Source organism: Stenella coeruleoalba, assembly GCF_951394435.1.
Source record: "Stenella coeruleoalba genome assembly, chromosome: 20".
In the NCBI taxonomy this organism is placed as follows: domain Eukaryota; kingdom Metazoa; phylum Chordata; class Mammalia; order Artiodactyla; family Delphinidae; genus Stenella; species Stenella coeruleoalba.
Window position 1 is genome coordinate 49,901,003 of NC_137166.1, and position 137,532 is coordinate 50,038,534.

Genomic DNA, 137,532 nt, shown 5'->3' on the forward strand with positions numbered 1-137,532 from the left:
CTATCGAGATTCTTGCCTGGCTGTAGCATAGGACAACCTGAGACCTGGAAGTTCAGGTGGTCCCCTGTAAGTTCACTAAGCTCATTTCCCAACCATGGAAAGAAGGTGCTTTGAGATTAGGATCACCAGAGTTAGCAATTAGAAGTACAGGACTCCAGTTGAACTTGAAATTCCAGATCAACAACAAAAAATATATTTTAGTATAAGTATGCTCCATGCAACTTTTGCTCAAAAATATTACATTGAGGGCTTCCCTGGTGGCGCAGTGGTTGAGAGTCCGCCTGCCGATGCAGGGGACACGGGTTCGTGCCCCGGTCCGGGAAGATCCCACGTGCCGTGGAGTGGCTGGGCCCGTGAGCCATGGCCACTGAGCCTGCGCGTCCGGAGCCTGTGCTCCACAACGGGAGAGGCCACAACACTGAGAGGCCCGCATACCACAAAACAAAACAAAACAAAACTCTAGAACAGGCAAAACTAATCTCTAATGACAGAAACCAGAACAATGGTTGCTTGAGGGGGACAGGAATTGACGGGAAAGAGCCACAAGGGAACTCACTTCTGGGATGATAGAAATGTTCTACAGCTTGTCTTGGGTGGTGGTTACATGGCGTACACAATTATCAAAACTCATTGAACTGAACACTTTAAGATCTGTGGCATTTTATTGAATGTAAATTATGCCACGCCTGGAAAAAAATAAGAGTCATACAATTGACTCTGAACCACTCAGAGGTATGGAAGCAGGACATGCTGATTGGTTTACGCCTGAACCACATGACCCCTCACTAATGTAGGCATAAGAGCTTCCACCAAAGCAAGGGCAGTAACCAAAAAGGGGATGTGTTTGGCTGTTATAACAAAGTGATCCAAAATAACAGTGGCTTAAGCAATACAGAAATTTATTTCACTCTCGAATAAAAGTTTGGCACTGGGGATGGAAGGGTGGGCTCTGCTCCAGGCAATCATCAAGGTGCCAGGTGAGTATGGTCACCATTGGTCTCTCATCTAATGCCTACAAGGGCTGCTCTACTAGCAGGCAAGAGGAGAAGAAGGAGGGCATGTCCTCCCCTTTAACGGTATACCCAGAAGTTTCATATATCACTATCCTTTCTGGCAAGAATTCAATCAAATGACCACTCATAAGGGCAAGGAAGGTTGGGAAATGTAGTTTTCATTCAGGATCGCAATGTGCCCAGCTAAACTTCTATTATGCTGGAAGACAGGGAAAATGGATAATAGAAGACAAATATGATCTCTCTCACTGGTAGTGTAATGGTGTTTAAGAGTGTGGGGTTTTCAGGCAAACTGCTGGGGATCAAATCCTGACTCTACCTCCTACTGTGTGACCATGGGCAAGCTACTTCACTTCTCTGTTTTTGGTCAAGCTTTCATACCTCTCTGGTCTCATCTAATTCCAGTGGCAATAAAGCAGTTTCATCAGGTGGAAAATGGAAGTAACAAACCCATAGGGATATTGTAAGAACTAAATAAACTAATGGATGCAAAGCAAATGGAATGGTGCATGGAACAGAGTAAGTGCTCAAACATGTTAATAGTAGTATATGTATTATTTCGTAGGCCTAAGTAAATCAGAAGTTGAGGTCTGCCTGGCAGAAATCAAGACTCAGAGACAGGGAGGAGAGAGAAGGGGGGAGAGAGCATGAGCCTGACTTCATTTTGCTTATTTGTTCAGCAAATGTTGACTGGGTCCTTGGCCTTCTCTGTTTCAGGGCCAATGCTGATGACCAAGACAGAGTTTAGCCCAGCTCACATCCATCAGAAGATCAGAAGATCTTTGGGTGCAAGTGACAGAAATTCAACTCAAACCAGTTTGGGATAAATGGGAAATTTTAATAGCTCATATATGCAAAATCCTGGCATGATGGCTGCACAGCTGGCCTCAAGAGTACTGGAACCAGGGAAGTGAATGGCAACAGGACTCTCTCACTCCATCTCTTCTTTGCCTCTCCTTGGTATCACTTTTATTCTCCCCTCCAGGGTGGGAAAATGGCCACAGACAGTGCCAGACCTATTTCTTCACAGCCTCACCACGCAAAAAGAAAAGGCTTCCTGTCCCCAAACTCTAGATCCAAAAACCTAGGGAAGGACTCTCATTAGCCTACATCCTGTTCCAGGTGTGACATAATGATTGGCGAGTGAGTCATTCCTCAGCCAATCACCGAGAGGGGTACGGGACATGTAATCGAATGGCAGCTCCCATTCTAAACAAGAGAAGGGGAGCGTTTCTGGGCTCCAGTAAACAGTCTCAGCTAACCTTGGCACTCTTTTTCCTCCTATGGCTGGAACCTTAGAACAAGGAGTGCAAGAGTCAAGTGGTCTACAAGACAACAGGACAATGGTTGGGAAGTTTGGTCTCCCCAGCCCAGCCAATCACGGGTCCCTACATTACACCAGGCACCCAATTCAGTCTTTTTTAATGAATGACTGAATTAACGCCCTGTTCCCAGAGGCTGTCCTGCGACGGCCCCACTTTCACAGACCCTGAGCCAATCAGGAGTGAAGCGGGGATAGGGGTTCCGGACACCTGTGGAGGGTGTCACAGGGTGCACACACCTGTCCCAACGGACAGCACCTTTAGGGTAAGAGAGGAACCTTGAAGACCCCGCCACATCGTAGGGCGCACTTGGGGGCGGGGCTTCCAGGCCAGCATATTGGATTGCACCATCTTCCATCTGTTAGAGGGGAGAGCCGAGAAAGTGCTTCTGCATCTTCCGCCACCCCTTTACCACTCCCTGACCAAGAAGATGATGTATTTGCTTCTCTAACAGTCACACAATTTTCCCCTTCGCCTCATTACGCCTCACAGCTCCACGCAGACACACATTTAGGGCTGCCCACCACCACCACGCAGTGGCTCGCCCCAGTTTGACGCATTGCAGGGAAGGCCGGACCAATCGGCACCGCGCTCTCATTTCCGCCGTCGCCCAGGCCCAATAGCGGCGCGGCTCACACAGGAACGCGTCACGCGCCGCCGAGCAGTGCCCCTCCGCCGAGGAGAAAAGTAGAGTGGGCACAGGGGGCGGGGCGCGCGGCGACGGAAAGTAGTCCCCCGGCGGGTGCGCGCGCGCGCGGCCGGCCACAAACCCAGCCCCGAGCGGGGTGGGAGCGAGAGATCCGCGGGCCCGGCAGTGCGGAGAGAGGCGCGGAGGGATCCGTGGGAGCCGCAGTGCGGCGGCGCGCGGACCGGGCGGGGCGGGGCGCGCGCGGCGGCCGTTGAGGGACCGTTGGGGCGGGCGGCGGCGGCGGCGGCGGCGGCGGCGCGCGCTGCGGGCAGTGAGTGTGGAGGCGCGGACGCGCGGCGGAGCTCAAGCTGCTGCAGCTGCTGCCGCCGCCGGAGGAACCTTGATCCCCGTGCTCCGGACACCCCGGGCTTCGCCATGGTGAGTGAGGCTGAAGGGCCGCCGAGGCTGGGAGCTCTGAGGTGGGCGCGGCGGGGCAGGACCCCCGAGAGCGCGAGTGGACCCAGAATGGGGGGTGTTTGGGCCCCGGAGAGCGCCTCTGGACCCCTCTGTGCCCCACTATCGAGGGCATTCGAACCCAGAGCGGGACGTTTGGATCCGAAAAGGGGGTTGGGGCTTCCAAAAGCGACTTTTAGCACCAGATGGGTTCTCTGGTCCCCAGAAGGGGCACCTGAGCCCTCCAAGGGGGTATTTGAACCCAGGATGGAGCATCTGGACCTTCAGAGGGTAAGGGCTCTTGGACCCAGGATGGGGCGTTTGGTCGCTAAGGTGAGGTGTTTGGATTCCCGGGGGGCGAGGTAAGAAACATTGGCTAGGGAAGGGGGTGATTTGTGCCCTGATAAAGGCTTTGGGTCCTGAGAGGATGCAGGGAAGGGGGCTCGGAGGGAAGCCGGGCTGCTGGGGAGCTCCCCGAGAGGGGGCCGTGGGTAGCTGGGCCTGGATGGGGGGAGTGCTCCTGGAGCGGCGGGGGGGGGGGCCCTTCTACAGATCAGACCCTTGAGGGGAGAGAAGGAGGTTCTCCAAAGACCGACAGTGCAGAGGAAGGAGGAGGAGGGTGAGATGCAAGCTTGGGGAAGAAGAGCCTGGGGTGGGTGGCAGCCGAGGTTAGGAGATGCTCTGGAAACCTGCAGGGACTGAAGAGGATTGGGGTCGGGGAAGTGGTCAAAAGGGGATGGCGAGCTTGCCAGTGCTGGGGGGGCAGGGGGCCTCGTGGTTGATGTGGGGGGCAGCCAGAGAAGGTTCTGCGGTTACTGGTGGGTTAAGGCTATTGAACTAGGAAGGGAGGTTGGGTTTGGAAGTGCGGAGTGTTGCGTTTGGGTCCATGAGGAGGTGGCTTTCCGAGGTGAGGGGTGGGAGAGGACTTTGGCTTGGGTGGTGTGGGAGGTGGGGTGGAAGGAGATCTGGGGACGTGTTGGAGAAAATGAATGGCGGTGAGGTGGGCCTCGGGTTGGAGGTGGATGTGGGTAGCTCCCTGGAAGTTTCCAGGGCAAGCTGGGACAAAGACTGTTCAGTCTGGATGGGGGGTGGGCTGCAGAGGCCGGAGGGAGTGGCTCTCGGGTCCCCTTCCCAGAAAGAATGAAGCTGGGCAGAAGGCAGGGCAGTGGGAGCAGGTGGGCGGAGTTGTTCGGGCCCCAGTGGCGCACTGACGCTGTAGGAAATGGGGGTGGGAGATGAAAGTTTGGGCTGCATCAAACGAGCCAGCTTTTTCAGCCTTGAACCTCACCCGCTCACTGTCCCTTTCAGACCAAGAGAGCTGTTCTTTCCAAACAGGAATGCTGGTTTTCTCATGGTCTCCAGCTCCACGCACCGCTCTGCATCTCCTCACTTGTGCCAAATGACAGTGCAGTGCAGTGTGGCGTCGGTGACAATCGGACGCCTGTTCCTGTGGCCTCGGGGTGGGGACTGCAGAGCTTGACTAGAGGAGACCTCCAGAAGGACCCCTTCATCAGCCCGAGGGCCGCTTGTTCTGTTCCGGGCCCTCACTGAGTGCTTCTGTTAATTCACACAGCTGGGGCTTTGAGAGAAAACCAGCAGACTAGTTCTTTCCCGGTCCCTGCTACCCACAACACCCCTAGCCCCCCAGGCTTAGCCTCGGGACCGGGCGCAGCCATCATCCCTGGCAAGGCTGGGGAGAACAGGCCGCCGCTGCTGTGTATCAGATCTCATACTTGCTGACACAGGCTTCATGGCTCCTCTCACCTCTCCCCCATTTTCCCCCAGCAGAACCTTGCTAAACGGGCGCCGAATCACTGGCAGGTGCTAGGAGGCCCCCCGCCTCCCAAATAGGACCCGAGCTTTGGCCCTACTAGTTTCCCTTTCCATTTGTAATCGGCAAGGTATGGATGGGTGGGACAAGTCACTGCTAACTGGCCTTGGACTTTGGCCTGAGCTCTGTGGCTCCTCCTTGGCCCGGGTGAGGGGCCCTGGCCTTGGTTTCTGATCTCATCTAACACTGCTCTCTGGCACTGGCTGGGGGCTGGGGCAAGGCAGAGAAATAATACCCTCTTCCCTCCCCCACCCCAGGATTATTTTTTTTTCCTTGTCCAGCTCCTTGCTGGAGCCTAAGATGAGGGGCATGGAAGCAGGAGACCAACTGGGTTATTTTGGAGACAGTTGTTGGTGAAAGCTGAAAATCTTCAGCTCTGGAAAGGGAAGAAGCCCTGAGAAGGGCTCCCCAGCGGTGATCAGTTTCCTGGGCAGCAGCCATGCTTTGAGATCTCTAGCTCGGAGCTGGGACCTTTCCTTCTCCAAGCAGGGCAGAGGGTCTCCTAACAGGGAGGGAGAGAGTGTGCGATGGGCCCTACAGTCAGAGCCACGCCTATTTGCAGTGACCCTGTAGGAGTGTGGCCGAGCCTCTCTGCGCCTTGCAGCTTGGCGGTGGGGAGCGGCAGACACCGGCCTTCAGAGCCACTCTGGGCCATTCTGCAGCCTGTGCCAACCGCCTTGCCCGCAGCCCCTGCCACTGCTGCCCGAAGGTGGTGTGGTAGGGGCGCGGAGGTCCCCGACTGGACTAGCTTTTTCCATCCAGGCCAGGGGAAGAGGATGAAAGCAGAGGGGATGGCGGCCCTGCTCCCCAGACTGCTGCTCTCCCGTCTGCCTCCTCCCCTCCCCTCCCCTGGCATCACCTGGCCTTGGTAACCAGAAGCCCATCCTCTGTTCTCACTTTCCCCCAGCAGCTTCCTCGGGTGTCAGGACCTAGGGGATCGGCTCCGGCTTCTTTACCCGTAGAAGCCAGGGGAAGCGGAGGAGCAAGGGGCTGTGGGCCTAGGGCTGCCAGGCTGGCGTTCAGGAGCCCAGCAGCCCTGGGTCTTTTTTGAAAGCGATGCAGAAGTGGCTCCATTTGGCCTCCTAACCTTCCCTTTAGACTTTGGACTTTTCCAGAATGTGCATGTGTGGTGTTTTTCCTTCTCTACCTTCCTGCTTCCCCCTCCCTTAGCCATCTCCCCTCTGTCATCATCACTTTGATTTCCCCTCCCATTCTGACTATTTGGGGCTTGGCCTAAGTTTCTCTTCCCTTAGATTTAAAAAAAAAGAAAGAAAGAAAGAAAAAGGACATTTGAGACCTGTTCTAACATGATCGGTCTTCATATTTGGGACAGGGTTGGGGGGTTGTTGCTAGCTCTGGAAACTTTATAGAGAATAATGCAAATACACACAATGGCATGCATCAGTTTGGGGGGCTCTCAGAGTCAACGCTAGAAGCCCCTTTCCCCTAATTGTGAAAGGAAATAAAGGAAGGGGTTGGTGGTCTGGGGAGAGCGGTGCCTTTTTGGCAGCATTCACAAAAACCAAGGAAAATTCCTTTTTTGATGCTAAATGTTGGGATTTTGTTCCCCTCATGGCTGCTCCCCCGGAGGATCCCTATGCCTGGCTAGTTCCCAGCACACCAGTGTGGGACAAGCTAGCCTTTGCGTCTCCTCTGCCCCGCCCCCAAGCCCCGCATGCAGTAAGGGCTGCCTGCCACCGTCCTAACGACCAAACGGAGCGGCCAGGGCCAGAGAGGGTTCAGAACTGCAGTGCAGCGGGGGAAGCTGACTTTAGTCCTCCAGCCTCTGCCACCACTGCCTGCTGCAGTCCCCTCCCTGACACCCACCCTTCCTGCCCAAGAGAAACAGCGGAATGGTGCCCCGTGCACAAGAGAGTGGGGGGCTGCCCCCTGCCTGAGCAGGATTCTGTTAGGCACTCGGAGCGCCTCAGAGCCACCAGTTAGGAGAATTGTTGCCAGCTGGGTCCACTGTGCTCGGACCTAGTGCCTCCAAATCTGTGACATAGAAACTAGCGAAGAGCCCCCAGACGCCTTCCCTCTGCCCTACCCAAGGACTGGCCTGTTTTGGTCTGGAGCCTTCTAGAGCTGCTTGATCAGGCCTCTAGGGCAACTGCTCCCTTCACTCAGCCTCTGGGGCTCCCGTGCTGTGCTGGTGCAGCTGGGTCGGGTCTGGGGCAGCACTTCCTCCCGCCCACCGTGGCTCCAGAGCACTGGGCTGGATTGGAGACCTCGCAGTCTGGGCGGTGTAATCAGGCCCTGCGTCAGGCTGCTCTGGGTTTCCAGCCCACCTTAGTCCCCAGCTTCCTGGACCACCAGACTTTATCCCAGACCCTGGCTCTGGCATGACCTCCCTTGCCCAGGTACGTGGGTGCCGTGTGGAACCAGCCTCACCAGAGGGGGCCGGGCTGAGCAAGGAAGATGTACCAGCCTGTGACTAACTTTCTCCTTCCTGCTTTTCCAGGCTGACCAGCTGACTGAGGAGCAGATCGCAGGTGAGCTTGCCTCCCTCCCTCCCTCCCTCCCGCTGCCGCGGGAAGGCCTCTGCATCCCCAGCCAAATCTTGCTCCGGCCAGAGGAGCGTGTGACAGATAAACCTATTGTGTGTAAGAGCACGCCACTGCCCCAGTAACACCGAACCTCACAGTCCTGAGCCCGAAACCCACCGGACGGCAGGGCTGGCTCCTCTCCTGGCCGTGGCTCCTCGGGGTCTTTTAATCAGTGGCTGCAGGGTGAGCCCGACCCCTGCCGGTTAGGCTCAGAAGGTGAGCTCCCTGCCTCACTGTGGGGCTGCAGAGCTCCTGGCCCACTTGAGGAGCCTCCCAGGAGATGGCTCGGCACTCCCACCTCCGCAGTCGCCTTTGCGCGCGCTCGCACTTGCTTCCTCCTGGGCCAGAAGTGCCTTCCCCCGGCGGTTTGCACTGACGGGCAGCTCCTTCTCATCCTTCGGGTCTCGGCTCCAATGTTGCCTTGGAAGGGACTTCCCTGACTCCCCTCTCAAATGGACAGCTTTCCTTTACTCTCCTTCAGGTCACTCTGTTTCCTTCACAGCCTTTCTCTCTATCTGAAATTATTTTATGATGTCTTTACCTGCTGTATCTCCTGTCACTAGATGAGTTCCTTATTTGGGGACTTTGTGTCAGTCCCTGCTGTATCTTTGGTGCCTAAAACATAGTAGGTGCTCTGTAAATTTTTTTGGCTCAATAACTAAAATGAATGAACAGCGGAATGATCACATATTTCCCAGTAAGCTAAAAGAAATCCTTGAATCCTGTCTAATTCATTTTTGTAGCCCCACTGTCCCCTAAAGCCCAGGAAGTCACAGCTGCAGGAAGTACTGTGTGTTGAGCAGGTTTCCCTGCCCCCCGCCCCAAGACGATGCGCTGCCTGAGGACAGAGGCCAGTTCTCAGTTACGCTCCACAGCCATGGGCTGGAGCAAAGTAGCCCCTGGGCCCCAGCAGCTACCCAACCCCAGCTTTGCTGTCACGTTCAACACGCTCCACGTAACTGGTACTGAAGGTCCAGCTTCTGAAGTGGGAGGAGACAGGGATGGACTTGGCCTTCTCTCCTTTCCTCCCCTCCCCGCACCCCTCCTCCTCCCCCCACACTTTCTGCTTCTAAACTATGGCCCCCGGTGGCTATGGCGACCCACCGAGGAAAGCCAGAGAACCCCCTTGTTGTTTAGTGATCATGAGCGCAGGGTGCCCACATGACCCCCTCCCCCAAAGAACAACAAGGCCTCAGCACAGGGCGGTGGCAGCATCCCCAGGGAGACACTTAATGCTTCTCCAGGGCCCAGGGGCTCGGGGGCAAAGCTTCCCGGCTGTACGTGTGGCTCCTGCCACGCTCAAGCCCCGCTCTGCCCTCGGGTAACACAAACACACGCTCCACGTCACGCCCCCGTCCCCACCACCACCACCCCCCACCGTCCCCATTAGCAAACTGTCCACCACCTCACCCCAGCCCACGCCCTGTGGGAATAGGCTGCCAGGCATCTGTTCTCTGAGGGTTTGGGGGTGGGGAGAACCAGGTGCCGAAATGGGCCCAGTGGGAGGGCAGGAGCCACGCGCTTCTCTCCCGCTCCTGACGCGTCCCCAGCTGTGGCCTTCCCACTCAGTGCCACTAGCGCCCCATCCTCCCGGCCTGGCAGCCATCCCCTCTCCTTCCGTCCCCCCACCCACCCCACGCATCGTCCGTCAGCCGTGCTCTGCTGCCGGCCACCCCCAGGCTCCACCATACACAGCGCTCGGCTCCTCTGGAAACCAGGGAGCTGGGCTGGCGGTACCAGTCAGGAGGGATGCCGTGCCGCCCAGAGGCGTCCTGCACCTCTCCTTCCCTTCCTTTCCCAGCCAGTTGACCTTGGCTGGCATACTTCAGATAGAGACTTCCCACGGCTCTCATCCCCTCCATGACGTTGGTCCGTTTCATCATTTGAGGGAGAGGCTGAAGCCAGGGACCAAGAAGAAATGTAGGAAGGTCTAAGGCCACTGTCACCCATTTTCCCCTCTGTCCCCACTGGGCTGGGGTGACAGACGGGCAGCTTTGCCTGGCACAGGCCAGGCGCTCAGTAAGTGCCGACTGAAAGAAGGAGGGGTCCGGCCCTGAGTACAGAGGCGAGAGGCTTGGGCTGGAGTTGAAGTCTTGTTCTGGTTTCTCTAGGTGGGCCTGACTCTTTCGGCCTGTCTCCCAAGGTCAGGACTTCCCTGTGTCCTCAGCCTCTGACTCACTGTCTTTCTTCTCCCAGAATTCAAGGAGGCCTTCTCCCTCTTTGACAAGGATGGAGATGGTACCATCACCACCAAGGAGTTGGGGACAGTGATGAGATCCCTGGGACAGAACCCCACTGAAGCCGAGCTGCAGGACATGATCAATGAGGTGGACGCAGATGGTGAGCCCCATGGAGCGGGTGGGCAGCCCCACTCCCGGTCACCCGCACGACCACGGGGAACCTTCCTCCGCTGATGGATGAGCCGGTGTCTATCCTCTGCCAGGGCTCCGGGCTCGTCTCCCAGGGCCCAGGCCCAGAGCATCCCTGCTCCCTTCCCCACCTTGCAGGGAACGGGACCATTGACTTCCCGGAGTTCCTGACCATGATGGCCAGAAAGATGAAGGATACAGACAGCGAGGAGGAGATCCGAGAGGCCTTCCGTGTCTTTGACAAGGTGAGCAGGTCTTTCCCAGAGTGGCTCTGGGACTCCGGCAGAGAGCAGAACAGGTGGCGTCCCAGGATGCCCTGTGTAACGGGAGTCAGAACTTCCAGGAGGCCCAGGCCCCAGTGCCATCCCCGCTGCCGACTTGCTCTGCCACCTCAGGAAGCCCCCCTGCCCCTGCTGAGTGTGGGTGACTTGACAGTTCCTGCACTGTGGCCCCCAGGGAAGAGCCGGGCGAATGCCTCGAGCTCAAAGCTTTTGTCTGTCCCGACACCCAGGATGGCAATGGCTACATCAGCGCCGCAGAGCTGCGCCACGTCATGACGAACCTGGGTGAGAAGCTGACCGATGAGGAAGTGGATGAGATGATCAGAGAGGCTGACATCGACGGAGACGGCCAGGTCAATTACGAAGGTGAGCCGACCCGGCCCCTGTCTCTGGGCCAGCAGGAGCTTCTGGAACAAGCCCCCAGGTCGGGGCGGGGGGCGGGGTGCGGCTTGGGGCTGAGCCCTGCTCGCTGGCTGACCTCCTCCCTGTCTGCTTCCCTCCACAGAGTTTGTACAGATGATGACTGCAAAGTGAAGGCCCCCGGGCAGCTGGTGATGCCCGTTCTCTTGATCTCTCTTCCCGCGCGCGCATCTTCAACACTCCCCTGCGTATCCCGGTTCTAGCAAACACCAGTTGATTGACTGAGAATCTGATAAAGCAACAAAAGATTTGTCCCAAGCTGCATGATTGCTCTTTCTCTTCCTCCCGAGTCTCCTTCCATGCCCCTGCCACCTCTTCCTTTTGCCCTTCCCCCTTCCATTCATATCTTCCAAGGCCTGATGCATTCATAAGATGAGCCCCCTAGTCCCCTTGTCGGGGGGGCCCTGCCCTCCTTCTCCAGCCCGGGTGGCTCTCGTCCGTCTTGGTTTGTTTCTTTTCATATGTCCTCTTATATTTTGGGTGCCGGGTGGCTGCCAGCCCTGTCCCGGGACCTGCTGGGGAGGGGCTGAGGCCCTCCAAGGGCCGGGCAGGAGAGCATGCCTTTCGCTGTTGCATGCGACCAGCCCTGTGATTCCCTGTGCCGATCCCAGCAGCCTGTTGGGGCAGGGGTGCCGAGAGAGGCATTGCAGAAGGACTGAGGATGGGGCGGGGGGGCGGGGGGGTTCCAGAGTTGTGGTGTTGACTGGATGTGGCCCAGGAGGGGGTCAAGGGGCGAGGGAGGCTTGGAAGCCGGCATTCTTTCCCACTTGAGGAGGCCGGCTCAGAGAAGGGGCCGGAGAGAGTGGACGAGGCTCAGATGCCATTGGCTGCTCTTCTGAACCCATCTGATCGGCTTCCTGAGGTGGGGCTGAGCGGGGCTGCTCCCCGGACCCTCCTGCACGTTGTCCAGCCCGTGCTCCTGACGCGATCTCAAGCTGTCCTGTAAATACCTGGTGCTAACATCCCATGCCGCCCCCCGCATCGAGGTCCCCTCGTCGGGATGGACGTGGGGGTGGCCGCTTCGTAATATGCTGGTTATCCTTTCTTTTTCTTCATGCCCCTTAAAGCTTTAATTTTGTCCAACACCGTGCTGGGCTAGCTGAGGGGTGGAGAGAGGGAAGATGTGCCCCACCACACTCTGAAGAGAACATGCCTGCAATAAAACAGTCCCGTCGGCCAGCTGCCCTGGAGGACCAGTGGCCGCGGGCAGCTCTGCTTCCTCCGCCAGCCCCTCCCGCTCCCCTGTGGTGACTTGGCTGGCTCCCCGACCCTTGTGCTGTCTCTGTGCCCGCCTCTGCCCTCGCCCACCTGCCTGCCCTCACGCTCCCCGGCCGAGAGCATGAGCCGTGACCTTGCTTCTGATTTTCGCCTCTGGGACAATTCAGTCAATGTGGGCAGTTTGGTCATCCGGATTTTTTTTTTGTTTTTTTCCCTGTTCATTTCATCTGCCCTCCACTCCCTCCCCAGCCCCAGGTTGATCAAATGGCTTTTCCTGGGACCTGCCCAGCTTTGAGAATCTCTTCTCATCCCCACCCTCGGGCACCCAACCTCCGGGGGACGGAAGGGGAGGGATGGGGCATAGTGGGAGACCTAGCCGAGAGCTGAGGGTTAGGGCAGGTAAGCGTTAGGCTGTGGATGTTTTCGGAGTGTTTTGGTTTGTTTTTTTTAAACCGGGCAATATTGTGTTCAGTTCAAGCTGTGAAGAAAAATATATATCAATGTTTTCCAATAAAATACAGTGACTACCTGACTCTGCTCTTCTACTCTTGTCTTGGTTAATGGGCCTGCTGCCTGCAAGGGCCTGGAGCCCTTCCCCGGAAGAGCCTGTCCTCCATGCTCGCTCAGGAGACTTGGCCTCAGCACTGCACAGCCACAGTTCAGAGCCCAACCAGACTGCCGGGTGGTTGAGGGCAGGATTCCATCCTGGCAGCGCAGCCCGTCAGCTCTGAGTGCTCGCCATTGGACATCTTGGGACCTGCATGCGTGTGCGAGAGAGACTGAGCCCGCCTTAGTGGGGACCTGTATCAGTCACACGAATGACTGCAAGATGAGGCCTGAGAAGGCCTGAGGCAGGTCCATTGCGTCACAAGAACTTCCCAGTTTGGGGGTTGAGGGCGGCGGGCAGCATCAAGCTGAAAGGTGAGTGGTCACCGGGGTGTGTGGGGGTGGGGGAAGGAAAGGCATCATCCCAGAGAACAAGAAGGCAGGGTCAGGCCCTGGGGGCCTAGGCCGGGGGGGGGGGGGGGCGGGGGCGGCGGTCTCGACAGGGTGCTCCGGCCAAGAGGTGACCAGTGTCAAGCGGGAACCCTGAGTGCCAAGTTCGAACACGCGGTGGGGAGAAAAGAGGCGTGATCCTGAGCTCACAGCTTCAGTCAGCTCCTGGAGAGGGCACACGACTAAGATTTGAAAGAAAAAGCCCCAAACAACTGCAAACCATAGAAAGCTCCTCAGCTTCCCTGAGGTAAGTGGGGATGAAAAAGAAAGGAGGGGAGGCCCCGCCCCCAACTACCAAACACTGGTCGATAGACTCATCTAACATCTGAGCTGCTCTCACTCAACCAGGGGCTGGGCAGGAGGCGAGCAGAGACAGCTCAGTGGAGTAAAAAGACTTTTGCTCACCTTTACCCGGCCTTGGGAGGACGGAGAAGCCTGGCAGGGTTCAAACTCAGGGTCCTTCCTGTGGCGGAAAGGAGACACATTTTTCCAAAGCCCCAGTTTCTCTGCCCCCTTTTTCTGCCCTCTGGTTGTGGCTCGAAATTGGTGCAGTAAAGATGGTAGAGTGTTGTGGGTAAGAGCTCGGGGTCCGGGGCACTTAACTGCGTGCATGGCCTTGGGTAGACAGCTCTCTGCCCCTGTTTGGAAAGTGGGGCTGTGATAACACTGACCTCGGGACTTCCCTGGCGGTCCAGTGGTTCAGACTCCATGCTTCCACTGCAGGGGGCGTGGGTTCGATCCCTGGTCAGGGAACTAAGTCCCGCATACCACGTGATATGGCCAAGAAAACCCACTGACCAGGGCCAGCCGAGGATTGGTGAGCCCGCAGGAGCCAGGCCTGGGGTGCAGTGAGCGTCCAGGGGGCATGAGCTGCTCTGCATTGGGTGCTTTCTACTCCACGGGCTGTCTTCTAAGCTCTGCCTCCGTGATCTCATTGAATCCTTCAAGCAGCCATCTGGGCTGGGTGCTGTTAGTACCCATTTGGCAGACTAGGAAACTGAGGCCCAGAGAAGTGCAGGAACTAGTCCAGGGTGATTAAGCAGAAAGTGAGAGCTGGAATCTGAACCAGATGTGACCTGAGCAGTCAGTCCATGCTCTCAGCTGCCTGGCTTTAGAGTAAATGGTCTTTTTTTTTTTTTTAAGATGATTTCAGGTAGGCCAGAGACAGCCAGTGGGAAGGCTAGGCTGAGGCTGGGGTCACAACGGTGGAGTCTGTGATGGGAGCTGCCTTCTTAGCAGCCAGGATACCTGTGGAAAATTCTGGTCTTATAGCTGTGAAGAAGATAGGTTTTGGTGACTCACAGAATTGGGCTCCAACCCAGCGTGACCACTGCAGTGTCTGTATACTCACTAAACCTCAGGTCCCACCTCTGTCACTTCCTACCTGATAACCTTGGAGCAGTGACTTCACTTCTCTGAGCCTCAGTTTACCAGTCTGCAAAATGGAGAATAGTAATTGTCTCTCAAAGGAGGATCAGAAAATATTGTGCCGCTTTTTAGACATCGTCTCATTTACTTCTCACCCAGGCCAGGTTGAGTCTTAATAAAATTTAGTATGCATTTATGACATGCATCCTCCCCAGTGGGCATATGAGCACAAGATAAGTTATCATCAAGAGCTGACAGGAGGGGGCTTCCCTGGCGGTCCAGTGGTTAAGACTCTGCACCTCCACTGCAGGGGCGTGGGTTCAATCCCTGGTTGGGAAGTTCTGCGCTGTGTAGTGTAGCCAAAAAAAAAAAAAATAGAACTGAAAGGAATGGAGGCGGGGGTCAGGGGGGCAGCTAAAACCTCTAGCACCACACTTCTTGGAAGTGGGTGAGCTGGGACTTGAACCCCAGATTATTCGCATCCCAAATGCCCACGATTTTAACCACCGCATTGCTTTGCCTGCACTTCTCTACTGCCCCGTCGTTTATTTTCCCCCTTGGGCCCTGTGTTTTGACTTTTACTCCCATATGGCCTGCGTTATTAAAAAGTCATGACTTCCCTTTCCCATTCTTTATTAATCACAGACACAGAGATGGCGCTCTGCGCTTCTAATGACATGGGCAGGCAGGGAGGGGCAAGCTGATGCTTGCTGTGGGTCATTTCCAACTCAGGCTTACAGATCCCGTGGGCCAGCTCAAAACCTGTCCTGAGAAAGTGACTACCCAGGGGGACACATCGGGAGGTGCCCAACTGGGGCCCACTGGAGGGAAATCCAGGTTCCCCTCACCTCCCAGAGGGGAGCTCCAATGCAGTGGCTCTGGAACCACCTCTCAGTGTCATTCCCAGTGTGACCAGCAGGTGGGGCAGTGACCACAGAAGGCCCAAGAGCAGCTACTCCCGGGGACTGGCCAGGGTGTATACGTGTGTGCGTGCTTAAGTTCCATCTGTGCCCGAAAGTCAGAAATTAATCAAGAAATGAAGTTAAAAGTGCATAAAGTCTCCTTGAGGGAGACAGACCTGTTCCCAGCGTGTCACTTCTTGACCCCAACGCCAGACCAGAGCGGGCGCCTCCCTTTCACTGTGTGCTCGGTACATTCCACAGCTTGTAAATTTATATTTTTGTGGCTTATTGTAATACATATTTCTGTGATTATTAAATTCTCACCACCACTGAATTGTGAGCGAGGCAGGGCCAAGGCGGTGTCAGTCACTGCTATTTCCCCAGCAGGCACAGAGCAGGCTCAAGGGAATGTGTGTTGAATGAATGAATGAAACGAAGGAAAGGAGGCATCAGAGGCCAGAGTCAGAACTGTGAGCACAACAGAAACACTCTTCTTTACTTGGTTCACTTTCTTCCAATCCTGAGGTCCTGGCTCAGCCATCTCCTCCTCCAAGAAACCCTCCCTGATGTCCCCCAAGACTCCACCCTTCACAACGTCCAGCCCTGCCCCCTCTGAACTGTGAGCTCCAGGAGCGCAGGGCCAAGGCTGTCTGTCCCTGCCATGTCCCCAGCGTCATAGGGACAAAACCTGACATACAGTAAGCCCTCACTCAGAGCCTGCTGAATGAGTGAACGGACGTCTGTGCAACAGGCTGCAGTGAGAGCGCCTGAGAGGAGTGATTAAGTCTTCAAGGAGGAGGAATAGCCTAAAGCAGGAACTTGAAGGGCAAGGGAGCTTTTGACGGATGGAGAAGGGGAAACACGTCTCATGGGAAGGGTGAGCTCAGCGAGCTAAGAGGTGGAGGCCCCAAAGGTCATGGGCTCTTTGGGGAAACCTCGGTCGTCTGCTGTGGCCAAGCAGAGAGTGTGGGAGCCCTTGGAGCTCGGCAGGCAGGGGAGGAACCATTCAGACAGGACCTCCAGACAGGACCATGGCAGCCAGCGGAGAGGCTACCCGGGCAGTCAGGGGTCAGGAACCAGCCAAGAGAGGAGCTTCCAAATCATCCTGGAGGGGCCGAGGGAGCTGTTGGAAAACCCGCACCCTGGCAGACAGTGTAGACATCCAGGCCAGAGCTGGTGGGGGTCTAAGATAAACAGTGGGATGCAGAGAAGGGGGAAGATTCCTGAGATGTTAGGCCTGGTGGGTAAAAGCCCGCAGAAAACCAGCTTCAACACTTAATCCTCTCCTCCCCTTAATCCACATCCGAAAAATAGGACTGATAATGGCACCCACCTTGGGCGAGGATGCCGTGGGTTCCAAAGCCCAGCCCTGCGCTGCCATTCAGCCAATGCTGAGGCCAGAACTGACCCACCTTCCAGGGGCGGCACAGAGAGAGGAGGGAAGCGTGCCCCCCACCCCCGGGGTCTTGCCTGGACAGGCAGCCCTGCCCCACCTCGACTCCTGCCTGAAACACAGCCCCTCCATCCCATCCCTTCTGCACGCTCCTCCAGGGGCACCTTTGGGCTGGTTCCCACTGAGGCTGGGCCAGGATTGGTAACAAAGGCCGGACCCCACCTGTTGTTTCTTGAACTGTTTTTTGGTTTGTTTTGGTACAAGTCAAATTTTTACTATTAAATTCAAGCAATAGGACTTCCCTGGTGGCGCAGTGGTTAAGAATCCGCCTGCCAATGCGGGGGACACTGGTTCAATCCCTAGTCTGGGAAGATCCCACATGCTGCAGAGCAACTAAGCCTGTGAGCCACAACTACTGAAGCCCGCGTGCCTAGAGCCCGTGCTCCGCAACAAGAGAAGCCACCGCAACGAGAAGCCCGCGCACCGCAACGGAGAGTAGCCCCCGCTCGCCGCAACTAGAGAAAGCCCACGTGCAGCAACGAAGACCCAACGCAGCCAAAAATAAATAAAATAAAATAAAATAAAATATTCTAAAAATAAATGAAAAATAAATTCAAGCGATACAATATTTCTCTGGCAAGACTGCTATAAAAGTTTCTAAACTTCCTCAATTTTTTTTTTCAGTATTACATTTTTTTTTATTGTGGTAAAATACCCATAACACAAAATGTACCATTTTAACCATCTTAAAAAGTACAATTCGGTGACATTTAGTACATTCATGACGTTGTGCAACCACCGCCACTATCTAGTTCCAGGACATTTTCATCACCCCAAAAGGAAACCCCATGCCCATTAAGCAGTCGTTTGACCTATTTTTAACTCTCGCAGACACCTCTTCAAATGAAACATAATGTCTGGTGGGAAGAAGTCAAACCAATGGAGAAAAGCGTTGTTTTCAAACAGCATTTGCCCAGATGCCAAAGACCACTACAGTAGCCACAACAATAACAACGGCAGTGACAGTAACCCGTATTGTGGGCTTTACTCCAGGCCCTGTGCTAAACTGCTTTTCGGGGGAATCATTTAATCCTCAGCACGGCCTTGTAAGGTAAGTATTAGATTATGATCACCATTCTACGCAAAAGGAAACCAAAGCAAACTCATCAGCCCAACAGTGATCTGAGCTAAGAAGCTAAAAAGATAGACCAGGGACTTCCCTGGTGGTCCAGTGGTTAGGACTCTGGGCTCCCACTGCAGGGGCCATGGGTTCCATGGCCGCCGCTATTGTCTTTATAGGAAGCTCATGCCTCATCTACTCCTCCAGCCCTCCCCAGGGGCAGATTTACTGTTTTAACCCTGAAGCCAAGTGAGAAAGGGGAACCCAGGGCTGGGGGTGAGTCTGGGGGACTTTCCCATTCACCTCCTCCCACCAGCAGAAGCACCACTTCCTTTCATGTTCACTCCTGGAAAACCCTTGAATTCTGTACCTGAGGGCAGGGGATGGCAACGAGAAGGGGGGAGGGGTGGATGGCTGGACATCACCCCAGCAATCAGAAGGGGAATTGAAGGCTGGAAATCACCCCAGAGGAATCCAGGGTGGGGCCGAGACTGCTCTGTGTCCCCAGCACTTGGTAGAGTCAGCGACCACTATGTTGAATGAATGAATGAATGAATGAATGACATTTGGGTGACAGTTCCCAGGACACAGGCGGTGAAGTGAGGCTCTGAGAGGGGGCATAGGGACAGGCACAGGACTTAGGTCTGAGTTCTTGGGCCGTCCCTGGGTTCTGTACCTCCCACCACTTCATTCCCCAGCTTCTCCCCCAGCCCAGGGCCCCACCATCCACATCTTGCAACTCACCAAGCCATGCAGTTTCCAGGCACCTGTCCAGTGGTGTCACCCACAATGCAACAGTCTCCCCTTCTTCACCTCCCCTGCGGGGACCAGGCCTCCCAAGTCTGATGGGGAATCAGAAGTAAAGGGAAGCAGGGAGCTTGTCGGAGAATCCTGGGCTCCCATGAGGCAGAGAGAGGGTGGCTCTTGGAGTGGACTGGGAGAGGGCAGGGCTGTCCGCTGGGGGTTTGGGGCGGGCATCCAGGGCACCCTGCATGAATGAGGATCAGAGCCAGAACCCTAACCAGAGCAGACCTGAGTGCACAGAAGCTGTTGGGAACTTTTCTGCCTTCTAAATATTTAGACAGCGAGATGGATAGGCAAAGCGAGGGCCAGACCAGGCCACCCAGGTCACCGGATATTTTGAGAGAACTGTTCTTTTTATGCTCCAGGATAATTGTTTCCTCTCCCTCTCTCCCTCCTCCCACAGCCCATCGTGGCCACCCCGAAGGAGGAGAAATAGCAGCTGATCACCCCGCTGAATCCAGGGGGTCAACATTCTGGCCGGCTGGGCTCCAGGATCCAGCTCTGGGCTTGTCCACCCGCAGCCACCGGTCAAGTCCCTGAATTTCTGGCTGCTGCTCTCGGAAGACAGGGCAGGAGATCACGGGGCAGATGTCAGCAGAGGGAGCAGGCTGTCTCGGACCCCACTTTGGACGGTGTTCCCACGGTGCTGCTGGATGGCTGTAGGACAGGCAAGGGTGCCCCCTGCCCCTCGCCCCAGGCTGACGAATGCACCCAGCTCCCATCCTTCCCCCCGAGAGCAGTGGGGGCCCTTGAGCCCTTCCTCCCCGAGGCCGGCTGGGAGAGGGACGTCTGCAAGTCGCCCGGGCCAGGCCTCAGGCACAAGCAACAGAACCAGAGCTTGAGCCGCTGGAAGACGGCCTTGCGGAAAAGGATGAAGACCCAGGGATCCAGGATGGGGTTGAAGGCATTGAAACGGAAAGCGAGGAGGTCCCCCATCTCACTGCTGTCCGGGGCGATGGCCTGGGTGAAGCCGTGGATCTGAGGGCAGAGTGAGGGTGTCAAGCAGCACCCACGAGTCCTCTGCCCCCACCCACACCCCACCCTCGATCCCCTCCCCCACTTGCTCACTGGCAGAAACGAAGGAGGGGTGGCCTGTCCGAAGGGGAAGGAAATAAGATAAGATGAAAACTAACAAACAAGTGCATCTGGGGAGCAGAGGGAGAGAAAGCCCCAGGAGACAGCCAGCAAAGCCCTAGAGGGAGAGAGATGGGGCGGTAGGGCTGGGTCCCAGGGCTGTGTCTGTGTGTGTCCAGTTTCTGAGTCCTCTGTAACCCCCCAAAGGTTTGACGACCCTCAGATCTAGCCCAGCCTTTGCGTTTTACAGAAAGAGGGACCGAGGCCCAGAGTATAGACAGGATGACTGGGTGCCACAGGGCCAGGGTTGGCCCCGCTGCAATTTCGGAGGGGCAGGGCAGGAGTTCCTGCAGGAAAGGGGCGAGGCCAGGAGATGCCAAGGGCAGACCCATGGGTGGGGCTGGGGAAGTGGGGAGCACGGTGGCAGGGAGATCAGACTCTGGCATCAGAGGAGCCCAGGGTGCAGACCTGCCTCTGTGTGATCATGGGCAAAAGACATCATCACCTGTCCTCTGTAAAAATGGTGACAGGGCAGAGACTTCGTCACATTTCTTGCTAAATGCTTGTGGAACAAATGCATAAGATCATTTTGGAGATTATCGGAGAAAGCATTTCTAAACCACTGAGCACAGGGTGGACAGAGAGCAATGAATGGCGGATCTTATTATCATTGTAGGGGTAGGAGAAGGTTGGTGGGGGGTGGAATTGGTAGGGTTGGGGGGCTAGAGATGTGGAAGGGGGAGACAAGGGTCAGAAGGGGTCAAATGGGGCAGAAGCAAATGGGGAGACTTCTCCAGCAAGCCTGGACAAAGCCTCTCATCTCTTCGGGTCTCAGTTTCCCCATGTGTGAAATGGGTACAAACGATGGAGGACGGCGCTGGGCTCTGCCTTCCTCCCCACCGCCCACCCCGATCTGCCGAGGGGACTCACCGTGAGAGGCAGGGAGCACACGGCCATGATGCCCGTCATGAGGGCCAGCAGAATCAGGTGGTCAACCTCGTCTTCGCCCGCCCGGGGGCTGGGGACCAGCGAGCCGTGGTGGCGCCTCTGCTGGCGGTACATGCGGCAGAGGCTGAGGGTGACCGAGCCGTTGCAGAGGAAGATGGTGGCCACCAGCAGGGCCACGAGGCTGGCGTAGGCCAGCGAGAATGCGCAGCCGCCCAGCTCGGCCGAGCGCATACGGATGAAGCACCAGCTGCCCGGGCAGTACTGCTGGTGTTGGCCCAGGCCCAGCAGGGGCAGCGAGCAGAAGACGGCGCAGAAGCCGTAGATGGCGGGCAGCGCCAGGCGGGCGCGGCGCGGCCCGTCCAGCCGGGCGTAGAGGTAGGGGTGGCTGAGCGCCAGGCAGCGCTCCACGGCCATGGCGAAGAGGATGAGCGTGGAGGCCAGGCCGAAGAAGGTCATGGCGAAGGCGAAGGCATCGCACAGCGCCGGGCGGCCCCGGGCCAGGCCCAGCAGCGAGCTGTTGCGGGCGTAGGCCGCGAACACCACTGGACTCAGGAAGCACGTGCCCAGCAGGTCGGTGACCGCCAGCCCGGTGACCAGCACCGCGAAGGCCGAGGGGCGTGACCGTCGCCGCGCCCCCAAGATGCCCAGCGCCAGCCCGTTGCCCACCACGCCCGCCACGAACATCAGGGCGCTGGTGGCCGGGCCCACCGAGTCCCGCACGTACGTGAGGTTCTGGCACGAATCCGCCATCCCCGGCCTCCGGCGGCCGCCCGGGCCGGAGGGGTCCCTGGGGTGGGAGGTGGCGACGGAGGGGAGCCGCGCCGGGTCCGGCCCTGCGACGCCCACCACCGCGCTCCCCTCCCCGTGGTCCTCGCTGCAGTTGGAGGTCGGGGGGGGGGGGAGGGAGGGTCCCAGTCAACCCACCGCAATTCTTGTGCGACTGTTTCTCTCCCCTCCGTCTTCCCCAGGCTCTGGTACTCTCTCTCTCTCTTTCCCCTATTTCTTTCCTTCCCTACATCTGTCTCTCTGTCTAGTCTTTTCCTCTTCAAGCCCCTAGTTCTTTCCTTCTCTGTCTCTGTCTCTTGTTGTGTCTCTGTCTCTGTCTCCTCCCTGGTCCACCCCCTCTGCCTCCCTCCCTCCCTCCCTCTCTCCTGACAGCCGTCTATTCCCTTCTCCGCGTTTCTGCTTTCCCAGCCCCTCCTCACTGCCTGCGGTCTCTCTCAGCTCCTCCTCTGTCCCCTCGCTCCTTCTCCGGGGTCGTGCTCGCTGGGTCCCTCTCCGAGTGTCAGCTTCCCCCTCCTCCCCTCCCTCCTCCCTCCCTTTCTACTCATCTTGCCTGCTCACCCCGGCTTTTTCATTTCCTCTCTCTGCCCCACGTTCCCCCGCCTCTGCTTTCCCCAGAGGGCCCTGGCCTCCATCCGCCTTCCCTGGCACGCTCCCTCCATGCCCTCTCCCCAAGACATCCATCTCCCGCCTCCCCCTCCCCCTCCCTGTGTCCCCTCACGGTCCCCATCACCGAGCCACCTGCCACCTCGCACACTCAGGACTCTGCCAGCGTTCTTCCCTTCCCAGCGCCGGTCGGGTGGGGATCACCCGAGTCATCATCACCCTGGAGTTGGGAGCTTGCCAGCAGGGACCCGGGCGGGACCTGAGGGGCACAGCCGACCAGTCTGCAAGGCTGTCTGGGGTGGCTTCTGGCATCTATTCTGGGCTCAGGCCCCACGGGGTTAGAACATTGCCCAAGGATTGAGAAATGACCAGGAAATTCCTGCCTGATGTAGTGTTTTCCAGGCACAACTGAGCTTGCTTTTCCCTGGACACAGTTCACTCCTTCCATGAGCCCTGGGGGGGTGGGGGGCGGGGGGGAGAGGAGAGACTTGGCATCTGCTGGTACGGGACCGGCCCCCACCCCATCCCGCCAGGATTTCCACTGCTCAGCATCAAACGGGAGCACCCTCCTGCCCTCTTGCCTCTCACGCTAGCACTCCCAGGCCTCAGGCCAAGCTCTGGTGACCTTGACTTCAAAGAATAATATTTTAGCCACAGACAGCCGTCCAGGGCTCCAGCACTGCTGTTCCTTAATTCCTCCCACTCCTCTACAAACACACCACCAGTGCAGAGCCGCCACCCTCCAGCCAGTGTGAGCAGCCTGTGTGTCCCAGACGCCAGCACAGCGGTCCCCAGTCCCTGTTGCCACTGAGCCTGTGGCTTTCCATGCAGCCTCCCAACCCATAAGGGCCAGATGGGACCTCAGAGACCTTCTCAGACACCTCTTATTTTTCAGGGAGTCAGTCTAAGTGCAGAGATGACAAATTCAAGCTCTCACTCCATTTGACTGGAGTTTCTGCCCCAGTTCGACCACCCCCTTGCTATGGGATAGTCCCAGGCCAGGATGAGAAGCCAGTGGACCTCAGTTTCTTAATCTGTACAATGGGCTTCGTGGGCCTGGTGGCCAACCATGGCCAGTGGCCCATCCCAGACCCCGCTTTGTAACAAGGAGAGAGCCTGTGTACGTACTGTATCCCAGCCAAGGCCAGGAAGGATGGTCCTGACCCCAAGGACTGGACGTTGGGCAGCTACAGACTTCCCCTCTCCGTCGCCATGCCACCCCTGCTTCCGTGACCACAATCCCCTCCCCCCTCCCCCTCCTCCATCTCCCTATCACCCATGCCCAGCTGGTACCCCCAGCTTCCGCCAGGATGGATGCCCCAGCTCCAGCCACACCAGGGGCTCCGAGAAGGACCCTTCAGCCCCACTCTGAGGGTGCCTGTGTGTGTGTGTCTCAGGCATCCTGGCCACGTGGTACCGCCCTCACTCTCTGCGATCCCAGGCGGAGCAGAGGGAACTCAGGAAGTTCTATCATATTAATGATGATGCCTGGCAGGCTCGCGTCCTGTCTCTGCATCAGGGATGTTGCAGGAGTGCCAGGGGAGGTGGGGGTGGAGCTCTGGTTCCTGGAACTTCCCTCCTACTGGCTTCCTGCCCCCACCAGGCACTGCTGAACGTTCAGGAAGTCCACGCTGCTCCCATGCCCATCGGGGCCTCAGACAGGCGCCTCCCCCAGGCCTCAGTTTCCCCACTTTGCCGCTGGGGGCCGGGAGCCCTGGCGACCCTGGCATCAGTTCTGTGCTCCAGAGCAGGCAGGAGAGGTGGCAACTGTAACTCGCTCCTAAGGAGAGGACTAAGGGTCCCTGGGGTCCATGCCAGTGTTGGACACGCTCACGCCACGACAAGGGCACAAAGCGTTCCCCTTCCACCCGGGTGCCCTGGGGTGAGAGGTCACCCCAGCTGGGCTGGGCTGGGGGTGGGGTGACTTCTGGGGCGGGAAGAGCTGTGGGAAGGACCTGCTCTGGATGGGTGAGTCAGCACCCTCCCCCTGCCACAAGTCAGGCCTCCCCAGAGGGACCCTGGGGCAGCGCCACAGAAGAGAGAGGACAGCCCAGAGACAACTGGAAATGGACACACAGCACTGGGAGCGGGGGAAGAACGGGTACCTGGGAGGGGGTGTGCTAGGGACTGTGGGTGTGTGAACTTCATGTGTGGGTTTGTGTGACCTAAGCGAGCATCGTATCAGCATAGTGAGTGGTGTGTGTGTGTGTGTGTGTGTGTGTGTGTGTGTGTCAGTGGAGGGCATTCTTTCCTCTAAGGTCTCTTTGTGCACTGTGTCTACTGGTGCGTCCACGCGTGTCTGTTTATTGGGGCCCACCTGTTTCTTTATGGCTGGGTTGGCCCACGTGGGTCTCTAAGCCTCGATGTTCGTCATCACATGGCTGCCATGCCCTTGGGATGTTGTTGGAAGGTTAGAGACGGAGTTCACCCTGCCTGCCTCTAGGAAGTCCTCAAACAGCTACCGTTGGTGTTGTTATTCAGCGAACCCTAACCCACTCACCGTGGGTCAAGGGCTGGGGGCGCAGAGGGCCTCAGAGGGCACCATCTGATGGGGGCGCGGTCCCAAGTGGCGTGCGACAAGTGATGGGAGAGGAAGGTCATAGCTGGAGCCTGGGCAGGCCCTCAGCTGAGTCATTCCATCTGGGTGGGTGTGCTCAAGGGGGCAGGCACCAACAAGGCCAGGAAATGGGACCGGGATGGGCTCTTCCACACCTGCCGGCCAGCGCCTCCTGCTGCCTGCCCAGGCCTGCCTGACCTAAGATGCCAGCCCACCCTGCGCCCGACCCTCTCCTGGCTCCCTGGTTTCCGTCCTTCTGGTCCTGCCCTGGGAGGAAGCTGGCCTCACCGCGTACCCCACACACACGCCACCAGCTGCTCATGCCTGCCAGGCCCGCCTGTCGCCTGTGCCCGCTCACTGCTGTGAGAAGCTGCTGTGTGTCCATCCTGACCCATCCTTCCTTAGCAGGTCCCAGCCGCCCCAGCTAGAGGCCAATTTTCTCTGCCCACCGCCCTTTTCTCCACCACCAGTGGGTCCTTGCCTACCTACTGGCCGCTGTTTCCCTCTCCGGCTCCTGGTGTCCCTGCTCTGTCGCTCCTTTCCCACCTTTGCCTGGGCCGTGCGCCTCACCTGAGGTCCCCTCACTTCTGTCCTTCAAGGCCCCCTTTGAACCCCTCCAGCACCTCCTGAAGTCATCCATCGACTTCTCCCACTCCATCCTCAAACCCCGACTGACCAGGTGACATCACTTCTCCATGCCGCTCTTCCATGTCTGTAAAATGGGGGTAAACAGAGTCTTTTGGGGGCTACCGTGAGAATTACGGGAGATGGGGCTTGTGAAACCGGACTCCCAGTAAGTGATGGCCATGATTCTGGATCCTTCTGGCTCCGGGTTGTCCCACCCCTTACCCCCGGCCCCTCAGTGCCAAGCACATGGGTGGGGTGTGGAAGGAGGACAGCTGGGTGGGGCAGCCCCCAGCCCTAGGGTTTGGGGTGAAATGGGAGAGAACTGCTGGGCGCAAGCACTACCCCAGGCCTTCACCTCTCTGCCTCTTGGCCTGGCTCTGCCTCCAGCCTGGGCCTGACCCCAGAGCTGACTTCAGAGCTGGGGGTGGCAGGAAAGAGCAGCGGGTAACCAGAAGCGGGTGCTACGGAGTCCTACCCGCTAATGACGTTATCTGGTTTGCAGGCTGGTCACCCAGGACCTGCTCTGGCTTCTCCCTTCTGGCTTCTCCTCCCTCCCAGCCTCAGTCTGGGTGCAGGCTCACCCAGCCCCCCTCCTTCTCCAGGCAGACATTTCCTCCCACTCCCTGCCCCCCACCAGGTCAGCCAGCCCCACTTGCTTCTCCCCAGCTTCCATTCCCCCAGACCAGTTCCAAGGTCCCAGGGCTCAAAGGATCTAAATCCCAACAGTCCAGGCTCAAGAAATCCTTACACTCCTGAAGTGCCGAGCTCTGGAATCCTAGCCCGACAAGGGCGCTGGACCCCAGCATCCTGGCCCCGCACTGGTCAAAGACTCCAGAATTCCAGCCCTCCAAGTTCCTGGGATTCTAGACTCCTTTGCATTTCGGGTTCTAAGATGCAAGGATGCTGGGTCTGTGAAATTCCAGAATCCTTCTGGCAACTTCCCTCCCAGCATCCCTCCTCCCCCCACTCCCCACCCTGAGCTCATCCTTGGCTCTCTCTGTCCCCCATCTCCCCCGGGGCTCCCACAGACATGATGCAACCAGACCGGAGCCGGCTGAGAGGTAGGAGACAGGAGGGAGATATAATTACAGCTTCTCTTGCCTCAATTCAACAGGAAGCTCAGAGTTGGGACCCAGGGGACCCTAATCCAATGTGAATAATGGAGCACTTGCCAGACACAGGCACAGTCCCTCTCTGGGCAGCGGAGGCCCAGTGAGCCACCTTCATCCAGATCCAGGGTGCAGTCTCAAGATGAGAGAGTGAGGAGAGGGGAGAGGTTGCAAACTCAGTGGCCCTTGGACCAACCAGGTAAAATAATTAACCAAACCCACAGGTCACCCAGTCTGCATTTCTTTTTTTCTTTTTTTAAAATTTATTTATTTATTGTTGGCTGCGTTGTGTCTTCGTTGCTGCACTTGGGCTTTCTCTAGTTGCGGCGAGCGGGGGCTACTCTTCGTTGCGGTGCACGGGCTTCTCATTGCGGTGGCTTCTCTTGTTGCGGAGCACAGGCTCTAGGCGCGGGGGCTTCAGTGGCACGCGGGCTCAGTAGTTGTGTCTCGCGGGCTCTAGTAAGCACAGGCTCAGTAGTTGTGGTGCACGGGCTTAGTTGCTGCTCCGCGGCACGTGGGATCTTCCTGGACCAGGGCTGGAATGCATGTCCCCTGCATTGGCAGGTGGATTCTTAACCACTGTACCACCAGGGAAGTCCAGTCTGCATTTCTTTATTTTCAACAGAGACATGGGTTCAAGATATTTTACGTTTCTCTTCATTCCTCTGTAAGAAGCCCTTGGCACAGGCTCTGTGATAGATAGTAACTGACTCTCAGCCTCCTTAACTGGGAGACAATGGGGTATGGTGGGGACTTTGGCAAACTAGAAGGCCCAGGGCCCATCTCATAGCCTCTGGTCACCCTGCAGGGTTGTGCAGGTCTGAGGTCACCAGCCCTTCCAAATGGAAGAAGCCAGAAATACGGACTTTTATGTGAAGTACTCCTATCTAACTGCAGGCTATATAGGTCCTGCAGACCACCAATGTGTGAAGTGGTAAACACAGGACAGGAACCAGGGCTGTCACAGTCACCTGTGTCCAGAACAAAGGAAATCGGGAGGAATGCATACATTAATTTGTCTCCCGTAGCCACACATCTCTCTTCTCTGGGTCCCCAAGTTTTTGTGTTTGTTTTTTCGGGGGTTGTTTTGGCCACACCCCGTGGCATGCGGGATCTTAGTTCCCCCCGACGAGGGATCGAACCCGTGACCCGTGCAGTGGAAGCACAGAGTCCTAACCACAGGACCGCTAGGGAAGTTCCCTGGGTCCCCAAGTTTTATTATCACCATGTCCCAGCTCAGATGTTCCCTCCTCCAGGAAGCCCTCCCTGACCTTCAAGCTGAGTCAGGCATTCCCTCTGAATTCCCCCATCCCAGCCTTGCCCACTCTGAATCATCACTATCTGGGGACAGGTCTGTCTCTCCCACTGGATTCTGAGCCCCAGAAGCCCAGGGCCAGGACTGTCTCAGTCATGACCGTGTCCCCAGTTTCAACCAGCACAGGGCCAGGAGTGTTTGGAATAATGAATAAATGAACAGAGAAAAGTTCAGTGCTTAAGGAGAGGGGGGCCTGTGTCAGGGACTAACCAGATGTGGAAAAAGGGGGTGGAATCATTCAGGGGATGAGAAAGGTGGACACTGGGGATTCTAAGAACCTCCAACTCAGGAGGGAGGAGAGAAGAGAGGCCAGCTGAGAGGTTCAGGTAGCGCTGGAGTCCATTCTTCACCCCATTATCTCCTAGCCACCTTTGGCTCAGTTTCCTCATCTGTAAAATGGGTGTCATACAAGTAGCCAGCTGCTTTCTGAGGCTGCTGGGTCGATTAAATAAATTCAGAATCGCGGAACACTCTGTGGAGGCCAGAGCCAGGAGCGCTCATTTCCTCCCCTAACCCCTCCGCATCCACAAACCCCGCATAACCTCACGCCCCGCCAGACACTCCACACACACTCAGAAGGGGTGAGACGGGACACCGGCTCCCCTACGGTGGCCCCAAGCTCTGCGCGTGCCTCAGTTTCCCCGAAAGCACAGGCACCACCACAGTCACCACGTTTATTGGATTCATACTTTGACAGGGGAGGGTAAGCTGTCGGGAGGGCTCAGAGCAGGACGCAGAAGAGGCGCTTGTCGCGGAAGGGGTTCTCTGCGGCGGGTACCGGCGTCACCAACGGGTCGTCTTTGGCATGAGTCTCGCAGAAGGCCAGGAGTTCGGCCGCCGCCTGTGACACCTGCGGGCACCCGGGTGGAGATGTTCACGCCCCGCCCCGCCCTTTGCCTGGGCCCCTCCTCGGGTCAGGCCCGCCCCTTATCAGACCCCGCCCCCTTGTCCGGACCGCTCCCATTACCCGGGCCCGCCCTTGGGCCCCGCCTTAGCTCTGGCCACGTCCCTTATTGGGCTCCGCCCCCTTGCCTAGGCCCCCTCCCCGGGTTCTGTCCGGTTCCGAAGGGGATCTCTACACGGCTCCCGGCCCCACTCCCAACACTGACCGGTCCAAACCCCAGCCCCGGAGCCCCCGCCTTCCTCCCCACCCCGACCCAGCACCTTCATACGGTCGATGTTCACCTCCAGCTTCAGCTGTTCCACCGTCTTCCGGGCCTCCGCTATCTTGGCCATGTTGTTGGACATGGCTGCGGCGGGGACAGGGTTAAAAGCCGGCGGGAGTCGGGGCGGAGGGGCAGGCAAGGGCAAAGCTGGGTCCCCAGATAGGGATGGCGGTGGTGATGGGACCCAGTAACAGGGGCGTGCGTGGAAGGGCGCACGAAAGGGGTGCCCAGAGGAAGGTGGAGGAAGGGACAGGAAAACAGAAGAAAAGGGGAGAGATGAAGATCTGCGCAGATGGGGTACCAAGAAGCCGGCCGAAAGAGGGACAGATGAACAGAGAGGAGAGGGGCAAGTGGAGGGATGGAGGGGTGCACGGATGGGGTACCTAGAGTCAGGTGGAGGGAGGAACAGAGAGAGGAGAAGGAAGCCGGGAGGGAAACACAGGTGGGAGGCTGAGAGGCAGGTGGAGGGAGGGACAGAAGGACAGGGCCACAGGTGTTGGATCAAGATCCAGGGATCCAGGTGTCTTCACCTCCCGGGGATACAGCATGAGCCAGGAGGGGTCCCTCCCCAGGCCAATTAGCGGTGGCTCCAGGGAGAAGGGGGAATTAAGATCACGGTGGGAGGGGCCCAGAGGGGGCCTCATTAGGGCCTTCGCAGCAGCTGCCCCCTCCGCCCCCCTGGGGGAGCCCCCCTCACCCCAGCTCTGGCCACCTCAAAGGCTTCTCTTGCTCATTAGCAGCCGGAGAGAGGGCTGGAGAGGGGGGGCAACCCAGCCATGACTGCGAGAGGGGCAGAAAGGATGGAAAGAGGGAAAAACAGAGGGGCAGAGGAAGAGACAAAATGACAGAGGCAGAGTCTGAGGCACAGGGGGGAATAAAGAGACTGAGGAGGGATAGAAAGATGGAGAGATGGGGAGGGACGGAGTGATGGAGGGAGCAGCGAAAGAGGGAGACAAATAGAGGGGTAAAGAAAGGGACAGAGTGATACAGGGGGAGGGAAGCACAGAGGGGACGAGGGGACCGAGGGAGGATAGAGAAGGGGAGATGGAAGGGTTGGGGAGGGATGGAGTGATGGAGTGGGAGAGGAGAGAGAGGGACAAATGGAGCGGTAGAGGGAGGGACAGCGAGGAGAGGGAGAGAGAGGCACAGAGGAGATAAAGGGACAGAGGAGAGAAGGGGCAGGGGGACAGAGAGAAGGAAGTGGAAGGGCAGGAGGAGAGATGGAGTGACGAAAGGGGACAGAGAGGGGCACATGGAGGGACAGAGGGAGAGACGGGCTGCTGGAGATGCAGAAGTGTAAAGTCATTCATTCACTCACGCATCCATTCATTCCCAAGCAGAGGAACTAGCTGGCGGGGCCGAGACCGGAGCCTCCTACCTGTTGCTGCTCAGGGCCGGGATGGCGGGCGGGTGGCAGAGGCTGGGAAGCAGCGTCTGGGTCCCCCCTCAGCCCCGCCCCGCCCCCTCTCCTGGGGCACAGTCTCTGAGGACCCGCCTCCTCCTGCCACTGCCACCACCATCCCCTTCGCCCTCGCTGCCTCGCCTCCGTCTCTCTGGGTCCTCTTGTTATGTCTGTCCGTCCCCCTCTTTGTCTTTGTGTTTCTGTGCCTCTCTCTCTCCCTCTATCTCTCTTGCAGCCTCCCCTCTCAATCTCTGTCTCTCACTCTCTCTCTCTCTCTGTCTCTCACTCTCTCTCTCTCTCACACACACACACACACACACGCTCACACACACACACACACACACTCACAGGTAAAGACAGTCTCTCAAGATGTGCCCCATGCTCTGCTGCATTTATTCCACAGTCACACAAATCTCTCCTGTGGGTCCCACACAGCCTCTCACTCCATTACATATGCTCTGCCACCCTGTCACATCCCCCACCTCAGTGCCACCCCATCCCAGATGACCCCTCCCAGCAAGCAGACTCACACTCACTGTCCCTGGCAGAGAAATGAACAATATCACGTTGTGTCACACGGTGCTGCACACGGTCTCCTGAACCAGCTGTGCTCAACACACAACCTCCCAGAGCGCCACAGTCACACAGCCTCTCAAAATGTCACACGGTCCCTCACAGGCTCTCCGAGTCTGGCCCATCCTCACTGGTGACATCTTACACAACTCGAGAGTGTCAAGCATACACACACAGCTCCGCACAGGATCGCACACAATCTCTCAAGATGTCATGCCGAGCCTTACACAGTATGTCACACACAGCTGTCGCCCTCACACCGCAATCTCCTGGTGTCACACACGTACACTTACACACACGAGGTTTCTCTCGTACACCCATCTGAGTGCCCAGGACGGTTGAACACTCTCTAATGCACTGTCATGACACTGGGCCAGTCTCAGTGTCCCACATGATCCGTGTTACACACAGTCCCACCCAGCTTCTCCTACGTCATCAGCGTGGCTGAAACATCCTGTCTCACACTCACATGGTCACTCTCACACCCAGCTCCCCCGCCCCCGGGGCCTCTCACACTGCTTCTCACATCATTACCTGGTGGATCACACTTATTCATTCTCGCCCTCTCTCACACACCATCTGCCCGTGTGACACACACAACTCCCCTGTCCTCACCATGTTGCACAGTGTCACACACGATCTCTTGCTCACGTATGGTTTCTCGATGCCACAAACATCCCCCAAATAGTGTCTCAGGGACACCCAACCTCACGGTGTCACACGCAGTCACCTATAGGTCATCTCGGTCACCTCACATACACTGTCACACACAACGTCTCGGTGTAACACGATTTCACACAGTCACACTCTGTTTCTGGTTGTCACAGAAAATCTCACAAGGTCACACAGCCACACACAACCTCTGGCGTCACGCGCGATCTCAAGTAGTACACACTCACACAGTGAGTCTCTTGGCGTCACACACTACCTCCCGGTGTCACCCACGGGCGGCCACAGTGTTCTGCACCAGGCACACCCATGCGGGCGCGCGCACTCTGCCTGCTGTCCTCTCCTTACAGCCCCCTGCGGGCCACACGGGGGCGCCCGCGGCCCGCCGAGCTGCCCACCCTGCCGGCGCCAAAGCCGTAGGCGGCTGTGGAAACCCTGAGGGCAAGGCGCCCCCGCTGTCCGGCTAGGCATGCAGACGTGGGAAAGAGACACAGAAAGGTGGAGGGAGCTAGAGGGAGATCATTGAAGATGGACTGGGACACAGAAATTCAGAGAGGGAGAGAGAGACGCAGGGAGAGACAGAGGCAGAGAGAGATAGGGACACAGAGACGGAAATTTGGAGAGATAGAGACCTAGGGACTAAGACAGAGACAGGCAGAGGGTTGCAGAGAGAGACAGACATAGAGACGTACAGGGTACAGGAGACACACACAGAAAAGTACAGAGACAGAAATAGTGACCGAGAAACACAGACACCCAGAGACACAAAACAGAGCGGGGTAGAGAGACAGAAAACTCAGACCGCGCCCTCCGCAGGGGACCTGAAGGCGGAGGCGCGTCCGAGGGACCTGACCTCGGGGCCTGACCTCCGGGCAGCCAAGGGGGCGTGGTGGTTCGGGGCGGGGTTTATAAGGGGAGTGTTCGGAGGGCGGGTCGGTAGGGGCGTGGCCTGGGTGCGGCGTGTCGCCCAAGTGGGCTGCGGGAGGGGCTGAGGCAGAGACCGGGGAAGAGGTGGAGGTGGGGGAGAGCCTCGTCTCTACTGCACTCACCCCATCCCAATTCGGTTTTTACCGCTTGAACAGGGAAACGAGACCTGCCGGGAGCGGATACGGGCCGGGGTCCCTGGTAGCGATTTGATAGGGGGGTATCGGACTCTAGCTCCCCTCCCTCCTACCCCGCGGGAGCAACGGGGCCAGATGGGGGAGGGAACCAGGCTCACATCTGGAAAGCATCAGGCGCGCCGGACGTGCCAGGGCCCCGGGCCCAGCTGCGGAAGAGCGGAGGGGAGTTAGGGCGCCCCCGTCCCCCTCCCTTAGCGGGGTCGGCCGGCGCCGGGGAGGGGCCTGGGCGTACGCCGAACCTCGGCGCCTTCCGCAGCTGGTTTCCATCAGCAGTTCTGGCCCGGGCAGCCCCCGAGGAGGAAACGCAGCTTAGAGCGGGGAAAGACAGGGTGACAACCCAGTCTCCCCTCCCTCCCTCCGACAGCAGCCAGAGGCTGGGGGCGGGGGAGACGGACAGGGGGACACTAACTGAACGGAGCGTAACCTCCATTTCTCTTCCCAGTTGCGGACCTTTCCACCCTACGCATAACCTTAGTTTCCAGATGTGCAATCCTGCCCTGTGTTGCCCAGGAATTTCCCAGCCTCATGACAATGGTATTACTGGCCCCATTTTCTGGAGGGAGAAACTGAGACCCTGGATTCGGATTCAGTTCTGACTTTAATTATTCAAGAAACATGCAGTGGGACTTCCCTGGCCGTCCAGTGGTTAAGACCCAGCGCTTCCAGCGCAGGGGGCACGAGTTCGATCCCTGGTCGGGGAACTAGGATCCCCCACGCTGCCTGGCACTGCCAAAACAATATATTAAAAAAGAAGAAAAGAAAAGAAAGAAACGTGCAGTGAATGTCAACACTAATTCTAGTGTCAAATACCCAATCCCTATTGAACACTGTCACCCAGATGTCTAGAGTATCTCAAATTCAGTGGTCCAAAACTGAGCTCCTAATTCCACCCGCCAAACTCCTGCCACAGTCTTACCCATCTCAGTTGATAGTAAATCTTTGGGGTCAATCTGGACTCCCCTCCTCTTCTCACACCCCACAACTGATCTAGCAACAGATCCAATTAACTCCATCTTCAAAGTCTGTCCACAATCCAGTCACTTCTCACCTCCTCTGCTGCCCCCACTCTGGTCCAGGCATCATGCCCTCCAGCTTGGACTATTATAGTCGCTGCTCACTGGGTTTCCAGCTTCTAACTCTGTTTCCCTCAGCCTGTTCCTCACAGAGCAGGCAGAGGGACTCTAACAAAGTCCTCAGGTAATAATAGCAAGGGTTAGTGAGAATGGCGAAACTGGAACCCTCATACGTTGCTGGTGGGAATGTAAGATGAAGCTGCTATTTTAGAAAACAGTCTGGCAGTTCCTCAAAAGATTACAGAGTTACCAGATGACCCAGCAATTCCATTCTTAGGTATCTACCTAAGAGAAATGAAAGCATATGTTCACACACAAACTTGTACATGAATGTTCATAGCAGCATTATTCACAATAGCCCCAAAGTGGAAACAACCCAAATATGCATCAACTGATGAATGGATAAACTAAATGTGGTACATCCAAACAGTGGACTATCATTTGACAATAAAAAGAAATGAAGTACTGACACATGCTACAACATGCATGAACTTTGAAAACATTATGCTAAGTGAAAGACGCAGTTACAAAAGACTGCATATTGCAGGATTCCATTTCTATGTCCAGAACAGGCAACTCTACAGAGACAAAAGTAGATTAGTGGTTGCCAGGGGCTGGGGAGACTGGAGGTTGAAAAGTAAGGGAGACAGAGTTTCTACTTGGGATGATGGAAATTTTCTGAAATTTACTGTGGTGATAGTATAGTCACAGCACAACTCTGTGACTAGAATAAAAGCCATTGATAAGACATTGATAAAAGACATTGAAGAAGACATAAATAAATGGAAAGACATCCCGTGTTCATGGATTGGAAGAATTAATATTGTTAAAATGTCCATACTACCCAAAGCAATCTACAGATTCGATGCAATCTCCATCAAATTTCCAATGGCATTTTTCACAGAAATAGAACAAACAATTCTAAAATGTGTATGAAATCACAAAAGACGCTGAATAGCCAAAGCAATCTTGAGAAAGAAATACAAAGCTGGAGGCATCATGTACCCTAGTTTCAAACTATATTACAAAGGTATAGTAATTAAAACAATATGGACCCAGCAAGCCCACTACTGGGCATATACCCAGAGAAAACCATAATTCAAAAAGACTCATGCGCCCCAATGTTCATTGCAGCACTATTTACAATAGCCAGGACACGGAAACAACCTAAGTGTTCATCAACAGAGGCATGGATAAAGAAGACATGGTACATATATACAATGGAATATTACTCAGCCATAAAAAGGAACGAAATTGGGTCATTTGTAGAGACATGGATGGACCTAGAGACTGTCATATAGAGTGAAGTAAGTCAGAAAGAGAAAAACAAATACCGTATATTAACGCATATATGTGGAATCTGTAAAAATATTGGTATAGACGATCTTATTTACAAAGCAGAAACAGAGACACAGATGTAGAGAACAAATGTATGGATGCCAAGGGGGAAAAGGGGGGATGGGATGAATTGGGAGATTGGAATTGACATATATACACTATGGATACCATGTATAAAATAGATAATTAATGAGAACCTACTGTATAGCACAGGGAACTCTACTCGATACTCTGTGGTGACCTAAATGGGAAGGAAATCCAAAAAAGAGGGGATATATGTATATGTATAGCTGATTCACTTTGTTGTACAGTAGAAACTAACACAACATTGTAAAGCAACTATACGCCAATAAAATTTTTTTTTAAAAACCCCAATATGGTACTGGTATAAAAACAGAAACATAGATCAATAGACCAGAATAGAGAGCCCAGAAATAAACCCATGCATACATGGGCAATTAATTTACAACAAAGGAGCCAAGAATATACAATAGAGAAAAGATAGTCTCTTCAGTAAATGGTGTTCTGAAAACTGAACAGCGACATGCAGAAGAATCACAAAAAGTAACTCAAATGGATTAAATACTTGAAACTAAGACCTGAAACCACAAAAGTCCTAGAAGAAAACATAGGCGGTAAGCTCCTTGACATCAGTCTTGGAGATGATTTTTTTGGATTTGACACGAAAAGCAAAGGCAACAAAAGCAAAAATAAACAAGTGGGACTACATCAAATTAAAAGCTTCTGCACAGCAAAGGAAGTCATCAACAAAATGAAAGGGCAACCTACAGAAAGGGAGAAAATATTTGCAAACCATGCACAGGATAACGGATTAATATCCAAAATATATAAAGAACTCATACAACTCCATAGCAAAAAAAAAAAAAAAAAAAAAAATCTGATTTAAAAATGGGCAGAGGATCTGAATAGACATTTTTCCAAAGAAGACATACAGGTGGCCAACAGGTCCATGAAAAGGTGCTCAACATCTCTAATCACCAGGGAAATGCAAATCAAAGCCACAATGAGATATCACCTCACCCCTATCAGAATGCCATCATCAAAAAGACAAGCCATAACCAATGTTTTCGAGGATGCGGAGAAAAAGGAACCCTCGTGCATTATTGTTAGGAATGTAAATTGGTGCAGCCACTGTGGAAATCAGTATGGAGTTTCCTCAAAAAATTAAAAATAGAACTACTGTATGATCCAGCAATTCCACTCTTGAGTATTTATCTGAAGAAAATGAAAACACTAATTTGAAAGGATATATGCACCCCTGTGTTCATTGCAGCGTTTCTTACAATAGCCAAGATTATAGAAGCGACCTAAGCGTTCATCGATAGGTGCCTGAATAGAGAAAATTTGAATATAATGCAATATTATTCAGCCATAAAAAAGAAGGAAATCATGCCACTTGCGACAACATGGATGGACAAGTGACATAAGTCAGAGAAAGACAAATATCACATGGTCTCCTTATATATGGAATCTAAAAAAAACAGGCACAACATTGTAAATCAACTCTACTTCAATAAAAACTAAAATTAAAAATAATTAAATAAAAGACAGTCCTTCAGCAAAATAAATAAATAAACAAAAACAAAACCAAGTTCATAGGTACAGAGAACAGACTGAGAGTTGTCAGAGGGGTGGGGGGGATGGGCAAAATGGGCGAAGGGGATCAAAAGCAAATTTCCAGTTATAAAATAAATGTCATGGGATGTAATGTACAACATGGTGACTATAGTTGATAATCCTGTACTGAACATTTGAAAGTTGCTAAGAGTCAATCTTAAAGGCTCTCATCACAAGGAAAGGAAAATAAAGAAACAAAAGCCATTGAGCTCTATATTTTATATGGGTGAATTTTATGGTAGTGAATTATGTTTCCATAGAACTGTCAACCCCTCTTCCCCTCCAAACACCTAAGTCCCTCTTCTGCTCCGAGTTCTCTCATGGCTCCCATCTCCGGAGGAGTAAAAACCAAGTTCCTCACCATGGCCCACGAGGCCCCACGGGATGCAGTGGTCCCAATCATTCTTTGCCCTCGCCTCCCCCTCTTCTCCCCCTCACTCACCGCTCCAGACACGCTGGATTCCTGGTTATTTTGCCAACATACTAGGCACTGTTTTGGCTTCAGCAGTGGCTGACCCCTCTGCCTGGGAGGCTCTTCCCCAAGAGATCCACAAGCCTAACCCCCCCACTTCCTTCAGGTCTCTGTTCAAATGCCACCCTCTCAATTAGACACCTCTGATCACTCCACTTAAAATTACAAACTCCTCTCTTCCCCCATCCCTCCCAATTCCATCATATCTCTGCTCAGTTTCCCCCCACAGTCCTTAACACCTTTAAAAATTATAGAAGTTATATATTTATTATGTCAACATCCCCTCCTGCCCCCCCCAGCCCCTATCCCTGTGAGCAGTTCCTTGTGTATCCGTCTAGAGATGATCCATATAGAAATAGGCTTATAGGGCAATGGCTAACAGCATGGACTCTTAGGCAGTCTGAACTTAAATTCTGGCTTTGCTACTTATTGGTTTCAGGTAAGTTACTCAAGAGATCTGTGCCTCGGTTTCTCCATCTGTAAAACGGGCATAATAATCATATCTACCTCCATGAAATTGTGAGGATTAAATGAGTCAGAGAATGGAGTCTGGCATATAAAATAAGTGCTCATTGAGTGTCAGCTGTTACTTTTTATGATTAAGCACTAAAATTTTAAAAAGGAAGAAAGGTCAGCCATCTGTACTTCAACCATGTTGACCACTGTGTGGCCTGTGTATCCTTAGACAAGTCCCTTCCCCTTTTGGCTTTAGTTGCCCCTTTTATGAAACAGAGATGGGGCAAATACTCCCAAGGGCTTGAGAAGCAATGACTTTTCCCGCAAACTTTAAAAAATAGCTTTGGGAGTTCCTTGGCAGTCCAGTGGTTAGGACACAGCACTTTCACTGCAGTGGCCCCGGTTCAATCCCTGGTTGGGGAACTAAGATTCTGCAAACCGCGACTAAGAGGCCGTATGCTGCAACTAAGAAGCCCCCATGTCGCAGCTAAGAAGCCTGCATGCCTCAACTAAGAAGCCCGCGGGCCACAACTAAGTCAACATTCTACAACTGAGACACAGCACAGCCCAAATAAATGAATAAATAAATATAAAAAAAAGAAAGTAGGGAGACATGCTAATTAAAACAGAACACCATTCCGCTCCCCCCCCCAGATTGGCAAAATGAAAATGATTAATAGCATCTCTTGTTTGGTGAAGGAGTGGGAAAATGGGCATCTCAGGGGTTGCTGTTGGAAATGTCAACTGAGGGCAGTCTCAGTGGAAGGAAGTGTGACCAAGTCAATTAAAAATTTTTAAATGATGGTACTGTAATGACCAAGCCAGTCTATTTCTAGGAGTGGATCCTACAGAAATATATATATGTAAAAAAGAGGCATGTACAAGGACATAACTGCAGTAAGGTCCAAAATAGCAAAGGAACTGAGGAGCTGACAACAGGGTTAGATTATGGGTACCCCCAACCCCATGGAATCGTATGCAGCTACTACAGTGATAGGAAAATACGTCATCTAAATTTAGATGAAATGAACAAACCCCTAGAATACAACTTAGTAAAACTGACATAAGAAGAAATAGAAAAGCATAAACAAATAAAATAAAATAGAAAAGCTAAATAGTACTAAACCCTCAGAGATTCAATTAATTAAAATCCTTCCCATATAGAAATCTCCAGGCACAGATAACAAAAAAAATTGATAAACAATGCATACATATGGCTCAATTTATGTAAGTATATAGTTTTACCTATATAGAGTATAACTATATGTATATGCATATATATAGTTACATATATTTATATAGCTACAAGATTCATATATGTATGCAAACACATAAAGGAAAACATACAAGGATGCACATCAAACTGATTATGATGACTTCTGAGAGAAGGCGTTTGGGGCTGTCCCTTTACCTACATTATTTCCATTTAAAAAATTTTTGTTTTTTATTTCTTTATTATTTCCATTTTTATGAAACCATATTTATGACCAAACAAAACTCAACCAAAGGTCAGAGTCATTGAAGTAAAATATTCAATGGTAAGAAAATGCTATTGAGACCTACCCTGGGATCTGCCATCTGGTTCTGGACACTACATACCCAGAGCAAACCGTAGTTGCTCAATAAATATTAGTCCAAAGGAAAAGCCCATTTAGCCACAGAAGGAGAGTCCACCACCACGTATGTAACACTGTGCATTTATTTACAAAGAGGTTAGAGAAACACACAGATTCTGGCCCCCCTGTGCACTGGGGAGTCACCATCGTCATAATAAATACAGTAAGTTTAAAAAAAGAAACAAAATACTGGATCGGAACAACGGAGGGTCATCCTGGACTCCCCCCACTCCCTCTCACAGAGGGTGCCACGAGATAGAAGCCATCTTCCTTCCCCTCTTCTACCCTCCAATCCTCCATATCTGTCCGGGGAGGGAGGTGAAAGAGTCTTTCTTTCTAGGTGTTACCAACTCCTACTTGACCCTCAAAACCCCAAAGTCAGTGCTCCTTCCCTTCCCAGGGCACTCTGCAGGCACCGTCTGGGTCAGACACAGAGTCTCTGACCAGGGTGCTAAGGGGGTATCCTAAGGGTCCAGGGACATGGAGGGGGGCACTTTGTGAATGAGGGGGGCCATATCTGGGCATGGAAAGGAGGAATAAGAAGGCTCAGTGAGAGAAATGAAGGGGAACAAACGGACTAAGTGTCTAAACTAAAATGGGGAAATTCAAACTGAATTACCCCTGCTGCATACCATAGTACACCCATAGTACAGATGAAGAAAGTGAGGCCCACAGAAAGGGAACTTTCTTGCCCAAGGGCTGCAGAGCCAGCAGCTGAACTGGGTCAAACAGGGCTCCTCCCCCATTCCTCCCTGTGGTGGAGGGGGAGCCTTTTCAACCAAGACTGCAGTGGATGGGGCAGTGAGGAAGGGTCTTTGGAAGCAGAGAAAATGGTGGTCTTTGGAAGGGAGGTGTAGAAGGGTCAGTGATTGGGGGTGTGATGGTGCAGAGGCCATGAAGGGGGAGCCCAAGCAAACCTCTAAACTCACACTGTAGTCATGACCTTGAGAGAACCCGAACGGAAACGCAATATCTTCTTCTTGAGCGCGTGGGAAGCCTTGATCTTCACAAAGACTTTGGCGGGGCCCGCGGGCGCCCCTACACCTGCACCAGCCCCTGGCCCGGAGGCCGCGGTGGCTGCCACCAACTGCTGCGGCCACACGAGGCCACCGCTGCCATCGGAGTCGCTGGATGCGGAGCTGAAGGCAGGCGACTCTCCCTCGCTGGCGCTAGATTCACTCTCCCCGTAGCCGACGCCGACGCCGCCTGTCGGGCCCCGGCGTCCGAGGGGCCCCAGGCGCCCGGCCGAGCACTCCGAGTCGCTGCCCGCGCAGCCATAGAGCAAACGGCGCTGAGGAGCTGACGGGGATGGGCCAGGACCCGGGCCTCGGGCGGCGGGACCGCGGGGCCGGCCTCGGCGCCCATCGGCAGCGTCGATCTCGGCCGTGGAGCGCCAGCGGCGGCAGGACCCCGCGGCCTGAGCCGCCAGAGTGGGCGCTGGACCACGGCGGGGCCGTGGCGGCCGAGGCTCTTCTCTTTCGGCTGTAGGGTACTTGGGGGGGCCCGGAGGAACCGCGGCGGCGCGGCCCAAAAGGCTGGTCTCGGACTGGGAGCGAGCGGCCTTGCGAGCCCTAGGCGAGCCCCGGCGGCCCGAAGCCTCGGTCATGCGTCCGCGGCGGCCCGCGGCCCGGGGACGCTCCCGGGGTGGGGACTGCTCCACGCTGCGGCCGCGGGTTAGTGGGGGCGCTTTGCGGCGCGCCGCGCGGCCGGGGAGGCCGCGGGTGGCGGCCTGCGCGCCTGGGATGTACTGTGCCTTCACCAGGCGGCCCTCGGCCGGGCTGTCGGGGGGCTCGGGGGCAGCGGGCGGTGCGGCGGGCTCGGGGGCCGCCTCCGACTCCCATGGCGAAGCCCAGCCGCGGCCCAAGGGGGCCGGGCTGGCGGGACGGCCCACCGCGCGCTCCACCGGGGGCTCCGGCGCGGACCGCGCGCCTCCGGGGGGCGGGGACGCGTCGGGCGGCCGCTGGCGCACGCTGTTCTGGCGCCGCGGGCCCCCGTCCGCGCCCCCGGGACTGGTCCGGGGCTGGCCCGCCCCCCGGCGGCGGCGCCTGCGCAAGAGCGCCGAGATGTAGCCGTCCAGGGGCCGCCCGGAGCCCGCGGCGTCTGGCGAGTCCGGGGGAGGACGGCTGCACGGCCGCGGGCTGCGCAGCGCCACGGCGTGCAGGGGGCTGGGCGTCAGGAAGGGCCCCGCGCGGGCTCGTCGCTCCGCGGAGGAGCAGGCCTCCGGGACCGCAGCCGTCGGGTAGGGCGCCGAGAAGGACCGGGGCACGGCTGCCCGGGCGCCCACCGCCTCGTGTGCACTGGGACTGGCGTCTCCTAGGGGAGGGAGGCAAAAAGGGAAGAGAGGCTCTCAAAGCCCTTTCCCAATGAGCCTAGGAGGGGCAAATTGCCCACCGCCTCTCCTACTCTCCCACTCCCATTAAAAACAAAACACACACACACACACACACACACAACCTGCTCTCACCCCTTCTCGCACACTAGGTTGATAACAAAATCTTCACAGTGGCCTATAAGACCTTGAATGGTCTGTCCTGCATCCGTGTCTCTGACCTCCAACTCCTCTACATTTATAGGTTTTCAGCTACACTGGCCTGGATGAAGGGGCCAGTCACGCTCCAGCCTCAGGGCCTTTGTACTTGCTGTTCCTGCTGCCTGAACTACTCCTCCCTCAGGGTATCTGCTTGGCCCACTCCCTCACTTACTTTAGGGCCCCACTCAAATGCCACAGTCTCAGTGACCTCCTCTCCGGCCATATTTTCTAAAATTGGAGTTCCCTCCCCAACTCCAAGCGACACGCTGTCGTCCCCTTCCCTAATTTTCTTTTCATGGTACATGTCAATATCTAATATCCCAGATATTTTACTTATTTAGCTTGTATATTACCTATTTCTCCCACTAGAATGTCAGCTTCATGAAGACAGTGATTTTACTGCTGTATCCCTCACCCCTAGGATATGTGCTAGGAATGCACATAGTAGGGACTCAGAAACTTACTTGAATAAATGAACAGCAATTTTTGTTTACCTAATGGCTACCATGTGCCAAGTTCAATGTCTTAGGGCAGAGGCTCACTGAATAGTCAAAACTTCCCTATGAAGTAGGTGCTGTCATTAATCCCATTTTAACAGATGGAGAAACAGAGGGCCAGAAAGAAGCAACATGCTCAAAATCACACAAAAAGGGACTGTCACGGCCAGAATTCGAATCCAGGTTGGTCTGACTCAGACGCTTGTGTTTAAAAGCATCCTCTTATTGTCCATTCCCTGGCTCTCGGGGGCCCAACCCCACCCACCTTACCTAGGGACTTGGGCCTCTCGCTGGCATAGATGCCCCGGGGTTCAGAGGGACCCAGGCGTCCATAGGAGCCAGATCCAGAGAAGCCACTGTCCCCACAAAAGGTCGAGGGTGGTGAGTCCGGACCTCCTGTGGAGCTGGGGTCCTCATAGAAGCCTGGATTCCAAAAAGAAGGGGAGAGACAATCAGGGGGGCCTGAAAGGGGAAACCAGGGGTGGGGAGGAAAGGAGGAGATCAAGAGGCATAGAGTGGGGAGCCTGAGAAACAGGAGACAGTGGGGTGGGGTGTCCCAGGCAGACCCCACTACCTCTAGCCATGCTTACCCGAGCTGCGCCCACTCTCCTGTTCCAGGCCCCCAGACTCCAGGCTCAGGTCTCCCAGCTGCTGGCCCAGGTCCCAGATGAGCCCGGGCAAGGCTTCCTGAGGAGGTGGGAAAAGCAAGATGGTCAGAAGTACCCCCGAGCCCTCTGCCAACTGGTCCCCTATTCTAGGAGCTCATGGGCAGGGTTTCACTTTGACAGGGAGGCTGTGATTTCAAAAAGGTAAAAGAGTACCCAAGTTCCAGGATCCCCCTCAAGATCTCTGTCCCTTCATCCCATTAGAAAGTCCTCTGGCTGTCTAACTCTAGTCCCTCATGCTGCAGTCACCTCGTTCCCTCTTAAGTGTGAGTGATAAGTCTTCAGAAGTCCCCATCCCTTGTCCCCTCCCTATCAGCTCTTCCCTCTATCTGGTGCTCATGGCCCCTTAACTTTATTAGAATGTCCCTCTTTGAGTGTAACTTCAGGTCTTCTTGCTGTAAGGGCAGTTCGCCGCTAAAAGTTGGTGTTGAGGACCTAGCAGATCTCTTAGCCATCCATTCGTCTGCCTTCTCCCAGACTTTGACTCTCCTTTCTCAGATGCTCCTATCTTCCCCCACTGCTTCTTATAACCAATGGAAGGTCCTTCTGCAAGTCTTCCTTAAGTCCTTCCTGCTGCAGATTTTTTTAAAAATAAATTTATTTATTTTTGGCTGAGTTGGGTCTTTGTTGCTGTGCGCGGGCTTTCTCTAGTTGTGGCGAGTGGGGTCTTCTCATTGCAGAGCATGGGGTCTAGGCGCACGGGCTTCAGCAGTTGTGGCACGTAAGCTCTAGAGCATAGGCTCAGTAGTTGTGGCTCAAGGGCTTAGTTGCTCCGCAGCTTGTGGGATCTTCCTGGACCAGGGCTCAAACACCGTGTCCCCTGCATTGGCAGGCGGATTCTTAACCACTGCACCACCAGGGAAGTCCCCTGCTGCAGACTGAGTCTTTCCCTCATTTGGATGACACAGGCTGACCATGACTCATAAATCTTTGCTTCTCCTCTCAGAAAGAATCCCCCCCATGCCTACTGGAAAGTCCTTCTGTGAATCTAGCCTTAGTGGTATTGTACTACAGCGGTGAACCCCAGCGGGTTCCTTTGTCCCCAGCAGGGACCACATCCTCCTCCTGCCCTTGCTCCATTCCCACCCAGAAGCCCCCATTGTCTGCTGCAGCTCCACATCCCCATGGGAAATTTCGATGGAGTCTACCCTGGATCCTTGCTGCAGGAAAAGACCATTTCCTATCAGATGTGGATAAATGAAGGTGAAAACCCTTTAAAAGGGGAGTGACTATGACGCGGTGGGGGTAGGGGCTGAAGCAACACAGATGGGGTCTCCAAGACACTAGGACTTAACCCTATTTTGGAAAACAGGGCCAGAGCCAGGAAGAGTCTCACGCGGATCTGGGTGAGGCCAGAGGTGGTGGCAGCCTCAGGCAGACGGTTGACCCTCAGACAAAAGCGGCTTGTCTGGACGGCAGGCGGCAGGAGGGAGGGAAGGAGGGAGGAGGGGCTGAGAGGGCAGACGCCCAGCCTTGCCTATTTAGGGCAGAAAGACTGGCCGGCTCCCCCGCAGACAACGCCCCCCCCCCCACCCCCGCCCCGCAGCTTCCTACTCCTTCGGCTGCTCTCCTGGGCCCCAGTCCCCACCCCTCCCCCCTAGAACAGAAGCCCCCGTCTGGGCTTGTTTATGGGAGGAAAGTCAACAAATCGTTCCACTTTGGGCTCCTGCCCTGCGTGTAAAGAGATGCTCGGGGTGGTGTCATCTTTGAGCAGAAGCCAGGAATGCAGCCGAATTGTGCAGCCTCAGGGGTGGCTAAAAAACATCAAGGACCTCCCCTATACCCCATAACCTGTCCCCCACTAATCATGCCCTTGCTCACGCTGCTGGGGCCACACTGGCCTCCTCGCTGTTCCCTGAACATATCACACATGCTCCTACCTCGGTGGGATGTGTTTCCCCAGCATACCCTCCTGGCTCTCTCCCTTGCTTCATTGAGATTGTTACATGCTCCCTTCTCTGACCACTCTTTCCAAAATAGCTCCTGATCATTCTGCACCTGGGTTGCCCTGCCTTTTTTCCACCATAGCAGTAATGACCTCCTGACTTAAAGTGACATATCAGGCTATTTGTTTATTGTCCTTCTCCCTAGATTGTCAGCCCCAGCCCCAGGAGGGCAGAGATTTTTGTCTGTTTTGTATACTGCTGTGCCTTCCCCCACCTCCACACGCACCCCCCCAACCCGCCCCAGTGTCTAGAACAGCTCTTGGCACAAAGTAGGTGCTCAGGAAATATTTGGGGAAGGAATGAATGAATACCACAGAATACTATACAGCTGTTAAAATGGAATGAGGCAATTTCTATATAGAACCATCTCCAAGACCTATCATGGAGTGGAAAAAGAAAAATGCAGAATGTATAGTATAAGGGTGAGTCAGAACTACCGGGGGGTCGTGTTAAAACCTAAATTACTGGGTCTGACCTACAGAGCTTCTGATTCCAGGCAGAAGCCTGAGAATTTGCATTTTGAACAAGTTCCCCAGTGACGCTGCTAGTGGTCCAGCGGGTCACACTTTGAGAACCACTGTCCATAGTGTCTGACACCTCACCCAAGAAACTGGAATTTGAAAAAAAGCAAAGCGAACTCTACGTATCGTGGTGTGTAAGCTGTTTCTGCGCATAGATGCAGAACTCACACCAGGGTGACACTGGTGGTGATCACAGGGGAGAGGGTGCATTTACGGGGTCAAGGGAGGGATGAGGGGACTGGATGGTAGGATGAAGTGTTTATGGAGGCATGGCTGGGAGCCAGATTGCCAGGGTTCAAATTCAGCTCTGCCACTTCCCAGCTGTGTGACCTTAAGCAGGTTACTTCACCTCTCTGGGCCTTAGTTTCCTCATCTGTAACATGGGCATCATTCGACTCCCTCTCCTATGAGGTTGTTGTGAGGATTAAATGAGTTTAAACAGCAGTTCCTTTTAGGCACTTAATAAATGCTGGATTTTATTATTACATGAAAGCTATGAATTTCTAACAAGGAAAATATAAAATCACGTTTTACTTGTGTAGTTAGAAATAAGAGAAAAAATATATATATTTTTTCCGGTAAGTTCTGCAGGTCTAATTTCAGTTCTTCCACTGCAGGGAAGAGTAGGAGTTTGGAAGATAAACAGCAGAGGCCTCCTCTTCCCCTGTGCCTGGACCCCCCAGCACCCCCGTAGTCTACACACCCCACCCCATTTGTAAGTCTGACCTCATTTCTTCCAGCTGCAAAGGGACAAATCTTTAAAAGACCAGAAGGTCCTTGGCCTGAATCTGGCTCCCTGCCTACCCACAATGCCCCTCACCCTTTTTTTGCAAGCCCTTCAGCAAGTGGGCCTGAGGCTCTCCAGCTCAGGCAGGTTTAACATGAATGTGGTTCGGACCCCTGGAGACCCCTTTGCCCAAACTTTCCCAGACCTTGGCTGCCCCCACTCACATGCCCCCAATCTGTGTCCAATTCCCTTTATCTCTGTTAGGAAGTCCTTCTGCAAGTCTAACTTTAATCCTTCTTGCTGGAAGGGGACCATTTTCCTTGGTGGGAGAGAACAGAACTCCTGCCCCCATTCAGGATTCTTGCCTCTTTTCTCTGAGATACCCCTAATCTTTCCCTTCATCCCCATCATTCCTATTAGAAACGAACCAACTCTGGCTTCCATCTTTCTTGCTTCAAAGGGAGTGTATTCCTGGGAGGGGGGTGGAGGAGTGGGAGGGGTAAGCTTCATAAAACAGAGACTCAGGGACCAGAAGAGGCTCCCACCCCCTCTTTGGAAGGACCCAGGAACCCCCAACACCAGAGGAGTTTATATTTAGCGCTTCTCTGCTCCTCCCTCAGTGGCGCTGTCTCCTTCCCGTTGCCTGCCACCGCCTCCTCCCTGACGCTGGGACGGAGCTTTGCCTGGAGATTGTGGGGGGAAGAGGCCCCTCCACTACCACTTCGTGGGAGAGATACTGAGGGCTGGGGGTAGACAGAGGGGCAGAGAAGGGGGAGACTGAGGCAGAGAGAGGCAGAGGATGAGGGACAGGGAGGCAGGACACAGCTGGCCCATCCGCATGCCTTCTCCCTTTCCTTGGAGGGGTGGGAGGTGCCTTCCCAAGCCCAGCCAGCTCAGGGTGGGGTGAGCTGCTGAAGGCCCCTACAACGCGTCTCTAACTTTGGGAGGGGGTGAGGCCTCCCACAGCTGTTTCTGTTTCCAGAGAAGAATGTGCAGGGTCCCTCTCCCCACCGGGGGTGGGGGGGGCTGGGGGGGGAGGGACTGGGCTTGCAGCCCCAGAGTCTGGCTTCAGTATTCCTCCCCATTCTCCATCTGGGGAGGGGGCAGTCGAGGTCAGTAGCAGGGAGAGCCCCCTCCCCCCACTACCTCGGCTCAGGTTTCCCCAAACGGGAAGCTCTGACCACACACAGGCTTGGGGATGGGATCAGCAAGTGAAGCCCGGGTCTGGGGCCTGGCGGGCTGGGGGGAGGGGAAGAGAGAGAGGGACAAGGATGTGGGGCAGGAAGAGAGAGAGGTGCAGAAATGCGAGAAGGGAAGGCCAGGGAGACAGAGATAGAGAGACAGAGGATTGAGAAAGACGGAGAAAGAGACACAAAGTCACAGAGATGGGGCAGTTGGGAAAAGAGTGCAAGAAACACAGGAAGAGGTCAGGAGAATTAAGAAATGGCATAGAGACGGAAAGAGGGGTGATGCTCCTTAAGTAATTCTGGAGAACTCTGGCTCATCTTCCACTATCAGAGCACCCAGGGAATCTAGAAGTCAGACACCCATGCTGCCTCAATCTACCGCCTCTTGGCTTAACCAGGGCTGTGGCCAGGTAGGAAAGGAGGGAAAGTGTCACAGAGGGTCAAGATCACCGTGGGATCCTAAGGGACTGTGAACTTCCTCTCAGCAGCAATCCCTCCCTCAGGAGGCCCGAGGATCCCCTCCCCCCCTCCCCGCCCCCTCCGGAGATCTCCAAGCACACCAGGACTTAGGGAAGTCGGGGCCCGGTATGGAGGCCGGGAGAGAGGCATGTTTGGATCCTGCCGTGTGACCTTGGGTGAGTCGTTTGCCTTCTCTGAGACTCAGGGTTTTTTTCTCTGTGAAGTGGGAACTATCACCCCCTGCCCCCCAAGCTGCAAGAAGACAACGCTCGCCAAATACTCAGCCTGGGCTTGACACATACTTGGTGCCCAGATGGATTTTCTTTGGGGAAGGGGTGTAGGGAATGGGCCTGAGGGTCCGGCGGAGGCAATGCAGCCCCCTTCCCCAGTTTGGGGGCGGGGAGGCCTGATCCCGCCCGCCGCCCCGACCCCCCAGCCCCACCCCCCTCTCCTTTCCCCCTCCTCCCTCCCCCACCCGGACGGGTGTCTGAGCATCCAGCCGAGACAGGCGGACAGACAGACACAGACGGGGGCAGAGGGACGGACGGACAGGCGGCCCCTCACCAGCTGCTCTTCCAGGGCCGCTGCGGCCCGGCGCGCCGCCGCCGCATCTTCGTCCTCGTCGGCGTCCTCCTCGTCCTCGGCCTCGGCGCCCCCCATTCCGGGCTGGGCCAGCCGCAGCGCCTGCTGCACGCGGTACTCCTGCCTCTCCCGGAGCCAGTGTAACTCGCAGAGCCCGGCCAGGCTGCCCTCCAGCCAGCCCCGCAGCCGACCCCTCTCGGGGCTCACCGGGAAGGAGAAGGCCCGGATCATGGCTGCGGCCCCCCGCCCCAGCCCGGCCGGGCCCCGCGGCCACCCCTCTCCCGGTCCCACCTCCCCGCCCCAAGAGCCCGCCTGCCCGCCCGCCCGCTGGCCCGGCTGTCACCGTCTCATCTGCATAGGCGCCCGCCCATTGGGCCGCCCACCCGCGCCTTATCTGCATGGCCACGCCCCCGGCGACAGAGCAACCATCGCTTATTGGCTGGTACCCTTCCTTACGAAGATGCTCTGCTGTGCACCCGCGCCCCCCAACGCGACGCATGCTCGCAGCTGCCTACTCGCTCTGCTTACTGGCCTCTTCGCCACGCCCCCCTTCTCACCTCCCTTTGGGCCGTGGCCATGCCCCCACGCGTCACAATGAAACAAGTCTGCCCCTTGCCCCGATGTCATTGGTCCTTGTCTCCCCTGCAGCTGGTTCCGCCCCCTTGCAGGAGAGGTCTGGCTACCATTGGACTGTCCCGCGAGAGGGGCAGGGGTGATCTATAAATAGAGAATCTGTCCCCGTGACATTTTGGCAGCTGCTTCTCTCCCCCCACCCCTCGTAACCTTCAGCTTCTGAGGCTAAGCGGGGGGTCGGAAAGGGTTTGAGAGTCGAGTGCTGATTTTGCCTGCTCTTCCAGGAAGCCTTCCCAGACATTCAGCTGTAAAAGTAGAGGGCCAAACCACTAAAAATTGGTAATCCTCCCATAAAATTGTGCTTCTGAGCGAGACCGGCTTCACGAGCATACGACCGGCTTAGAAGGGCCCCGAGCTTGGTTTAATATTCTGCTGTTACTGTCTTGAAATTCTTATTTTTTTGAAAACGGGCCTCGCATTTTCATTTTGCACTGAGCCTTTCAAATTCGGTAGCCAGTCTTACGTCTAAGAGTTTAAGATCGGTCATGTCCCAAATTCTGGAATTATAAGACCCTGGCTGTAAGATTCTATGATTCCACCCTAACAGAATCTAAGCGTCTTTTGTCTCCCAGATGCTGTGAGGCTTTGCGCTCACCATTCTACGATTCCAGGGGCCTTTGTTCTACGTTCTAAGAGGCTTTGTTCTCAGCCTTCTAAGATGCTCTGTTCTCAACGTTCTGTGGTTCATAAGTCTGAGCCTGACGTTCGTTTCCAAGGTTCCCTCCTCCCTCCCCTGGCTCCGCGAGCGGGGCTGGCGCCCCCTCAGGCGGCCAGCCAGTGTCACTACACCGAGTGTGCGTCCCTACAACCTTCAAGATTTAGCTTCAAAATTCATACCCATTTCTCAGACAGACCTTCACTCCCTAAAAGCCAGGGCCCAGAAGATCATGTAAGACTCTCCCTCTTTTATGATCCCAGGTTACCTTCCGGTCCTGAACTGGAGAGACAATGTTGGTGACTGAGAGCAAAGACTCCAGAACCAGACTGCCTAGGGTGAGCCCTAGCTCTGCCACTTTCTAGCTGTGTGACCTTGGGAAACATGCTTAACCTCTCTGTGCCTCAATTTCCTTAGCTGTATAATCGGAGTTGTAACACTGTCTACCTCATAGAGTTGTTATGAGGATTAAGGGAGATGTTTGTCAAGTGCTTGGAGTAGTGCCTTCCATGTATAAAGAGCCACAGAAGGGCCTGATAAATAAGTTAAAAATAATCTAGTGAGTCCCAAGGAGAAAAAATGAGTCTGGGTTTTAGTAGAGATAAACTTTATTTAATCCCCCTCTTGTTTTATTATTATTATTATTTACTTACTTATTTTGGCTGCGCTGGGTCTTAGTTGCCGCACGCGGGATCTTAGTCGTGGCATGCATGCGGGATCTAGTTCCTTGGCCAGGGATCGAACCCGGGCCCCCTGCATCGGGAGCATGGAGTCTTACCCACTGGACCACCAGGGAAGTCCCCCCTGCCTCTTGTTTAAGACAGATGTAGACTGTCCTTACATTACCTAAATTTACCAACAATGGGGAGATGATCAGGCTGATGAAAGGGGAGATGGAAAACTCTCTCTCAAACAAGATTTTCTTAGTAGTAAGGATCTGGGGTGATGTCAGGATTGGTCTTCATCTCTGCTGTTTGTGCAAGACCAGTTGAACCATTTGCTGTGTAAAATGTTGGATCTGGAGCTGACTTAGGGGTTCTGGCCATTTGAAGATGGGTATTCCTAGGAAGACAAATAAAAAGAGAATTATTCATGGTTGAATAAGGGAGTAAAACCAAGATTTGGGACCAGAGGGCAGCCATTTAAGAGGGTTCCAAGAAGGAGGGGAAGAGAGATCCTTGGTTGGTGGAGTCAGAACAGCGGTAGCAATTTTGTGGATTTCCTGGTTGGCCTTTTCATGTTGATGACGATGATGTCTGCAGAGTTCCTGGGGATGAACCTGGAACTTCCTGGTTCCAGGAAGTTCCTGGGGTTACTTCCAACCGCAGCACACAAGTCCCTGCCCTGGAAACCCCTGAAGAGTTGTCCAAACATGGTCAGAGGCCAGATGAAATCCTTGGAGTTTACTCCCAAGCATTTGGTTTCTTATCCCAAGGTTTCTTTGGGTCCTGATGAAAAAGGAGATTACAGACATCCTGGATCTGCATGATTTCAGCCTCCACAGGATTTGGCGGATCTCTCACGTTTGTGAGGAGTTGGGTGTTTGACAGGAGAAAGAATGAATTCTGAGGTATTGACAGAATGAAGGGAAATTGAAACGCTGATAAGGGCTGCGAAGTCGCCACGAGTAAATTATGAATCACTGGGGGGCAATCCAAGACTCGTGGAAATAATTGCCTTATTTATTTGAGTGGTCAGAAAACAAATGTCGATTAAAGGTGGAAAACCAAGGAGAAGGTGCAGGGACAGGACTGGGACCATGAGATGAGTCACAAGAGGCGCGATGCCACTGACACCAAGAGACATTGTCAGTGACATCAGTTGACTCGGGATTAGTAATATTGTGATAGCTGGAAAACCCAGGTGAGTTCAATGAGGAGGTGGTTCCTGCCATTATGGTTTTATGGCATAATTTAAAGTTCAGTGATTACAGAAACTGAGTCCCGTGAAGGGGCCATTAGGGAAGTTGTATTGAATAAAAAGGAGGACATGAATCCTGATTCATAGATGGTGCAGGCAGGGAGAACTTCCTGTAACAATCGAGCACTGAGTTGGGAGGGGTCTTGGAAGGGAGTATGTGGGACAATGCTCAATCCATCTGCAACGATCCTATTTTCCAAATCAGGTCACATTCTCAGATACTGGGGGATAAGGCTTTCACATATATTTGGGGGGACACAATTCAACCCGTAACAGACCCAGAAACCACTGGAGTTGCATTTTCAGTCTTGGGTGAAGATGAAATTAATGATGGGATAAATGCGTTCTGTGGATAAGGTCTTACCTTCAGGTGCAAGGACATGTACTAAATAGTATACTTGTGGCTTACATAGTTGTAATTTGTCCCCAGATATCTTGCGTCCCTATGGGCAAGGGCACGGGGTAGATATTGAGTGGCAGTGAGTGAGCTGTTGAAATGAACAGAACAGACGAGAAGATGATCCACGTTTTGGATTAGAGAGGAACTGCAAGGGAAAACCAAATCCTTCAAATTTATACTCAGCGTCTGAGAAAAGTAAGTAGGAACTTCAGTGAGTCCTTGAGACCTACCTGTCCGTGTATATTGTTGATGTTCCCAGGTGAAAACAAAGAGAGACTGTGAATTGGGGGGTGTTGGAAGGAATAGAGGCTGGCCAGGAAGGTGTATGGATCGGGAGCTCTCGGGAACCAAGCTTTGACTATTTTATTTATAGCCTAGAGGTCTTGGACTAGCCAGTATCCCAGTGGAAACATTGGGGTTCTTCTTGGTTCCCTGACCAGGGATTGAAACCAGGCCCTCGGCAGTAAAAACGCAGAGTCCTAACCACTGGACCGCGAGGGAATTTCCAACATTGGGGTTCTTGACAGTCAAGATGGGAGTGTTGCAGGGGCTGGAGGTGGGTATGAGGAGGCCTTGAATGATGGATTGAGTGTGTCAGAGCATGTGAAGGTGGTTTCAGGAGGGACATGAAAAAGATCTATTTCCACTTTAACAGGCTCAGCCTCTGAGATGCATCCTATGTTTGCTGAGTTGGAGGCCCAAAGAGAATCACGGGTTGGGGTCAGCATATCTTGACTCTGTGGGCCTCAGGGAGAGGTTGATGGGTTTTTTTCTGGGGGGTGAGGGAGATTAGTGATCTAAGATGGACAGTGGCAGTCAGGGACTGGGAAAAATAGGCTCTCTTGTGAACATGAAATGTTAATGTTCCCAAATGATAAAATATCCCTTCCTGAAAGACTTATTGGAATAATCTGAGTAAGAAACTGTGCTGGGTAGTAAGGGGCCTAACAAGACGGACGGAGAGTGGCTTAGACACGGTGTGGCAAATTGTGGCATCTCATGGCAATCATTGCTGGGCAGGGGGCTTCTCTGGTGGGGCAGGGGGCTTCTCTGGTGGCGCAGTGGTTAAGCATCTGCCTGCCAATGCAGGGAACACGGGTTCGAGCCCTGGTCTGGGAAGATCCCACATGCCGCGAAGCAGTTAAGCCCATGCGCCACAACTACTGAAGCCCACGCACCTAGAGCCCGTGCTCCGCGACAAGAGAAGCCACTGCAGTGAGAAGCCCACGCACTGCAACGGAGAGTAGCCCGCAAGAAGCAAGCCACTAAGAAGCAAAGAAGACCCAACGCAGCCATGAATAAATAAATCAAATAAATCAATTTAAAAATCATTGCTGGGCACCAAGGGAGGGTAAGGGGTGGGGGGGACTATGAGATACTTAAGGGGGTGGGGTGGCCCCTGTATCCACAAAGCCGGGGCTAGCGCGTCCATTAATGAGAATGGTCATTGCCCTCTGTGGGTTGAAGGGTGTTTATGGACACAGAGGAAAAAATCTGCTGGGAGTCCCTGAGGAGACTGAATCCAATTCCGTTTTGTATTTTAAAGCTGGACAGTCTCAAATCCAACGTCCCTTTTCTTTAGAGTACCTATAGCTGTCTCTGTCAAGATTTGCTTTAGTGTTTTGTGATGGCCTTGATAGGATGGACCTTTTTTTTCTTTTCCTCTCCCGTTGTTTAAGTAGCAGGGTCTTAAACTGGATTGTGTGACTTTTTTTTTTCCCTGCATTCTCATGTTGGGCTCTCTTGGAGTTCTGGAATCAAGGCATTTCTCCAGCTAACATGGTGTTTTTCATCATGTCTCTAATTTTTGGTCTCAGAATGTTGACAAAACCCGTGGCCACGATAGAAGCGGTGTGACTGTCAAGGACCAGGCCTTTCCATACATTTCCTGGACTGGCTGTATCATGGCAGATGGATTTGGGTCTCTGTTGTCTCCACTCCTGGATTTTAGACCAGTCAGTTTGAGGAGAAGCATTCAGGATGGAGTCTAAGAGACATTTATTCCCCCATAGTACTGGCTTGGATTCTGGCTCGGAGGTGTTCTGGCTCGTTTGGAGATCCTCATTGACTGAAGTTCATTTAGCTTTTTCAAACTAAAGAGGTGCAACTCCGGAACCGACCAGCAGATGGACTAATGGATATAAATTGGAAAGACTTGGAGCGTAAGCTCTGGGTACTAGCCTAAATTGGCTGCTAAATACCACCCTGTTTTTATGGGGCTCGGGAAAAGCTCTAACTATGGCGTGTAACTCCAAGCGTGACCAAGGTGTAAAGAGAACTTGTCTAAGCGCATGCTCTGATTGCTTGCCTTCAGCTGTAGGGCCAACAATCTGAGTGAACAACGGGGAGCTAGGGAGCTGAAGGGCAGGGGTCAAAGGAAGAGAGAGAGGTTCACTCTGTCTACAACCTCAGGGCCAAGGTGAACCTTAAGAAGTCAGCTCAGGGACTTCGCTGGTGGCCCAGTGGTTAAGACTCCACGCTCCCAATGCAGGGGGCACAGGTTCGATCCTTGGTCAGGGAACTAGATCCCGCATGCCGCAACTGAAGATCCGCATACCGCAATGAAGATCGCGCATAACGCAACTAACACCTGGTGCAGCCAAATATTAAAAAAAAAAAAAGTCAGCTCAGAAGAGCTGCCCCCAGACCCCCAGGCTCCCTCTAGGCTGCCCCGCCCTCTTGGGCTCTCCCATTCCAGCCCTCCCCACTCTGGGTCATCACTCACAGGGAATGGGTCTGTCTCCCCCACGGGATGGTGAACCCCCCTGAAGGCAGGACCTGGGCTCAGTTACCACCGTGTCCCCAGCATCATCCAGCATGGTGTGAGAAATGGAGGAACCGACGAGTGGGCACATTCAGTGTGTAGACAAGTCATCGCATCAATTTAAGAGAAAACACCAGCTGTTGTGCATCAGCTTTCTACCGTGGGCCAGACTTGTGCTAACTGCATTGTTATTAATAGTTGTGATTAGTAGCAATAAGACCAAATAAAAAATTAAACCGTTAAGCCATGAGATTACTTGCTTTTCTATAAATCCTTCCCCCCTCCGATCACATTCCTTCCATCTCTCCTCCATTACTCTTCCCTCTCCTATGCTCCTCCACACTGTTCCCCTCTAGTCCTCCCTCCTGGCAGTGCTCCCTCTGTATATATATATATATTTTTTTAATTAATTAATTTATTTTTGCCTGCGTTGGGTCTTTGTTGCTGTGTGCGGGCTTTCTCTAGTTGCGGCGAGCCGGGACTACTCTTCGTTGAGGCACGCGGGCTTCTCATTGCTGTGGCTTCTCTTGTTGCAGATCATGGGCTCTAGGTGCGCGGGCTTCAGTAGTTGTAGCACGTGGGCTCAGTAGTTGTGGCTCGCGCGGGCTCTAGAGCGCAGGCTCAGTAGTTGTGGTGCACGGGCTTAGTTGCTCCGCAGCCTGTGGGATCTTCCCGGACCAGGGCTGGAACCCCTGACCCCTGCATTGGCAGGCGGAGTCTCAACCACTGCGCCACCAGGGAAGCCCCCTCTGTATATTTTTTACCCCAGTTAGTTCTCCTTCCAAAACTCCTCTCCCTTCAGTGCTCCTCCCCATCCCTCCTCCATCCCATCTTCTTTCCAGGTGAACTCCATCTGGGTGAACAACAAACTAATGATAGGAGAGTGCGGTGTGGCCAAAAGATCAAGGCCATTGGGCCAGGGATGAGTCCGTTTTAATTGCTGGGGAATTAGCTTTGTAAATAACCCCGGCCCCTGCCCCCAGCCCCGCCTTGCCCCTCCCCCGGGGTGTGTCCAGTTTGGGCAGGAAGCTGCTTCCCCTAGAACAGTTCATCGCTGGGAGGGCGTGGAGGGCCCCTCTCCGAAGACAGGAGGAGCGCATCACGAGGCAGCCAGGGCGTGAGCACGAGGCCTCAGAGGACACTGATGCGCTCGGCCAGCCCCTGCATCTCGTGGTCCCGGGGTGGGAGGCTCCCGCCGAGCTCTCCGTCGGCTGGCAGCCCCGACCCGGGCAGCGGGTGCTCTGCCACGAACTGCTCCCAGCGCGCATCATCACTCTCGTGCGTAATGTACCGTTCGCCCATCTTCCCCTCCAGCTCTCGGAGGTCCAGCCACGTCTGGTACTCCTGGGCGGAGGAGAACAGGGGTTAGTTTGGGCGCTGCACCAAGGGCAGGCAATAGCGGCCAGAGCTTCGCCCCCATATGATCTGCCCTGCCAGTGAGAAGCCGGGTACGAGGGAAGGTGAAGGCACACCCTTCACAACCTGCCCAGCCAATTAGCTCCACCCCCTTCTACAGCCCAGCCAATGGGAGGCTCAGCCACGTTCCACGTCCATGAAAAATGTACCTACCTCCTTCACTACCTTAGCAGCCAGTAAGAGATATGGCTCCACCCCTTCCTCTAACCCAGCCAATGGGCCAGCCCCTCCCACTTCGCTCTCAGCCCCGCCCCTGCATCACCTGTAACCAGGGGTGGCTGAGAGACTTGTCCACGCTGTAGCGCTTGCGCATCTTCACCTGCAGTAGGTTGTTGATGAGGTCGATGGCTGCACCGGAAGGAGAGAGACGGCTCAAGCCCTGCGGGGTGTGGGGCCGTCCCTCCTCCAACAGGAATCCCAGCCTACTAGCCTGCCATCCAGGCCTTCCTTCTTCACTGACATGAAAGCGTCACCTGCACTAATCACTCATCCACCCATTTCCTCGTTAAATTACACATTTACCCCCACCCCTCACGAGGCACACACTAGATCCTCCATCTCTTCTCCAAGTCTCTACCTCAGTTTCCCCATTCCTATATCACCTTCATAAGTTTTGTCATACACAAGTACATACAGGATCTTGGCTTGCAGGATCTCAGTTCCCCGACCAGGGATTGAGCCTGGGCCACAGCAGTGAAAGCGCGGAGTCCTAACCTCTAGACCAGCAGGGAGCTCCCAAATGATTGTCTTAACTAACCTCCCTCCCACACTTCCTGTCCTCCTGAGCTTCTGGCTTCAGGACCTGCCCCTTGTTCTAACTTATCTAAGGCTTCTTGATGCACCCCAGTATCTTAGCCCTGCCCTTAGCTCACCCTCATACTTGGCTTTGCCCCAGAGCCACGGCCTCAGGACTTAATTTTCCCAGGCCCATCTTGAAGTCGGCAAGGCGCATCACACTACCAGGTCACAACGCCACAGCCCCTATATGCAGAGATCCCAAGATCTGCCTCCATCCTGGCCCCCAACCCCTGCCACCATATGCTTCTCTGACCTCCACCTGCTCCCAGGTTCCAGGTGTGACTTTGGTCTCAGGGCCGGTCAGTCCTTCTCCTGGACAGCTTCAGAAATCCTCCATGGCCCTGCCCCTCCTCTAGCCATGCCCCTAAACCAGCTCCCTCCATCACTGGATCCAACACCATGGCCCCAGGCCCATCTCCATCCCAGTCACAGACCCAATAGCCGGCAAATTAGCCAAGCCCGTGTTTCTTAACCTTGCCCCATGGTCCCACCGCTTCTGCAGGACTAACCCTTTTGGGGTCATAACCCCAAAGACTCCAGGCCCCAGCCAGTGCCTTGGGAGGATCTGTTCCCTCTCTTGGCCACCCCAGCCCATTGGCTTTCTCAGGTCTAGTCCCTCTCCTGGTCCCACCCTAGACAAGCCAAGTCTTAGCCCCCAAGGCAGCAAGGGTCTGTCTTAGCGCTGCTAGGACACTTCCTTTCCAGATCACATGACCTAGTCTAGGCCTGAGTCTAGGGACCCTGGTTCCATACACCCTCTTGAGTCCCTAGCCCAACGTCCCAGGTCCTGGTGCCTCCCTGTTTAAAAGACGGCCCTCCCCATGCCCTTGCCCCATCACTAGGCTCCACCCTCATGACACCAGGCTGTTTTTTAGGGCCCAACCCTCCTGCGGCCCCGCCCATTCTTCCCACCATGCCCCCACCAGGGGGCCTCGGCCCTCGCCTCGGCCCAGGGGTCAGGTGAGTCCCACACCTCCCGCGGAGATGCAGCTCCAAGGGCAGGCTGGGTACATGAAGGCAGCGTTCTGAATCTGGTCTTTGATGTCCTCGTCCTCGTTGAAGGGAAACGTGCCACTGAGGCTGACGTACATGATCACGCCCACTGACCACATGTCCAGCGAGCGGTTGTAGCCCTGGTTGAGCAGCACCTCGGGCGCCAGGTAGGCCGGCGTGCCCACCACCGAGCGCCGGAACGACTTCTCGCCGATGATACGCGCGAAGCCGAAGTCACACAGCTTCACCTGCGGAGGCGAAGGGTAGAGGGTCTGAGGGTGTGTGGAGGTCGTGCTTCCCGCCCCTCCGCAAGTGTACCCCACCGCGGTATTCCAGACAAACTCGAACGCTGGTTCGAATCCAGCTTCCTCTGTTCACTAGCTGGGTGACCCTGGGCAAGTGACTTCCTCTCTCTGTGCCTCAGTTTCCTCATCTGTACGAGGAGGAGGAGGACGAGGGGGAGCGTACCAACGCCTGTATCAGATGGCGGCCGTGAGGATTCCCTGAGTTGATCCATCTAAAACTCACAGGACAATAAATGCCCGGCGTGCAGTGAGGGGTCCATAAGGGCTCCCTGCCACTTGGCCTCTGTCACATCGAGCAGGTCTCAACCTCCTCGTGCCTCTGCTTCCTCTTTTGCACAGTGGAGATGCTAACAGTTCCTACTTAAAGGGTAGCGTGTATGAACTGAAATATATGGAAGATGTTAGGAGCAGCGGCAGGCATAGAGCGAGCCTCGGTGACCTCAGCGGAGGGGCCTAACTTCTCCCAGCACGGGTTTTGTCTTCTGGGTTGAGAATGTTAACAGCAGCTGCCGCTCAGGCTTCCCTGGGGATTAAATGGGACCGAACATGTAAATCGCTGACGATGGTATCCAGACGGTAACAGGTGAGAACTTACCTTGCCCTTGTTGGGGGCAGTCTAGGGTCATGGACAGGCTTTAGAGCCAGCAATATCTGGGTTCAAGGTCCTGTCTGCTGCTTACCAGTCCACGGGCAGCTGCTACCTCTATTCACATACTGTCCCTCCCCTACACAAAACCCTTCTCTGGCTGACTATTGCCCTGAGCCTCTGTTGCCTTCAAAAACAGCCACACCCCAACCCCTGACCCAAATCTCAGTGTGACAACCAAACCACCCTTTCCTAAGATCCTTTGCCCTTCTGACAGGCCTTATAATCTTTTCCTTTTCTAAGATCCACGCTTTTCTACCTATCTTACAATGGAATATTATATGGCCATAAAAAGAAGTGAAGTGCTGACACATGCTACAACCTAAATGAACCCTGAAAACATTAACTAAGTGAAAGAAGCCAGTCACAAAGACCACATATTATATTATTGTATATTCCATATATTTAATTCCATTTATATGCAATGCTCAGAACAGACAAATCCATGGAAAGCAGATCGGTGGTTGTGGGTTGGGGGGATGATGGGACTGGAGGATGTTGGCTAAGAGGTATGAGGTTTCTTTTGTGGTGGTGAAAATATTCCAAAATTGATCGTGGTGATGGTTGCACAACTCTGAATACATTAAAAGCCACTGAATTGTATACTTTAAATCGGTGAATTGTATAGTATATGCATTATATCTCAATAAAGCTGTTAAAAAAACAAAAGTACAGATCTTTCCACCACAGGGCCTTTGCACAGGCTGTTCCGGCTGCCTAGAACACTTGTCCCCCCAGAAAACTACTCCTTCTTCAGATAGGTTTTCTCTGACTCTCCACTGGGCTATACAGTTACGTGAGCTCATAGAACTGTGTCACGGAACTCATCACAGATATAATTACATTTCTGGGACAAATTGATCAACATTTGCTCTTCCCTCTATGATCTTTGCTGTCCAATATGGTGGCCACTGGCCACATGTGGCTGCTGAGCACATGAATGTGGCAAGTGCAACTGAGGAACTACTTTCTATTTAATTTTAATTAATTTATATTTAAAAAGGGATCCTAGGGACTTCCCTGGCAGTCCAGTGGTTAAGAATCCGCACTTCCACTGCAGGGGGCATGGGTCTGATCCCTGGCTGGGGAACTAGGATCCCACGTGCCGTGCGGTACGGTCAAAAATAAAAAATAAAATAAAAATAAAAAGGGATTCTAGATTTTGTTATTGGAAAACTTTTAAATACGCTTGGAACAACTTGGGTGTGTCAATCTACTTTCCCAACGGTTAATTTTATGAAATCTAAGTACAAAACCGAGTATTTCTGATAGAAATTTAATATCTGAATTGAGATGTGCTGTAAGTGTAAAATACACACCGGATTTGGAACACAGTATGAAAAGAAAGAATATTTCATTAATAATGTTTATGCTGGGACCTCCCTGGTGGTCCAGTGGCTAAGACTCCATGCACCCAGTGCAGGGGGCATAGGTTCGATCCCTGGTCAGGGAACTAGATCCCACATGCTGCAGCTGAGAGTTCACATGCCGCAACTAAAGATACTGCATGTTGCAACTAAGATCCGGCGCAGCCAAACAAACCAATAAATAAATATACTTTTTTTAATTAAAAAAAACTCAATAATGTTTATGCTGATTGCATGTTGAAATTGTCATATTTAGATATACTAAATAATTATTAAAGTTAATTTCACCAGTTTCTTTTCACTGTTTAAAATGTGCCTACTAGAAAATGTAAAATTACACATATGGTTCACATTATATTTCTAGTAGATATTACTGCTCGAAGTTAGAGTTTCTCATTCACTGCACTATTGACATTAGGGAAAGATAATCCTTTGTTATGGGGCTGTCCTGTGCACTGTAGGGTGTTTAGATGCCCGTAGCAACTGCCCCCCCCCAAACAGTTGTGACAACCAAAAATGTCTCCAACATTGTCAAATGTCCCCCGGGGGGCAAAATCACCCCCCCACCCCCGCTGTAAACCAGTGGGCATAGAGATGGGGATGTCTCTACTTACCACAGTTCCTAATGCCCCAGCATGGAGCCTGGCACAAAGCAGGCACACAGTAATTTTTAGTTGGTGACCAAAATGAACTTTTAAAATGAAACGAAATAATCACAAAACATACATAATAAAGCAAAAACTTCACAGGGATGTGGAAGGGCTAAATGAGAACCTGTAACTAAAGGCCCGTGAACACAGTAGGCACACAATCAACTGTAGCTGTTATAATCATCACTCTTGCTTAATCTGGTTCTGCCCCAAGGGGGTTCTCATCGACTAGTCAGAGGCTCATCAAAACTGTTTTCCTAAGAGACCCACAGAAGAAATTACCAGTGGCCCCCCTCTGATATCTGTTCTCTGCTTCTCCCCTTCCTAAAAATCCTGAATTTTTAATGAGCCACATGGTCACCCAGACTGAAAACTACATTTCCCAGTTCCCTTTGCAGCCAGCCATGACCACGTGATAAAGTTCCAGTCAATGGGATGTGAGAAGTGCCCCGTGCAACTTCAAAGTATTGCCTTAGGGAAGGTAAGGCATGTATCCATTTCTTCTACCCCGTTTCTTTCCTCCCTTCCTCCCACCCCCATTATCTTTTCACAATTGGGGGCGCGGCAGCAGCACATCATGGACCATGAAGACCAGGCAACACCATAGAGAGGCCAGCACAAGACAGCAGGAGCTGTGGTCCCAACACCATGGAGCTGCTTTTTCACCCTCAAAATGCTTATGCTCGGGCTTCCCTGGTGGCGCAGTGGTTGAGAGTCCGCCTGCCGATGCAGGGGACACGGGTTCGTGCCCCGGTCCGGGAAGATCCCGCATGCTGCAGAGCGGCTGGGCCCGTGAGCCATGGCCGCTGAGCCTGCGCGTCCGGAGCCTGTGCTCCACAACGGGAGAGGCCACAACAGTGAGAGGCCCGCGTACCGCAAAAAAAAAAAAAAAAAAAAAAAAAAATGCTTATGCTGGACCCTACACGAGTGAGAGACAAGCCTCTATCTCATTTAGGCCATTATCTTGGGTCTCTGTGTCTGATTAATTATCTTGATTAATACAATCCCCACCCACCACCAGTACTGGATGGACTTCCCCAAATCAGGAGGAGACATGTCTGACCTGAGGAAATGGGTCGGCTGACGCCAGCAACACATTTTCCGGTTTCAAGTCACAGTGGACGATATTCTTGAAGTGAAGGTGTCTCAAAGCCACCAGGATCTGAGGGGAGGCAATGGAGCCAGTAAGAAAGTTAGAAAGGTCCCTGCCCCAAGATTCTTCCCTCAGCAGCCAGCCCTCCACACCCCATCCATGCCCCACTCTGTACCCCTAAAGATGCCCCCCAGCACTAGGGGAGGCACTGGAGCACCAACGAAGAATTTCAAAACCCCAGAACCATTTCCATCAGAGATAGGAGTTGGACATACAATTCTAGGAAGGCTGAACTGGAGCAGAGATTTGGGAAGCTCCTGAGACACCTTGGCATGTGGATCATGATGAAAAAGTGCTATGAGTAAAGCAGTGGCTTTCAAGGAGGTACTATTGTGTGATTCCATTTTTTAAAAAATATTTTTCAGCCATTAAAAAAATGGAAACAATACCAACATGACATGTCATAAATTAAACGTAACACCTTTAAGAGGTGGGGGGATTGTAGAGCCAGCCTACTAAGGTAGCAAACCTGGCTCCACACTTACTAGCCTGTTGCCTAGGGCAAGTCTCTTAACCTCTCCGGGTCTCAGTTTTCTCACCTGTAAAATGGGGGTAATAGCAGTACCCATCCTCATGGGTTGCTGTGAGCTTTAAGTGAGTTGACGCATATAGAGTGCTTAGGGCAGTGTCTGGCACAGAGCAAGCACTCCATGTGAGCTATTATTATTGTTGCTGTTTTTAGTTATTATTCTTGTGGTGGTCTGTTAGCAGGCATATTCTTGTGAGTGTTTCAAATAAAACTTTTCCTGCTGTATCTATTAATTTAAGAGTATTCTATGATGGCAAGGTGAGCTGACTTAAAAAAAAACAAAAACAAAAAACTGTTACCATCTGTTACCACTAATCTACGGGAGCCATGATTTTCCTTGATTCTAGGTAACCCAAACAAAATACACAGGAAGTACAGAGTGATATAAGCATGAAGTTGTAATCTATATCTTAGAACTGAAGTATTTGTACTTTCTCATGGTTTTTGCTGGATGATTTTCGAGTACGGAAATGCTATTTGAAAGCTACTGCTGAGGTCCAAGCTCCTCATTCTACAGACAGGGAGACTGAGATCCAAAGACGTATATGGACATCCTCTTCTACAGATCTTCAGTTTTTTTATTTTTCCAACCCCTAGTAAATGTGGTGAACAGAAAGGGCAGATTGGAAGCTAGACAGACCCAGGTTCAAACCTTGGCCAGACAGCTACCTAGCGATGTGACCTTGTAGCTGTGTGACCCTGGGCAAGACCTAGGAACCTCCCTCCACCTCAGTTTCCTCATCTGTAAGATGTGGATTATAGTAATACCTACCTCAAAGGTGGTTGTGAAGCCTATAAGTTCATGAGGTATAGGGCTTAGCACAGGACTTGGGGTGGGGCAGGCAAGAGGCAAAAAGCAGAAATCTGCAAAGGGAAAGAGAAAGAGAGAGAAGAGCACAGGCAAAAAGAGAGGAAGAGATGAAAGACCAGAAAGAGAAACTGCCTCAGTTGCTGAAGGCAGGCAGTTTCCTCTCCCCACCTGAAGTCTGGATGAGCCTGCCTCAGTGGGTTTCTAACCCCACCCTGCAAGTCAGCCTGACAAAGGCACACAGCTTGGGAGAGCAAGGGTGCTGGGCCTGGAGAAAGGAAGCCAGCACAGGGGACTTTGCAACCAACAGAGAACATGTCCCAGAATCAGGTGTGGAACCAGCCAGGTGGGAAGATCTTTCTAGGAAGGCTGTGAAACCCAGAAAATGAAAGTAAACCATGAACAAAATAAAGAGGAAAAGAAATACTGGGATTAGAGATGGGTACAACACAAGCAGCAAAGATCCAGGGTCCTTCATATACAAAGAGCTCTTACAATTCAATAAGAATAATCCAATTGAAAAATGGGCAAAGAGTGCATAAAGCACAGGCCAATAAACATGTGAAAATATGCTCAACTTCACCCATAATTTTTAAACCAGCAAATGAAGCCACATGTAGTATTATTTTTCCACCTTTAAAACTGGTGATTGGGCTTCCCTGGTGGCACAGTGGTTATGAGTCTGCCTGCCAATGCAGGGGACATGGGTTCGAGCCCTGATCCAGGAAGATCCCACATGCCGCAGAGCAACTAAGCCAGTGCACCACAACTACTGGGCCTGCACTCTAGAGCCCACGAGCCACAACTACTGAGCTCACGTGCCACAACAACTGACGCCTGCATACCTAGAGCCCGTGCTCAGCAACAAGAGAAGCTACTGCAATGATAAGCCCACGTACCACCAGGAAGAGTAGCCCCCACTCGCCACAACTAGAGAAAGCCCACCCGCGGCAATGAAGACCCAATGCAGCCAAAAATAAATAAGTAACATTAAAAAAAAAAAAGACTGGTGATTATATTGGGAATTCCCTGGCTGTCCAGTGGTTAGGACTAGGTGTTTTTACTGCTGTGGCCTGGGTTCAATTCCTGGTTGGGGAACTAAGATCCTGCAAGCCATGCAGCATGGCAAACAAACAAACAAAAAGCCTGGTGATTATATTATCCAGAGTTAGTCAGGAGTGAGAAAATAGACACCCTCAAACTTTGTTGGTGAGAACAAAGATTGAAGGAGGTTTTAGAGGACTTCCCTGGTGGCATAGTTGTTAAGAATCTGCCTGCCAATGCCGGGGACGTGGGTTCGATCCCTGGTGCAGGAAGATCCTACATGCCACGGTGCAACTAAGCCCATTCGCCACAACTACTGAAGCCCATTCGCCACAACTACTGAAGCCCGTGCGCCTAGAGCCAGAGCTCCGCAGCAAGAGAAGCCACTGCAATGAGAAGCCTGCGGGCAGCAATGAAGACCCAACGCAGCCAAAAATAAATAAATTTATTTAAAAAAAAAAGAAAGAGGTTTTAGAGAATAACCGGGCAACATCTTTTTTAAAAATTTAAAGCACATTTCCCTGGGTTCAGGAGTCTACTCTTCGAAATGTATTCTATTGAAATTCTGCCACCAGAACCTGTCGACGTTTGTAGACAAATGTTCACAGGATGTTGTTTGCAGTAGCGGAATAGTGAAACCAACTACATGCTCAGCAACTGGGGAATTTGGTGATACCCGTCATGGGGCCCAATTAAGAAAAAGAGACAGTCCTGCTAACTACACACTGAACTAGAACAGTCTTCCAGAAGCACTGTTAAAGTGGAAGTAAGAAGCAGAACAACATAGCGTTATATACGTGAAATCAATTAAAATGCATGCACTTGTGCACGTGCACGCACACACAAATAGCACAAATTAGTTTGACTTTACTCAGTAAAAGCACAGCTCCCAGGTTTAAATCCCACCAGCTGTGTGACCCTGGGCAAGTTACTTATAAGGTCCCTGAGCCTCAGTAAAATGGGAGTAATAATAACCACTACCACATAGGTTGCTATGAAGATTAAATGAACTAAAACAGTGCCTGGCATAGAGTAAGTGCTCAATAAAGTTTAGTGACCACATTATTTATCATCCTCATTATCAGCATCCCCCGTCCCAGCCCGCCCACTCTGGGGGATCACTGTCCAGGGCTGGGGCTATTTTGGTCACCGCTGTGTCCTCACCCTGCCCAGTATGGCCAGGCACAGTGGTTCAGGCAGTGTTTGTTGAACCATTTAATAAATGAATGAATGAATGATCTCCTCAGAGAAAGGCCTCTCTCCCCTTCCTTGTTTCTTCATGAATAAAGTCAGGCCCAGTGAACCTGACTCATTATATAAAGTAATAAAAAATATAAAATGATAATCATTTATTATTTTTCTATAATAAGTTATTATTACTACTCTATTATTTTCTACTTATTATCCTATTATGTTTCTATTGTTATTACTCTATTATTATTCTATTAACTGTTCTATTATAATCTATTATAATTTAAAAAGTATCACTCTATTACTTTTTCTATGATTGTTATTATTACTCTATTATTACGTTTTCTATTACTCGCTATTATGACTCCCACCCAAGGTCTGCCTGCCCTTCGGGGGCAGACGGCACATGCGCGTCTTGCAGGGCAGGTGGGGAGCCTGGGCGGGGAGGCTGGCGTTGGGTGGGGCAGTGGGCGGGGCAGGCGCACCTGGGTGATGAGGAACTTGGTGAGGCGCTCAGGCAGCCGGCCCTTCTCGCTGGAGAGGATCATCTCCAGCATGTCCCCGTGCAGCTTCTCCATCACCACAAATACCTTCTCCGGGGTCTCGAACATACACTCCAGGTTGACAATCCCCGGGTGCCGCAGACTCTGGGGTGGGTGGGGTGGGAGGGGGGGCGGGGGTCAGAACCCAGGTCACCCACAAACTTGAGAACCTAGAGGGCAAGCCATAGGAGCAGGCAGACGACAAACAAGACAGATATCCCCGGAGGGTCGGCTGTTCCTTCCCTGGGGGTGCCATTGGGGGAGGGGAAAGGGCTTCCACAGCCCCAGACAGAACCACCCCTCCAGCGCCACCAAGTGTTCGGAAGGATCTTTACATCATGAAATTCTGGTGAAGGTCCAGGGTTGTGGGAACAAGAGAAGGGGAGCGTGGAGAAATGGGAAGGAGCTTTGTACATCTGTATCTTTTAAATCCCTGCCCTCCTTCCCTTCCCCAGCCCTTGCCTAGCTGAACCCCATCTCTCCCACCCAGGTCCCCACCCAGCCTCCTCCCTGGGGTACAGGTTCCAGCCCCACACCTTTTCCCCCTACCCGCCAATAGCAGCCTGAGGGATCTTTCGAAAGTTCACATCTGACCCTGTCCCTTCCTTGCTCAAAATCCTTCCATGGCTCCCCAGCACCCTCAGGAGAAAGCCCATAGGGTGTGACCCCCAGCCTCCCCCCTAGCCTCACCACCCACCACCTTTCTTCACATAAACCATCTAGTAACCTTGAACTCCTTCTAGTTCCTAGAAGACTTCGTGTTCCCTCTCACCTCTGGACCTTTGCACGGGTTGGTCCCTCTGCTCAGACTACCTTCTCTACCCCTTCAGTCTCAACATGCATGGTGCCTCCGCTAGGAAGCCTTCCCTGACTATCCCCAGACTGGAGGAAGTGGCAAGGGGGCAAAGGAGGAAGTGGGAAGGGAAGGCCCTTCCTGGGTGGGGAGGGGGGCAGAGTTGGACCACAGATCTCAGGGGTCACCTGCAGAATGGCTACTTCGTTCCGGAGTTGGCTCTCCTGCTTGGTGGGGAAACGCAGTTTGTCGATGACCTTTACTGCCACGTCCCGGCCTGTCTTCCGGTGCTTTCCTGGGCAGGGGGTAGGGGAGATGGGGGATGAGGGGAGCAGGACCTTCCAGTCCTGGCAAGAGGAAGGCCCCACCAGAGGGACACAGCCGGAATTGGGCAGAGGTGGATGAAAGGCCATCATGGGGGCTCTGAGGGGTCCCCAGGAGAGATGCGAGGGGTGGGGGGCCCTGGGAATAAAGGTGGAAAGTAAAGACAGAGCTCCGAGGAGGGGAATCTATAACATGGGAAACTAGATATATAACCAATCAGAATCTAGCATCTAGCTCTGTGGCCAATCAGCATAGAATTTACCTTCCCTATTAATAACGGGAGAAAAGTCATTGGCCTTTCCCAGTGAGAAAAGGCGAGCCTGCAACCATCTGCCCCCAGGATCTAGCTTTCTAATCAGCTAGAAAAAGTGGTGAGCATGCAGGCAATCACAGGGAAGGTCTGGGCTCAAGACCCCTTTCTGGGTCAGCTCTTGAAGCATCCTTACCGCCATAGACCACTCCAAACTGGCCCGAGCCCAGCACCTCATCCGGGAAGATCTGGTAGACAGTGGCAATGTCCTGCAGGGTGGGGACAGGGAGGGTCAGGGGTGCAAATGGAGATGGGGAGGTCAAGGAGACTAGGAGGGTGGGAGAGCTTGGAGGCTGTTTGGGAGCGGGAGGGGGAACACATCCTCGGGGCTGTGGGATGCGGGCAGGGTCTCACCACATTCTCTTGGATCTGGCTGTTAGACACAGAGATGCTCAGAGAAGCTTGTCCTGGGGAGAGGGGGAGGCGGAGGTGAGGGGACTCCAGGCTCAAGGTCACGTTCACCCATAACTCCACCCTCTGGAGCCAGTAGTCAGGCTACTGACTGACTTGTCCACTAAGAACCTCAGTTTCCTCCTCTGGAAGAATGGAAACCATAAAAAGACCTCTCTCCTAGGGCCAGTGAGAGGAGGAAATGAGACAGGAGCTCAAAAAGTGAGGCCATGAATGAGTTCACAGAGCATTTCACTCTGTGATCTCAGCACCAAGTGATGATCCCATTTTACAGAGGAGGAAACTGAGGCTCAGCGGGAAACTCCAAACTGACTCCAGCCTCTTCCCCTGCATTTGCCCCACTACTAATCCAACCAAGGTCAGACATTTCCAAAGTCTTGATCCTTCTGCCATTTGAACATCTGTCCCCTCCCTGAGGAACATCCGGCCCTCGCCCCTCAGCCTCCTCCCTGGTCTCCCTGCCCCGTTCCGCCCTCTCCTATTCACCCTCCATAAGGAAGCCAGAGGGATCTTGCTGAAGCACAAACCTGACTCCATCCTTCCCCTGCTCAAAACCGTGCCATGGCCGCCCAGTGCCCTGAGGAGGAAGGCCGAGGCCCTTAAACAAGCAGAGTTTGTGTGTATTCCCGACATGCTGGCCTCCTTGCTGGGCCTCCGATACAGCAAGTTCTCTCCTACCTCTGGGCTTTTGCATTTGCAGTTTCCTCTGCCAGGAATGCTCTTTCCCTCATTGTGGACTTAGTTAAATCCTCCTCATCTCTCAGTCTCAGCTCAAATGTTACTCCTGGGGCCATGTCAGATTCCTTTAGCACATGTTCTACGTCCCACTTGTCTTTCATCCAGGATGACCTGATGAATGTCTGTTACTCACCCTCGACTATGAGCTCCATAAGGCGGGAACCTGGGACCCCCTGATCATCCTTTGCCTCTGCGTGAAAGGATTTCCCACTTCCTTTCCCTTCATTTCACCCCTCTTCAACTTCCAGGTCTTAGCTCAGATGTTGCCTCCTTCAGGAAGCCCTCCGGGACACCCAGGCTGGGTTAGTCACCCCCTCTGAGCTCCCACAGCCCTCTGGCTCCCCTATCCCAGCCCTGCCCACTCTGAGTCATCACTGTCTGGGAACAGGTCTGTCTTCCCTACTGGACCAGGAAGGCAGGTCCTGAGCTGTCTTGGTCATAGCGGTGGCCCCAGCATTACCCAGCACAGGTCAGGCACAAAGGAGCACGAATCAAAAAGTCTGAACTCACAGTTTGGCGGAGTTGGCACCCCTGGTAAAAGACTCAGAAAGGGAAAGTAACATGCCCAAGACTGTACGTTAGGTCTAGGGCTTAATGATTTAGACCCAGGCCTGCTGAGTCCAGAAGCCACATTCTCCACTCTGACATTCCCTGGCTCTTCCCTTCTCCAGGATCCCACCCAAGCCCTCCAAGACCCATCCTCCCAGGGACCCAGGGTGGGGGACTTACTGTGGGGCGCATGGCCTGGGGCACTGGGTGCATCCTGGAGGATGACAGGCATCAGGGCCTGGCGGATGGCTGTTTCCCAGCCCCGGGCAGTCTCGGCCCCCTGCCCGCTGGGCCCCCCTGGGGCCCCGCCAGGGGTTTCGCCCACAAAGTAGGTGGTGTTGGCAGTGACAATCTCGAAGCAGTGTGGGTTGGTGCCTGGTGGCACAAGGCTGAAGTTCTGGGCAGGCTCCACGGCGAGGATTTCAGACAGTGGAATTTCCTGGCAGGACACAGAGCCAGCACCCGTGAGGGCTCCAGGCTGACCCTGGGGCTCTCCACTTACTCAGATGAGCACACAGAACCCAGTGTCATTGCAGAAGGGGCTGGTTTGCATGGAGGGGTCAGGAAAGGCCTCCTGGTGGAAGTTACATTGAAGCAGAGATCGGAAAGGTAAGAAGAGGCCAGCTGGTGGAGGAGTGGGTGGAGCATGTGCAAAGGCCCTGAGGTAGAAAAGGCTTGTGTTCAAGGAACATGTCGTATCCCCATTACATGGATAGTGCCTGGCACACAGTAGGCATGCCATGTTTGATGAACTAATAAAGGATAAAAATAAAATAAATTAATTAATGAAATCAGGCTAGGCCCAGGCCTCATGGGCCTCATGGGCCACAGGGAGGAGCCTGAGCTTTGTCTCCAGGGCCTTGGGGAGCCACAGAAGGGTTTAGTGCAAGGTGGGGAGTAGTTCTCTCTGGCTGTGTGTGGAGGGTGGATGGGAGAGGATGGGACTGACATAGGAGACCAGGAAGGAGGCAGAGGGGACCCTGGGAGGAGAGAGGGTGCGGTGTCTATGGGGAGGAAAAAGAGTGTGCTTGGAAAAGTGTTGAAAGACAAAGGAAGGGAGGAAGAAAAGAAGGAAAGAGTGAGAAAGAGAGACAGACTTATGTAGCCAGTAAAACCAGGAGACAGAGACGTTGTGGTGGGGATGGTATTTTAGATAAAGTGGCTTGAGGAAGACGGGAAGGATAAGAAGGAAGCAGCCATGGGAAGGGTAAGGAAGATGCTCCAGTGCAGGTAAACAGCGAGGTGTCTGGGTTTGATTCCAAGGGCAGTGGGAGCCATTGGAAGCTTGTGATGGTTTTAATGGACTCCTCTGGCTGCTGCGTGGGAAAAGACTGAGGACAAGGGCAGAAGAAGGACCGTGGAGGAGACTGGCGGGAATGCAGCGCTGGCATGGGAGGCGGTGATGAATGAATACAAAGAAAGAATTCAATAAATTAATTATAAAGTTATAATGATAACACACTTATAGTCACTGGGAGTTTAACGGAGCTTAACATACGCCTGGCCCTAAACTAATTGCTCCACGTAGATTATCTCTTTGAATTCTGGCATCAGCCCTGAGGCGAGGACTATTCTTTGAGGTCTTTTACAGGTGAGACACGTGGGGCGCAGAGAGGTGAGGTAACTTGCTTGGATCCCCCAGCTGGAAAGTGATGGAGCTGAGATCAAACACGGGGGAAGGGCATCCAGGTGGGCGACACTTGCTGATGGGATGGAAACGGGCAAGCAGGGGTGGGCAGAGAGTGTGATTCGCAGGTGTTTGCCTGAAGCAACTGGGAGAGGAGGGGAGAAGATAGTGGACAAAGAGGAGAGGTCTGGGGGATCTGGGAGCCAGAAGGCCCACCTTGTAGTATCTGTTGGTTGTGTTGTTCTGGAAGAGCGTGATGCACTTGCAATCCAGGCGCCAATAGTGCCGCTTCCTCTGTTGGGAGAGGTGCTTGAGAGACTGAGGTTGTCTGCCCCACATGCTGCTAGGGCTCTGACTCTAATCCCAGCCAAACCCCGCCCCGCCCCTGACCTTGCCTTAGTCCCGCCCCTCCCCTTAATCCTGTCCCTCCCCCTTCATCCCTATAGCCACCCCTCTAATTCTACCTCAGCCTTCAGCATGACCCCGCCCACTCCAAACCCCAACCGGCTCCGCCCCCTCAAACCCCGCTCTCCCCAACTCTAGCCCCACCCACCTGACCGCGCCCCACCCACTCACCAGCGTGTCCTTGTTGCTGTAATGAACCACCCAACCCTCACGTAGCGTCGTGCTGGATTTCCGTGTTGTGTGTCGCACTGACTGCACCACCCTCATTAGGGGGATGTACCCCAGGGAGCTGAGGGTTGGGGAGAGGAAGGGGTGAGAGGTTACAAGCAGAAAATAGCAGTAGTGCCTGGGGCCGCAGCGGGTGGTGCTAGAGGCCTGTTCGGGGGCCGGGGGTGGGGGGGTGGGGGGTGCATCTCTGGGCAGCCAGGGGTTTTTTTGGCCACACTTTTTTCCTTTGTGGTTTCCAGATTTCCCATAATGAGGAAGGGGACTCTTGAGAGGCCCACGTTAAGAGGCTGCGTTCCAAAGCCAGGCTGCCTGGCAAATTACCTAACCACTTCGTGCCTCAGTTTCTCCACCCAAAGGGGTTGCTGTGAGAAGTGAAGCCTTTCTTAGGAGTTTAGCTTAGTACTTGGCACACAGTGGGCCTCCAATAAGTGCTAATTAGTACTGAGCCCATTGATTGTGGAGCCAGCTGTGTGACGTTGGGCAAGGGACTCAACCTCTCTGTGCCTCATTTCTCTCATCTGTGCACGTGCTATTATGACAGTGAGGAAATGAAGGCTGAGAGAAATTAAGTGACTTGCCCAACTTCAGAACCAACATCCTCTTGATCCCTGCGCTAGACCTGGACTTGAGAGGCCTTGGCCACTTCTCTTTGCCTCTCTGAGACTCGGTTTCCTCATCTGTGAAACAGGCTGCCTCTCCCAACAGCCCTCCCCTCCCAAGTCCTTCAAGGTCCAACTCTGATAGCCTATGATTCTGTTACTAAACACTCCCAGGAAAGACCTGGGAGAAAGGGATTCTGAGGTTCCAGGTGGCTAGGGCCGGGTGGCACGAGTAAGAAACTCTCAGTGATCACTGTGACCTGAATACCCGTCCCCCCTCTGGCCTCACTTCCCCTCCCCTTCCCATCACTCTCCCTGCTTCAGCCATCCCAGGTTCCTTGATACTCCTGCAACATTGTTGATTCTACCTCAGGGCCTTTGTACTTGCTATTCCCTCTGCTTGGTAGCCTCTTCCCCCAGATATCTTCCACACCACTCCTTCCCTCCCCTCCCTCAGATCTCTTTAAAGCTACAACATTTCCTCACAGAGGGCTCCTTTAACGACCCTAAGCAAGATAGCATGTCCCCATTTTCTATCCCCTCTCATTTCCTTTTTAATTTTATTTTTGATAGCAGTTACCAGTATCTTATAATAACCTATAACGGAAAAGAATCTGAAAAAGAATACATATATTATTCTCTCTCTCTCTCTCTCTCTCTCTCTCTCTCTCTCTATATATATATATATACTGAATCACTTTGCTGTACACTTGAAACTAACACAACACTGTAAATCAACCATACTTCAATTAAAATTTTTTTTTCTAAAACATATGAAAAAAAGTGAAAAGGTTCAAAGGATGAGATTAAAAATAGAGAAATGGAAATGCAAATATTTTCTTCTCATACCTCCAAATGGATCATCTCTCACCCTTCCCACTTTAGAGATTCAAGATTCAAATACTAGGGAGAACTCCTTTTCCATTTTCTGAGCACTTATAACCTGGCAAGCACTTTCCCTGCATGACCAAATAGAATTTGCACAATCTGTAAGGCACGTCCCCAGTCCCCAGGAGGAAACTGAGGCAGGCAGAGAAAGGACCAGCAGTTTAAGTGATGGAGCTGGGATCCATCTCTCAGCCTCCAGTGCCCTGTGCTTTTAGCCCTGCTGCTTTCCTGCCACCTCGATAAACAGTCATCCATGGAGGAAGCCAGGCCTTGTCCTAGGCACTTGGGAGGCGGATAAATATCCTTGCCCTCGAGCACTTGAACTCACATTCTAGTGAAGCTGAAGATTAATTCCATTTCTAATTTAAAATGTGTAATTAAGTAAAAGTTATTATTTTTCAGAGCTTCCATGCCAGAAGAAAGCCACTGCCTGTCAGTTCGTTGGGGATATTTTCCTTTCCCCATTTTACAGATGGGAAGACTGAGGCACCAAAAGGAGAAGGGACTTGTTTAAGGCCATACAAATCAATCCAAGGCCAAAATGGTTGAAAGAAAATGGATATTTTCCCTTCCTTTTTAAGATTTAGGGCTCTGGGATAAGAGTTAAACTAACACTTACTGTATACCAGGTACTGTTTTACATACTTGATTCACATTAATTCATTTCATTCTCGCAACAACCCTACACGGTAGGTACTACTTTATCCCCATTTTACTGATGAGAAAACTGAGGCCCAGAGAGGTTAATCTCTTGCCTAAGGCCATACAGCAGTCTGGTTCCAGAGTCCATATTCTCACTCACTCTTTGTACTGTCACTTTGCCATACGGACTGTTTCTGGAAGGACCCACCAGAACCTAATCCCAGTGGCATCCTCTGGGCAGAGGGGCTGGGCAGCTGAGAGGCAGGGAAGTGGGAGGGGTTGACTATATATGTTTTGAGTGACTGTATTACCAGTTCCAATAAAAGAAAAACAATTTAAGTTAAAATAGGCTTCCATTAAAACTTGTTAAAACTGTAAATCAGGAAAAAAGGTTAGGTTAAAAAAATAAAGTTCGGATGCTTGAAAAAGTTCGCCTCAGGAACCTGAGAAATTTGTAAGAATGGGGTGATGTCAACCCATTGTAGGGACGGAGAACGGCCTTTGCTGGAGAGGGCCCTGGGTACCTCTGGGCCTTGCCTCCCTCGCCTTCCTCCTCCTCGCTGGCATGGAGAGCATTTTCTGAGTGGGAGCCCGGGACGAAACCCGAGTCATCTGACTCATCCATGAGGGAGCTCTTGTCAGCCTCGCTGAAATCGGTGGCCTCCTCCATCGGCACATCTGGGAGGACAGGGGCGTCAGAGGGGCCTCCACACAGTCCTGCTGCCCTTTCCCACTCAGCCCCCAGCCTCTTACCTCCGTTGATGAGTGCCTCCCCCAAACAGTCATTAGGGACTCGGGTGGCGCAGCGTTTGTGACAGTTGAACTTGCAATCTGGTAGGAGGACAGGGAACATGGAGTCGGGTGGGAGGGGGAAGAGAGGTCACCTCTAAGGGTTGACCCTTGACCCCTAGCCCCCAGTTTCAAAAGAGTTTGCTATTGCTTTTTGGGGCAGGAAAGCTAAATGACCCTTCCCTGGGCATCCCTCCTTTAAGCCACAGTCCCCAGTTATAGAGAGGCTTGATTAAATAGAGGAGGGCCAGATGAAGTGTCCGTGGCTTGATAGCCCTAGCACTCTAAGGGTCTAAAGTTCTAACAGTGTAGATATCCGTCACCCTAGATTTCTACAATTATAGAGTGTAATCGCATGTAACATTCTATGATTCTAGACTTCAGGCTTTTGAGGGCGGGGTTTCTCAACCTTTGGCACTATGAACATTTTGGGCTGGAAAAGTCCTTGTTGTGGCGCGTTGTTCTGAACATCATAGAATTTTTAGCAGCATCCCTGATGTCTACCCATCTGATGCCAGTAGCACCAGCCCCACATGACAAACAAAAATGTTTCCAGACATTGCCAAACATCCCCCCTTGGGCAAAACTGTCCTTGGTTGAGAACCATTGTTTGGTTGAGAAGTTTGAAGACTCCGAGGTTCTGGGCTGCTACACATCAAAGATCCTGGAATTCTATGAAAACTTATTTTGCTAAGGTCCTTATGATTCTAGATTTCTAAGACTGCAGAGTCTGATGTCCAAGTTTCTAGAATTCTACACATCTATGCTTCTACAGTTTTACAGTTCTAGGCTGCTAAGATTCTTTGATGTCTGAGGTTTTAAGGTTTTATGTATCTAAACTCTAGAATTCGGTGACCTACAGTTCTATGATTCTAGACTTCTAAGTCTGTAGAATCTGATAGTTCCAAAGTTCTTGGGTTCTGTACACCCAGGAATCTAGAACTTAATGTTTCTATGGTTCTTCAGCTGTAGACATCTAAGATTCTAGAATTTGATTGTTCTGATGAATTCTAGAATTGGATGGCTCTAACCTTTTTATGGATCTAGACTTCTGGTATTTCCGAATTTGATCGTTCAAAGTTCTGGGATCTTAGATTTCTAGGACTCCAGAATTTGATGGTTTCAAGGCTATATGATTCTAGACTTCTAAGACTCAAATGTTTTGCTTCTAGGTTTCTATTCTTCTCAATTCCTACGGTTTTAAAGTTCTAACATTCTGAGAATCTATAATTTGATGGTTCTAATATTTATGAGTCTAAAGTTCTATGATTCTTTTTGCTGAATCCTATGATCTAGAATTCTTGGAACTTATGTTTCTAAGGTTCTCTGATTCAAGAATTCTCAAGTTCTAAGGTTTTAGAATTCCATGCTAAGTATCATATGCATCTAGATTTCTTAGGTGCTAGGATTCCAAGTTTCTAATGACTGAGGTTCTAGGATTCCAGAATTCCAAAGGTTCTAGAACTTCAGGATTCAGGGCACTCCCTTTCCAAGGCCCTGTGCTTCTAAGGATCAGAACAGAGATTTTCGTTTCCTGCCACAAGCCCAGCTGAGATCCTAAGCCTCAGTGTGTCTGTGTGATGGGGGGTGTTCTGACTCTGTCCCTCGCCACCCCCCAACGTGGGGGGCCCCCGCTGACCTTTGCACTGCAGGCCCTGGCGAAAGAGGCCCTTGAGCAGTTTCTTGCAAGCCTGGCAGACGGTGGGCCGCGTGTAGCTGTGGATGAGGAAGGTGTGTGGCACCTTGACCTTGGACAGCAGCATCTTGTCCAGCTCAATCGGGCGACCGGTGTAGGATGAGACAGAAGATGAGGAGGACGAGGATGTGGGGCGGCGAGGGATGAGCTCGGTGGTGCTACGGCTCTATCAGATGGCAAGGTGGAAAGGGACACCTCAGCGCATCGTCCCTGCGCCTGGACCTCATCAACCCCCAACCACCACCCCTCCCCACCCCTCCCCACTCCCCCAGCTGCTCACCAGCTCATCAGTCATGCTGAGCAGGGACTCAGAGGTGCCGAGGCGCACCGAATGGCCACTGGCCAGAGACGTGGACGATAGGCGTCGCTTGCGAGCCCCACTGCAGTTGTTGGGGATGCTGAAGGCGCAGCGTTTGTGGTAGTTCAGTCCGCAGCCTGTGTGGGGCGCCCGACGGTCAGAGACATAGCCTCCACCTGACCTGGGCACTGAAGCTCAGCTCCCCCCACCACGCGCCCCTCCCCCCCTTCGCCACCTTCTCCTTTTCTGAGGATCTGGAACACAGCACGTCCCTCAGGATGCCTCTTCCTAGTGTAATTAACGTCAGCGGAAAACTACAAAACCCAATTCAGGCAGAACTGCTAATGGCTGAGAGCCTTCAGGAATAAAGGTTTGGGGAACTCCCTGACGGTCCAGTGGTTAGGACTCCGCGCTTTCGGTGAGGCCAAAAAAAAAAAAAAAAACAGGAATAAAGTTTTGGGCCACCCCAACAGACAAAATACCATGAGCAGGTGAGGTGCTGGCTGAGGGCAAAGGGAATATGGACCAGGCAGTGGAGAAGGCAGAGAAGGAAGCCACAGCCACGTGCCCAGTTGCAGCCGTGAGGACAGTCATAGTATCTCTTCCTTACTTTGTTATGAATATGTGCATACACCAAATATTTTTGTTTTCTTCCCTCTTCTACCCCCTTATCATCTAACATAAGATATTAATAATAATTAACTTTATACCGTGATATTTGTTACGGGATATCAAAGGAGAAGACGGAATATCACACAAGGACATCGTCTTATGGGGAAAGAGAGCATTTTTCAGTTGTACTCGGGATGGTTGTATCATATCATGTGGAAGTGTGACTTTGTTCTTTCTTTTCTTTTCTATTTTTAATCCTTGACCACGAAAGAGTCAGGCTCAGCTTGTCATTTCCTACTGGACTTCCTGAATGCTTCTCCATACATCTCTGGTGATTCCAAATGATTCCAGGATCTCTTTCTGGAGTAAAGAATGTTCCTCCAGCCTTTGGAAGCTTCCTTCGGACATTTTATGAAGATTGTCTTCTGGCAGCCGGCCTCTTATAGACTTTCCTGTGCAGTAATTCCTCATCATAGGCACTGTCTCAAATGCACAATGTCATGCTGCAGAGGCAAGCTTGGGGATTGCTGTTGCTGCTACGAGGAGAGTTTCAGGATGGCAAATTGCACACAGGAACCATGTCCCAGTTTTGGCCTTTAATCACTCACATGCCTCACAGAATTTCAGAATCTCATCTATGGTTCCTGTTATGAGTATCAAGGTAGAATCAAACTCCCGTAGGAAGGCGTCAATGGCATAAAGTACAGGCATAAAGTATTGGAACCCTATGAACTTGGACCATCATCTGTGATGCTGGGCCGATGAAGTCCACTCGGAGAATGGCCATTAGAACTTGGTGATACCAGGGTTGCTCCACGACAATAGTTACATAAACCAAGACTTCAAGAGTTGGATATGGCATGTGGACGATGGCAATATCGATAGCAGCTTTGAATGCAGTAAATTGGTGTTTTGCAGGCCTGACACAGCTATTATCCCTAGAATCCTTAAATAATGCCACAAGTATATTTAACTTTTGTTTTTTTTCCGTGCCGTGCGGCATGTGGGGATCTTAGTTCCCTGACCAGGGATTGAACCCGCACCCCCTGCAGTGGAAGCACAAAGTCTTAACCACTGGACCACCAGGGAAGTCCTCCACAAGTATATTTAGGGCTGCATGATAACAATCCTAGTCGATGCTGTGGGTCATCTGGAACACAAGGTATCAGGGACTCTGGATTTCTACAGGAGCATGATAGCCACAAAGCTGGAGATCCTTAGGCAATGGAACATCTGAGAATACGCCTCTAATAGTGGAGCACACTGAACAACAATGGAGATGCAGGTCGTCATCATATAATGGATGGTCTTCATCTGCTGTGTGTAGAGCGGAGCCAAGGTGGGTGTGCGGCCTTCCTCTGCAGGGGAGGAGTGATCTCAGCATTCCCCCTCAGAAGCATCAAAGACGGGAACAGTGAACCTGCGGATCCTGACACTTGGGCTTAACCTTGAGACATCTTGTCTCAGAGGAACACACTGTGTTCCTTTATTTTTTTTAAGTATGATTTAGGGAGACGTGTATGGGTGCCTGTTATAGACTGAATGTTTGTGTTCTCCCCAAATTCATATGTTGAAGCCCTAATCTTCAATGTGACTGTATTTGGAGATGGGGCCTTTAAGGAGGTAATTAAGGTTAAATGAGGCCATAAGGATGGGGCCCTGATCAGTGGGATTGGGGTCCTTATAAACGGAAGAGACATGAAAAATCACTCTCTCTCCACGTGCTATGTGAGCACAGGAGGAGATGGTGGCCATCTGCAAGCTAGGAAGAGAGCCCTCACCAGGAACCATATCTTGTCAGAACCCAGATCTTGTTTACGCCACCCAGCCCGCGATCTTTTGTTAGGACAGCCCTAGCAGATGGAAGTGCCAAGTTGCCAACAGGTGGACTCTGATAGCTTTATGTGTCACATCCCCAGTTATTCAAACGATAATCTGCGTGTTGCTGCGAAGGTATCTGGAGATGTGATTCAAGTCCACAATCAGTTGACTTTAAGTGACGGAGATCATCCTAGTTAATCTGGGTGGGCCTGTTTCAGTCAGTTGAAAGGCTTAAAGAGCCGAGCTGAGATTTCCGAGCTGGAGAGCAGCTTCATCTCCTGCCTGTTCTCCCTGACGACCCGCCCTGCGGATTTCAGAGTGGCCAGCGCCCACAATCCTGTAAGCCAATTCCTTCCAAAAATCCCTTAACATATGCCTCCCTACAGGCTCCGTTTCTCCTGTTGATCCCTGACTGATATAGGCTCCGCCCTCTTCCCCATCACCCCTGTTCTCCCCCAAAGCTCTGCCCCTTACCACTCCCTCGGAGCTCCACCTCCCAGTCCCCACCCCCAAATGGAGCCCCACCCAGACCCCGCCCTCCACCCAAGCTCCGCCTCCTGTTCCCACCTCCAGTTCCTTCCCCAAGCCCTGCCTCTGGGCGCTCACCTCTCCCTCCGAACCCCACCTCTTAGGCCCCACCTCCTGGCCCTGAGCTCCATCCCGGCCCCGCCCTCACGCCCACACCCTACCTCCTGGCCCCGCCTCCAGCCCCTCCGCCTCTCACCTTCACACTTGAGGCCCTGGCGCACTAGGCCGAAGAGCATCTCTCCGCAGTGATCGCAGAAGGCAGGCGCTCGGTAGGAGTGCACCGTAAGGGCGTGCGGGCGGATCTGGAAGTCCTCGAAGGTGGCCGAAGCTGCAGGCAGCAGGGAGGGGCAGATGGTTGAGTCGGGACCAGCGGTGGCCATTTCACCCTCCGCATTCCCAGGTTTCACACAGCCCTCTCAACTGCAATGTTTGATCTTTCCTTCAATCATTTACTCGCATCCTACATTTCATTCGACCTGGGTTCAAATCCCAGCTCCACCATTGGCCAAAACACCTATGTGCCTATGCCAGGGACCGGGGAGGGGGAACGGGGAATTGTTTAATGGGCACAGATTTCCAGTTTTGCAAGATGAAAACAGTTCTGGAGGTTGGTTACACAACATTGTGAATGTAATTAACACTACTGAACACTAGACTTTGAATATGGTTAAGATGGTAATTTTATGTTGCATATATTTTATCACAATTAAAAAATTTTTAATTAAAAAACACAGATAGGGCTTCTCTGGTGGCACAGTGGTTAAGAATCCGCCTGCCAAAAAAAAAAAAAGACAAAACACCTGGAAAAGGTAAGGGTCTGGACCATGCAGGTGTCTAGGGAAGAACATGCCCAGTAACATAATAGTATCGCCTTATAGTTCTTTTTTTAAAATTTATTTTGATGAATGTTCCGCTTACACTTTTTTATTTCTATTTTTGAAAACTAATTAATTTATTATAATTTTTGGCTGAGTTGGGTCTTCATTGCTGCACGCGGGCTTTCTCTAGTTGCGGCGAGCGGGGGCTACTCTTCGTTGCAGTGCGCGGGCTTCTCATTGCAGTGACTTCTCTTTTTGCGGAGGATGGGCTTTAGGCCCGCGGGCTCAATAGTTGTGGCTCGAGGGCTCAGTTGCTCTGCAGCATGTGGGATCTTCCCGGACCGGGGCTCGAACCCGTGTCCCCTGCTTTGGCAGGCGGATTCTTAACCACTGCACCATCAGGGAAGTCCCTATGGTTCTTTTTTATGGGTTAAATGAATATACGGAAAGCTTTTTTTTTTTTTGGCCACGCGACGCGGCTTATGGGATTTTGATTCCCCGACCAGGGATCGAAACGGGGCCCTCGGCAGTGAGAGCACGGAGTCTTAACCACTGAACCGTCAGGGAATTCCCGGAAAGCTCTTAAAACAGTACCTGGCTCAGAGAAAATGCTCAATAAATGTTAGCTATTATTTTAAAGTTTCATTTTTGGACTAAATCTTGTTCCTCTCCCCACCCCCATCCCCCCCAATTTCTGTCTAATATTAAGCTATTTTTCTTAGTATTATGCAATGGAGAGGGGACTCTGTTCTATGTGCCAAGCCCAGTTTACACACGCAGGATAAAGCTCTGAACAAGAGAGTTTCTCCACTCTCAGAGATCTGACATTCTTTTGAGGAGAGGGAAAAGATACATCAAACAAACAAACAAACAAACAAGGATATTTCTGACAATGAGGAAATGGCATTTAAGCTGAGATCCAAATAACAAGCAGGTGCTAGCTATGAGAAGACAGGACAGGGTCGGGGGTGGGGGAGAAGGACAGCAAGTGCAAAGGCCCTGAGGTGGGAGGGAGCTTGATTTCTTCAAGGGACAGAGGGCAGACAAGATGGTTGGAACAAAGAAAGTAAGAAGGACAGTGTTAAGAGATGAATTTGGGGAATTGGCAGGGCCCAGGTCATGGACAGCCTTGAGGCCACGTTGAGGAGTTTGCATTTTGTTCCGAGGGTAATGCAGAGTAAGGGGAGGATTCTGAGCAGTGGAGTGTCATGAGCTGACTTAGGTGCTACTGCAGTAGTCTGGGCAGGAGGTGATGGCGGCTTGGATCAGTGGAGGGAGGAAAGAAATAGATTCAGGATGAGTGAGACCAGTAGGTTTGAGGATGGACCAAGTGAAGGGGTGAGAGAAAAAGAGGAGCCAGGGGTGGCCCAAAGTTTGGGGCATGAGCACCTGGGTGAATGGTGATACCCTTCACCAAGCTGGAGAATACTGTGGGAAGAGCAGGTTTAGAAGGGCGAAATCAAGATTTCTGTCTTGGACAGGCTGTATCTGAGAGGCCTGGAGCTGCCGAGTAAAAGCGTCAGGGAGACAGCTGCACGAACAAGACTTGGGTTTGGGGAGAGACCAGGATGAAGATAAAAATCCAAGGGTGGCAAGCCTATATGAGGGACGTAAATCCAAACTTCTTCTTTTTTTAATGATTTATGCTCTTTATTTATTGGCTGCGTTGGGCCTTCGTTGCTGCGCGTGGGCTTCCTCTAGTTGAGGCGAGAGGGGGCTACTCTTTGTTGCGGTGCGCGGGCTTCTCATTGCGGTGGCTTCCTTGTTGTGGAGCACGGGCTCTAGGCTCCCAGGTTTCAGTAGTTGCGGCACGTGGGCTCAGCAGGTATGGCTCGCGGGCTCTAGAGCGCAGGCTCAGTAGTTGTGACGCACGGGCTTAGTTGCTCTGCAGCATGTGGGATCTTCCCGGATCAGGGATCGAACCGGTGTCCCCTGCATTGGCAGGAGGATTCTTAACCACTGCACCACCAGGGAAGTCCCGTTAATCCAAACTTCTAACTGTCATCCATCCATCCATCCAACAAATTTTACGGAGCATTGCAGTACTCCGGGTGGGGGTGGGGGGCAGGGGAGGACATACAGCCATGAGTAAGGTACCTCCGACCCCCCTACCCTACCCTCCTGAAGGAACCAAGGGCTAAAGAGTCCTCTAAGTGCTGAGAGCTTGCCCACTCATCAAATGGGAATGGCCAGTGGGTGGACTAGATTTTGGCTGAAAATACAGGTACCCGGGTTTCATCTCATGCTGCAGAGTCCGATTTAATTTAGCATTTCACTGGGAGGAGGCACAGGCAGCAAAACATTTTTAACTTTACATCAAAGTGTAACGTAGGTCTAGGAAAGGACATATCAGAAATGCACAGCTTAATGAATTGTCAAACTGTACACGCCCATGTCACCAGCATTCTGATGGATAAATGGAAGTTTAAACCATTGTGCCCCCCACCCAACTCCAGCTGCCAAAAAGGTACCCACTCTCTTGGCTTCTAACAAAATAGCGTAATTGTCTTTGTGCTTCGTAAATGGAATGATACAATATGTAGTCTGATGTCTAGTTTCTGTCCCTCAGCATTAGGTGTGAGATTCATCCGCGTTGCCGTGGATGGTTTATGTTCAGTGCGGTGCGAATTCCACAATGTGCAGGCACCACACCTACCCATTCCGTAACGGTGGTTTGTAAAAAGCTCCCGCGGTGATTCTAATTTGCAGCCAAGGCTTAGAACCGCTGGTCCCTAACTTTAAGAACTAAGTTTCTGGGCCCACCTCCCCTCCCCCTCCTCCCGATGCCCCGCCCCCGCTCGAGGCTCCGCCCCTAGGCCCGCCTCGGCCTCTCACCCGACAGTACCACCTCCACCAGGTCGCCCTCCTGGATGTCTCCGGCAGAGCGCACCAACTGCAGGAGGTTGGCCGACGTGGGGTCATGTTTGAAGAGCAGGATCTTGTCGTAAAGGCCATAGAAGCCACACTCGGGAAACTGAGGAGCGGGAGAAGGAGGTGGTGACGGAAAAGCTCAAAGCAGCGGTCTGGAACCCTCCCAGGGCAGGGCCGGCTGTTTCCCCCGGAAACTCAGAGACCCCGCAGCCCCTCGCTTCCTGCCCGCTCCCTCCCAAGCCCAGCTCGAGCTGAGCCGGGCAGGGTGCCAGGGCCCCAGGTGTGCTGGGAGCGAGCGCTGGCCAGAGTTTGAGAGAGTGGCTCTGGGAGCGTGGGCACCTAGAATCTTCTGGAGATGGACGGGGGTAGGGCTGAGTGAGCATCCCTTCCCTTATCTCCCCACCACCTCCCGCTCCCCCTCACCCCCAGCTTCCTTCCTGGAACTGTTGTCCCTGTTACCTGGCTCCAGGCCCAGCACTGGGGCTGGGCGATCTGGAAGGAGGGGATTTAGGACTCCTAGTTTGTGGGGGAGGGGGGTGTGGAAAGGCTAGGGCTCAAGGGAGCTGGAAACTGGCACGGTGTCCCCCACCCAATGCCTCAAGGACCCAGGTGTCCCGGTCCCTAACTTGGGGAGGCGGGGCAGGAAATGAAACCTGGTAGAACAGAAAGTGAAACCACCCAGGTGGAGCCACTGGAAGGAAGGAAAGGGGCCCTACCACACCTGGACAGGGTGGGGAGGGGGGCAGAAAATAAAACTGCGGTGAGGCCTGAGGCGGTAGGCTGAGGACTTGAGCATCGGATAAAGAACTTCACCCAGGGGACAATCATGCCCTCTCCCCAGCCTGTTTTCCCAAGGAGCAGGCTAAGTGTGCGAGCTGGGCCTGCTAGTTTTGGGGTTTGGGGTAGGTGGCAAAGGAAGCTCTATCTGTTCTTGTTGCTGGGAGAGGGTCCACAGGTGGCCAGGACTGCCAGGGTCCTGACTGCCTTGGAGGTCTTTCTCTAAGCTTCAGTTTCCTTGTCTGTAAAATGGGGGAGTTGGCCCAGTTCCTAATGTTTTGTCTGCAGCCCAAAGAATTCATTCCCAGGAATCTAAGAAGATCCTACAATTTGGGTATTTTGGGATTCCAGCATGCTCATATTATAGGATTATACATTCTAGATTCCAACAAATTATCATGATAAGTTTTAGGATTTTAATAACCTAGATTAGTAGTAGTCTAATATTTTAAAGTTCTAGGAATCTGCTAAACTAGGGTTCTAATATTTGAATATCTTAGCATGAAAGGATTTCAGCGACCCAGCATTCCAGAATTCTAACATTTTTACGCTCTAGGAGTCTAACAACGATGGAATCAAATATTCCAACATTTTAATGTTTTAGTATTTCAACAACCTCGGGTTCTAATGTTTGAACACTTTAATATCAGAGGAGTTCAGTTACCTAGCAGTTGCATATTCCAACAATTTAGAATTCTAACATTTTAACACTTTTACAGTCCAAAATTCCAACAGCAGAGTAGCCCACTATTCCAATTTTTTTTTTAATTCTAACTTTTAACATTCTAGAATCCAAGCATTGCGTCCCACCTGATTTCCCCTTGCCGTGCTCCCCCAGGCCCCAACCCCAGTGACCCTCGTGTCCAAAGCGAAGAGTGGGGTGGGACTGGGGAAGGTTCGTTTTCACAGACTAGCATTAGAGCCGGGGGGTGGGGGGGCACTGATCAGGAGAGGGGACAGACACCTCAGAGCCTCTGGACTGTGAAGAGGCGCACCTGCCCCTCCACACACGCTCAAGCCTGGGGGAGGGCAGAGATTGGACTCTGAGACCTCACTTGCCCCTGGCAGCTACTGCAGGCACCCACACCCACACATGTCACTTGATCGCCACGGCCAGCCTGGCTTCAGTTTCTACTGTTTCCACCAAATGGGAGGCCGGGGATAGGCCTGGACAGGGAGGTCCCCCGACATCTGCTGCTCCCACCTGCCCCTTCCTCTCGGCTCCTACACCTCACCCGTCCCTCCCTTCCTCCATGCTGTCTGCAGCAAACAACATCCAGGGACATGCAATTTGGGGAGGGCTCTGGGGCACCCCACCCCTGACCAGGCCTCTCTCAAAGGAGTGGTGGGGTGAGGAGGCAACTGGGGGCCAATGCCCCACCCCCACCCCTCAGTCGCCCAAGGCTTATCCCCCTTCTCTCCCTCTTCCTTATATACTGGGCTGGAGATCGCCTCTGCCAGCACCTCCCCACTCTTCCAGACCTCTCCTCAAGCTAGGTGAGGGGAACCCTGTGCCCTCACCTTCTGGTCAACGATGGAGCAAGCCAGCTGCTTCACGTGGGCCAGCTCGGAGGCGGTGGGCAACAGCACGAACTCGCGGGTCAGCCCGATCTGGATGTGGAAGGACACCCCCGAGCCCGGCGCCGGGACATGGGACAGCAGCGGTGGCGGAGCCTGCAGTTCCAAGCTGCCAGAGGGCGGAGGAGACCCCGGCCCGGGAGAGCCCGGGAGGCCGGCGGGATGGGAGGGTGCGGCGGCCATAGGGCGAGGCCCGGGACCCGCCGCCCGGCGCCCACCCGGGATCAGGCTGCAGGAGCCTGAGCAAGGAGGCTCAGGTCCCTGGATCCGAGGTATCTTGTTAGCTGGTGGTAGGAGCGCGGGGATCCCGGGGATCCGAGAAGAGAATCCTGGCAGGTTGAGGGAACTCGAGGAGGTGGGACCCTGGGAAGTTAGAGAAAAGGAATCTCGTGGATCAGACGCCCGCCCGGAGATTAAGGGATCACAGACGATCAGAAAGGAGAAATCTAATGGTTTGGGCGGCCCAGCGATTGGGAGATTCCAAGAAATCAAAAAAGAAAATCTAGTAGGCCGGGGTCACAGGGATCAGAAGAGCCCAGGATCCAAAGGCTCGCTGGAGAAAGAAGGGATTGGAAAAGGAGCAGGTGGGGCCAAGAATCCAGTGGCTGTAAGAAGAGGATCCACATAAGACGGGAGCTCGAGGGATTCACCAGATCTTGGGGTGGAGAGCAGGAGTCTCTGAGTCGGGGATCGAATGGATCCCAGGGATCCGACGGCGGGCCTGGGAATGGGCAGAGGGATTCCGAGGGCTGGGGTGCTAAGGCGGGAATCTCACGGGTCTCGGCAGTTGGAGAAAAATTCGGTCGGGGGCCGCGGAGAAGGGGGTGTTACCGGCGGCAGTGGGGTGGCGGGGGGTGGGAGGGAAGGGAGGGTCGTCCGGCGCCGGGCGCCGGTGGCTCTTTTTCCCACTCCAAAGTTTAATTCGGCGGCTGCGGCCCAGGAGGAAGTGTCCGGAGTGACAGTTCAGTCGGCCAATCGGTGCCGGTCTCGGTGACGTCAAGAGGGCGGAGCCTGACGAGGGCCTGCGGGCGGAAGAGGAGGGCGGGCTTAGCGCCTCCGAGTTGGGGCGGCACCTCCCGCTCCCGGGTCTGGGGACCCGGGGGTGGGAGATGCGGGGAAGGGAGGCGAGACTGATTCCTTCCCACCTCACACCCAAGTCTGGAAAACTGACTTTTCCCTGAGCTGGAGAGGGAGGGGCAAACCACCCTCACCCCCACCACAGGTCGCGAGGCCGGGGCTGAGGAGGCGTCTGGCCCTTTAAGGAAGGGGGCCGTCTCGCCTGGCCTGCATCCGGCGCCCACCGCTGGGGAAAGGGTGGGAGGCGGTGTCAGGTCTGGCCCGCTCTCCGGGCCGGGCCTGCCTCTTCCCAGGGCGTCAGCACGCCCGCCCCCTCCCCCCACTCCCGAGCCCATTACACAGGTGGGAAGACCGAGAGACCTCCAGATGGGCAGAGGTCCTTGCCTCAGGTCTGTCTCCAGCGACCTTGGCCAAAGTGCCAGGAGCAAACTGCAGAGGCCAGGGCTGGGTTACCCGCGCGCGGAGAGAGTCAGGCACAGGGCAGGTGGAGAAGGGGTGTAGTTTCCTTCCATCAGCTCCCCACTCCACCCCAGTGTTTAGGAGGGTGAAGAGCCAAAGAAAAGCCTCGGGGTGCCTGGAAGGACCATAGCGACCAGGGAGGACCACACATCCACACCACTTCATAGATGGAGAGCACATAGTTCTCCTGGGGAAGTGTGCACATGTCTGTCTCTGTGTGACTTTAGGTTGGTGACCTACCCCCTCTGAGCCTGTTTCTCTTTTAGATGGGACAATAATAGGACTGGCCCCAGAGGGTCTTTGTGGGGATTAATGAGATGGTTTAGGGGTGCCTACAACACAGCAGAAGCTCAGTACTGGTGACTGGCTGTAATGCGCTGAGATAAAGGGGTGGGCACCTCAGGCACTCAGGTGTTTGTGGCTGGGTTTGTTCATTTAGTCTTTCAGCAAGTATGGATTGAGGCCCTAATATGTGCTAGGCCTGTCATAAAACACCTCTTCCAGGACCAATTCCAACTTGGTTTCTCCTCCCTAGCTAATAATGAGTGGCTACCATTTAGTTTACATACAGGAAGCTGAACCCTCAGAGAGGCAAAATGACTTGTCCAAGATTGCCAAGCGAGTAGCTACCACCCACTGGCTTCACTGAGGGGCCAAGGCCTGGCTGAGCCCCAGAGGCATCCCAATAGAGATGGGCCACCGCCGCCTAGACTCCCGACCAGCAGGGCTGGGTAGCGGGGATGAGGAACTCACGATGAGCCCACATTCCTGGTAAAGGGCTGTTGGGGGTAGCTGAGGTCGGCACAGTAGCGAATCTGTCACCACATCCGGGGGCTGGCTGGGGCTGGGGAAGGAAGTCTGAGGCTGGAGCGAAACCCTAAACCACCACCTGGGGAAGCTGCACAGAGCCCAGAGGGATGAGGGGGCAGTGAGGCCACATGGTACCCATAGCTGGGCTCCTGTCAGCCTCACCTGATGGCCATCTGCCCACCTGTGCCCTTTGTCCAGACCAGCAGACGACCACCATGGTGAAAGCCTAACATGAGTGTGCACTTCTCAGGCCTTCCTCCTTCCTCAAGTGTTCATGGGGCCCTGACAGGAGCCAGGCCCTGTTCTGGGCATTGGGGTGCAGCCTTTGATAAGCCAGGAGGTGGGTATTACTGAAAGGCTCACTTTACAGGGGAGGCTGAGGCCCAAGGAGGTGCCAGGACTTGCCCAAGGACCTCTGGCTGGTAGGCAAAGAGGCCTCATAGCAAGCAGAGGGAGCACAAGGGACTGGATACCAATTCTGATTTGTATCCTGCTGGGCCCTGAGCAAGCTCCTCGAGCCCCCGCCTCCATCTCTCGTCCTTTGTAACGTGTGCATAATGCTGCGCTCCCCTTCTTGAGGTTGTGGGGACCTAGTGAAATGGCACGTGAAGAGCTCTGAGGGCACAGCCGACTACTGTGATTCAGCCACCGCAGAGAAGGGAGAAGGGAATGGCATGTCCCAGGGTCTCCCTTCCTTCCCACTCCATGCAGGCCCAGGCGTGGGGCAGGGAGAGAAGGGGGGCGTTCAGTTTTCTGGATTAGCACTTTGGCCTCACTACCAACCATCACCCAGGGGGCGGGGGGGATGAGGAGCTGAACCGTCACATTGTTTCATCTGCTAGTCAGGGCTCTGCTGTAGCCCCTGGGGAGGGAGCGCTTAGGGACAGAAAGGAGGGGCACAGGGAGATTCGGTCCTTGCCCCCACTTCCGTCCCGCCACCCACACCCCACCCAAAATCTGGGCCCCTCTCTGCACCCCCGCCCTACCACGAAACCCCAACCCATCACATCCCGTCGCCAAGCTCCACCCACCCCTGGCAGAGCCAGTCACTCCTCCCCGCGAGTCCCTGGTCCCCTCAGTAGTCAGCACCGCCGCCCATCTTACTCCAAAGGGTTTATTGAGACAAGGTTCACAGGCAAGACCAGGGCAGAGGGGATGGGGCTTATAAACAGGAACCTGGAAGGGGGCCTGAGGGCACAGGGTGGAACCCAAAAACCAGAGTGAAATAAATAGAGGAAGAGAGTGGAGGGTCAGGAGAGGAGACGGACAGACTATCACACAGTGATAACAACATGGGTGGGGGTGGGGCTCCATTAAAATCCCATTTATTTATACAGATATACAGGGAGTTACGGGGGACCCGAGGGACCCCACTCCACCCTCCATGCGCCACAGAGGGGCAAGAGAAGGCCACCTCTCCCCATGGGTGACCCCACGGGGGTTTGGGGGGCTGCCCTTGGAGGAGTGTTGGGGGGAGGTAGGGGCGGGCACCTCCCCCGAGGGCATCACCAGCTCCCCAGGCAGTTACTGGCCCTGGCGGCGTCGGGTAGTGTCTGGAAAGCTGTGCTGAGGAACTGGAGGGGAGGGGGTTCACTGGGCGCGCTCCGGGGCGGGCCAGGCCCGCACCTCCACAGAGGACAGCCCAGCCTGCAGCTGGCTCCAGGGCCCCGGCAGACCCAGAGCAGGGGCACTGGGGGCTCCTCCCGGCACAGCTCCCACCCGGATCCAGGGAGGTGGAAAGGAGGGGTCAGGGGTTCAAAGAGAGAACCTGGCACCTTCTGGCGTCTTGGAAAAGCTAATCCCTAAGGACACCCAGCCCTGGCTGTACAGCCCCTGAGAAGGCAGCTCAGAGACCTGGAGTGGGTGTCAGGGTGAAGAGAAAATTCCCAGAGACCATCCTGGAGGGCGATTCCTGAAGGAGGCCACGCCCCGGCGGGATGCCCGGGGGAAGGACGGGCCGAGGGGAGGGCCTCCTGGGGAAAGGGCCAGTTAGCACCACCAGGCTCCAAGGCAGGCAGGAAGAAGCCAGGCCTTGGGGCCTACAGACCAAGGCTGGAGTCACCTATGGGGGGCAGAAGGGAGGGGAGACTGGACCACGACCTCCAGGGTGCAAGAGGCCAGGCAGCTCCAGCCCCTCCTCTGAATGCCCAGGGGCTACCTTGGCAATTCTCACAGGGCATCCTGACTAGGATTTCGGGTCTTGGCACCCTCTGGAAATGCCAGGCGAAGGGGTGTTTGTGAGGGCCCCATCGGGGGTGAGGATGCAGGGGGCTTCTGCCCTCCCAAGCCAAGCCTCCCTCCCATCTGGCCCCTCACCTCAGTCCCACCTGCCCAGCCCCGCTCCCCAGCCAGCGTGGCGGCCTGGGCGGGGCCAGGTGGGCATCATACGAAGACCTTGGCCAGGGCGTCGGCGCCCGCGCTGGCGATGAGGGCCTTGCTGGGGTGGCAGGCGACAGCATGGATGGCCTCCTCGTGCTTCTTGCGGTGGGCCGTGATCTCCTGAACGCATGTCTTATTGTCCAGGCTCCACAGACGCAGGGAGCAGTCGTGGCCTGTGCAGATGTGGGAGCAGTCGTGGCCATCACCCAGCAGCTCCGGGTCCCCCTGCCTCCTTGCCCAGACCTGCTCCCCGAACCTGGCCTCATCCGAAGGCCTGGGAGTTGGGTGGGGCTCGCTCCTCTGCCCAGTTGCCTCCAGATGCCCAGCGTGAAGGACTGCCCTTCTGACCAGCCTATCATCCAGCCATCTAGGCACCGAGTGTTCACTGAGCACCTACTGTGTCCTGCACTTGGGGGCGTGGTGAACAAAACAGGCAAATCTCCCTGCCCCTGTGGTGCTGCGTCCCAGTGTGTGAGACAGTAAACAAGAGAACAGGATAAACGAGGTCAGGTGGTCACAAGTGCTGTGAGCACAAGTCAGTCAGTGTGAGGACCGTGTGGCCCAGGGGGTAGGGCAGGGGGAAGAACCTTCCAGGCAGCGGGGACAGCCAGGGGCAGGTCCTGAAGACTGACAGCCTGAGCAGGCAGGCGGGGGGTGGGGGGAAGTAGACTGCGCCAGGCCTTGGGGCCATGAGCCACTGCGGGGAGACCGCCGGACTTAGGCGTTACCAGGATCTGGTGGGCTGCAGTGGGGGGACCTGGGCCCTGTACTGAATTTTTGCCTGGGCCTGATCTCACTGACTGTTCCCTCAACCGGCGTCCTCCCTGGAGACAGCTGTAGCACCGTCCTGGGCCACCCCCGCCCTCCACTGCCACTGCTCACGCCTGTGTGTGCACTCGCTTGCTGACACCCCGGGGCAGGCTCGGTCTGGTCAGGCCTCTGTAACCGCCAGCGCACACCCTTCACCCCCTGGGGAGCTTCAGCCCCTTCTCCATCCACCCAAGTCCCAGCCCATCCCATTGAGGTGCAGCTCCACACTCACTGGGGCTCAGTGCCTTTATCCACAGACAGCAGGTGCACCAAATGCTAAAATTTCTCGTGGGGACCGAGAGTCAGATAAACCTGAACTTCAATTCCTGCAACCCTGTGGGCTGTGACCAAGTGAAATGACTTCTCTAGCCCCAGTCACCACATCCGTGGAGTGGGAATAACAGTACCAACCTCATTCAAATCCAATGAGATGATGTGGAAGAGGGCCTACAGTGGGCTCCGGTGCACAGTGCTTTGCTGTCCCCATTCCAGCCACAGAGGGGCTCCAGGCCCCTGCTCGGACAGCACTCCCATCAGCTCCCCACCCTCAGGGAGCCCCCCGGAGTACTCCCTCGGGACCAGAGCCTGGGTCTCTTCCTCTTCCTCTCCCCAGCCTGCCAGGAGAGGCACACGCCCTCACTCCTTAGGAGCCAGGAGGCTCCCGACTTACTTCCTGACATCAGGAATACGCCATTGGGGTCCACGGCTAGGCAGGTGACTGCATCCAGGTGGGCAACCATGGAGTGCACGGATCTCCCTGAAGGGAGAGAGGTGGGCAGCAGGTTACTTTCCACTCTGCGCCTTGCCTGGGAAGGTGAAGGGGCTAGAAGGGACACAGCCTTCAACGTGGACACCAGGAGGTCTGCCATCTGAGCCTGGTCGACCCCTGCTCCCCCTGAGCACACGTGAAGGGGGGCCAGGAAGGTTGGGCCTCACCTGTCCGGTTGTCCAGGAAGCGGATGCCTCTGTCGTCATGGGCGGTGATGGTGAGGGGCTGGCTTGGATGACTCACCACCTGGTTGATCTGGGTTGGGCCTGACAGGAAGAACGAGGGAGAGGGAAAGAGGTCAAGGGTGGGAGGCAATCAGGGAGACCGGGACAAAGATAAGAGGAGAACCACCATCCCATGCCCATCCTCTGCTTAGACAGCGAGCAGGGCCGGGCACTCCGGCCGCTCCCTCCTGGGCCCCGTGCTTCATCTGTGCAATGGACACTGCATGGCCTCGGGGCGAGCAGGAGGGATGACAAACACGAAGACGGTCCTTCTGCTCCACCAAGTGGCCCATGGGCGAGTCCCTCGTGATGTCTCTCCAGTCAGCCCTCCTGAGCACACTGTGCCGTCCATAATGGCAGTGACCGGGACCTGATCTCCGTCCCTCTCAGAACCCCCAAGGGGGCAGGGTAGCCACTTTCCGTTGACTGGGCAGCAGGTCACCAAAGCCACAGGAGAAACTGGGGCCCTGGAGGCATTCCTGGGGCCTCCCTTACCGCTGTTTCCCCGGGAGTCCAGTGTGAGGAGGGCACTGCCAGCCTCCAGGTCATACAGGACGGTGTCGCCAGAGCGGAAGGAGGCCACAATGTGGGCAGGCTCGGTGCTGGTGAAGGCCACTGAGGTGGGGGTCCCATGATCTGAAGGCGGAGGGGGAGAGAAGGCTGCCTAACGGCCCTGCTCTTCCCTGGGCACGGGGGGACAGGAGGCGACCCTCCTCTGGGGGCCTCCGTCTGTACGGCTCCTGTGCCACCTGTCAGGGTCCCGCATGCCCCCATGTCCCCCCCACTCACCGCTCGCTGTGGGGAAGGTACAGAGGCAGGTTGGGCTGCTGCTGCTGGGGTCCCAGATGCGGACGGTGCCGTCGGCAGAGCAGGAGGCCAGGCGCTGGGAAGTGGGACTGAAGGCCAGGCCCCACACTGCATCCCTGTGGCCCTCCAGGACGTGGCTCAACACGCTCGGGTCTGGACCCGCCAGAGGGAGAGAAGGGCTGCGTCAGGGCCGCCGGCCCCGGCCCCAGCCGCGACAGCCCTGGAGCACCAGTTCTGCCGAGACGCAGGCACTGAGCTCGAGCTGCCCTTTCGTCTGGCTTCGTCTCCAAATCCTCACGCCTGCTCTGACCGCTAGCTGTTCTGTGAAGCTTTCAGGGCCCTGAAGGCGCCGCAGAGTGGAAGCTCCAGAAGGTGGGGATTTCCTTGTTCCCTGCTGTCCCCGCAGGCCCGCGATAGTGCCTGGCACAAAGCCGCTGCTCGAGATACCTTTTAGGACTTAGTTAAGGGGATGAGGGACAAGGGTGGCTCTGTGGCCCTGGGACCCTTTGCAGCCTGGCCCCTGTGGGTCAGCCCCACCCTCGGTCCCTGCGGTGTTTTCTGCCCAAGAGCACGGCCTTGTCCGGTCTCTCCAAAACCCTCTGGTCGTTCCCACCATTGCCTCCCTGGTCACTCGAGTCCACACAGGGTGCTCTGGCTGGGTCCTGCTGACAGCCGACGTGTGACAACTTGCTTAGCCTAGAGCAGATACTGCCTGGGACTGACCCTTGACCTCTGAAAGGGTGAGACCATTCTTCAGAAAACAGTATACATTCTCTGAGAGGAGACACAGACCTCTAAACTCTGCCATGACAGCCTGTTGTACGGAGCCACGTGTGCGATCAAAAGGGTTATCAGAAGAGGCGTCAGAGGGCAGGGACACGGAACAGATGTTGACAGTCTGGTCACTTCTCCACTTAATCTTAAAGGTGGCCCAAGGATACAGCCAAACTCCCTACAGCCTGGCCCAGCTAGAGTCTCCGTCTCACCTGCTCTACCTGCTGGTCGCTGGCTCCCTCCGCTTGACCACGCAGACGTGGGCAGAGCTGAGCACAGAGGGCTGCCAAGGCCCACCACGCCTTCGCCCAGGCTGGTCCCCGGCCCCAAAGCTCAACCCCAATCAGCTCCTCTGCAAAACGCTCCCCCACCGCCCCCGCTGCTGCCTCTTCTTGTCCCACCCTCGGGCACGTGCTGAATCGCCCTGGCCCGTGCTTCACCAGACCGGGAGCCCTTGGCAATGCCGACCCCCAGTACCCAGTGTGAAGCCTGGGGGCTGCGGGAACCAAGAGGCCCCGGTGGCAGGGGGGTGGGGGAAAGGAAGGCAGGGGAGGGAGCTGTCCTCACCGTAACCGTCGTACGGGTCCATGTTGAGGTCTGGAATCTTCCAGCTATGGATGCGGGCATCTGCCCCACCGCTGTAACAGTATTCACTGTGGCTGCCCATGGCTACTGCCAACACGGGGCCCCTGGAGGATACCAAGTTGGGTGAAGCGGGGAGATGAAAAACTCCAGGCTCCCCCTCCCCCACGGGACCCTGAAGTGCTCCACTAGCATTTTTCAAGGCTGGCAAAAAGGAATCCAGCATCTGGACCTCTGGTGGTACCATCCAGGCAAGGTGCCTGTCCCAGTCCCCGTGTCTGTTTCCTCCTCCGAAGGCTGTGCTGAGAAGCAGCTACGGGGGCACTGAAAGTCTGCAGAGCGCCAGGAACAAGGTGGGGCGTGTGCAGAGGGTCACGGGACTCCGAGCCCTCCTGCCACCCTGCCTCAGCCCCCAGGACAGCAGTGGGCGGGCCAAGGGCCAGGCTGCCTTTGGGGGCACTTCCCTACCTGTGAGCCCGGAAAGCATGGATAGGTTCCACGTCTAGCGCAGCATTCCTGGGGGGAGACAGAGGAGCTGGATGTCGCTGGGAGCCCCTCATCACCCTGTCCCGGCGCCCAGGTGCCCTCCCCACCCCCCACCCTGGGGCTGCTGCTCTCACTTCTTGGCCGTGACCGCCTTCTGCAGGTTCCAGAGCTTGAGCGTGCCGTCCTCGGAAGCAGTGAGCAAAGCCGACTGGCTGTGATGGAAAGCCAGGGAGCGGATGCCGTCGTAGTGGGAGCGGAGGGTGAATTTGGGGTTCCAGGTCTTCTTAAAGGCATCCTTGCTGTCAGACAGCTGGGGTGGGGGAGCTGCCTCAGTGTCTGCTCGTCCATCTCAGCTGTCCCGCAGACACCAACCCCCAGCCCCACACGGGGCACCTCACAGACTGGCCTCCAGCCCGGCCCTCTCCCACTTCCTCCTTGCCCGCAGTGTCCCCTCACTCACTCAGCAAGTGCCTGCAGTGTGCAGGGCCTGGGCTGGCTTCTGGGGAGGCAAAGGGGAGCCCAAACCCTGGGGATCTCACCATGCAGAGGGAGCCTGGGGGAGACAATCAGATCGTCTCCACAGCGCAGAGGATTATGAACTGCGAGCAGTGCCACGAATTACAAATGCACTGAGAGGAGGTATGGGGCAGCCTGTCCTCCTCTGTGGGGGGTCAGTAAGGCTTTCCTGAGGAACTGACAAGCCATCAGGATGTAGCCAGAGAAGGGGAGGGGACAGAGGATGGAAACTGCATGTGCAAAGTCCCTGAGGCAGAGGCAGCAAGGGCGGATCCTGAGCCTGAGAGGAGGACTGGGATGCAGAAAGCAAGGGAGAGAGCGGCAGGAGATGAGGCCAGGAGGGCTGGCCAGAGCCACAATAGTGGCCCACGCTCAGGAATGTGCAGCTCATCCCAAGCAACAGGGGAGCCACAGAAGGGTTTACAGCAAGGAAATGACACAGCTTCTTCCGGCCGCCCCGTGGGGGGGCTCGGCTCGGGAAGACAAGAGTGCCTGTAGAGAGAGAGGTGAAGAGGTCCTGAGGGAAGTCTCCCAGGGAGACGTGAGGCAGACCAGACGCTGCGGAGTGGAGATGGGGACAAGCACACAGTGGGGAGAGACTGGGAAGCCGAATCAATAAGCCTCTGAGGGAGAGTCCCAGAGACACCCCACAGGTCCTGGCGGACGATGGTGTCGCTCTCCAGGTGGGGTACCTGGGGAGGGCCACTCGGGAAAGGAGACGAGCAGATTGTCAGTCAAGCCTCAGTGCCCTGCCCCAAGATGAGGTGTACCCCTGATGAACCCCTTCATCTGGGCTCTGTCCCCCAAGGTCACCACTTCTGCCACAGAGGTTTAGGCCGGAGGGTCTACCCCCTCCCATGCACGCTGCCCCGTGGGGATGGGTCTCACCTCGGGGAGAGCAGAGGAGCCCTGCAGCGTGCTCCCTGCTCAAACCCTCCGCTCCAGTCTCGCTTCCCAACACCCCACAGCAGTGTCCTACCCTTGCTGGGATCACTTGAAATCTTGCTAGAAGCTGTGGTGAATGTCCTGCTACAGGAACTTGCTCACACACGCCCATTTCAGAGATGCCCAGATAGCCAGAGGCCCGGCCACAGATCTCAGGACACTGGCCCTAAGGTCTCCCTTCATTCCAGCCCAACATACCAGATCGGCCTGATTTTTTGTTTTGTGGCTTAAAGTCACCTTCCCTTCCAAAGTCAGCTCAATTCTCACCTCCTGCGCAGACTTTCTTACCCGAATTGCCGCCAGCCCAAAGCCCCCTTCCTCTAATGCTGTATTTTGACTCAGCACCCCCTTCACCCTTGCCTCCTGTCTGCGGTGGGTCCTGGACTTGAGGTGCACGGAAGCCCAGGGTGCGAGGGAGCAGCGCCGGGAGAAGGAGCCTGGCAGCATGATTGAAACATAGGCGCCAGAGCCTTTTAGGCCAGAAACCTCGGTGACCCCAGTCAAGTCCCACCGCCTGTCTGTGTCGGCACCTCTGTGAAACAGGGAGCTGGCGAGTGAGCTCACATCGTCCTCGTGTGTGAGGGGCTGGGCACAGGTCGGGCACACGGTCAGAGCTCAGCCAGTCCCGGCACTGCGTCGACCGACGCCCCGTGGGGGCCTGTGGGGGGTGGGCACCCTGAAAACTTACATCACAGCTGAGGTCGTTGTCGTTGGTGACGGTGAGATCTGCCAAGTCCCCCAGGCTCACCTCCCCGCCCCCGATAGTGTCCATGATGAAAACGTCTGAGGAGAAGCCAAAGGAACCTGGTAGGGGGAGGGGAGGGAGGGTGCAGAGAGGGGCAAGGAGAAAGAGAGAAAGACAGAGAGAGGCAGAGAGAGAGATAAGGAGTGAGAAAGAGAGACAGGGAGAGGACAAGATCAAGAATCACAGCTGGAAAGAAAGAGACAGGGAGAGACAGACAGACAGGGCAGGACAGACAAAAAGAGAGGGAGACAGAGACAGACAGACGAACTTTTGGGACAGGGAGGCTGCAGACTAGAGGCTGGGCCTCGACCCTGAGGACACAGAAGCCCTGGGCTTAGCTCTGCAGCCTCCCTCTGCCGTGGGCCCTCAGGACTAGGCCAGGGTGGAGGGGCCTCTTACCTTCGTGGGGCCGGGGCTGGGGTGTGCCGGGAGGTGGGCCGGTCACTTTGGGTGGCAGCCCATCCACATCCCGAAGGTCGGCCAAAATTCCCTGGAGTTTGACCCGCCGGGTTTCTGCAGGGACAAGGCACAGGGCAGGAGTTACTGACTGGTTCACTCAGCCACGTGCAGGCGATGCCTTCCCCACCACCGAGAGCTCTCCTGCAGCTGTGGGGAGGCCGGAAAGCCCTGGGCTCCGGGTGGGGATGGCGGACAGGCAGAGGAGACAGACTGAGATGGGACCCTCAATGGGCTGCCCTTGCTGGGGCCTCAGTCCCCAGCCATCCTACATGACCCCCGAGGGCCGCGCAGCCGGGAGTCACAGGACAGGAAGCAGCAGCTGCACTGCCCCGTCTGCCTTCTCCACTCCGGGTCTGCATCCTGTCCACCCCGCCCCCTCCGAGGTCCGCCAACAACTGGCTGCTCGAGTGGAGGACTGGAGGCCCTGCTGCAGGAAGAGCCGGGCCTGCCTGTGTCCCCACAGGGGTTTTCCAGGGAAGGAGTGAAGGCCTGGCCATCGTGGTGCAGGCCTCCCGCTCTCCTTGGCCACCCTCCTCTCAGGAAGTGTATCCGTCCGGTGGAGACCCTGGGGCAGGAAGCAGCTGCAGGCGGCTGTGTGTGCCCGCAGTGAGGAAGGTGGGCCAGAAAACCCCCAACTCACCCAGTTCATGGTGGGTCCCCTCTCCGGCGCATCGCCGGGGGTCTGGAGAGCCCTCTCCGTCCTCTCCTGAGCCCAGGAAATCAAATTCGTTGATGGCATCCTCTGAGTCATCTTCCTCGTCTTCATCCTCCATTTCAGGAACCAGGGCCTTGGATGGCAGCTGGGACATGGAGACAACCAGGGGTCAGGGGCTCCTGCATGGGCCCAAGCCCACCCAGTCTCCAGGAACAGAGAAACCAAGGCTCCTGGCCTCGGCCCGCAGGGTCCGCCCCAGCCCCACACTTTGATGCCGTGCTCCCCCTGCTGGGAGCATTCAGGGCTGCTCCTCACTGGAGGAGCTGCTCCCCCAGCCTGGCTCTGGAGACCCCTTCCGCTCCTGCTGCCTCCAGCAGTGATCCCCACACAGGGCCCCCCTCCTGGCCTTCACTCAGGCTGTTCCTGCTCCCCCATGCCCCGCCCCCCAGCACAGTACTTCTCATGAAAAAACGTCGGATAATATGACAGCCTGTTTCGGGGGCGAGGGAAGATATATGTGTTTCTATGGGTGTGAGTGGAAGGAGGCGCTCAATCAAAGTGAGAACAGATCCACGGGTACAATAGTAATAATAATGAACACTTACTGGGCCAGCCTCTCTGGGTTACTCAGTGCACTGAATAAGCTTCACATATATGATTTCACAGCCCCATGAATAATTACTATTGTAATTACTATCCCCATATCACAGATAAGGAAAACTGAGACCGAGCAGAGTGAAGCCCCTTGCCCAGGTCACCAGCTCAAGCCATTCCTTATACACTAAGACGGCTCTGGGGTGCGAGGTTACCTGAGGTTCTCCGAGTCTTCCTTATAATTTTCTACACTGGCTGAATTTTTGTTTTCTTACATAACAAGCAGGAGCTACTTTTAGAATGAGAGAAAACACCCCAAATCCTCCATTTTGAGAAAGAACGCTGGGCGAGTGAACACTAAGTTTGCTATTTCCCACAGTCGGTCTTAACCAGGAGCAAGAACCAAATCATCCTGTTCTCCTCAATTCACAAGCTTGGACCAAACCCCAGGCTTGTGAACTTAGGAGCAGCACCACACCTGTCTCCCCACACGGACACTCCGAGATGCAGCCTCACGAAGTGGCATCTTGCGTATGATTCTTTACCCTCTTGTGGCGTAAGCATCACCGTGTTTCACATAAAGTGCCAGCCGGGAGCTGTGTACTTGGCACTTCAAAGGCTGCACTTAAATGGCTTAAGGGAGTTTCAGAATTTTCAAATACAGTTTTGAATCCGAGTTCTGCTTTAAGTGCTTCGGAGACCACTGGTTCCGAACACCACCTCTTCCAGGAAGGCTTCTCCCTCTTAAGTGTTCCCTGCCTGGGCCCAGCCTCAGTCAGACTGTGAATTCCTCGAGGGCAAGGCTGATGCCCCTCCTCCCAGAGGCTCAGCATTCTGAGCTGGGTCTGGAGGGGATGAATTTGGAGCAGCTATGCTCAGGCTCAGGCATCGTGGAGGGCCAGCCTCTGGCCTGTGTGGGAGGAGGGGGATGGGACGTGAGTGCCTTCCTCTTCCGTCCTGGGAGAAGACCCAGGGTCAAGGTTCAGACAGCCTGCCCAGAGAGATAATGGCAGGGGTCAGTCCACGAGAAGGGCCCTATGCAGTTACATCCTGCCATCACTGCCTGGGACTGTTAGTGCCAGGCCCCTGCCAAGCACTGCTAATACTGCTGCCGCCGAGCACCTGGCCTGGCAGCCACCGTGCAGCCAAGGGCTTTGTACGCATAAACTCATTTTAACTAATTCCACAAACCAGAGACAGGTACTAATTTTTTTTTTTTTTTTGCGGTACGCGGGCCTCTCACTGTTGTGGCCTCTCCCGTTGCGGAGCACAGGCTCCGGACGCGCAGGCTCAGCGGCCATGGCTCACGGGCCCAGCCACTCCACGGCATGTGGGATCCTCCCAGACCGGGGCACGAACCCGTGTCCCCTGCATCGGCAGGCAGACTCTCAACCACTGCGCCACCAGGGAAGCCCGACAGGGACTATTAGTCCCTGAGACTGAAGCCAAGACAGAGAATCATGCGCCCGCAGTTACAGAGCCAGGCCACGGCCACTCTGGGAGTCACAGACAGGTCTTCTGAATCAGGGTCTGGTCACTGAAGGTCTGCTGTGTGGAGACAGAGGGCTTGGGGAAGCATGGGACCCCTACATAATGAGCCACCTGACAGGGCATGTGGGACAGATGCGGTGACTGACGCAAAGGCTGAAGGGAATACGCGATCATTTCTGATGGGAGGAGCGGAGAGGAGTGGGAAGGTTTCCCAGAGGAGGCTGAGGCGAGACCTGCAAAAGGAGTGAAAATCCCAACAGGGGGCAGGAGGGACTAGGCGTTCTGGACCAGGGGAGAAGCTTAGAGACCCCGGACTCAGTGACACCCTGCTTCTCCTGCAACCCCAGTACCAGTGTGCCGGCTCTGTGCATTCCATTCCCCTCAGTGCGTTCACTGAGTGCCTGACCTGCGCGGGACCCTGCGCTGAGCCACGCCGGGGACACTGGACATAGAGCTGAGGCCAGAACAGACCTGACACCAGACAGGGAGGACCCAGAATGGTCCCGGTCAGGACGGGGGAGCCCACAAGAGCCTCCTGACCCTGTGGGGGGAAGGGGAGCAAGGGCGAGTCAGACAAGGATTCCTGGAGGAGGGGGGTGTCTGAGGTGAGTCTGAGGAGGGAGGGCTAGAGCTCGGGTGGGAAGGCCGGGTCAAGGCAAGCCCCTGAGGCCGTCTCCCACAGGCTCCCCTTCCTGGGCACGTGTCCCTGCATCCACTGTGGCACGTCCCTCTGCCTGTGACTACCTAGAAGCCCGCACTGGCCCCAAGCTCCTCCACGCCGGGACCGGACCTCGGCGTCTCCATGTTCTCACGGCCAGCACAGAGCTTGGCCCGTGGAGGCCCACATGGATGTCTACTGGACAGATGAGAGCCGGCCCCGTGTAAGGACGGCACCGTCAGGATGGCGGGAGCATGGGGCTCTGGCAGTTAAGGAGTGGGGGGAAATGCGGTGGGAGCTGTATCTCCAGGCCAAGCTGAGACGTGGACTCTACCTTGCGGGCAGTGTCCCTGGGCCTCGGTCCTGCCACCAACAGCAGACTGGACACTCACATCCTATGAAGTCCCCCCTGGAGTCCCCCGACCTGGCTCCAGGCTGAGCCCTGGGCCTGGCCACATTCCCTCAGGGTGCTGGGGAGGGAACAGTAAAAGACTCACACAGTCCCTGCCTTGTGGAGCGCACAATCTACTGCAGGAGACAGAGGCAGAGTCACACCAAAACATTTCTAAGTCCGACTGTGGCCAGGCTGGCCAGAAGGAGAGCACAGAAGAGAGGGCGTCTCAGAGCTGGCCTAACCTGGAGACTCAGGAAAGGCCTCTCGGGAACATCTGAGCCCAAGGAAGGAGGAGGGAGAGAATGACGGAAGTGCAGGTGGAGAAGGGGCCGGCCCTGATAGAACAGACCTAGGCACCTCCCAAGGTACCTGAGGCAATGGCACGGCGGGACAGGAGATGGGGACCCAGGGAAGCGACATGATCAGGACACAGACCAGTCCTCAGAGGCAGCCCCAGAGCACTCACAGAGGCGCTCTGCTCTGCACACACAGCAAGGGCCCCCTTGCAGAAAGGGGGAGGGGCGCCCCTTGAGCTCCCGTGCTCACCTTCACGCGCTGCTTCTTGTGCTGCACGCTGTCCAGCTCATCGTCCTCATCGCTGTCCTCATCCTCGCAGCTCTGCAGGAAGGGAATCTGCTCCAGCACTGAGCCACCCAAGCGCTCTTTGCCGTCTTTGCCGGCCGCATTCCTGCCCACGACAGGGGGGGCAGAGGGGGCATTAGTCTTGCCAGGCGACAAAGCTCAGATGGGAGAGCGCCGAGGCTCGGGGGCCAGAGCCTGGACCTGGCTCTCAGGAGTGCCAAGCCCACCCTGACCCCAGAGGAACCTTGACTCTGATCACACGCAGGGCTTCAAGCCCAGCCTCTGCCTGACACACCCCAGCTGGAACCCTCACTGGGACCACAGACCAGGCCCAACCCCGCACTGAGCTCTGACCCTCCCTGAGTCCCAGACTAGCCCCCAACCCTGACGGCACGGCCCTGGCATATGCTGAGTCAGAAGGAGGGCTGGACAACCAAGCGCCACTGACTCAGCAGCTCCCGTTCCCACGGCCGCTCCAACGGCGAGCACAGAGCAGGTGAGTGGCGGGGACAGACCCAGCAAGAAAGAGGAACCGGCCACTCCACGGCCACTCGGGCCCCTCACAGCCTGCACTCTCCCCACTGACAGACGGCGCTCCCCTGTCCACCCCGGCCCGCTGTTTAACGGCTCCGTCGGGATGACAAGTTTTAGTGAAGGAGGTTATTTTCCAAACCTGACTCCAGGGCAGAAAGGAGGGTAGAATTTGAAGTTCAGATAAATGCCAACAGCCTCCTTTTCTGCCACTGGACTGATGCCCCAGAGAGTTCTTGTCAACTGCCCGGGTGGACGGCTGCCACTCCGCCGGGACGCTGCGCCCAGGCTCTCCTCCCGCTCACTAGCTGCCTCGGCCTGGCCTCCTCTGCTGGACCGCCCCCAGGGCTCGGTCCTCGGACCTCCTCTCGGCACCATCGACACCCTCTGCCTCAGTGACCGCCGAGTCCCGTGGCTTCCAAACCCACCCGTGTGCTGGTGAACTGGAGGTACGTTTAGGAGTCAAGCGCCCCCACCCCTCGTGCTGGGGGTCAAACAGGCACCTCAAACTCCACTCGTCCTGAACGGCCCCCTTGAAGCCCTCCCACCCTTTGTCTCCTCCATCTGGGTCAGCACTGCTCCCAGCTCTCAGACCACACCCTTCAGTCACCCCTAATTTCTTTTCCTCTCCCCCCACAGGCAGTCCTTTAAATAGTGTCGGCTCAGCCTAAAAACCCACCGAGAAGCGGACCCCTTCTCACCCCTCCACTACTGATGTCCATCATTTCTTACCTGGACATCTGCAGGAATCTCCTACCCGGCCTCCCGGCTCCCAGCCCGACCCTCCGTCAGCCTCTCCGTCTCCAAGCAGACCAAGTATATCAGATGATGTCACACCCCTGCTCGAAACCACTGGCTTCCCACAACCCCAGCCTCCAAGCTCCTTCTGATCTGACTCCTGAGATCTCAGCGCACCGCAGACCACAGCCCCCACGTGCTCACGCCACTGCAGCCACACCAGCCTCTGTGGCTGCTCCCGAACGTTCCAGGCCCTTCCCATCCCGGAACCTTTACACTTGCTGTTCCCTCTGCCTAGAACATTCTCATTCCAGCTGCTTGGGTGGCTTAGCCTCCACTCCACGCAGTTCTCTTCCCAAATGTCACCCCATCCGAAGCAGTACTACTTCTCCCATCACTTTCTCACTGCCTTTTACATAGCACCTCACGTCACCACCCATTAAGTTATTTATTTTGACAAATTACAATTACTGATGAGAGAATGAACGAATGAGAGCTCCCTGGGGGCAGAGACCGCATGTTGTGCCCCCCTCACCCCCCGGTCCTGGCATGCGGCCCAGGGGCTGCCTTCAGCAGGGGCTCGGTGTTTCCTGGGGAGCACACAGGCCTGAGCCTCGGCGGGGCCGGGCCAGCGGGAGCTGTGATGCACAACAGCAGCAAGGCAACGCCAGGGGAGGGGAACCCAGGGGAACCCAAGACAGAGCCTGGACACCGCACAAGGAAGGGACAGAGGAGCCCACGATACACTCCAGGAAGGAAGCGGCCCCCAGAGCATGGCGGACTTCCTCAGGATGCAGAAGGCACACAGGGATGCACCCGCCAGACCCAAGGGCTCACCTCTTGATCTGCTCCTCGATCTGTTTCACCAGCAGCGACTCGCCGCCGCTGAGTCCCCCGGGGCCCGGCGTGGCCCTGGGGCCCCCTTCGCTGGGCTCCATGGCCCCGTTGAGCTCCAACGAGCGGCCCAGCAAAGAGCGCACGCGCTTGGACCGCATGTCCAGGATGGTGTCGGTGTAGCCCACCTCTTCCAGGTACCTGCGGGGAGGCAGAACCAGGGCGGGTCAGGAGCCTTGTGGCTTCTTCATACGCTGCGGGGGGCCGATGCAAATTAGGCCAGGCTTTTTGGAGGAGCAACTTCAGACTATACATCAAAATTTCAAAGAAGCATACCCCTGACCTTACCATTTCCCCTTTGAGACTATTTCCAGTGGAAGCCTTTGTACACGGGCACTGTGCTGTCACAGATGCTCGCGGAGACACTGCACATATGGGTGAACCAAAACGCAGGGGCCAAACTACACGTCCGCTGCTGAGGACTGTGGGAGCAAATGACTGCTGGGACACTATGCACAAGATAAACAGAGCAGAGTGCCAAGGAAAGAGGCCATGATGAACAGTGCAACAAAAACTGTAAGTTAGGTGTTCCTCACAATTCAAGTGTTTGTGGGAAAAAAAGAACGTGCATGGAAGTATAGACCACACACACACACATTTCATCACGCCCCTCGCTAGGCCTAGAGAGAGACACACTAAACTGAAGAGCAGTGGCCTCTGGAGAGCGAGATTGGGGATATTAATAGGAACTTCTGGCATTTACTCTACTCACTTCTGTGAATGAGCATTTATCACTTCTGCAATTACGAGAACTGAAGCCAGCTGGGACTGGTCTAAAAGCTGAAAATATCTGTGGCTTCAAAAGACTGGAGACAAAGAGTCCCATGCTGGTCCTCAGGAGGCGCCTCCAGAGCCTCTTCTGTTGAGCCTGACCCTGTCCCTTTGGGAACATCAGACAGCGCCTGCCTCAGCCTGCTGTCTGGCCTGCTATCTCATCTCGGGTGCCTGTGTGTGTCCAACGCTTCCCCTCCCCACCAGTGGAGGGGCAGGAAAGTGTGGTGCGGAAGGAGTTGGGCTCTGGGGACAGGCTGCCCGAGATCACACCTCAGACCCTCTGCTGATTAGCTGTGACCTTCCATAAACAGATACCGTCTCTGCCCCTTGGTTTTTTCATCTGTGAAAATGAGGGGAATGCTAGCAGTTACACTACACGGGGGTTTATGTGAGGAATCCTTGGGTGCAAAGCGTTTAGCGCGGTGTCAGGCTCATAACAGGTCCCTGGCAAGCGTCGCCTGTGATGATCTTTCTGTTGTCACTGTTTGCACACCCTTTAAGCTAGCAATTGCACTCCCAGATATTCAGCTTAAGGAAATCAAGGATATGGACAAATAACTTCCTGGTGTTTGTCACACTGTCTACTGAAAAAAACACCTTCAACGAAATACACAAGAAGAGACTGGCCATAGGAAGTCATGATTATCCACGTGACAGACTACTATATAGATCTTGAAATGATGCAACGTAAGTAATTTAGTGGGAAGATGTTCACAACGCTTAGCAAAAGCAATGCATTATGAAACACTGCGAAGGGGGAGCCCCGGCTTTTATAAAACACACACACACACACACACACACACACACACAGGCACAAATACATATCCACGGAAGAGAAAGCATATGTGCCAAAATGTTTACAGGGGCATGAAATTCCTTGGGTGGTGGAATTATGAGTGATTTTTATCCTTTTCTTTCTGTTTCCCTATGTTTCCCTAGTTTTCTAAAACACACACATCTCTTTAATAAAAAACAATTTAACATTACCCAAGGCACAGAGGCACTTGGGGTCGCTTTCCACACGTGCCTCCTGCAGGGAGTCTTCCCTTGCTCTCCCCGACGGGGTGACAGCTGTGGCCAGCAGGGATCCTGACAGCTCAGGGTCCCCAGGGGGACAGGAAGGACTGTGGAGTCTTCGGGCTTATCTCCCAAGCCAAACATGTGTTCTCGCCCCCCAGCCTCCACCCTGCCCTCCACACACTCACTGTCGGAGAAGCTGCCGCCCCTCTTTCCACACCAGCGGGCTGTTCTCCAGGGTGACCGATTCCACCGGGCCATTGGAGACTGGAGGGTGGAGAGAAGGGAGGTGGGCTGTCTTGGTCAGGGCACCACCACACACCCATCACCTCCTCCATCGTCCTTGGAGCCCCTTCCTGAGAGCGTCTGAAGCCTCCCTCTGCCCCTGTGCTCCTCCTCTCTAGTCTCTGGGTCACTTCCCCAACCATTCCCAGACTATCCTCAGACTCTACTTATGTTATTTTCCCACACGGGAAATGGGCTCAGTTCTGAGTGAACGGGCCGACTCGACCGCGTCCCAGCCTGGCTCTGCCGCTTCCCGGCTGTGTGGCCTTGAGCAGGTTAGTTTACCTGAGCCTCAGTTTCCTCTTCTGAGAAACGAAGTTAATAATCTCAGCACCTATCTCTTGGGATTGTTGAGGATTAAGTGAGACAATGTTTGTTTTATTCATCAAATATTTATCGGGCATCTACTATGTGCCCGGCTAGGTGCCTGGACTACATCAGTCGACAAAAACCCCTGCCCTGGTGGAACTCACACTCTGGTCGGAGGAGTCTGACATGAAGAACAATGATCACTGTCAGCCTGGCCTCGAAGGCCCCAACCCCGTGAACACACCACTCTTTCAGGTCTCCGTGCTCCAGTACACTCCTCCCTCTACCTGGAGTGCCTTCCCTACTTCCCTGACGATGAACTGATGCCTCCTTCCAGGAGCGCAGACGGTCGGGCCTTGTGTGTCTGTCTACCTCACACAGGGACAGCAGGCAGGACTCCCAGCCTTCTTCACCCCCTGTCCCCACTCCCCCGATCGCCCAGCACAGGACCTGGCAGAGCAGCCTACGGGGGAGGGACACTGAGACCCAACCCCTCCCCACCCCGGCCGAGCCTGCTTTCTGTGGAGCACAGTGAGAGAGACATGGCCCATCTCAGCTTTCCTCTGTCACATTCGGTTTTGTTGGGAGGGGGCAAGAGGGGAGGATCGGGGGTGGGTACCTTGTTCCGACAGTTCTGGTTTCTTCTCCCCCTGGTTCAGGTCTGTCCCGAATTTCAATTTATGATATTTGGCCCTAAAAGATCAAGCGAATAACCAGTGAGAGACGCGGAAGAGTAGACAGGGCCAGCCCCCACCTCAGGAATCCCAGATCCCAGATCCTCTCTAATCAGCTCTCCTCCCTCTGAAGCTGAGCTGCCCGATTATGAAGCAGCCCGGGCGGAGGAGGCATCACGGATGGCACTGTGAAGAGCCCACTCTTTGGAGTCAGGCAAACTGGGTTGCTATCCCAGCTCCAGAGTCCTTGAAGAAGTCCTCACCCTCCGGAAGCCTCACCTGTACCCATTAGGCCACTGGAAGGGATAAACGAGACAATGAATATATGGTGTTTGGCATGCAGCGGGCCACCACCATTATGAATACTGTTATCAGCTGTTTACCCCGAATCCCACCCACTATTTCCTGTTCTGTCGCCCTCTCCTGGAACCATGCAGGACTGGGTGATGGGGAAGAGAACGCTTGACCCCAAAGGCTTGATCCCTGAAGGCAGGACGGGGGACAGCTGGGCTCACCTTTCCTGCTTCAGTGCATATTCTAACATCTTGATCCGCCGCACCAGGTCTGTCTTGAGATTCTCTTGCCCCTTCCTTTCTCCCTGGAGGAAGGCCACCTGAGCCTGCGGTGGGGAGAGAGGGAGACAGGAAGGCAGCAGGGCTCAGGCTCACTGACATGTGTCACTCACTCAGGGACAATCAGCTCCAGCCCTGCCCCCACAGCAACACACAGCAGCCACTTCTTCAGGCGTGAAGACCCTGAGCCAGGGTTCCATGGAGCAGTGAAAGGGCGGCTGGATCTGTCTCCATGTCACCCACAATGAAACAACTGAAGAGAAGCCCTTGACCCCTGAAATTAAATAGGGACAGCCTGGGCCTAACTTGGTCCCCACCTCTGGGGAGGAGGTGGGCCAGGGAGGTATTAACAGCCCTGGGCGCCTCCTCTCCCCACTCAGGCAGGTGCTGTCCCTAAGGTTGCTGGTGGAGGTGGTGTGCCACTACTCCTACCAGAGCATCTGTCTCTGGGAGGCGTGGGAAGCTACTTCTGGCGTTTAGGGACAAGAGTGGGCGGCTCGGCTCAGCTCCCGCTGCAGCGCGAAAGCTTCCCCACCCGACCCCCACGGTGGGGACCAACCTTTCCACTGGAGTCTGCCCAGAGTGAGGGAGACGTGCCACAGCCACGACCCAGGGCCCCTGCCAACCACTTCACACTGTCTGCTGGCATGGGCTGCCCCAGTCTGCTCTGGTCTGTCAACAGGTCTTTTGGAGACACCGGGTCAACGGCCTTCGAGGCGGGATCTTGGCCCCTGACCAGGTTCCGGAAGCCCAGTGCCAAAGCCCTGAGCGCAGGGCTCCTCCCTGGCTTCTCCCCAAGGCTCCTCTGTTCCAGGCTAGGACCGCCTGAGCTCCAGGCTTGGCTCGGCCACTTACTCGCTGCATGATCTTAGGCAGGTCACTGGCCCTCTCTGAGGCTCTGTTTCCCCTCACGTGTTAAGTTCTTCTCAGTCCAAAGCCTGGCACAGAAGAAAGGCTAACAAATGCCAGCCCCTACCTCTTATTATTTTTATTCTCCCTGTCTGTTCTTCTAGAGTCTTGAAATGGGCCCAGTTCTTTGAGAGAGCTAGGATCCCTCTGAGACCTAAGGCCCATCGGGCAGAGCTGGCTGTGGCTCACAGGCCTCCTGCCCCACAGGCAGCTGCATCTTCCTGAAGCCAATCCTCACGCATCAAATGCTTATTGAAGAACTTCAGCAGCTCCCCCAGAAGCCCCCAGTCGCCCCAGACACCTTTTCCAGGTGGTGAACGTTCCCAAAGCCTCGCGTTCAAGGACTGTCCATTGTTGGCGGCCTCTCAGATGCCCATGAACACGCCTCTTCCTCGCCTTGCGGCTCAAAGGACCCTGACCTATCTGCCCCCAGCACTTGGAGCACAGCACAGCCCTGTGCCCACAGGCCTCCTATCACCCGTCCTGCTCCAGGGACCAGGTCTCTCCCACAGGTTAGTAGAGAACCAAATGTGCGCCGGGGGCCAGGGAAACAGGCACACTCAGACACCACTGGTGGCGCCATGAACTGACAAACCCTTCCGGGCGGGCAATCTGGCTATATCCACAAACGTGTGACATGCACATGCCTTTCGTCCGAGCAGTTCCACTTCTAAGGAATTTACCCCACAGGCATAACTGCAATGGTAGACTGCCTTTTGAAGAAATAAAAAGGCATATATGTATACTAGTGTATGACAAAAGTATCATTCATTCATTTACTCACTCCACAAATATTTATTGAGTCCCAACTATGTATCAGATACAGTTGTGGACAGAGGACACAGCACTGAACAACACGAGGTTTATATTTTAGAGGAGGATGTGGGAAAAACAACGAACAAATAAATACACGTCACAGGTACGCTATGGAAAAGAAACCTCACCTGTCCATTGAGAGAAAGGGACTCCCCCCAATACTTTTTTTCTTTCTACACTTTAAATCAACATATACGTACATAAACACCTAAGGCCAGACAGGCGGACTCATACGTGATCAATGTCTTGGAAGTTTGAATTTCTGTCCTTTGTATACCTTCTCAGTCACCCTGAGGTCTACTCTGCCCATGAGTCGTTAGAAGGTGGGGGAGCGGTAGAGAAGAAAAGGTCGATCACCAAATACAAGTCCGGGGTCACGGCCTCCCTGTACCCTCACCCTTCTGGGCTTCCGTCCATGAGCTTGTTTCCCAGTGCCTGCGCGGCCTGCTGAGCCCACATGCATTCAGTATCTGACACTGGTGACCGCCTGTGACGGGCCAGGTTCTATGTGAGGTGCTGGAGAAGGAATGGAGAAGACGAGTGCCTCCTGTCCCCACAGAGCCCTCAGTCTGGCTCAGGCGACAGACAAGAGCAGCCACAACTAACACAGGATATGACTAGGACCCCAGGGAGGGAGCAGAGGCGGTTATGGGAGGGACACCCAACCCACTTCTGGAGTGAAGAAGTGACAGTTCAGCTAAGACCTGAAGGCTGATTAGCAGTCGGCCAGGGGCCAGAGATAAGGGTGGCAAGGTGGGCTTAAGGAACTCTACAAAGGCCAGTATGCCTGCATCCGAATGTGTAAAAGGGTTAGTGAGGAAAATCAGAGAAGCCTGCAGGCCTGACAAAGGATCGCAGACCATGTGAGCAAGTCTGAAATTCATCCTAAGAGCACAGGGGAAGCTACGGAAGGGTTTTTTAAGCAGAGAAGAGATATAATCAGATTTACATCTTACAAAGGTAATTCCGCAAGCTAGAATGTGGAGAAATGATAGCTGCAGGGGGCGAGGGGAGGGCAAAGCTAAAGGCCGAGAGACCAGTCACAGAAGGAAGCAATCCCAGGAATCCCAGGGAGAAATGACAGGGGCCCAGATTAGGATCAGGCAGGGGGGCAACGAGTGGATTTAAGTTAATAAGGAGGTGGCCCTCACCTGCGGGGGAAGAAAGTGGAGTCGAGGGGCAGAAAGCAGGGTCAGACCTCACACCTGCTCAGCCTCCCGCACCCCCCTTGCCCCATAGCAAGCCCTGATTTCCCTTCTCCTAATGATGATGCAAGAATCTCACTCTGGGGGACTTCCCTGGCAGTCCAGTGATTAGGACTCTGCGCTTCCACTGCATGGGACACGTGTTTGATCCCTGATCGATCGGGGAACTAAGATCCTGCATGCCATACGCCGCGGTCAAAAATAATCTCACTTTGCTCTGTGGGCCTCTTCCCAGTTCCTCTGGCAAAGAAGGTAAAAAAGAGAACCAGAAACATGTGGCTGAAGTGTCCCGAGTTGGTGGAATACCACGGAGAGGGGAAGTGCTGGTGGCCAGTCCCTCCCACCCCGCAAACACCAGCAGCCGCGGCTGTCTGATCTGTTGGCAGGTAAGGCTGGGATCTGGAAGTTTTCTACCCACCACATCCACCCACTGCCACTCTGAGACAGGGCCGCCGCCTCTCCTCCGGCTGTTCCCTTTCCACCCAGGCGGCATGGAAAAAGCTTCCGGAGGGGCCTGAGCATCTCAGTCCTCCGAGGGGCCGCTGATGACTCTCTGTACCCCAACCTTTCTGTCCCAGCCCGCTCCCCGTCCCAGCTCAGTCCCATCTGGCCCTGCATCTCCTGCACTCCACTCGTCCTCCCCAGAGTCTGGGGGCCCCTGGCAGGGTTGAGTCCCCATGGATCCACCAGAGCCCCTTGTGAGGCTGGCAGTAGAGACGGGCCAGCTCCATACCTTCTCCACCAGCTGCTCCTATGTGAATGTCCAGTTCAGGCCCCGCCCCCAAGGTTCCTCTCTTCCTCAAAGAGCTTGCTCCCCTTTGCAGAAGTACCAGAGATCGTGGGCAGAGACACGCAATCAAAGACTCAACTGCGTCAGTGTGTACAGTTCTCTGTAACCTCCTGCACAAACCAGCCTTCTCTATTAGCCTGGAAGTTTCTGAAGGGCAGAAACCACACCACCTCCTTCTGGGAATTCCCCTACCTGGCAAAGTCCTGCTTACTATCAGACCACGTCGATGCCACCTCCTTGCTCCCATCTTCGGGCGCCTCCTGGCAGGACCTCATGAGAGGCTGCCTTTTCTGCCGCTCCCCACATGCTGACTGCACGTGGGTGCTGTGCCAGGAGCAGCTGCACGCAGCTACTTGGAGAAAAGGTATTCAGAGTTTATCAGAAAAATCTGACGCAGTCCAGGCCTTAAAGGATCTCACAGGAGAAGTCACACCTCCCTAAGTGATAAGGGCTCGAGCAGAAGTGTATAAAAAGGGGTGCTGCTGCTGGGAGTGTAAACGTGGGGCGACTTGGCACAGCTAATCACCCCTTTATAAACACATCTATTCTACCATTCCACCCATCTATTCTGCTGTATACTCACAGGGGAACACAGGGACATTCACTGCAGCCATTTCCCACAGGCAGAAACGGGAAGCAACCTAAAAGTTCAGCAAAAGGGTTCAAACTAAATGAGCTACGGTACAGACACCGGTGGAATGGAGTTTTCAAAAATAATAAGACCTCTCTCTGCTGATATGAAAGGAACACAAAGACACATGAGTATGTGGGATAAAAAAGTCACCGAACGATACATGTAGTATGATCTCATATATTACACACAGAGGTGAATTACTTTCATAGCAATAACAGTTGGGGGGGACTTTCCCTTTTCACTTGCGCGCACACGCGCGTATTCACATCTATACACTCTGACGCTTCTGAGATCTTTGAATTTTTACTAATGTAACAGAACAAAAGAAAATAAACGTACAAAGTAAGAAATGCTGGAGCCTAGACAAAGGAGAGCCTAACTGGGTGCTATCCACAACTTCCTCTCAAACGCCAAGAAGGACCACCAAATGCGGGAACAGACACATCTTTTCTTTTGTTTGTCTCAAAGATGAGGAAGCAGGGTGGTGAGTGCTGTAGGGTACACTGGTCTGTTACGAGTGCCGGATGATCCTGGGGAGGCCACTGGGTTTCCTCGGAACAGGCTTCTCATCTGTCCTGGGCGTCAGAGAGGTATAATACATGGGCTTGAAAGCCCACAGACCACCCCTGCCACCCACAGGCTGTGACCCTAGATAAATCACTGACCTTCTCAATGCCTCCATTTCCTCTTCTGATTATTAAAAAAAAAAAACGGGGTGGTGGTGGAGGAGGAATAATATCACTTACCCTCCCAGAATGTTGCAAGGATTAAATGATACCATGTATCTGAAGTGCCTAATACAGTGCCTGGCACATAATATGTGCTCAACAAACAGCAGCTGCTATCATGATTGCTAAGTGAGGGCAATGCCATTGGCTCTGCCTCCATAACGGGATACTGAGAAGATCTAATAAGATGTACCCTGGGGAAGAGTTCTGTAAGTAGAGATGGGACACCATGGGACACCAAAGCAAGGGGTACTTACATAAGGATTTCTCTCCCACCCCAACCCCAAGCCTCTGCCACCACACAGCTAAGATCCCTATTGGGGTGGGAGAATTGCGGGATGCTCTCTTTATTCATCCTAAAGACAAAATTCTAAGCCGGTATTTACTTGGGTCCCCACCTCAACTAGATAGGAAATAGCAAATCGGAAGGGGAAAGACGAGCTGCTAGAAGCAGGTACTGACTTCTGCTAACAACGCCCCAGCCCAGGGACCCTTCAAATCCTCACAACTCTTGATACCCAGGCTCATGACACTCTGCCAATCGACCCACACTTCTCAAGGTCACAAAACCCAGTCCAGCCTCAGCCTCTTCCAATCATCATCCGAGGGCACATCCCTCCCCCAAGCTACTCGACAAACCATAGGGTCCTTTCCCAGAAACTTCCACAAACACCTCCCCCCAGGATCCTTCTGAGATGCTTCCTCTGGCTGCCTTCCTGCTCTACAAAATGCGCCCCCTGCCATCCCTCAGGTCCCCCGGATTCCTCCTCACATTCTCCATCCCGCCTCCCATCTCCACAGCTGGACATGTTTGACCCTCCCCCACTCCAGTTCGGGGTTCTCCATCCGACTTCCTACACACTTCCCATCTCAGGGCGGGGGTCCCCACTCCTCCACACCCCCAAAGAGTTTCGGCTCTCAGGCTCTTCCAACACAGGTTCTTGGGGCACGTCCTGGCCCCGTCCGTGCTTCCGACCCAGGGACCCCCTCCCGTGCCCTCCGAAGCCACACCTGCCAGGGCTCCCCAAAGTTTCCTCCTCAGAGGGGAGGGCACACATCTTCATCGGGGACCCCCCCCCCGACACCTTGCTCTCATCCCCCGAGTCCTCAACACAGCCGTCTTTCAGTCCCTCCTGTCCAAACGCTCCGAAACACACCCGTCCCGAGCTCCCTGACTTCCTCTTCCGACTCACCCGGGTTACCCGCCCCGACCCGCTCTCGCCCCCAACGGATCCCAAGTTCCCCCGACTCCCCCTCTCTCCCACCCGGGGCCCAGCGGGCTCCACCTCCAACGCGCACCTGGTCGGGGACGGAGTGGGAGTCCCTCGGCACCCTTAGAGCTTTTTGCTCACTCGCATACAAGACTCCTCCATCCTCTCTCATCACCCTTTGCTGAGTTCTCTTGGGGTCCCCTCGGGGCCCCGAGGCCACTCTCTCAGGAACCCTTCTGCCGGTCCGTTCACTCCCACTCCCACTTACAGCCGGTTCTGCTCTCCTGCGCCCCTTCTCTCGGCGGCCGCGGTCGGGCCCTCCCGGCCCTGGGCCCCCCTCCCGCCTCCACCTGCCCGGGTGCCCTTAGGATCCCCCTCGGACGGCCCCTCACTCCGTCTCGGGGCCGGTCGCGGTCCCCTACCCGCCCCCCCGGCCGTCCCGGCGGCCATTGCTCCAAGATGGCGGCGGCGGCGGCGGCGGGTGAGGCCGGGCCGGGCCGGGCCGGGCGGGGGGTCGGGGGTCCCGGGGCGGTACTCACCTGCAACTCGGCGCGCTCGGCCTCCCAGCGGGCCTTCTCCGCTTCGAAGCGCGCCCACTCGTGCTGGATAAAGTGTAGGATCCCGGGCAGGCTCAGGGGCTCCGGTCCCGCCGTGGGGCCGGGGCTCCCTCCACCGCCGCCTCCCTTAGCAGCCGGGCCGGGACCGGGGGCGGGGGCAGAAACCGGGGCCGCCCCCGTCGGGCCGGGGCCCGCGCCGGAGCCGAGCGGGCGGCAGGAGGAGGCGGCGGCGGCGACCGCGGCGGCCGCTCGCTCCTCCATCATGGAGGCCCCGGGGCCGGCCCGCGCGCCCGCTGTGCCTCGCGCGCCTGCGCGGCCGCGCCAACAGTCTCGCGCGCGCGCTTGGTGGGGGCCGGGGGGGCCGGTGACGGGAACGAAGTCGGACGCGCGCCTCGCCCACCCGGGTCGACCCCGAAGGCGCGCGCGTGGGGGGGAAGGGGCGGGGCGGGGCGGGGCGCGCGCCCGAAGGAGGGCAAATGCGACCCAGGCCCGGCGCGAGGGTTGCCTTTGGGAAGCGCGGGACTTAAGGAGGGGCCGCTTTCTGCCCCCCTCCTCATGCTTCACCCCAAAGAAAGACTCTAGTCCTCTCCATACCCAAACACCATTCTCCTCGACAATCACTGTCACTCTTTCAGAGACAGAGCGACCACCAACGGTGGTTTCAGCAATGGCCCCATCCTGATTCCTGGCCCAGGTGGGTTGTCATGGTAACTCTTCCCAGTCGGGAACACCCTTAGCCTCCCCTCCCCTCCACCTTTGTGGTTATGGAGCTCCAAACCTGTCCTGGCCCTGCACCAGGAAGAGGTTGCTAAGGTAACCCAAGTCACTGGTGGTCCTTATACCCCTACCCTGATTGGTTACTATGGCAACCTCACCTAGCACTCAGGTAGAAAGGACCCCAGCCCCAAGGACACTGCTGAGGGAAACATCTCTCCCAATCCCTCCGCCCAGCCACCCAGTTGGCATTACCATGGTAACCATCCATCTCCCCCTTTCCCATCAGTGGGAGGTCTGTGGACCAAACCAACCAGGTGTTTTTATTTAGAGGAGATGCTCTGCTGAGGAGTAGTCGCTATGGTTACAAGGCCCGGACCATCCCCAGGGAGGTAAGAAAAAAGCAAAGCCAAGTCCTGGTTACTATGGTAATGGGGGCAGTCCCCCTTCCAGTGACCCTAGGAACCAGGCCCACCAAGGTACAGGACATTTTAGGATTGTCTCTCAGGATGGAGTGTGTCTAGGAAAGGGGTTGTCATGGTAACACCTTCTGTCACTTCTAGCCTTACCTTTCTGGACACATTTATGAAAGAAGGGATGGTTATAGGTTGCTATGACATCCTTCCCTTCACTCCTTCTCTTCACAGATGCTTCAGGTGGTCCCTGAGCTTATGAGATTTCAAGAGAAACGATTCCTTGACCTTCTCGTTGCCACTTTTTTAGGTAAAATGAAATTGTGCTCTATTGTGTGAAATTGGCTGATTTGGGGTTTTCTGGTTTCTCCTTCCCTCAGCAGTGCAGCTGAGCTGGGCTGGAACTGCCCGCCTGGAGCTCCCTCAGCCTGCAACCTAGGAGGTAAGAAGCCCCTCAGTGTCACCTGCACTCACGTGGGAACTGCCCTTGTCCCCAAAGGTTTTTCCACACATCACTCATTTTCTCGATCCATCACATTCCCATTCTACAGATGCAGCAACTGAGGCTCAGGCCAGGTGAAGTCTAGCCTGAAGTGAATGTGGATCCACTTACCTTGTTTTGTGGGCAATGGAGAGACAAAGTCTCAGCTTAACTGTCCTCTCCTCCCCTGACCACCTTTTCTCTCTCACACTCCCTGGTGGTTTCCTGCTCTATCTGTAAGTTGTTTGCAGGGATTTTGTCTGTCTTCCTACCTCTGGAGGGCCTGCCCAACCACTGCCTGGTTCACCCCGTGTCCCCAGAACACAGAGGGCACTCAATAAATATATGTTTGTTGAGTTAGTGAGTTGAATTAATTAATTAATGTTCATATTCAGCTTTGAAAGCACCTGTCAAGTGAGGGCAAGGGAAAGGGGTTATCTCACTGAAGATGGGTTGAAAGTTGGACTGTCTTTGTGGACCCAAAAGAGACAGCAGAGTTTATTGGCTAAAATCACAACACTGGAGCCAGCTTCCCGGTCAAATCCCAGGTCCACCACTTCCCAGCTGTGTGACCTTGGGCAAGTGACTGCACCTGTCTGTGCCTCAGTTTCCTCATCTTTAAATGTGATCATAATGTGAAGATTAAACAAGTTAAGATCGGTTAAAAGCTTAGAACAGGAACTGGCACATCAAGAGCAGCTAGAATTGTTGATATTATTATGATCCTTCAAAACCATCGTTTCATCCACTTTGCCCCAGTGAAGGAGTTTTGAGTCCTTACAGCTGGGGAAGCCAAGACTGACCTTGTCAGGGTACTAGGTGATTCCTCTCTCTCTCTCCTCTGGTTCCCTCACCTCCTCAGCTGGCTGTCATACCTGCTGGTCTCTGAGAAACTGGCTTCTGTCCTCTGTCCTTTTGGGCACCTCCTGGCCCAGAGCCAGCCAGATAGCGCGTGCTGAGAACCAGGTTCCGGGGGCGGAGACCTGGGTTCCGCTCCCTTGGCCTTCCTCTCTCTGCGCCGCAGGTTCCCCGTCTGAATAACAGGAGTCAGTCATTCATTCCGCACACATTTATTGAGCACCTGCTGTGTGCCAGGTGCCGAGCCATGTTCTGGGTGTACAGCAGGGAACAAAACAGACAAAACAAGAGACAAGATAAGTAAAATCTACGTGAGAACTACTAGGGGAGGCAAGTAGCCCAGGGATGGGACATAGGAAGTATGTGGGTGATAGGGAGAGGCATTTTTAAGTAGGGTAGCCAAAGGAAGGGATCAATGGATAGGTGATATTTGAGCAAAGACCTGAAAGCCAGGGGAAAAGGCATGCAGCTGCTACCTGGGGGAGAGCATCCAGGCAGAGGGGACAGCCAGTGCCACAGCTGGGGTCCCCTGGGTGCATTTGGAGAATGGTGTTTGGTGGCCCACGTGGCTGCAGCTGAGCGGACAAGTGGGAGAGGGTGGGGGGATCACGTGGAGCCTTGTGGGTCCCAGCGAAGACTTTGGCTTTTCCTTTGAGTGAGTCTCGAGCCACAGAAGGCTTGAGCAGACGCAGGACAGAATCTAACTGAAGATTGAACAGGATCCTTCTGGGCTCTGAGTGGGGCACAGACCATAGGAGACAAGGCCGAAGCAGGAGGAAGGTCTCTTCAGAATTGTTAGAAGACTCTGAAACCATCTAAAGGTCTCTTCTCTGTTTCTGTGTACCTGAGCGCTAAAATTCTAAGATTTTTAAGACCCCGAAGATTCTGTGGTCCCCATGGCTCCTCCCCCCCCCACAGGAATGTGAATTGCCTAAGCTCAGTGGTATTGTCTTTCTCTGTGTGTTGTGTGTCCACGGCTGTTTCCCCAGGGCCTACGACAGTGCGTGGTATGTTGTAGGAGTTCCACAACCTGGAATGATGGAAGGAAGGAGGGATTGATCGCAGGTCCAGAAGGCAGTTCCAAGGTTCTGAAGAATAACAAGTCACTCCGAAAGTGCAACTCAGACTCTTAAGTGCCATCTGAGTTGGGTCAGAGAAGGGCAAGCAGGCCTGGGATGGGTGAAGAGGGATGAGAGGGCATTTCTGGAGGGAGAGAGAGAGAGAGAGGAGACAGGGAGACCAGGGCAGGGCCCCAGGTGCATGGCCACAGTGCAGAATTTGGCCCTGGGGACCTGAGTGGGCTTTACAGACACACAAAACCCCTGCCCCCAGTCATCATCTTTTCACCAAGTGTATTTTCAGTGCCCAGTCATGTGGGAGGAACACAGTGGTGATTGAGACAGTCCTGGCTCTACCCTCCTGGGGCTCACAGTCTAGTGGGGCAGACAGAGCCATCCCCAGACAGTGCCAAACCAGAACAGGTAGCCCAGGGGTTCCGGGAGCCCAGAGGGGACTTCTGACTCAGACTGTGGTTCAGGGAGGGCTTCCTGGAGGAGGGGCCATCTGAGCTAAAGCCTGAGCGTAAGTGAGTTCTCCAGGAGAAAAGAGGCACGGGGAGAAGGGGTGATCGAGAGGAGACTCTTCTAGGCAGGAGGAACAGGATACACAAAGGTTTAGAAATAAGATCTGTTTGAAGAAAAGTGCAAGATGGCTTAGGCACAGAGTTCGAGGATGCATGGCAGGAGATGGGGCTGGAATGGTGGCAGGCAAGGGCCAGGCCATACGAGGCCTGGTGGGACTTTGTAAGAAACTTAGACTTTCTCCCCAGGGCACTAGGGAGCCATGGCAGATTCTGAGCGAGAGAGGGAGAGGTCAGATTTGTGCTTTATGCAGACCCCTCTGGCTGCCACGAGGAGGGGACTTAGGAGACTGTGGGAGGCTGGGTGGGGATCTGGGTGAACCAGGGTTGAAGGGAGAGCTGTGGGAATGGGGAGGAGGGGGGTCAGAAGTATTTAGGAGGTAGGAAGATTAGCAGGGTCTCTGACGTCCCCCTCTCCGGGAGGGGCAGAACCTATGAAGATCCTTCATGGGGAAACTTTAGTATCTGCTCAGAAGAGAGAGTTAGTTATTCCTTCTGTGCTGGAGACCAGCCACATCTTCAAGTTGTGATGGGGACATGGAGACAGCGCCACCTGGGGGTTGCTTAGGAATGTGGCCCATGAATAGAGGTGGAGGTGCCCTATGGAGGGAGCACAGCCTCTTTGGATGCAGCCCACTGTACTTCAAAAAAAAAAAAAAAAGATTTTTTTACTTGTGATAAAATACACATAACAAAATTTGTCATCTTAACAGTTTTCAAGTGTATAGTTCAGTAGTGTTAAGTATATTCATATTATTGTGCAAACAGTCTCCAGAACTTTTTCATCTTGCAAAACTGGAACTCTATATCCATTAAACAACAACTCCCCGTTTCTGCCTCCTCACAGCCCCTGGCAACCACCATCTACTTCCTGTTTGTCTGAGTTTGACCCATTCCATTAAAAAAAAATTAATCAGTGGCCAACATTACAAACTGGAATAATTCTATGATTTAAGAAAACATTTCTAGCTTTCCTTGCAAAACCAAAAACATCTGGCTGACCATCAGGAAAGAGATGGCCAGATGGCAGAGGATTTGAGGAAGTGAGAAGGAGGCAGCAGGGGAGGGGCTTGGTGGCCAAGGTTCTGACCCCGAGGCCGGGGTGGGGGGGGGTGCGGGGAAGGGAAGAAGAGATCAGGGGTGAGAGCAGGGAATGAATGGGGTCTGGGCATTTATAACTGAACCCGAATCTGAATGAGAAGTTGACAATGAATAAAAGGGTGAGACTGAACAAGGAAGAAGGGAAGGTGATTCATTGGTTAAAAACTTCCTGAGCATCTAATGTGTACCTGGCTCTGTGCTGGGTAGCCTTGGGGACCCAACAGTGACCAAGACAGGCTCAGGACCTGCCCTCGCACAGACTGGGCCCTACTCACTAATGAATTCGAGTGGTAGGCTAGAGTCGGGGAACCCAGGGGTCTGAAGGAGCCCAGAGGGGTTTGCATGACCCAGCCTGGCATCAGGGAGGGCTTCCTGGAGGAGGAAATGTCGGAAGTGAAACCAAATAAGGAAAAGGCTGGGACAGGAAGACAAGGCTGAGGATGGGTGGGGGGGTTTCTGACAACCAGCTCCAGTCTCCCCTTTCATCCCCGCTCCCCAGGATACCCGGGAAGCCCAGCTAAGGGCCTGACTTCAGCCCCATGCGGCTCACCCGCTGCCAGGCTGCTCTGGCAGCCGCCATCACCCTCAACCTCTTGGTCCTGTTCTATGTCTCGTGGCTGCAGCACCAGCCCAGGTACTCCCCGGCCAGGGGCTCCCGCCGTGGATCTGCCTCCGGCCCCCGGGTCACCATCTTGGTGCGGGAGTTCGAGGCCTTTGACAACGCGGTGCCAGAGCTGGTGGACTCCTTCCTGCAGCAGGACCCAGCCCAGCCGGTGGTGGTGGCAGCCGATACGCTCCCCTACCCGCCTCTCGCCCTGCCCCGTATCCCCAGCGTTCGCCTGGCGCTGCTCCAGCCCGCCCTGGACCGGCCCGCTGCAGCCTCGCGCCCTGAGACCTACGTGGCCACCGAGTACGTGGCCCTGGTGCCTGACGGGGCGAGGGCCGAGGCACCGGGCCAGCTGAAGCGCATGGCTGAGGTGCTGCGAGCGGGAGGCGCACGCCTGGTGGCCGCTCCCGTTGCTTCGGCCAACCCTGCCCGGTGCCTGGCCCTGAACGTCAGCCTGCGGGAGTGGACGGCGCGCTACGGCCCGGCACCCTCCGCACCCCGCTGCGACGCCCTGGACGGGGACGCCGTGGTTCTCCTGCGCGCCCGCGACCTCTTCAACCTCTCGGCGCCCCTGGTCCGGCCCGTGGGCACCGGCCTCTTCCTGCAGACCGCCCTCCGCGGCTGGACGGTGCAGCTGCTGGACCTGCCCTTCGCCAGGGCGCGCCAGCCCCCTCTGACCACGGCCCACGCGCGCTGGAAGGCGGAGCGCGAGGGGCGGGCGCGGCGGGCGGCGCTGCTGCGGGCGCTGGGCATCCGCCTGGTGAGCTGGGAGGGCGGGCGGCTCGAGTGGTTCGGATGCAACAAGGAGACCCCGCGCTGCTTCGGGACAGTGGTGGGCGACACGCCGGCCTACCTGTACGAGGAGCGCTGGACACCCCCGTGCTGCCTGCGTGCGCTGCGCGAGACGGCCCGCTACGTGGTGGGCGTGCTGGAGGCGGCCGGCGTGCGCTACTGGCTGGAGGGTGGCTCGCTGCTGGGGGCGGCCCGCCACGGGGACATTATCCCGTGGGACTACGACGTGGACCTGGGCATCTACCTGGAGGACGTGGGCAACTGCGAGCAGCTGCGGGGTGCCGAGGCGGGCTCGGTGGTGGATGAGCGCGGCTTCGTGTGGGAGAAGGCTGTGGAGGGCGACTTCTTCCGCGTGCAGTACAGCGAGAGCAACCACCTGCACGTGGACCTGTGGCCCTTCTACCCTCGAAACGGGGTCATGACGAAGGACACGTGGCTGGACCACCGGCAGGATGTCGAGTTCCCCGAACACTTCCTGCAGCCTCTCGTGCCCCTGCCCTTTGCCGGCTTCGTGGCGCAGGCACCTAACAACTACCGCCGCTTCCTGGAGCTCAAGTTCGGCCCCGGGGTCATCGAGAACCCCGAATACCCCAACCCAGCACTCCTGAGTTTGGCGGGAAGCAGCTGAAGCTCCAGCGCCTGATCTTGGAGTCAGGAGCACATTCAGGCACAGGGCATTCATTGTCCTTTGTCTTGGTGCTGCTGGCGTTTGGTGGGCAAGCCAGGGATGCCAAGCCACCTTGCTGGGCCCGGCACAGCCCGGGACCTCAAAGGCGTGCCCTGCCCCAAATTTCCAGAACCGGGGCTCCAGGGCTGGGGCAGAGTTTTGGAAAGAGAGGGAGAAAGAGTGTAGGTTCTGGGGCCAGACTGCTGCGTCCCAATTTCTCTGCGCCTCGGTTTCCTCCAGGATTCAGTGTGTGCCTTCAGGGTCTAGCACACAAAGAGCCCCAGGACACTTGGCCGTTGGAGTTGCTTCCGCCACTAGAGGGCGCCCTTGTCCTACCTTGGGGGCCAAGGCGAATGTAAGCCCGGGACCTCTGTTCCACGGCTTTCACGTCTCTTGAGCCTTTGGTCTTCCCTCTAGCCTCCTGTGCCTGGCAGGACAGGATGACTAAATCCCCTTCTTTCTGAAAACGACCTCCTTCCCTCCCGGGAGAGCGCTGTGAGGTGCATGCTGCTCGTAACCCCATCTTGCAGAGAAGCAAACAGGCTCTGAGGTGTGGCTGTGGTTAAGAACCGGGTTCTGGATCCCGGCCCCCAATGTTACCTCATTATTTTAGCTCTCTGCACCTGTTAGCCACTCGCAAGGTGGGGTAAACAATAATCATAGCTCACATTTACTGAGCACTTAGTGTGTGTCAGGCATCGTTCTCAGTATTTCACGCGGAGTAACGGGCTTATCCCTCACCTTGCCCCTCTGAGGTGAGAGCTGCTGTTATTTTGATTTCACAGATGAGGAAACAGGCCAGAATGGTAAAGCCACTTGTCCGAAGTCAGACAGCTTGGGAAGTGTCAGTGAGGGGCCTTGAACCCAGGCTGTCCGGCTGTAGCCTGCATTGCCGTTGCCTGCTATGCCCCTCTCTGGTGATAGTACCCAAGGGGGGCTTTGGGAAGCCACACGGCTTAGCAGGTAAAGCGACAGCAGCCTTCCTCTTGTGATCGTGCACCTAAGAGGAAATACCGTTTGGGCATGTACCTCCAATAGGTAGATTTATTTATAACTTATATCCAGGTACTACTAGCATTCTGTATATTAGTAATAAGGCTTAAATTATTCCATTTTAAAATTAAAAATAAATAGAGAGGGTTTTGATTACCAGCCTCATCCCAGTGACTTGTCCCGCACACCCCTTGGGTGTATGCACCTGGCTTTGAGACCACAGGCTCTGAAGTGGGAGAGGCCTGGGTTCAAATCCAAGTGCTTCAAATCCAAATCCCACTGTGAACTTGGGCCACCCGTGACTCTGACTCTCTTCACCTTGGCTTTGCACCTGGGAAACAGGGCTAATGGTGACCCTCGCCCCACAGGGGTGCTGTGAGGCACTTGGGTGGTAAAGGGGTCGGGAGTCAGGGCTGGGTGTGGCTCCTGGCTTGGCTACTTACTTTCTTTGTGACCTTAGGCAAGTCACTGCTCCATTGAATGGGTGGCGGGGATTGGTGATATTGCAGAAGCGTGAAGCCCTTGGAGGAGGGGGCTTCGCACACCAGCAAGAGAAGATAAATGCCGATTTGGCCCAGACCGCTGAGGCTCAGACATACGAAGCCTGACTTACAACGCAGCCTCTGTTTTTAACCACTGAACCTGCCAACGGCTCGCAGTCTGTTGGGTTCCCAGGGAGCATTCTGGAAACATATGGGGATGATTTGGGTTATTGCTGTGATCGGACCGTGCTCTTGGCTGTTGGAAGGCACGGCCCAGGGATGGAGATGTCTTATAATATATGCAGGGCACCTCCACACAATGAAGCAGGGTCCCTTGTCACATACTACTTTAAAATGTCCCATTGGGCATTCATGAAAGGCGGTGATGTTCAAAATATTTTGCAACTGGCATGGTAATATAAATACATAAATCAATATCTGCATCACGTCTTAAAATATTTTTTAATTCTCAAAATAATCAATATTAGCTATCTCTATATACATATTTCTTTAAGGTGTTGCCAAGAACGTAAGTTGAAGCTCAAATCACTCATAAATTATTGTAATGGTTTCGTTTCCTTTAGAACTTGTTGGTGTGATTTCTTGATTGGCACAGCTGTATATACGTATATACATAAAATAACATGTCATATATGTACATATGTATATTTCAAATAACCTTGTCTTAGCTGTGGTTTGATAAGGGAACCGCATCAAATGCTTTTAGCAACTTCCCATTAAATTGAGAATCCTTAGGACTTGAGATCTCAATAGATAAAGCATTTCTCTGAGCAGCAACTGCAGTGTTTTGGTGTTTTTCTCCTCTCTTTGCTGTTCCTGAACTAACAGCAATTACGTCTGAAACTTTTCTAGCCCTTAAAATATTGTCTAATAGTTTTGTCTATTCAATATGTTTATTACCAACTAAGTAATGGGATGACAGAAAACCCATCACAACAACTAACTTGAACTAATTTATCGCAATATGTATTATTGAATTTTATTCTCTCTCACTCACTCTTCTACTATTCACCAGCCAGAAGTATTTCAATACTTTAACAACCAGCCCATCCATACTAGTGCAAACTAACGAAATTTTAGCCTTACTTGGAAAAACCTGCTTAAGAACGATCTGAGCCTAGAACCTAACTCTCCTTAGGCAAACACAAAGTCTTTTTAGATGGTTTTCATAGGTTCTGACTTTTCCAGGAAGTGCAACTACCACGTAAGATGAGGGAAGCTTGTGTTTTGTTTGAAACCTGGCCAAGGATTGTCAACAATATCAGAAAACCATGTTCCACCTGGTTCTTGGTAATTCAACACCTAAACCGCATGTTCACAGCCGCGTTAGGAGCTGCCTGTGTTTCCGGTGTAAATGTTTGTCTCCCTCCTCGGTTTCTAGGCAGGTGGCCCCGCACATTTGCATATTGAAATGCATATTTTAAATTCCTATCCGTTTATTTCTCCTTTTTCTTACAGTTGGGGCAATGGGATCATTTTGTGTGTGTGTGTGAAGTATCTGCTTTTATTTTATTTTTATTTATTTTTTATTGAAATATAGTGGATTTACAATGTTGTGTTAATTACTGCTGTACAGCAAAGTGATTCAGTTATATATATATATATATATATATATATATATATATATATACACATTCTTTTCTTTTATATTCTTTTCCATTACGGTTTATCATAGGATATTGAATCTAGTTCTCTGTGCTGTACAGTAGGACCTTGTTGTTTATTGGAATCATTTTTAATATCACGTGCCCGTGGGTTATATCATCTGTGAACTTAAACACAGAAGCATTAAATTGTGGGTTATGAATCCATTGGTAAATGGTCACGGCCAAGAGTCCCCTACTATTACCCTCCTGGCTCTCCCTGGGGACCCCCTGGGTCTCCTCCTGACCCAGCAGCCCAGGGGTTAACACTAGGCACAGTGGGAGGAAAGGGGGTCCCAGGGACTGTGGGATGAGCCAACGCATTTACCAAGTAACAAATCTTCCGGGTATCGCCCCTGGACATTACAAAATATTTGCTCTGAACAGTGAATGGCACTCAAAGACATGTTTACAAATGCGCCTTTATGCACGTTAACTCAAACTGGAAACTACTCAACGTCCGTGAACACATGAGACAAACTGTACCTCCAGACAATGGAATACTCAGTGATTAAGACGGGTTGGGGGGGCCACGGGGGGGAGGAATGAACTACTGATACGTGTAAAAATATGACTAACCCTCAAAAGCATTATGCTGAGTCAAAGAAGCCAATGCAAAAAGTCATATACCATATGATTCCACCAATGTGAAATTCTAGAAGCGTCCAAACGAATCCTTAGGGACCAAAAGCAGATCAGCTGTGGCCCGGGCCTGGGAGGGGACGGAGGGAAAGACAACAAAGGAGCACGAGGAAGTTTGGGGGCAGGTAGGAATGCTGTGTGTTTTGATTGTAGTGGTGGATGTCCAAGCGTGTATGTATCTGTCAAAACCCATCCCGTTGTGTGCTTTGAGGGATGCAATTTATTGTGTGTAAATTATACCTCAATAAGGTTGACCCCCAAAAAGCAGATGGCGGAGAGGGGCCAAATGGCCTAGAAACACTGATCTGTCACTAGAAGACAGAGCTGAGTCATGACACTGCCTGCCCGCCAGACCGTCACTCTGAGCTTGAACCCGGGCCCAAGCCCAATCCAAGGCCAGCCCGAGCCCTTCCTCCCACGCCAGGCTCCTTGGGAAAAAGCAAGAGGGGTGTCCCAATAATAGGAGTGGGTGGGGCAGGGGAGAAAGGGTGGGAGGAGATGGAGGCTAGGCTCCAGAGAGTGGCTCTCCAGGGCTTTTTCTTCTGCTCTTATGTAACCTTCATCAGCGGCCTTTGGGTGAGGCGTAACAGAGCCATTGTCACCAGATGGTGACACCTGGCAGTGCTTGCCCAAAGTCACATAGCTGGTAGGTAGCAGAAGCGGGGTCTGCACCAGGGCAACAGCCTCTTGTAGCGAGGAGGCTCTGTAGCTGGAGCCCAATTCATTCCTTCTGCAAATATTGAGTACCTACTATGTGCCAGGACCTCTGCTGTGCTCTGGACATGCAGCCGCGAGCAGGACAAAGGTGGCTTCCTCCTGGAGTGCACGTCCTAGTGGGGACAGGGTCTGGGAGTCACCTGAGACCCTATCAATACCGAGGAGGCATGACATGGCTCCAGTCTTTCTATATGACCTAGATCAGCATTTTAGGCAAACTAATGGCACGTGCTCAGCACTTTAAAAAAATGGAATAGAGTGCTTGCTTTGACAGCACATACACTAACATTGGAATGATACAGAGATTAGCTTGGCCCCTGCACGAGATGACACGCAAATTCGCGAAGCGTTCCATATCTTTCCAAAATATGACACAAATGAACCTATCTACGAAGCACACTCACAAACATAGAGAACAGACTTGTGGTTACCAAGGGGGCAGGGGGTGTGGGAGAGATGGGTGGGAGTTTGGGATTAGCAGATGCAAACTGGTATATACAGAATGGATAAACAAGGTCCTACTGTATAGCATGGGGAACTATGTTCAATATCCTGTGATAAACCATAATAGAAAAGAATATGAAAAAAAGTATATATATGTGTGTGTGTGTGTGTGTGTGTGTGTGTGTGTGTAACTGAATCACTCTGCTGTATATCAGAAATTAACACAACATCGTAAATCAACTATACTTCAATTTTTAAAAATGGAATAGAAAAAATTTGGTAAGTGGGAATTCCCTGGTGGTCCAGTGGTTGGGACTCTGCGCTTTCACTGCCATGGCCCGGGTTCAATCCCTGGTGGAGGAACTAAGATCCTGCAAGCCGCACAGTGTGGCCAAAATAAAAGAAAATTTTTTAATTAAAAAAATGTTTAAGGAAATTTAAAAATGGGTAAGTACCGTTTGGTGGAACATGGCCCAGTTTTATGTACATATATTTTCTACATAGATTGTACATGCAAAATATTACATGTGTAGGTGTGTATCTCTTTAAATAGGCATCCCTCATCATCTAAATTTCATCCATTCTCCCAAAAGCATGAAATAGAAAATTGGGCAGTAAACAGCTATTTCAAGTGAGGAAAATAATGCACTCCTAGCTCCATCCAAAAACCCCAACTGATTTCCCCAAAGATCATTTAACACTCTTATTAAACACTTCTGTAACAACCCACTAAGGTTTCTGGCATAATAGAAATCATTGAAAACAATTACTTAATTTATTCAACACTTAATGAACTCATCAGTGGCTATGTTTGTGTGCAATACACAATTTTGCACAGAATCAGATATGAATGATATTTCCGTGCCACACAGCAATGATCCGGAGAAGTAACTACATAAACCCAAAAAAGGTGCTAAAGCTGTAACATCTATAATTGGTGGTACCTCCAGGCACCTGGCAGAAGTCTACATAGGGACCTAGGAAGGGGGAGAGAATATCGGTCACGAGTAACCTGCTTCAACAATGCACAAGACAGGATCCTGTTAGAACAGGTGAGTCTTGACTGGTGTCGTCCAGGACTCAGATAGAACTGAAAACAGTTGCAGAACAGGTTTTTGATTCAAACAGCAAATTGGGGGTTTAAAAAAAAAAAAAGCGCGAGTCATTATTGGGACTATTAGGATAGTGAGAGTTATCAAGGGGTAACTGCATTCCCATGGAGGTGGTTATAGTTGGAAATGAATTTACCGCAGGTGGGACAAAATTTTTAACTGGAAGCTAACGTACCTAGGGTACATACTGCACACATCTTAAGTGTACTGGTTAGTTTATTTTTCCAAACGTTTACACCTGTGTAAGCATCCGTCCTATCAAGATATAGGACATTTGCTGTGTCATAGAAAGTCCCCTTGTGCCCTCTCCTGATCTATATATAGATCCTCGTAGGTCACCACTGTTCCGATTTCTCTCACCATAGAACAGTTTAGCCTGTTCTAGACCTTCATTTATAAATGGAATTATAAGGCATGTACTATTTCTGGTTCCTTTCACTCAAAATGTTATCTGTGAGATGCATCGTGTTGAGTATATCAACACTTTTTTTGCCCAGCAGGCTTCCATCGAATGATGATTGTACCAGCTAATCCAATTGATGTGTTTCTAAATTTTGGCAATTACAGAGAGCAGCTATAACATTTGTGTACCAGCTTTTGTGTGAATAGCTTTCATTTCTCTTGGGTAAATCCCCAGGAGCAGGACTCATGAGCCCCATGGTAAGTAGATATTTTAAAATACACTTTGATATTAAAGTGCCCAGTTTTGGGGGTTTTTTTTTGCGGTACGCGGGCCTCTCACTGCTGTGGCCTCTCCCGCTGCGGAGTACAGGCTCCGGACGCGCAGGCTCAGCAGCCATGGCTCACGGGCCCAGCCGCTCCGCGGCATGTGGGATCTTCCCGGGCCGGGGCACGAACCCTTGTCCCCTGCATCGGCAGGCGGACTCTTAACCACTGTGCCACCAGGGAAGCCCTAAAGTGCCCAGGGATTTTCCAAAGTGACTGGACCATTTTGCATTCCCACCAGCAATGCATAGGCTCTGTCCAGTTCCACATTCTCATCAGCACTTGGTATTGCTTTTGTTTGTTGCCATGCCAATAAGTGTGTGTAGTGGTATCTCACTGTGGTTTCCAACAGTGCTGTGTATGTATATATATTTTTTTATTTTTTGGCTGCGTGTTTTTCGATGAACGGATATTTTATTTCAATGAAGTCCAATTTATCATTTTGTTGTTGTTTTCTGTGTGGCTAGCACTTTTAGTCAAACTCTTGAAAACATCTGATTAGATACACTTGACAATTTTATTGCTGAAAAGCATCCTTTGGAGTAACAGCAGTGTGTGTCCTCAGTCTCCCCTCAGGGTTCCCGGGAGTGTTTCTGTTACTGTGAAGGGAACAGAGGGCCTGGGGACAGGGTGGGATTGTACCGTGGAGAGTCACAGAACACACACACACACACACACACACACACACACACACACACAGCTAGAGCTACAGCCACCAAAATAACCATCAAAGGAGCCAGCAACCTGTCAGAACATCCTTCTGCTCGAAGAGGGAAGAATTTCCCATGGTGCCCTGTGCCCTGAGACACGAGGCCATGCAGGCTCCCAGGATGGGGTGTAGAGGCCGCTATTTCTCCATCTTGCTGTTTCCTAGCCTTGGGTGAGGACAGGAGTTGACGACTGGGGAGATTTGGGGACAGACAGTCACACACACACAAGCAAACGCATATACCCCAGCAGTGAGGCCTCCCAGATCTCATGGCAGGGAGGGAAGCTGAGGCCTGTGGCTCCCCGAGTGTGTGGGTGGGACTCTCCAAGAGGCCCTGTTTGTCCGTTCATCCATGCCGCATGATTCCAATGTCCAAAGCACCCCACCCCCCGACTGGGGCAGGGAGGGTCCCTACTGGGATTTACATGACTGATTCCTTCTCACAGGTGTCAGCGTCCCCAGCAGGTCCTGGACAGCGTTTGAGGAGAGGGTTCCCTTCCTCGGTGTGGTCCGGCAGCGCAGCCAAGGGCGCCTCACTCTTCACATGGATCAGCTCGGGCACTGAACTGCGGGACTCTGTGCGATCCACGTAATTTTGGAGGAGTCCTGCCCCAAAGGCGTCACCTTCCACATTGAGGACAGTACAGGACCGGTCGCTGAAGGGGGAACAGTGAGGGGGAAGTGAGTGGGAGGGGAAGGGTCAGGGCCCAACTCTCTCCCCTCTCCCTGCCTGTTACCTTCAAGTCCCCATCATGCCCTCCTTCACAGAACCCTGTTCTACTCCTCTTAGGAGCTCATCCCTCCATCCTCCCAGGATCCCAAATATCCCTTCCTCTAGAACCTTAAAGATCTTTTCCTCTAGAACCCCAGAAGTCTCCTACCCACCTTCCTTCCCCTACAATCCCAAGTGTCCCGTCAGGCTTTCTCTGCCTTAGGACCCCAAAGATCTCCTCCATCCTCCCTGAATCCCCAAAGATCCTTCTTCCAATCAAATACAAGATTTGTTCCTTCTGGAACCTCAAAAAAAATCATGCCTCCCTTTCCTTGGGGCCCCAGAGGACCCATCAATGCCTCTTTCTTCTTCTGAAATACTAAGTTCTCCCTCAGGTCCTTCTGCTCCCATTTAAAAAAACTGAGATACAATTCACATACCATAAAATTCACCCTTTAAAAGAATACAACCCAGTGGTTTTTAGTTTATTCAGGGTTGTGCGCCAATCACCACTATTTAATTCCAGAATATTTTCATCACTCCAGAAAGAAACCCTCGTATCCATTAAGCAGTTATCCCCCATCTCCTCCCATCCCCCAGCTCTAGGCAACCACTAATCTACTTTCTGTCTATAGATTTGCCTATTCTGAACAGTTCATGTAAATGGAATCATATACAATGTGGTCCTTTTTGTCTGGCTTCTTTCACTGAGCATAATATTTTCAAGGGTCATATGTCGTAGCATGTACGATTGTATCACTGCTTCATTCCATTTTATTGCTGAATAATATTCCATTGTGTGGACATATGACACTTTGTTTATCCATTCATCAATTGATAGGTATTTGGGTTGTTTCTACCTGTTCACTATTATGAATAGTGCTGCTATGAGGACTTCCCTGGTGGTCCAGTGGTTAAGACTCTGCCTTCCAATGCAGGGGACGCAGGTTCGATGCCTGGTCGGGGAACTAAGATCCCACATGCCTCGGGGCAACTAAGCCCATGTGCCGCAACTACTGAGCCTGTGCTCTAGAACCCATGCACCGTTAGAGAGCCCGCCTGCCACAACGGAGACCTGACTCAGCCAAATAAGTAAATTAATTTTTTTAAAAAGGTGTTGAATTAAAAAAAAAAAAAGTGCTGCTGTGAACATTCACGTGCAAGTTTTCGTGCACGTGTTTTCAATTCTCTTGGGTTTAAACCTAGGAGTGGTATTGCTAAGACACATGGTAACTCTCTAACTTTTGAAGCCAGACTGTCTTCTAACCTTTTACACTCTTAACAGCTTAATCATGATAGTTAACAATTACGTCGCATTTTCTACTTACTGTTCTAAGTAGTTCTAAGAAAGCTGCGTGTATTAAGTCATCTAATCCTCCAGGAGGAACTATTCTCTCCATTTTACAGATGGAGAAACTGAGACACAGGGAGATTAAGTACTTGCCCAAGGTCATTAGAGCTAGCAACAGTGGCTCTGGGAGCCTGGTCTAAGAGTCTGCTCTATTAACCACTGGGACATGCTACCTTTCTGGGGTTCCTCTTGGAACCCCAAAGATCCCTTTCTTCCCTCTGATTGGAACACTCAAGGTAAGGTCCCCTCCCCTTTCTTCTAGAACCCCTTCCTTCCTCTCTTCTGCTCAGAGGCTCTCAATGACCCTCTTGCTCGTCCCCTTTCTCAGGAGTACCCCTGAGCCCCCCGAACCCTCGAACCACACTCACACTAGCCAGTCCACAGCCAAGATCAAGGAGATGTCGTGAACCGGCAGGCTGACCGCCTCGAGGATGATGGCCAAAGTGAGGACACCTCCGGCGGGGATGCCCGCGGCGCCCACACTGGATGCTGTGGCGGTGACCCTGGGGGAGGAGAGGAGAGGTCAGGGAGAGGCCGCTCGGTAACGGGAGAAGCTGTGGGGGTGGGGCTGCTCCTCCCAGCTCGTGTCCATTCTCAAGGGAGGGGTCAGGTGCCTTGGGGGTCCTAGCCGCAGCCCCCCCGCACTCACAGGATAGTGATAATCTTCATGAAGTCCAAGGATCGCTGATTGAGCTGTGCAATGAACACTGCCGCCACACACTGGAAGAGCGCGGCACCGTCCATGTTGACAGTGGCACCGATGGGCAGAATGAAGCGGCTGATGTGCTTGGCCACGCCGTTCTTCTCCTCCACGCACTTCATCATCAGCGGCAGCGTGGCGGAGCTGCGAGGGGACCGCAGATCTGAGTTGGCGCGAGCTCACCTGGCCAGCCTGACCGGGCCCCGCCCACCGCTCAAGCCACGCCCCACCTACCTCCCCTGACCATCCCCTGGACCAGGCCCCACCCACACAGCACCTCATCTCAGGCGCAAGCTCTGCCCACCAGCCTAGACCTCTGCTTCCCCGGGGTCTCCACCCACACCCCTTAGCCCTCCCCGGCTCGCCATGCCCTTCTCTTCTCAGAGCCAGAAGGCACTAGGGATCCCACAGAATGGAAGCATTCCAAAATATAGGGAATCTTGGACCCCTGGGAGATTACCAAGGGCTACTCCTTAAAATACACGTAAAAATTCATAACTAAATTCTAGAATGTCTGAGCGCTCACTGACTCACACCCCTTCCCCATCTCTACCAATAACAGACCTCGACTAAGAATTACTGTACTCTTGGGGATGCTGCTATAGGGAGGGTTGGATCCTGAGGGGACAGGGCCCGCAGAGATGGACAAACTACTCAGGAGAGGCGGAAGGAGCTTTTAAAGGTTGGATCCAGGGTAAAGACTAGAGTCCCCCAAGGCCAGGCCTTGGGATGCGGAGGGGTTCTCAGGAAGGAAGGAATAAATCTCCAAGGCAGTAGTTTCCTAATGGTGGGGGGGGGGGGGTTTCCCTCTACCCAGATCCCATGTCCCTAGACAAAATTTCAGGGGTCTTTAGACATCTGATGCCTGCTCCAGGCCCCTTAAGCTTAAAAACCCTGCCCTGGTCTGCCCCAAGGTCACACCTGGAGGAGGTCCCAAAGGCAGTGGCCAGCGGCGTCATGATGCCCCACAGGAACCGGTAGGGGTTCTTGCGGGTGAAGAAGAAGTAGATGAACGGCAGCACCAGAAGCCCGTGGATGGCGTGGCCAAGCAGGCAGCACAGGATGTATTTGCCGAGACTGGCGAAGAGCATCCCCACGTCCTCCATCTCCATGATCTTGCCGGCCACCAGGAACAAGATGCCCACAGGGGCATACCTAATTACCCAGGAGACAGGTCGCCACCTCTGACCATGTGCCCACCCAGGGCCAGGCATTGTGCTGGGCTCATGGCCTGACCACACTTCTCAGCCTCCCTCCAAGTCAGGAAGCGCCCATAGCAACGTGGGCTGATGTTCGGGCACCTCCCCTGCCATCCTCCATTCCCTCCCCTTGAACATAGCGCCACTGGGAGATAAAAGAAGTTTGGGTGCTTCCATCAACCATTCGGAGTGGAGTCACCCACCAGATTTGGACTTAACACACGACCAGGGAAGAAACACCCACCGTGCATATCATTTACATATTCTGGGTTTGTTTGTTACAGCAGCTAATATGACATAAACCAATACACTCTCTCACCATGAAAAATAAAACCGTGGCTCATGTCTTAATGACAACTCCCAGGTATGAAGCATTTATGATGTGCCGAGCCCTTGAACGGGATTGAGTCTTCACCACAACCCCACAAGGGAGCTCCTATTTTGAATCTCTTGCCGCTATCATTGAATTAAAATCAAATAGGTCTATAAAACAGGGGCCATAATGCTACCAACCTCATAGGAATCTTGGGAGGATGAAATGAGATGCCAGTGGAAATGAGCTGAAAGCTTTTTGTACACAATAAGTGAAGTCTATAGGCTTCCGCTGGAATTTATCATCACCCTCTCCTGGAGGGAAGATCCCAGGGGTTGCATGTGTCTCCCAGCCAGGAGGGCTCCCAACATCACTTCCCTGATTGCCTGATCGCTATGGCTACTTGTCTCCAAACCCCTTCTCCTCTTTAGTTGCAGAAGAAAAGCACCATTTCCCAGCCACCTGTGCACCTAGGTTTGGCCAAATGCCCAGGTTCTAGCCAGTGAGATGTGCCCAGAAATTATACAAGTACTTGACAAATATTAACTAAGCTTGTTTACTGTAGGCACGCTATAGGTCAGGCACTGTCCCAAGAACTTTACACGTATTAACTCACTCGTGCCTGGTACTATCAACGCCGTTTTCCAGATGGGGAAACTGAGGCACGGCGGGATAAGTAACTTGTCGTAGGGCGCACAGCTGGGAAGTAGCAGCGCCGGGATAGGAACTCAGGCTGCCCAGCTGCAGAGCCTGCTCTTACCCACACACCAAGTGTTTCTCTTACTTCCACACAGCAGCTTCGTAGATGTCAGCTACCCTGGAATCAGGGTTGGGGCTGCGGGAGATTTGGTAAAAAGGCAGCAGCCCTAACCCACCCCCTGATTTCTGACCTTCTGATCCAGGATGGGTCCTGAGAATCAGTGTGACACCATGTGGAGATGAGACAGGGGAGGTGGCAAGGGTGAAGCTGAAGGCCTCTGCACGTGTTTTTTTCCCTCATTATCTGAGGCCATTTAACAAAAGCTCATACCTAATGGTGATGATCGTAGCTGACATTAACTGAATGCTCAGTAGGTGCTAGACATTTAAAACACTTTCTAAGTGCTTTACTTACACCTCAGTCACTCATGTCATCTTAATTATAAACCTATAAAGCAGGCACTATTTTCCATTATTGATCCAAAGGCAAACATTTGATGACAGTGAAATCTCAGAAACGGATGCATTAGCCAGGCTGCGGCCGCAGCTCGGCGGTCTTTTTGTCACCTTCCAATAGGATCAAGAAGGTTCCAGGATCAGTATCAGCTCTCACGGCATAGAGCACTGTCCTCACCTTATAGATGAGGAAACTGAGGCACAGAGAGAGTAAGTCACTTGCCTGAAGTCACAGAGCCAGGGAAGAGTCGATGCTGGATTTGAATCTAGGCCGTCTGGTTCGAAGAAGCAGATAGAGGATCGCCCCACCCCGCCTCACCAGCCCCCTCTCCCACCACTTACCACATGATCCAGGAGACCAGCACCATGGTGGCATCGTTGAAGGAGTTGAAGAAGCGGATGAGCAGCTCTCCCTCAGGCCCCAGCTTCCGCAGGGCCACGCCAAAGATGATGGCAAACACCACCAGGCCCAGGATGTTCATACCCTCTACCTCACCCCCCATGGGCACCTTTGGGCAAGAACACATGGGGATGGGCGGGGCCGTTCAGTCAACCTGCACAGTGACTGAGGGCCTGTCCTGCGCACTGCTGGGACCCAGCAGAGACAAGACCATTCCCCAGGCCCCATCCTCCCAAGGCTCACAGTCCAGGTCCAGGGACCACCCAGAGTGGACAGGGCTGGGACAGGGGAACCCAGGGGAGTATGGGAACCAAGGAAGGCTGTGCTGCCAAGCTTGGAGGAGGGGAATCAGGGAGGGCTTCCTGGAGGAAGGGGCTAAGACCCGGAGACCGGGGGTGAACAAGGTAAAGGGAGGGGAGGGGTATTGTTCCCTCTTCTAGAGAGAGTTAACAATATGCAACAACCTTGAAATGACTCTAACTTAGGCATTCAAAGAACATTAAGAAATTCACTGTGGCTGGAGCAGAATGGGCCAGGCAGAGTCACAAGATGAGGCTGGGTGGGTGGATGGGCAGGGGCAGGACCTCACAGGGGCCCCGGGGACTACGGCGAGGAGCCTAGGCTTTCTTCTGAGGGCACTAGGGAATATGACAGGGCTTTAGGCAAGAAAGAGGCTGGGTCAGGTTTGTGCTTTGGAAAGAATTCTCCAGCTGCCAGGCTGAAGGTGGGCGGGAGGGGAAAAGAGGAACCTGGACCTGAGTGTGGCTGTGGGGAGGGAGAAGAGAGGACAAAATGGAGATTCCAGAAAGGCAGAAAAGACAGAAATTGGGGAGGGGCTTCAGAGAGTTTAAAACAGATTGTGCCCAAATGTTAGAGGACCCAGGGGACTTCCCTGGTGGCACAGCGGTTCAGAATCGCCTGCCAATGCAGGGGACACGGGTTCGAGCCCTGGTCCGGGAAGATCCCACGTGCTGCAGAGCAACTAAGTCCGTGCGCCACAACTACTGAGGCTGTGCTCTAGAGCCCGCGAGCCACAACTACTGAGCCCGCGTGCCACAACTACCGAAGTCCACGCACCTAGAGCCCGTGCTCCGCAAGAAGAGAAGCCACCACAATGAGAAGCCCGCGCACCGCAACAAAGAGTAGCCCCCGTTCGCCGCAACTAGAGAGCGCAGCAACGAAGACCCAACACAGCCAAAAATAAAAATAATAAATAAAAAAGAAGACCCAGAAGGCAGACGAGGCCAGGGTAAGAACAAAATGGAAAAACCAAGGTGCAGGGTCCCCCACCGCCTTCCCAGCTCTTACCTTCACCTGGGTTCCGTTGAACAATCTCTCCTTATAGGAGGTAGCGTACTGCAAGTGGGGTTGGGAAGAGTCAGCATCAATTGTCATCGAGGCTCCCCCACCCCATCCTGGCACTGACAATACTCAAAGCCCGCCCTAAGCTTCCCTTAAACGTGATCTCATTCCATCCCACCAGCAACCCTGCTGCAGTAGGACTATTCATACCCCCATTTTCCAGAGGCGGAAACTGAGGCTCAGAGAGGTAAAGGCACTTGCTTAGGGTCACACAGCTAGAATTAGAACCCAGAGGGGACTCAGAACCCATATTCTCATGAGGGGCGTGGATGGGTTTCATTCATAAATCGCCCAGGAGCCCTGCAATATGGCCTGTCAATATGTGGGCACGTGCGTTTTTCCAGGCACCAAGGGGCTGGAACTGGCTGTCTCCCTCCCTGCCCACCCCCCAACCCTGAGGGACACCCCAGAGGACTCACTGAGCGGAAGGCTGCGGACACCAGGTTGGAGGGGAAGATATTTCTGCAGAGATAAACATGGTGGGGGGGGGTATTAGATACCACAGGAGGAGGTCAGGGGAACTGGGTTGGCCTCTTGGGGTGAGGGGAACCTTGGAGGCCCCATCTGTACCCAAATGCGGTCCTCACCCATGCCTCAGCCAGGTTCAGACAGGTGGACATGGACCTGGGCCTGCACATCTTTCCAGGGTGTGCAGAGTCTCAGCTGGAATCCTGGGGCCCCGGAGGCTGGTGTTCTAGCCCAGAGGGAATGTGGATTGAGGGTGAGGAATGCCCGCTTCCCAAGGCAGGCTGGGGCAGGGTTACGGGGCCTGGCTCCATCCCACACTCGGCACCCTCAATACTCTGGACACCTTGCATCAGCCACTTCCTCCTGGAGGCCTGAGGAAAGGGCTGGCCCTGGGGGCTGCTGGGGGGTTGCAGGCTGTGGGGAAGATCTGGGTGTGTTAGGGAAGAGGTGGTGAGAAAGCGACAAGGATTGACTGTGTTGTTGTGAATGCGCCTTTGTGTGAGGGTGTCTGGGTGTGATTAAGCGTGCAGCAGCGTGCATTAAACCCCACTGTGCATGTGAGGGAGTCGGACAGTGGCCCCGTGTACCTCAGGGCAAGACAAAACTAACAGCCAAGGTGACTACCGGCGCTGTACTAAGTGCTTTCTATAAATCAACTCATTTAATTCTCCTGACAGCCCTCAGGGCCCTGCACTATTATCCCCATTTCACAGAAAGGGAAGCCGAGGCACTGACAGGTGAAGAAACTTGCCGTTAGGAAGTGGCAAAACTGGGATTTGAAACCAGCCAGCTGGTGCCACAGTCCGAGCCACTC

General features: G+C 54.0%; 8 protein-coding genes across 15 annotated transcripts in view; 2 read left to right on the forward strand and 6 right to left on the reverse strand.

Moving 5' to 3' along the window:
- Positions 1–3,100: 3,100 nt before the first annotated feature.
- Positions 3,101–11,121, forward strand: CALM3 (calmodulin 3). Its single transcript, XM_079908431.1, has 6 exons — positions 3,101–3,401; positions 7,709–7,739; positions 9,990–10,133; positions 10,301–10,407; positions 10,674–10,809; positions 10,949–11,121. The coding sequence occupies exons 1-6, from the start codon at positions 3,399–3,401 to the stop codon at positions 10,975–10,977; spliced, it is 450 nt and encodes a 149-aa protein (XP_079764557.1). The 5' UTR covers positions 3,101–3,398; the 3' UTR covers positions 10,978–11,121.
- A 6,086-nt stretch (positions 11,122–17,207) lies between these two features.
- PTGIR (prostaglandin I2 receptor) lies at positions 17,208–21,724 on the reverse strand. Of its 3 annotated transcripts, none has more exons than XR_013825307.1 (3): positions 20,669–21,724; positions 18,605–19,642; positions 17,208–18,390 (listed from the first exon to the last, which is right to left on the reverse strand). XR_013825307.1 is itself a non-coding variant. In XM_079907552.1 (2 exons), the coding sequence occupies exons 1-2, from the start codon at positions 21,434–21,436 to the stop codon at positions 19,256–19,258; spliced, it is 1,155 nt and encodes a 384-aa protein (XP_079763678.1). In that variant the 5' UTR covers positions 21,437–21,724; the 3' UTR covers positions 17,208–19,255. The 3 variants fall into 3 exon arrangements, 1 of the variants encoding a protein (XP_079763678.1); XR_013825308.1 differs by lacking the exon at positions 17,208–18,390 and having other exon boundaries at positions 18,663–18,702; positions 19,112–19,642; XM_079907552.1 differs by having other exon boundaries at positions 17,208–19,642.
- Positions 21,725–28,380: 6,656 nt separating this feature from the next.
- GNG8 (G protein subunit gamma 8) lies at positions 28,381–30,798 on the reverse strand. Of its 2 annotated transcripts, XM_079908139.1 has the most exons (3): positions 30,228–30,798; positions 28,848–28,933; positions 28,381–28,533 (listed from the first exon to the last, which is right to left on the reverse strand). In XM_079908139.1, exons 2-3 carry the CDS (start codon positions 28,929–28,931, stop codon positions 28,405–28,407), a joined length of 213 nt encoding a protein of 70 aa, XP_079764265.1. In that variant the 5' UTR covers positions 28,932–28,933; positions 30,228–30,798; the 3' UTR covers positions 28,381–28,404. The 2 variants fall into 2 exon arrangements, with proteins under 2 accessions (XP_079764265.1, XP_079764266.1); XM_079908140.1 differs by lacking the exon at positions 30,228–30,798 and having other exon boundaries at positions 28,848–29,362.
- Positions 30,799–39,281: 8,483 nt separating this feature from the next.
- On the reverse strand, positions 39,282–48,618 carry DACT3 (dishevelled binding antagonist of beta catenin 3). Its single transcript, XM_079908099.1, has 4 exons — positions 48,304–48,618; positions 42,825–42,921; positions 42,505–42,657; positions 39,282–41,520 (listed from the first exon to the last, which is right to left on the reverse strand). Exons 1-4 carry the CDS (start codon positions 48,550–48,552, stop codon positions 40,133–40,135), a joined length of 1,887 nt encoding a protein of 628 aa, XP_079764225.1. The 5' UTR covers positions 48,553–48,618; the 3' UTR covers positions 39,282–40,132.
- A 7,082-nt stretch (positions 48,619–55,700) lies between these two features.
- On the reverse strand, positions 55,701–85,882 carry PRKD2 (protein kinase D2). The gene is made up of 18 exons (XM_079907349.1): positions 85,381–85,882; positions 83,047–83,185; positions 79,590–79,721; positions 76,415–76,569; positions 76,078–76,300; positions 74,403–74,480; positions 74,174–74,327; positions 71,464–71,581; positions 71,104–71,181; positions 69,441–69,699; positions 67,917–67,969; positions 67,699–67,771; positions 67,117–67,223; positions 66,079–66,240; positions 61,932–62,030; positions 57,881–58,148; positions 56,372–56,457; positions 55,701–56,037 (listed from the first exon to the last, which is right to left on the reverse strand). The coding sequence occupies exons 1-18, from the start codon at positions 85,618–85,620 to the stop codon at positions 55,825–55,827; spliced, it is 2,637 nt and encodes an 878-aa protein (XP_079763475.1). The 5' UTR covers positions 85,621–85,882; the 3' UTR covers positions 55,701–55,824.
- A 3,007-nt stretch (positions 85,883–88,889) lies between these two features.
- On the reverse strand, positions 88,890–114,737 carry STRN4 (striatin 4). Of its 3 annotated transcripts, none has more exons than XR_013825316.1 (18): positions 114,280–114,737; positions 107,391–107,494; positions 106,821–106,894; positions 105,796–105,874; positions 103,760–103,957; positions 101,618–101,759; positions 97,920–98,079; positions 97,220–97,333; positions 96,764–96,858; positions 94,749–94,924; positions 94,597–94,644; positions 94,114–94,235; positions 92,755–92,925; positions 92,461–92,601; positions 91,909–92,007; positions 91,643–91,729; positions 90,100–90,335; positions 88,893–89,845 (listed from the first exon to the last, which is right to left on the reverse strand). XR_013825316.1 is itself a non-coding variant. In XM_079907740.1 (17 exons), exons 1-17 carry the CDS (start codon positions 114,559–114,561, stop codon positions 90,166–90,168), a joined length of 2,283 nt encoding a protein of 760 aa, XP_079763866.1. In that variant the 5' UTR covers positions 114,562–114,737; the 3' UTR covers positions 88,890–90,165. The 3 variants fall into 3 exon arrangements, 1 of the variants encoding a protein (XP_079763866.1); XR_013825317.1 differs by having other exon boundaries at positions 96,764–96,879; XM_079907740.1 differs by having other exon boundaries at positions 88,890–90,335; positions 96,764–96,879.
- Positions 114,201–125,228, forward strand: FKRP (fukutin related protein). Of its 3 annotated transcripts, none has more exons than XM_079907742.1 (3): positions 114,201–114,221; positions 115,805–115,866; positions 120,003–125,228. In XM_079907742.1, the coding sequence occupies exon 3, from the start codon at positions 120,043–120,045 to the stop codon at positions 121,528–121,530; it is 1,488 nt and encodes a 495-aa protein (XP_079763868.1). In that variant the 5' UTR covers positions 114,201–114,221; positions 115,805–115,866; positions 120,003–120,042; the 3' UTR covers positions 121,531–125,228. The 3 variants fall into 3 exon arrangements, with proteins under 3 accessions (XP_079763868.1, XP_079763870.1, XP_079763869.1); XM_079907744.1 differs by lacking the exon at positions 114,201–114,221 and adding an exon at positions 114,960–114,991; XM_079907743.1 differs by lacking the exon at positions 114,201–114,221 and adding an exon at positions 115,379–115,403.
- Positions 125,229–128,790: 3,562 nt separating this feature from the next.
- The window catches only part of SLC1A5 (solute carrier family 1 member 5), an 11,386-nt gene continuing 2,644 nt past the window's right edge, over positions 128,791–137,532 (reverse strand). Inside the window, exons 2-8 of the mRNA XM_079907741.1 lie at positions 136,670–136,712; positions 136,197–136,244; positions 134,831–134,997; positions 132,743–132,976; positions 131,771–131,965; positions 131,490–131,624; positions 128,791–129,714 (exon numbers count right to left, since the gene is read on the reverse strand). Of these exons, the coding sequence (XP_079763867.1) occupies positions 129,480–129,714; positions 131,490–131,624; positions 131,771–131,965; positions 132,743–132,976; positions 134,831–134,997; positions 136,197–136,244; positions 136,670–136,712 (1,057 nt within the window). The 3' untranslated portion in view covers positions 128,791–129,479. The remainder of the gene's footprint in view (positions 129,715–131,489; positions 131,625–131,770; positions 131,966–132,742; positions 132,977–134,830; positions 134,998–136,196; positions 136,245–136,669; positions 136,713–137,532) is intronic.

Bases quoted from the DNA above. Each gene is read 5' to 3' on its own strand.
- CALM3 (XM_079908431.1), top strand. The intron at 7,740-9,989 runs GTGAGCTTGCCT...TTCTTCTCCCAG, and splicing joins GACTGAGGAGCAGATCGCAG to AATTCAAGGAGGCCTTCTCC. The intron at 10,134-10,300 runs GTGAGCCCCATG...CCCACCTTGCAG, and splicing joins CAATGAGGTGGACGCAGATG to GGAACGGGACCATTGACTTC.
- PTGIR (XM_079907552.1), bottom strand. From the start codon at position 21,436: ATGGCGGATTCGTGCCAGAACCTCACGTACGTGCGGGACTCGGTGGGC. The intron at 19,643-20,668 runs GTGAGTCCCCTC...CTCTGCCCTCAG, and splicing joins TGTGCTCCCTGCCTCTCACG to ATCCACGGCTTCACCCAGGC.
- GNG8 (XM_079908139.1), bottom strand. From the start codon at position 28,931: ATGTCCAACAACATGGCCAAGATAGCGGAGGCCCGGAAGACGGTGGAA. The intron at 28,534-28,847 runs GTGCTGGGTCGG...GGGTGCCCGCAG, and splicing joins TGAACATCGACCGTATGAAG to GTGTCACAGGCGGCGGCCGA.
- DACT3 (XM_079908099.1), bottom strand. From the start codon at position 48,552: ATGATCCGGGCCTTCTCCTTCCCGGTGAGCCCCGAGAGGGGTCGGCTG. The intron at 42,922-48,303 runs GTGAGGGGCCGC...CCACCTCCTCAG, and splicing joins CGGCCCTGGAAGAGCAGCTG to GAAGCCTTGCCCGGGCTCAT. The intron at 41,521-42,504 runs GTAAGGTGGGTG...TCCCTCCCCTAG, and splicing joins CGAGAGGCCCAAGTCCCTAG to GAGACGCCAGTCCCAGTGCA.
- PRKD2 (XM_079907349.1), bottom strand. From the start codon at position 85,620: ATGGCCGCCGCACCCTCCCATCCCGCCGGCCTCCCGGGCTCTCCCGGG. The intron at 74,328-74,402 runs GTAAGAGGCTGG...CTGTCCTCCCAG, and splicing joins GGAGGCACTCATCAACGGAG to ATGTGCCGATGGAGGAGGCC. The intron at 71,182-71,463 runs GTGAGTGGGTGG...CTCTCCCAACAG, and splicing joins ACAGCAACAAGGACACGCTG to AGGAAGCGGCACTATTGGCG.
- STRN4 (XM_079907740.1), bottom strand. From the start codon at position 114,561: ATGATGGAGGAGCGAGCGGCCGCCGCGGTCGCCGCCGCCGCCTCCTCC. The intron at 97,334-97,919 runs GTGAGTTGGGGG...TTGTCCCTGCAG, and splicing joins GGGGACCCACCATGAACTGG to AAACCCGGCGGGTCAAACTC. The intron at 91,730-91,908 runs GTGAGGCCCAAC...CTCTCCCTTCAG, and splicing joins CTTCCTGGACAACCGGACAG to GGAGATCCGTGCACTCCATG.
- FKRP (XM_079907742.1), top strand. From the start codon at position 120,043: ATGCGGCTCACCCGCTGCCAGGCTGCTCTGGCAGCCGCCATCACCCTC.